At 34.7% G+C, this 119,659-nt stretch overlaps 4 protein-coding genes and 1 long non-coding RNA gene across 12 annotated transcripts; 4 read left to right on the top strand and 1 right to left on the bottom strand.

Annotated features, from left to right (window-relative positions):
- The first annotated feature begins 5,602 nt into the window (after positions 1-5,602).
- LOC106050809 (dentin sialophosphoprotein-like) lies at positions 5,603-24,943 on the top strand. Of its 3 annotated transcripts, none has more exons than XM_056026411.1 (8): positions 5,603-5,727; positions 7,347-8,627; positions 10,095-10,499; positions 13,280-15,255; positions 16,052-16,228; positions 17,618-17,767; positions 18,464-18,567; positions 21,679-24,943. In XM_056026411.1, the coding sequence occupies exons 2-8, from the start codon at positions 7,357-7,359 to the stop codon at positions 21,754-21,756; spliced, it is 4,161 nt and encodes a 1,386-aa protein (XP_055882386.1). In that variant the 5' UTR covers positions 5,603-5,727; positions 7,347-7,356; the 3' UTR covers positions 21,757-24,943. The 3 variants fall into 3 exon arrangements, with proteins under 3 accessions (XP_055882386.1, XP_055882388.1, XP_055882387.1); XM_056026413.1 differs by lacking the exon at positions 5,603-5,727 and adding an exon at positions 5,732-5,853; XM_056026412.1 differs by lacking the exon at positions 5,603-5,727 and adding an exon at positions 5,760-5,883.
- Positions 24,944-32,300: 7,357 nt separating this feature from the next.
- On the top strand, positions 32,301-92,554 carry LOC106071829 (uncharacterized). Of its 2 annotated transcripts, XM_056025604.1 has the most exons (21): positions 32,301-32,460; positions 39,140-39,305; positions 43,848-44,008; positions 45,106-45,233; positions 46,541-46,643; positions 47,249-47,530; positions 48,522-48,725; positions 51,033-51,200; positions 52,151-52,229; positions 52,380-52,548; positions 53,438-53,553; positions 54,174-54,361; positions 55,751-55,884; positions 56,605-56,746; positions 58,303-58,418; positions 59,410-59,573; positions 61,124-61,281; positions 61,730-61,806; positions 63,970-64,094; positions 87,046-87,221; positions 92,369-92,554. In XM_056025604.1, the coding sequence occupies exons 1-21, from the start codon at positions 32,334-32,336 to the stop codon at positions 92,383-92,385; spliced, it is 3,000 nt and encodes a 999-aa protein (XP_055881579.1). In that variant the 5' UTR covers positions 32,301-32,333; the 3' UTR covers positions 92,386-92,554. The 2 variants fall into 2 exon arrangements, with proteins under 2 accessions (XP_055881579.1, XP_055881580.1); XM_056025605.1 differs by lacking the exons at positions 87,046-87,221; positions 92,369-92,554 and adding an exon at positions 66,356-67,622 and having other exon boundaries at positions 32,302-32,460.
- LOC106050251 (uncharacterized) lies at positions 80,715-87,039 on the top strand. Of its 2 annotated transcripts, none has more exons than XR_008777369.1 (5): positions 80,715-82,268; positions 84,439-84,514; positions 85,184-85,260; positions 85,500-85,588; positions 86,759-87,039. It is a non-coding gene; the product is annotated as an uncharacterized LOC106050251 (long non-coding RNA). The 2 variants fall into 2 exon arrangements; XR_008777368.1 differs by lacking the exon at positions 80,715-82,268 and adding an exon at positions 82,622-83,543.
- Positions 92,555-95,911: 3,357 nt separating the features above from the next.
- LOC106076032 (26S proteasome non-ATPase regulatory subunit 6-like) lies at positions 95,912-109,581 on the top strand. Its single transcript, XM_056025606.1, has 8 exons — positions 95,912-96,218; positions 102,871-103,076; positions 103,632-103,777; positions 104,303-104,522; positions 105,645-105,753; positions 106,502-106,670; positions 108,535-108,640; positions 109,205-109,581. Exons 1-8 carry the CDS (start codon positions 96,074-96,076, stop codon positions 109,271-109,273), a joined length of 1,170 nt encoding a protein of 389 aa, XP_055881581.1. The 5' UTR covers positions 95,912-96,073; the 3' UTR covers positions 109,274-109,581.
- An 865-nt stretch (positions 109,582-110,446) lies between these two features.
- Positions 110,447-118,470, bottom strand: LOC106062885 (peptide methionine sulfoxide reductase MsrB-like). Of its 4 annotated transcripts, none has more exons than XM_056025609.1 (6): positions 118,229-118,470; positions 118,144-118,196; positions 116,458-116,691; positions 115,145-115,221; positions 114,113-114,257; positions 110,447-111,315 (listed from the first exon to the last, which is right to left on the bottom strand). In XM_056025609.1, exons 3-6 carry the CDS (start codon positions 116,641-116,643, stop codon positions 111,184-111,186), a joined length of 540 nt encoding a protein of 179 aa, XP_055881584.1. In that variant the 5' UTR covers positions 116,644-116,691; positions 118,144-118,196; positions 118,229-118,470; the 3' UTR covers positions 110,447-111,183. The 4 variants fall into 4 exon arrangements, with proteins under 4 accessions (XP_055881584.1, XP_055881585.1, XP_055881586.1 ...); XM_056025610.1 differs by having other exon boundaries at positions 116,458-116,576; positions 118,229-118,467; XM_056025611.1 differs by lacking the exons at positions 118,144-118,196; positions 118,229-118,470 and adding an exon at positions 117,781-117,817 and having other exon boundaries at positions 116,458-116,576.
- Between the last annotated feature and the right edge of the window lie 1,189 nt (positions 118,471-119,659).

Raw genomic sequence — 119,659 nt, forward strand, 5'->3', positions numbered from 1 at the left:
ATGGAGAAAGATAGTCATGAGATCATAATAATATTTATATGTGTGGTGCCCCAAAAGTTCAAATGGATATATAGCCCAGGTGGGGTTGAATGTGAAGATGGTAAATTGTGCTTGGACTGGATAGCCACATGAAAAACTGTACTTCTCATTAATCTTAATCGGACACAAAGAAAAGCCTCATTATTATTATTATATGGTAAATTAGTCTTATCGTATGTTTCCTTGAAAAAAATGAACTTAATATTATTAGCTCATCTTATTTATTACAGTTCCTATTAAATACACAGTTCTGATTTAAATTATTTATTTTCGTTTTATTTGTGTTAATATTCTAGAGGAACTTTAAATTACTTATTTCAATATGAAATTTTTAAAAATGTAGTTAGGGGATATACATAAATATATATATATAAAGAGAGAGAGAGAAAGAAAGACATGCAAATCGTGATAACATTGAATGCAAATTATACGATCTAAATTTAACATATTTTATTGGCAATTTGGCATATCTCAAGAGTTTTATACATATGTGTAGGTCGGTGCTAGCACATGTTTTATTTTCGTTTCGTTTCGTTCTATTGTCCATTGATATTTTTACCTCCGGGAGATCTTTACGAAGTCGGTCGAGGCCATGGTCGAGGCTAAATAGATGTTCTAGTTTATCTATATCTATATAGATATATATATTTCTTGTCTAGTCTGTAGATCTATACCTATATATATATATATTACGTTGGCAGATCATGTGTACATTTGGCTGCCCACATCAATTCCTAAAAATTGTGCATCATTTTCATGAAGGAATGCAAACAATAGCCCAAGATAACGGCGAATAGCCTTTACTTTATCTCATCCAATGGTGTTGAAGTCCTGGCTCCTACAGTTATAACACTATATGCAGCACAAGTTCACTGCCATGATTAAAGATGCCTTCCGTGAAAGTAAAAAAAAAAAACAATATCGCATTGTCGCAGGTCCATTTAATACTCATAGACTCAAGATGAAGAATAAAGTCAAATTAAAACAACATCTGAGATCTGTTCTTTTTCAAGGCTTGCAAAAACTTTGTCCCGACTATGAACGTAAAAAAAAAAAGACATAAGTTCTGCATCAACGTCCTCCAAACAGGGCCGGCCTTATAAATTGCGGGGCCAAATGTACCGGTAATGGTTGCTTGTACTATTAATTGGATCATTAACTTTTTTTTTAACATTGATACGCGCTTTCAAGGGGGTCAATACAAAATATAAAGAAACTCTCGAAAGCTCAAATAATGTGTAATCGAGATCCATGACTGCAATTTTAACCCTTGATCCTCGAGGCGCATAACCGTGAATGTCCGTATTTCAATATGCTAGGCAAGGATAAGTCATCAGAATAAAAAACGATTTTAATAAAGGAAAATATACAGTTTTTAAGAGATTATTTAAGGGGAAGAACTCCACATTTATACCTATATAGGCCTATTTCTCAGTTGTGTAGAATTAATTTTCACTTTTCGATATCTAACAAAAGAATTAATTAGCACTAATTAGTTGATTAATTTTTTAATTGATTCATGTTTTCTTAGGTACAATAAATAATTGTTTCAAATTTCAACCAAATCCGAGAAAGGTTGTGGGAGAAATAACGTGAACGAAAATTGTACCAGACACAGACAGTATGAGTTGATATAGGCTTTGTAACAAAAAAAAAGTAGGTAACTCTTAATCAAACCCAACCTATTAAAGGCTACCATATTTTTGCTTTGAGTGCGTCGTCTATTGAAAGCGAATATTAGAATTCATAGTTATATTTTCGAGTTCATAAAAAATGTGTTTGTGCTCACCATTGACGACGATTGTCAGTGTTTCCAAATTGAGTGGCGCGAGGGCGTCGTTAATCAACTTAAAAAAAAATAATTTTTATACCATCTGCTGAATAGGTATAAGAAAGCCCTTTAGTAACAAACATGCAAAGAATTACTCTTTTAGAGTAGATGAAAGAAATTGGACAGTGAGTCTTAGAGTCGCCTTGACCCCCCTACAAGGACAGTCTCGTTGCCGAATATGGACCAGTTAATGTGTCTCTCTCTCATATCTTCGTCTTTCGTGCAGATCGCGACATTCATAAAGAATGTGGTCTACTATGCTGTGGCGACACCGTGTGTCGTAACAGGACCGACCTTAATTAGGCATAGGCAAACTAGGCAGCCGCCTATTATTGCCGGTCGTTGACTTATATGACAAAATGCATGACGCGTAGGACGTAATCATCTTCTTTTTTTGAAGTAACGTCTGTATTATATAAGATAAGATAGACAACTAAACCGCTGTAGGCGTAATATAGGCTATCTTAGCTAATAAAACTTAAAATAACTTGAGTAACTTCTTCGTTCATGAACAATACTAAATAGGCCTATACATTTATTTATACTATAGACAAAATCAAGTTCATTTGAAATAAAATAAATGTACTAGACCAGTGATGCACAACCTAATTCGGCCCGAGGGCCTCTATAATTTCCTACACTCGTCTCGCGGGCCACATGAACGAAAAGTTATAAAATGAAATGAAATTGTTTTGAAACTATTTTGGTAGAAACCTATGAATTTGATACTTAATTAATTAATTGGTTATTTGACAATTATATTTTTTTTTTACGCGATAGACACTATCATTATCTCTCTACTTAAATGTGAGCAACACCGGCTCATTTTGTGGTCTCTTTTTGATAAAGAGTTCCATGGATCCTCCAATATCTAAACATAGTTTAACAATTTTTTTTATTCGCGGCTCAAACCAAGAATGCCACCATATTAATTTTGTAATGCCGTTTTTATGTTGTTGTTTTATCAAACAGCCACACTTTCTTTATAAAATAAATATGTTGGCTTATTATCATGTTCATAAACACACAAATGTTAAAGATCATGATACCAATCCATCAGAGAAAAAGTGAGGGCCCAAACGTAGGTAATGATAATTTTTGTCAACTTTTTTTTTTTAAGTTTAGGAAGGTAGATTTCTACACTTAGTGCCGACGTTGCGGCGGGCCGGATGGAACCAATCTGCACGCGGGCCGTAGTTTGGGCATCAATGTACTAGAATATAGTACTAATATTTTTAACAAAATCTAACTAACTACAATAACACAACCTTTCAGTCTCACTTTCTGGAGTCGTCTGTCTTAACCAAGGGCCTCGGTGGGGGACTCGCACAAGACTCAAAACAATTTCTTTAAGAGATGAAATAGCTAATCTTGTGCTCAATGTTATTGTTGAAGTACATGCTGTTTTTTTTTTAAATAGCGTAATTTTATTTTTTCGCTGTTTATTTTTCTATTTTATTTGGGGCCACCAAATTTAATTCACTCCGCTTATGGCCTCCAGTTATCTAAGGCCGGCCCTGGTCGTAGTGCTCTCTAAACCGCCCGAAGTAAGCACCGATTGGACAGTGACCGACACGAACCTGGGCTAGAACGGCACGTTCCTCTCGGTTAACTCTTTCTCTCCTGACTGACGGTACCAGCGTTGATTCCACCAGAATGTGGTAAATAATTACGGAGAGAAAGAGTTAAGTTACCATCACGCATCATTTTGGTCTTGTCTTCTCATCCGCTTACAAAGCTCATGTCCTTTGTCTGAAGCATCCCAGCTATCGTACCAAATTTAAGGGCCAACAAACGGTTGTCGGCATCATTTACGAGTGCAGTACGGACCGCGGTTTTCGGCGCGCTCGTTAAAGAAAGGTCCATTCACTGCTGCCTCGAAGGGCATTTAGGCCTACATTTCAGCGTCGGCCCATCCCAATCCTTTTAATTTAAAATACTTAAAACATAAATATGTGTGTAATGCAATGACGTAATTTCGTTTGGTTTAAAATTGTGTCTGTCAAGTTAGTACTATCAGAAGATTGCATGCGTCCAGGGCCGATACGAGGGTTGTGGACGCCTGCGTGCGAAAACAAAAAATGTCGCCCTCTATTTTTATTTCTAGAAATGTCTGTAGGCTATTGTTATAACCCTACCATGAGCACCGCCATCTAAGCTAGTGCAGAAGGTGCGCACTATTATAGAGTAGACTGAGAAGGATGTGAACATAAGGAAGAATAATGAGCCGATATGAAGAGACTGTGCTAAAGAAGATGTTGTTTTATGTACTTGTGATGTCCCTGTAAATCAGTGGTTCTCAACCTATGGGTCGCGACCCCCTTGGGTTCGATTGACGATTTGCCAGGGGTCGCCTAAGACCATCGAAAATATGGATTGTTATTGCCTATTCTTCTAATGCTGTGTGTGTGTGGGGGGGGGGAGGGTCACGGCGAATAGGGGATTGTAAAAGGGGTCGCCGAGCTTAAAAGGTTGAGAACCGCTGCTGTAAATAAACATCCTTGCCTCCTTGAGTTGCTTAATGTAATAATTAATCGTTCTTCTTAATCCTCTTTAAATAAATTCTATTAGAACTCAAAGCACCCTCGTTAAATAGGCCCTATCTCATGTTAATAGACATTTTTTTGGTAGGCCTACGAGACACAAAATAGAGCAGTGATTCGAGATTCATAACAAACGAATATTCACATTTGACTAGACAACCTTTAGTAAAATCACTAAATTTAGAAAGCCTTCAGGATAGAAGACTCAGAAGTAAAGTAGCAATCATACATAAAACACTGAACCATAATCTTCAAATATAAAAACAAAATCTAATAAAATACTCAGAAAGACACAAAGATAAAGGCACATTCCTCGTCCCATATGCTAGGACAAATTTGTACATATACTCCTTCTTCCCTAGTGCTATTAGAGCATAATATGCAATGAGTTTCCTGATGCTAGCCAGGAAAACCAGTGACTTAGCAGATTTTAGGTCATTGGTTTATATGCATGACTGAATGCATGATGAGCATGACGTAATCATCTTCTTTTTTGAAGTAACGTCTGTATTATATAAGAAGGGAAAAAGAAAAAGAGACGGGTGAAAAGTGGAAATGTATTTTTTCTTGGATCGGATAGGTCAAGAAATAATCACCCAATATGAGCAAACTTTGCGACTCTAATTTGGCAATTGATGGAAAAAATACATTTATAAAAAAATGTTGATTATAGTTTTGCGAGCAAGAAAGCACTGAAAGATTTATTTCCAGTATCTTTCTGTTACATTTTTTTGTTGCAAATTAGTAGTAATACTTAAACAATGAATAGTTGAATACACAACAGTTCGCTATTTCATTTATTTTATTTTATTTTGGGTCAGAGGGGCATCACGAGGAGCTGCCGCACTAAGCATCATATATAACATAGCTACGCCAAAGATCTAGATGCACACTTTATAATATATAGGCCTACGAGATCTAGCTATAATATTGGCATGTATATATATGTATAGATCTATTATCAAAATCTAAATAGGAAACTTTGTCTAGAATTCAGAATACTCTGAATAGTCGAGTCCAAAAGTCTAAAAATTTTAACACGAAGTTAGACCAAATATTTTTTTCTTTCAATATGCCTTTAAAATATTTAGCCTTCATCTAAATCTAGATATAAATATTTTTTTTTAGAGATTCTAAATAGATCTAGAATTCAGATATTTTTCAAAACGTAGTCTAGATTCTAGATCTATATATATCTTATCTAGACCTACACTCTATAGACAGTGATTTTATAATCTATAACAACAGATATTATTAGTGATTTTCGTTAATTAGACCAAACAAAGAGAGAGTAACCCCAAAACACAGATTCTGGTGAGTTAGAGAATGTAGTCTTTCTATCATATCTAGACTTGTCTCTATTTAATTTATACCCCATTCTAGTGCTAATTGATCTGGATTAGATATCTAGTGCACTAAAATAGCAGCATATTGATCTATGTAATATATAGATTTTTTTCAAGACCACTGGTGACTGTTTTAGTCGCTTTTAACTTGTCCCTCACCCAAGACCCAGACTCTGTCAGTCTCACTACTCTCAGTCGCTGTCTCATCAATTTCACTCTATTGTGACTATTGTCTCTATTATACTCTATACTCTCAGTAGTCTCCAACTCAATCTTGTTGATTAAAAGTTAATGTAGAGAGAGTCTAGATTCTAATGAAGGGTTAAATATATATTTGTACTCTGTAGTTAGTATCGTAGTTAGGTCGTAATCATAGTAATAAGTAATCATACTACTAGACGAGTATAGTTACTATACTGAGTATACCTAAGTATTATACTACTATAAATTATAAATAAAATAACTATACTATAGTCTTGTCAGTCATGTGTTGAACAGCAGCATGATTGGCCATATTTATTGATTTTAATGATGATGATTGATTTAATCTAGCTAGATATCTAGATTTAGATCTAGTCTAGCTCTAGAGGGTTACCAGATGTCCGGCAAAAGGTGGACATAGTCATAATAATATTAATACAGTGCTTATTGCCATTCCCAACAGACTATAGACGATAGTCCTGCGGGAGGTTTAGACTTTGTAGAATGTACATTATCTTCCACTTTGAGTTTGAAGGAACATCTGAAACATGTAAAACATTTTACAAACCAAATTTATTATAAACAGTCTGACAACATGAAAGATTAAATATGGTGTGTAGCGCCATAGGATAGAATAATAGATAGAACAATATTAATCTAGAATCTTTAGAATTTGATCTAAATTCTAGATCTAGATTATTTGTTATTTTATGGACTTTGAAGCAATATCTGTAATTTAAAATCTAGATCTAGAATCTAGTTTCTATAGCCTCCTTCAGTCGCAAGTGACTATAGATTGTAGATAGCCAGATAGATCATCTCATAGAACTATGATGAATGCTTAGGCATTAGCAATGGTTGTATCAATTTGTCCACACAGCAGTTTTGCAAGTGTTGACTCTCAAATCCTTACCTATATTTGGTATAGCTGCAACAGAACAAGTTTGAATATTGAGAGTTTTCCTTCTAGGTAGATGAGCCCTTTCTGCCTGAAGCTTGTAACTGGTCTAGGCATTGTTTTGTTGATGCCCGAAGTTTGAACATGATTGTTGGCCTGTAGTAGTTAATTTTTGTGAAAGGCTGTTGTTAATCATTATTAATAATTGAGATGTCTTATAGGGAAATTCTTTATAAATAAAATGTATTCTTATTAACATAATATTAAAATTGAAATCAATTTTAAAATTTAGATGTTTAAAAATATGTAAATATATGCACAAATACTGTTAATTCATAAAAACAAATCTGGTTATTAAGACCAAAGGTATCATGTTCTGATGTGGTCCCAATAAACGTAAAGACTTTCTGTCTTCAAAACTTGTTTTATGTCTTTTTTATGACAATATTTGAATTTTTATTTTTATTTCTTTTTATTTTTATTTCTAGCTTACTTACTATGGATACTTCCGATAGTACTGAAGCTGATACTAAAGAAGGTGAATCCACAGTTTTGTCTCCATCAGAAGGTGCAGCAAACAAGGATTCTTGTTCAGAAAATGATCAAAATCTTTCTTCTAATTCACCAAAAGGTGAATATTCTGTAGAAAAAGATGTTGAGGCTGATTTGAATGATGCACTTCCAGAGGTAACATCAGAAGGTTTAGGAGATGCTGAGTATACTAGTGATCAGGTCGTCAGAGATGCAGACATATCAGAGAAGGGGCACTCAGAGGATGCATCTGAACATGTTGACCAGTGTGCCGTCCCTGCAACCAGTACTGAAAACGTAGAACCTGAAGAAAATGATGCACAAGTTCATTCCACTGTTGACGAGGTCGAAAATGTTAAATCCGAGGGTGCTGAGGCTGGGGAAACAGATTCAGAGATAGCAGAAGAGAGTGACACAGTTGTAATAAGTCTTGCAGATAATGTGGGCGTTGAGCAAGAAGTATCAGAAGGCAATGAAGTTGTTGAGACGTCTCTGGTCGACAACAGTGTAAGTGAGCCTGAAGATAGTGACGCGCTTGAAATTAGTTTGGCCGACAACAGCACCAACGAGACACCCATGCCAGAGGACACGATTGAGACATTAGCAGAGGAGAGTGCTGATGAAAAAGAAGAAAACAGCAGTGAAGAAAGCAGGTTGATCAGTAGCAAGGCGGGAGAGATAAATATTGCAAAAAATAATGTTGCTACCGAAAGTATGGATAGCTTAGTAGAAAACAGCGGCGATGAGGACAACCCTTTAGACAATGAAGATGATCAGGATAATGTCATATTGGACCTGGAAGATGAAAAGTCTATTTCTGACACAAGCTCTATTCATCAAAATTACAATGATGACTTGGGGGAAAGAATGAAAGAAGTCGAGGAGGGTGAGACATCCAAAAGTAAATCAGAAGAAGACGAGCCAGTTGATGAGGACCAGAAAGAAAAAGAAATGCAAGATGAATTGAAAGCAATAGAAGAATCTACTGTTGAAGAGAATGAAGAATCGTCACAACCTGAGGAAAAGTCACCTGAAAGCAGAAATCTCGACGCCACGTCAGGAGAAAAACTCCTCACGGCTGATGCAAGTGAAGCACAGGATGCTCAAGGTGGAGCAGCAGTAGAACAGTCGTCTGAAAATGTTGGTTCTGAAATAATTGACCAAGTGCCGAGCAACACAGAGCCCAATATAGTTGAGGTGAAATTCAACAAGCGGCAGAGGAAAATTACTAGTAAAATGTGAGTCATTTCTTTTTGCTAACCTTTATTGCTTGTCATCATGCATTATGTTAACAGGAGTTCTTGAGCTGGAATCCTAGTGATGTCTTACTTTTTGAGCTTCGGGATTTTTAGGATGCCCCAGTCCACCCAACTCTAAAGCGCATATCTCATACATTGGGCAAGTAAAGGCAATGAGCACATTTACATAACTATTACTTACCGGCACTTATTTATTTTTATTTATAATGAGTTAAATGTCATCTATCTTTGTAATGAGCTGATAAGCTTGTCTATAATTCAAATTGATTTTTAAGAATTTTTCCATATTTTTTCCACTCACTTTATGGTCGGGCGCAACCACTTCAGCTTGGGTGAACATGCAGGTCAAGATGACTCTACTGACTTGAAAGGTTCTTAGTTTGGGACCTGGATGGTGGTGTGGCCATCTCGCAGGTCTCCTTTTCAGAGCTTATCTATTTAATCATTTTCTTCCACTTTCTTCTCTTAATAACTATTGTACCATGGTGCTGCTATATGTTAATATTGTCACAAGTCAATACTTTGACCTGATTCGATCTGTTTCTAGAAACCGGGGTCAGGTCAAAGAAGCCACAGAACAAACACGTGTTAATTATAATCATCCAATCAAGGATATGGGTCAGAGGAAAAAAAACGCGTAGGTCGGTTTCTAGAAGGTCATAGTTAATAAAATATTTAGAATAGATGTTTCTAGGATTCTGGAAGATACGGTTTAGAAAAGTATACATTGGGGGAAAATAAGTTAGTTGGGGTCCTTGCATGGTAACAGGTCCTTGCATAGTAACTGTCTTGTGTTGTTGTGAGTTCTTAAATGACTGCAGGTCTACTAGTTTAAAGTTGTATTATTAAGTTTTTTAGGTGATAAGTTCTATCAATTGAAGTTGTATAAAGTTTAATACTATCAAGAGATTTAAGTCAAGTTGGTTTTAAATAGAAAGTCTACGTTTATGTTTAGCTTGAAGCAGTTTAATAAAGAAGAAAGAAAACAGATGTTTTAATCAGATTGTTGTCAAGTTATTTATAGACTTCTCTGGCAAGATGATTCTGTTTGAGCCATTATTAATATAACTAGAAATATCAGGCAATATATGGCTCCTTTTGTCTCGAAAGGCAATGGATGCGCCCAAATGAGTCACTGGTTTTGGCTTAATCTTGAGACAGGGCAGAATCTGGTGTGGCTAATCAAGCCAATTCTAGAACGGCAGACTTTGCCACAATTCGTACATGTGTATGCCTCTGATTTAGGGCTAGCAGACAGGGCAGCTTTCTTTTTATCCCTCTTGATTAAAGCCGCTTCAAAACAAAAGAATCAGGCACTAAAGCTTGTTACTTCATTTATTTAGCAATTTTTTTTCTGTCAATATTTTTATATGAAATAGATTAGACTTAGGAAAAAAAGCAAAATCCATGAGTTCATTTTTTTTAATATTATTATTATTGAATTAGGCGAGAGCTGAAAGAATCTTTGAGCAATGAAACCACACAAGTTGCTTCTAAGCCTAAAAGAGCAAGGCGTTCTGCTGCACCACCTGAGGAGAATGTGCCCAGCCAAGCCCAGGCTGAGACACCACAGATAAAACTTGATGTTGCATCAGCTACAGAGACAACTGAGGCACCAGGACCCGTTGAAAAGCCAACCTTGGAACCTGAGAATACAGAGATGCCTGAATCAGACATGACCAATCAGACACCAGTGCGTACACCGAAAGCACCGAGAAAATCCAGCCTTGCTACTGGTGGTCAAGGTCATGCGAGAGAAATAAGCAGAGAGCTTGACAATGGTTGGACATTCAAGGCCGTGCAGAGAATGTCTGGTGTATCAGCAGGCAAATATGATATCTATTATTACAGGTAAAGAACTTAGCCTATAAGATAATAATAATAATTTTATTTATAAAGTGCTGTTAACAAACAAAATGTAGGCTCAATGCGCTGTAATAACATTACAAACACAGACACGACAGCTAAAATGACAGTTAATCTAAAAAAGTTTTAAACAGATAGGTCTTAATGTTCTTCTTAAAAGTGGTGTAGCATGTTGTCTGTCTGAGATCAATGGGGAGTGAGTTCCAAACCTTTGGTCTGTGAACTGAAAAAGCCTGCATTCCATAGCTTTTGAGGGAGAAACGTGGCACTACTAAAAGCGTTGAGTCAATTGAGCGACCTTATGTGGTGACCTTGTAATCGATTCTCGCATTCACAGGATGACAATGGAGTGTGCGCAAGTGCGTAGTAGCAAAATCTGGTCTAGTTTTTTTAAGGACTATTCAAGCGGCGTTGTTATATTCGTTGCAGCTTGGCTATTTTGTCATCAGGTATACCTGCTAGCACGGCGTTGCAGTAGTCAAGACGGGAGATTATGATATGTGGGGGTTGATAGTTCTAGTCACTATAATGTATTTTATGTAATAGATTGAGCCTCTTTATATATTAGAAACTAAATCTGGCCACTTTCATTTGTTTTAGTTGTTCTTCTATTTATTTTTATTTCTAATCTTATGTTATCTTTGTGCTAGATGCTTCAGCAAATAGATGTCATGTTATTAGATTTCTCTAAAGCAGGGGTTCTCAACCTGTGGGTCTCAACCCCTTTGGGGGTCGATTGACAATTTGCCAGGGGTCGCCTAAGACCCTCGAAAAAATGGATTGTTATTGTCTACTCTTCTATTGCCGTGTGTGTGTGCGGGGGGTAGGGGGGTCGCGGCAGAGTGGGGGATTGTAAAAAGGGGTCGCCGAGACTAAAAGGTTGAGAACCTCTGCTCTAAAGTATATATTCACCACCAAAGGTTGCTAAAAAAAAATTAGATTTAGTCATTGGTCCATTACATCAATGGATTTAGGATTTCCTGTTAGGTAGAGAGCAAACTGTAATAATAAATAGCTCAGAAACAAAACCAATAACAGTAAACTTGTCAAGCATACCTTATGGAACAATCCTTAGGCTCACTACTATTTCTAATGTAATAAATGACCAACCTATATGCATTAGTTAGATTATTTGCAGCGTAATCAATAGAAAATGAAAAAAAAAAAAACTCACAAGAAACTGAAATTATACAAAGACAATTAGAGGAATAACAGGGGTGGGAATCAACTTGGGGTATGTCTTTCCACCCAGAAAAATGTCAGTTATAAAAAGTAACAAGCTAAAAGAAATACAATCTTCTTCTTGTAAAACTAATTGTAATAATTGAAAAGTTCTCTTGGAATCCTCATATTGAAGAAGTTGTTTTAAACAATCAAACATAGCATTAGGATTTATTAAAAGAAAATTGTATAAATCAAAGATTTAACCTTGCTTAAACAATTATTAGAATAGGCGTCCTCTGTTTTGGACTCTTCTTCAACTCAACAAAACGAAGAACATAATAAAAAATGAGTCTAAATAAATATTCATATTTGACTAGAGTAAAACGATTTGTAAAATCACTAAATTTAGAGACACTTCAGGACAGAAAACTAAAAAATAAAGTAGCAATAATACATAAAACTCTGTACCATAACTTAAAAATACAAAAACACCAACCTAATGAAATACTCAAAGAGACAAACGCATAAGAACAATCTGGTATAAACTTTGTCACATGTAAATTATGAGTGAGTCTGGTGTGAATGTACACTTTGGTTTCTTATAGTTATAATGTTTTTTGTTTGGTGTAATGCACAAATTGTAAGACAAATTTCCTTACGGATAATAAAGATTATTATTATTATTATTATTATTATTAAGACAAATGCTCCATCCTCCCTAGTGTCGTTAGAGTGCATGGAATGGGTTGCCTGAATCATGCAGGAAAACCAATGACTTACCAGTGTTTAAGTCTCTAATTAATATTAATGGCTAGATTAACACATGGATATATGTGGACATAATTATCTTCTCTTTTGAAGGAACGTCTGTAATCTATAATATAGAATTAGTTCTTTCATTGTATTATTTTTATATTACACTAAAAAAAAAAAGTTTTTCCTTTCGCTGTTGACTACTATACATATTTTATTCCTTTATGGGTGCTCTTGTCCAATAGTTTGGAAAGAATGAATAGTTACTATTGAGTTTCACCTGTGTCAGTGTTTCTGCTAAGAGTTGTTAATATTTAATGCTGATATTTGTTTTTCAAGAGCTTTCATAACCATCCCAGTTAGTAAATAGGTCTCTCTGGTGTGGTATGGGTTTCATGTGAAGTTATTCTAGATCTGGGTATAGTGGCACATGCAATGTGTGTTGCAGACCCATTGGATTAAAATTAGCTCCAATTTAGAATTCTGACAATTTAACTGCTCAAATTTGATTTGTAGAATAAGCAGGCACAAAGAATTCTTTTAATATAATGACAGAAGTATACATAAGTTGAATTTATAAATATACACTGATAATATTAAAAAAAAAAACCAGCTGACTCCAAATTTTCTTCTCTCCTTTTCTATATAATCCATGAAGAATTTATCAAAATATTTTAAAACCAGAAACTTAGAAATTTGTTTGGTTGTCTTAATTAACCTACTGATCTATTTTTAGTCTAGCTGGAACAATATATTGCTTATTAGATGTTAATGTCACAAAACTTCTGTTATTGTTGACAGAACATGTCAATAAAAAATGTTTCTATTTCTAATTTTTGTTATTTCAGCCCTACTAATAAAAAAGTTCGATCCAAGACAGAACTCATGCACTTTTTGAAAGAGCAAGATATACAAGTAGATCTTGAGCTGTTTGAGTTCAGCATTACAAAGCTTAAGGAAAAAGGTCTTCTTGGTTCTTTCGATGAGTACAATGTACCTACAAAACAGAAGCATGTTGAAAATAAACCTACAAAGGCCAAGCCAGGGGGAGTAACAAAAGCCAAGACTGGCCTGTTAAACAACAAATCTTTGTTCAAGAATGCCAAACTCTCCTTGACAGAAGGTAAAGACCAGGTGAAACCAAAATCAAAAGGTCTTTTCAGCAAAAAGAACGCTGCCTCTGATGATAAACCTGGTACAGACAAAGGGCAACAGCCCTTGCAGAAGCTGGTCATAAAAATGCCCTTTGGCAGTGGATTTGGCAAGGTGAAAATGACTAAAAAAGAGTCCAGTCAGATTTGTTCTTACTTCGCTCCATCTGGCGATGAAGACGACGTCCCTGAAGCTCTCCCCACCTCAGACAGTGAAACCCAGAATGTGGAGGAATCAGAAAAGTTTACTGGCATAGTGGAAAAAAAAAAGAAAACAGCTTCCGCTCTGGTGAGTCCAAGTCCCAAAAAAAAGGGCAGACCACCAAAACATGAACCACCTGCTGTTGAGGAAGATAAATCTCAGGCTGTTTCTGAAACAGTAAAAACATCAAAGAAACGTGGCAGGAAACCAAAAGCTAGGCCAGAATTAGTTTCACCTCTCAGCTTAAATACAGATGCTTCTTCCATGGAGGAAAGTGCTCTTGAGACATCCATGGAGGAAAATGCACTGCCATCGTCCGCCCTTGATTCTACGGAAGGGAATGAAAGCCAAAATGAGATTGATAGTCCTCCAGTAAAAAGGAAAAGGGGGCGTCCAAAAAAATCAGCCAGTACTGTGGAAATAAGTGTTTTATCTGGGAAAGAGGAAAGCAAAGACAATGACACTGTTTCACAACCTGCTCAAGAATCCTCACCGAAAAAGAAAGGGAGAAAGCCTAAAACACTTGTCAGCTGTGTCACTGAATTATCTGCAACTAGTGATGAGAGTAAAGAGTTGTCGAAAACGGATAGCAGCAATGATAAAACTAAACTTCTGGTTGAAGAGGGTGAGGATGTCACAGCACTGAACACTAAGTCAGACTCAACAGATACCTTATCTCAGAATCCTCAAAAAGCCATTCCAAAAAAGAAAGGGAGAAAACCTAAAACTCACGTAAATACTGCCTCTGAGTCAACTGCAAGTCAAGATGAGAGTGGAGGGTTATTAAACACTGAAAGTGAAAATGTTTTGACACAACCCAAATCTACCGATAGCTTTGTGGTGGACTCACGGGCACAGAATGAACCTCCAGAAACCAACAGCCTTAATCCAGAAGTCAGTCAGTTGCTGACTCCCAGCAATGAAACAACTATGGCGGCATTCCCAGAAGTGCCAATTACAGATACACCACTTACTGACTCCAAAAGGAAGAGAGGAAGACCCCCAAAGAAGAAAATTAGTAATGTTGGCAATGCCACGCCTACCAATGCTCTCAGCATTTCAAAAGATTCAGTTAACCTTGACATTGATGCTCAGAGCTCCCCTCGGGTAAATGGGCACCCTACAAAATCTACAGTTGACAAAGAATCCACACAGAAAAACGGTAAAGGTACAAAAAGGAAGTTGGAAGAGACCCCTGACAGTATGTCGATCACGGAACCCACACCGTTGACTCTTGAAAATGATATTGCCCTTCCCACTAGCAAGACACCCAGAGAAGAAATGTCATGGTCAGATTATCAAGAAGAGTTGCAAAAAGATTCTGACACGCCCAACAGTAAAGACAGAATGGTCAGGAAGTCTTTACCTTTTGAAGATGAGGAGTATTCCTTAACAGAGTTTCTTTCTGTACAAAATGGCATCAAATGTAGAGACTCTATAGAAATCACAGCTGAAATGATTCTTGATAGCTGTAAGTGATTGATAAATCCATTAATTTAGTTTAGTTGGAGATTTACATATTAAATATTAAGAATGTAGCCCTTTCAGACAAAATAGAAGTTTCACTTAGATATTTAGTTGAAATATATTTATAGCTTTTATATAGCGCTACTTTCATGCTTATAGCATGCTCAGAGCACTTTGGTCCAATCACATTTGTGGACCAGTGGGGGGATGGGGTATCTAGGAGTTGGTTTTGCGTGCTGCCTTTAGGCGTTCAGTAAACACAACTCTGCCCGAGTCGGGTGTCGAACCTCGAGCCCCCTTCTAGGTAGCCAAGCCAAGCCAAGTTCAAACGCACTTAGCCTCTCGACCACGCTTCCCACTAGCTTTAATAGCTTTAATCAGAAGTGAATCTTGAATGAGAAGCAAACAGTTTCTTATTAACTCTTAGAAACCTATTAAAAAAACAACATAACCTTTCTACTGTGATCTTTTAAGAATTAAAAAAGAAATCAAATGTTGTTCAAATCAAACCTTTTCACCCTCTTCTCCTTTTTTTTGGCATTCACTTTTTTAATGGCCACGTATTTTGAAAATGATAAATTACGATATCCTGACTTAAATGTATACTTATATGTATATATATATATATATATTATGGAACTTAATAATTGTTATGCAGTATGACTATAAAAAGTTTTTGAAATGTTGGCCTTTTATTCAATCCGGCATTTAGTTTAGTGAGAAGAATATTATTTTTGCTATAAAAGAGTTTCTATTTGATGTTAAATCCGTGAGTTGATCGTAAAATGATTTCTTTTCAGCATCGAATGCTTTAAAGAGCAAGTACTTCAAAAAAAAAGGAACCTTATCTAAACCAAAGCTCAGAAGAGATGAAAAGTGGATTCCACCAAGATCTCCATTTTGTTTGGTGCAAGAATCTTTGTTCCATGACCCATGGAAACTTTTAGTGGCCACCATCTTTCTTAACAAAACCACAGGTAACCTCCTTTTTTTTTCATTGATATATATATATATATGCATAGATATATATTGAATATTTAATTCACCTTAGACTCTATTACCACAACAACCCAGCATAATAAAAACTCTTATATGGCAGACAGAACAGCTGTAAAAAAACAAAAAACAGCACACTATTTTTTCTTGGTTGTAAAAGAGCTTACATCTCAGCCACAAAACAAAAAGCTGGCTAGAAATAGGAAATAGATTGAAGCCATTAATTTCATTTACTAACTAAACATGACATATAACAAAATGGCTCTGCACTGTGGCGACATGCAATTTGTGCTTTCATTATTCGTTATTATTTCTTTGCTGGACACAAACACTCTTTTGTTCCCCTGGCAATCAAATCATTAAATATGAACAATCTGATATAAACTTTGTCACATGTAAATTATGAGTGCGTCTGGTGTGAATGTACGCTTTGGTTTCTTATTGTTATAATGTTTTTTTGTTTGGTGTAATGCACAAATTGTAAGACAAATTTCCATACGGACAATAAAGATTATTATTATTATTATTATTAATAGCACTAAGGTACCAAGGTTATGGAGAGAAGAAGGGGTAAAAAATATTGCGAAACATAGTTAAGCTCTGAGGTGGACTTGAACCACAGACCCCGACCTGCTAGGCAATGGCACTGCTTTTATTTGTTACGTCATGGTTATTTATATAACACATATGATATAAAAATAAAATCCTGCATTTGTTTCACCCAGATAAGGGGAATAGAGGCTGAGTGGATGATAGACTGTCTACTGTACCAAGGAGCTTGAGTTCCATTCCCTTATATTTGTTGAGGAAAGGTTAAGAAAGTTGGTCAGTGGGTCTGCCACTTATCAGCTCAACTATAGAAGCACTCGTTAACAGTTCAAAGCAAAAAAAAATTACACTTAAACAGCTAGTTCTTTAAATGAGACTGCAGTTCTCTACGTCTCTGAAAATGTTCCAAAATATGGTAGAAGCTTATGGCTTTAAAATTTAGGATGTTACTGAGTAGATACTAGTATTTCAAATCTTTGACATATAAGAAAGTGACCCATGTTTCTAATGTGTTGTTAAAGATTTTTTAAAATTAGGCCTTAGTAATTCTTTCTGGTCTCTCAAGTGGAGTTCTGTCACGCTGGGTTTTGGAAACCAGTGAAGGGTTGAAAAGAACATCTTTGAATAATAGACATACAATAATATTTCTCATAGTTAATTTCTTTTGGTTAGAGTTAACATAGATGAAAATATCATTAAGTTAATGTTGTGATATGTATTTACATTTAATGCTGGGATAGTCTTAGTGAACTTGTTTTTAAATGTATGAATTTGAAAAGAAATTTTGGTTTTCATACTAATTTTTTTTTTTTTACCATTAGGTCGACAAGCTATTCCAACACTCTGGAAATTCCTCAACCACTGGCCAACCCCTGAGAAAGCCTGTCACGCAGAAATTGAGGAGATGGCTGCTTTACTTTTCCCGATTGGCCTCAACTACACTCGGGCTAAAACGATCATTCGATTTTCATGTAAGAATTTCTCTTTACAAATAGTATCAATTTCATTTCAATCGAAAACCAAGTAATTTTGTTTGTAAGTTTTCTTCACTACAGAAATTATTGTATAGACTACATTAAGTATGATTGGTGGTTAATTAAATAGTAGTCAGGTTTAACACTTTAAATATGGCTGTGGTTTATTAAGTAGTAGTCAGGTTTAAAACATTAAATATGGCGGTGATTTATTAAGTAGTAGTCAGGTTTAACACATTAAATATGGCGGTGATTTATTAAGTAGTAGTCAGGTTTAACACATTAAATATGACAGTGGTTTATTAAATAGAAGTCAGGTTTAACACATTAAATATGATGGTAATTTATGAAATAGTAGTCAGGTTTAACACTTTAAATATGATGGTGGTTTATTAAATAGTAGTCAGGTTTAACACTTTAAATATGACGGTGGTTTATTAAATAGTAGTCATGTTTAACACATTAAATATGACAGTGGTATATTAAATAGTAGTCAGGTTTAACCCTCCAATGCCCCCAAATAGCATCAGCTTTCTGTTGTGACACGGTTACTGTGTGAGGTCGACCGTGACACATTGTGTGTACACAGAAAATAAGATTGTGCTCATCTTTGTTCATGAACAAGTAACTTTAATGTTCAGTTAGATAGTGCAATTGTGACTTCTGACATTTCTATAATGTTTGTATCTACAGATGAGTTCCTAACCAAGAAGTGGACTTACCCCATAGAGCTACATGGTATTGGGAAGTATGGGAATGACTCCTATAGGATATTCTGCATTAACGAATGGAAAGAGGTGAGCTTGGAAAATAAAATCATTAGGTGTCTTGCCATTAGTTTAGGGTGTCTCGTGGGTGGTTAGCCATTAGTTTAGTGTGTCTCGTGGGTGGTTGGCCATTAGTTCAGTGTGTCTTGTTGGCGGTTGACCATTAGTTTAGTGTGTCTCGTGGGTGGTTGGTCATTAGTTCAGTGTGTCTCATGGGTGGTTGGCCATTAGTTTAGTGTGTCTCATGGGTGGTTGGCCATTAGTTAGTGTGTCTCGTGGGTGGTTGGCCATTAGTTTAGTGTGTCTTGTGGGTGGTTGGTCATTAGTTCAGTGTGTCTCATGGGTGGTTGGCCATTAGTTTAGTGTGTCTCGTGGGTGGTTGGTCATTAGTTCAGTGTGTCTCATGGGTGGTTGGTCATTAGTTCAGTGTGTCTCATGGGTGGTTGGCCATTAGTTCAGTATGTCTCATGGGTGGTTGGCCATTAGTTCAGTGTGTCTCATGGGTGGTTGGCCATTAGTTAGTGTGTCTTGTGGGTGGTAGGCCATTAGTTTAGTGTGTCTCATGGGTGGTAGGCCATTTGTTCAATGTGTCTTCTGGTGTTGGTGATTAGTTCAGTGATGACAGTGTGTCTTGTGGTGTTGGCCATTAGTTCAATGTGTCTCATTGGGTGTCAGTTCATCAGTTTAATATATAAAAAAAAAGTTTGTTTAATTCTCTCAAGTCTAAGTAACTAAGTCTCAGCTTCTTTCAGGGTTGTCTTTTAAGCCTATGCACATTTGCCCAGGCCTCTGACATTTAATGTAAACATTTGAGCTTAGTAATGACAAGCTGTTGGACTGTTGACAAGGGCCACATAACTTTTAATTATTGAAAAATTATCTGATGACTTATTTAATATGAACTAAATGATGACTTATTGTTGCTTTGAACAATACCACAAACAATGGCAATATATATATATATATAAAAAATAGAGTTCCCCTTTCAGACCTTGCTATCTATAAAGCAGATGATGTTAAGGTCATCTGTTTCTTTGGCCAACGATTTACTATCACAGTGCCATGTGTCCAGCACAGCAATCAACCATCTTTACTTTCCCAAATAAAGTCAGGTACCCATTAGAGTTGGGTGGACTCAGGGGCGCCCTAAAAAATCCACTAATTCAAAATCCCAGTCATCACAGGAACTCAAACCCAAGACCCAAGTTTCGGAAGCCTAGTGCTTAACCACTCAGCCACTGTAATGGTAATTAATATTCAGCTAAAAATTCTGCGTCGAGCGGTTTTGCAAGACCAACACAGCACCTCAGTACATATTCAACACTCTAGACAATAAATGGCACATTACTAGCTCACAGCTGGTTTCAGTATAGATCCCAGCTACAGTCCCATCACTAGTTCGCAAGTTCGCAAAAGATAGTCACTGGAATATTACTCTGCAAACAAATGTGAGCTTGTAGTAATGGTTTAAATTAAATACTCACCCTAAACAGGAGTAAACGAACAGTACAAGGAGGTATTACAGAGCCCAAAACCCAACATCCATCATAGTGAAAGAGAGACAAAACAAAAAGCAATTTAGTAACCAAAGTGCATTCTAATATTCAACACATTGGAGAATTGGTGCTAGAAAAATATATAGTACGCACCTACAGCTTCTAACTTTTCTTTTGAATCACTAGTGAGAAGAACCAGTTGCTACAGCGATAATAGCGATAATCTAAATAATAATATGCATTTACTGGATCCATACTAAATCATTTTGGCTTTAACTCATAGCTGTAGCCATGTTACATTGTATTAGCATCAAATATTCAAACTATATGTACGACCATAGTAGTTTTCACTTGTCAGAAATGTAGTTTTACCTAAAAGACAATTTGTTTTGGCTCTTGAAAGCTTTTAAGACATGGAGTGTAGTTTTATGGTTGGAGCACATATGGTGTGAATATTACATGGTCTGAACGCATGTATGAATGAAGCGATGTCAGAGGAGGGAAAAAAACAAAGACATAAAAATATTAACATTGAAAATTCTTTACAACACTGTGAAAGTTCTTATAACAATACTAACTATTAGTTATGTGTTGAATTACTACTAAAGAGTCTCATGTCTTAACACAATAAGAGAAGGAAATCTCTTCTTCTTCTAATGATAGAAGATGCATGTAACCATGGAAGTGGGGAAAGATACTCAATAAATAGTAGATTAATTACTAAGTAAAATACAAATCTTGGCCAACACACAGAATAGAAACATTCTGTGTGAATGAATGTCTGGAATAATAATGAATGAGGGGGGGGGGGGGAAGGTTGTACAATTCAGCTTTAATGGGTTTTTATTTACTGTAGTTGCTTTATTCAGAGTGAAGAGTGTCAGGGTAGGATTTCAGCTCGTTGACTCCGGGGTAGATATAAGTTCCTTGAGTTCCCAGGTTCCCCACCTCGACAGTTTAAATCCAAGCAAATAATATCGGCATCGAAGCCGTGACTGGCCAACACTGAATACAGGGTTTTTCAATTTAAAATGTAGTGAATACCAACAGTTGTTCAACGTGAACAATATTAATGACAACGTAAGTTAATGGACATTAGTTAACAACAATATTGTACGTTTAACAATTTAATGAATATATGATATGATGAAGCATACATTACGAATAAATATCAATTAGCATTTACAAAGCAATTACAAATTACATTCAAAGGAACTATAGCACACCTCAATCTCAGTGCCATAGTCAATCAGGGCTCACAACGCCCAACCCAACGCCACCGGCAATAGTCAAATACCAAGCCTACAACTCAGACTTGACTCCAGCAGAGTCTCAAGCCTGCGTCCCTAGATAAGAAAAATACACACTCCTTTGATACCGCCATTCGCACGATTATAAAACAAACATTTTAGATCTACGACATTTAGAAGGTAGTCAAATAAACTAATTTACCCAATACTGGGGAAAACCACCACACAGAGAACTCCATCTCAAGGCAAAACAAGAGAGCAATGACACCAATATAGCGCATCCTCAGGAACAGAAACTTACGAAACCTTATGGTGCTCCAAAGAAAATACCAAACAAGATGCGCACGACAAAGAGTTGGTTTTTTTTTTTAAACACATTATTTTTTTTATTTCAGGTGGAACCTGCAGACCATAAACTGACTGACTATCACCAGTGGTTGACAGCCAATGCAAAACGTCTGGGTCTGAGCTGAGTTAGCATCATGTCACCTCTGTGTAGTTTGTAAATAGTTGTAGTGTGACTGACTAGTAGAGAGAGATGTGTTATGTTGGTATATCTGCTAGTTTATAGTTTGACATTAAAAGATTGTTGAATTTGAAAGTGCTAAACAATGAGCCTTTTTTTTAAAATGTGAACATTAATATCTCTAACCAATATGTTAACATATATATATCTCAAACTAATATGTTTCATATGGATTTCTTTACATTAGTGATGTATTATGCAGGGCTTATGATTTCTAGACTGAGAAGCTTATTACTAAACCATGTGTCTTTTTATACAATTAAACTTTGTAAATTCTCTCCCTTTACAAAGAATCATCTATTGTTTTGTCTCTGTCCGAATTGAATAGAAAATCTTTTGTTGTCTGGTAGAGTTGGTCTAGTTTTCTAAATCATGTTGGTAATAATATATCAATTTGTATACTTTTTAAAATAATGAAATCTTGACATTGCTTACCCAAAATAAAACATAATGATTTTTAAAGTACAATGTCTTCTCTTTTCTTTCAACCATGTCTGGTTTACCAAGCAAAATTATTTTGTAATGATGATTTCAGAAATATAAAGTAATACTACTTTCTAATATTTTTATTATTCATGCTTATATTTTATTCAACAGTTCATGTTTGAATAATGAAATTCAACATGAATACTACATTTTTGAATTAAGATATAACTTTTAAAACGCTACTCTTTATTCAAACCACTCGTTGCTCAGGATTGTTTTGTAGACTTAAGAGAGACATACTTTATACACAATTTAACCACCAAACAATTAGGTCAATAATAATATGTTTATATTTAGAGATATATTTTTTTTTTTTAAAAGGTGCCAGGCAACAAGAATTTTACAAGACCAAAATATATTTCCCAATATATTTCCCAATCTTTTTTTCTTCAATCAGTTTTTTGTCTGCAATCGACAAGAATTAAAGTTTCTTTAGTATATAAAAATGTCAATAGCAACTAAATTTGATTAAAGTCTTCTGTAAGTCTAAACAGTTAATTCAGCTGTTATATATATATATATATATATATATATGGCTCCTTTTGTCTCAAAAGGCAATGGATGCGCCCAGATGAGTCACTGGTTTTGGTTTAGTCTTGAGATGGGGCAGAATCTGGTGTGGCTAATCAAGCCAATTCTAGAGCAGCAGACTTTGCCACAATTCATACAAGTGTATGCCTCTGATTCAGGGCTAGTGGACAGGGCAGCTTCATTTCTTTTGCTCTCAGCGAGGATCGTCCCTGCATGCACAGTCTGTCTCCATGCACTCTGGTCTTTGGCTATTTCTTCCCAAATACTTTCATTTATGTCTGTGGCTCTAATGTCTCGCTTGCAGACATCTCTATAGGTTAGTCTTGGGCGGCCCTAGGGTCTAACTCCCTCCTCAAGCTCAGCATATAAGATATCTTTCGGGATTCTACCATCTGGCATGCCGGTGACATGTCCGAGCCAATGTAGTCTTCTTTGTGTCAGGAGATCATACATGCTGTTCATATTGGCCAATCTCAAAACTTCCTTCAGTCAACCCACCTGCACTAAATGTTGAAAAGAGTAGAAGGAATCAATGAAATCATATCCCTAAAGTATTTTATTTTAATATGTTGTAATTCATTTTGTTACTTCTTTCTCTTAGAGGAATATTTGCATGCTGTTAAACAATAACAGTACATATGACAACTGTAATTAAACTTATAGAACTGTACATGCTACACAAACATTTCTTGTCTTTTCAAGAAAGTTTTTTTTTTTTTAATAATTAGAGTTTATTTATAAACAGTTATGTAATGTTTGGGTAGCCTTATATCAAACTTTTGATGATCTCGGTTAACAATATGGATGGTGTGGGTTATTTCCAGCTTAAGATTAGTCAGAATCATTTATAGCTGAACGAACAAAAGGAATGGCCATTTTTACCACTGTTTTTAGAGATAAGAGAATAGCTGGTCCTCTGGTGCTATAAAAGGACACCATCAAAGCGCTCCTTATTGAGATGGTGTTAACTCTTTCTCTCCGTAATTATTAACCACATTCTGGTGGAATAAACGTTGGTATTGTCAGGAGAGAAGAGTTAAGGTAAGAAGTCATCCAGCAAGGCTTAAAAACATGCCTTTATATAATTTCCTGTGCTCTTTATGGAAGAACAATTAGATCCTCCTGTGCTGTTTGGGTGGCAAGCTGTCTCCTTAGAAGTCATCTCCAGCTATGTTTGCAGCCTCTTCCCAGCTGGTGTCCACTGTCCTGAGGTCCTTCATGTAGGTGTGGCATGATGTTATAGGACAGCGGTTCTCAACCTTTTATGCTCGGCGACCCCTTTTTACAATCTCCCACTCTGCCGTGACCCCCCCCCCCACACACACACACCCATAGAAGAATGGACAAAAACAATCCATTTTTTCGATGGTCTTTGGCGACCCCTGGCAAATCATCAATCGACCCCCAAGGGGGTCGCAACCCACAGGTTGAGAACCCCTGTTATAGGAGGACCTCATTTAAGCCTTCATGTTATTGCCACCCTTGGGTTGTGCTATTCATTTTGTTTTAAGTCTCTAGGTGGACAGGAGGAATTTTAAATGAGAAAATTGATGAATAACATTAAGAAGTCGTGGAGTCTTTCCTTCTCAGACTTTTTGTGAAAGCTGAGTAGAGAAAGTTGAAATTTTAAAGGCAATGATACCCGGTACTCTTAAAAATATCTTTCTCTGTATTAAATGAAAGAAAAGAAGTCACAGGATGTAAAAACTGTATGTTTAATGCAACTAAATCAGAGTCTGACAGAACTAGGTTGAAAAAAATAAGTGTTTCATTTATTTGTGACTGTTGTAGCATGAGCTTGATAAACTTTGGGTGAATGGTGACTGTTTTGATTCAGTTCTATAAGCCTGTTGTTCTGTGTAAGTGAATTCTTGACTATGCTGTTTATGTTTATAAAGCTAGAAAAACAAAACTAGATCAAAGTTGACTATGCATGATACATTATTGTATAACTTGTTTAATAGAAGAAGAAAGGATTTGACTTTTGCAAGTCTGCTTACGTCATTCAGCAACTTAAATTTATGAAAATGTATTTTTTGTTTTGTTTCTATTTTTAATAAGTTAAATTTTTGTTTGATATTTTTTTTTACCACATCTGATTATTTTTTTTATTTTTTTTTTAAATCTTCAGTATCTAAACAATTTTTTTTTCAGAATTATCTCCATCTATTTTTTATTTTAGTTGTAAAGATAAAATAGATTTAAAGTTGTTTTTTTTAGTAGGTTATCTTTAACTTTTACTGACTATTTTCATTATATTTTTTGTAAACTTCTTTGTTTTTTTAATGTCTTAGACTTATAGTTTTTTAATATTACCCAGACAGAGCCCCGCTGTCTTCTTCCTTCTTTTAGTGCCTGAGAAAAATTATTTCTTAATATATCCCAGACAGAGCCACTGAGTCTTCTTCCTTCTTTTAGTGCCTGAGAAAAATTATTTCTTAATATATCCCAGACAGAGCCCTGCAGTATTCAGCATGAGATCATGCCCAGGGACATGAAGACTAAGATAATCTTGTAATTCTATGATTCTCAAACTAAAAAGTAGAGATTCAACAATCTTATTATTCTATATCATAGTCAAGACTCAAACTAGAAGTAGAGATTCAACTAATATTACTACCAAGACAGTCTTAGTAGAAATATTTTTAATTATCCCTCCTATCAGCTTACACTTTTGTTCATGGATGGGCATGTAAAAAAAAGATGGAAGTTGTAAGTTGGCAGTAAAAAGGTTGAAACATTTATATGAAGCTGAAATTTGTCTGGCTCATTAGCTCAGGAAAATGTCTTGGGTTCGATCTCCATAGACAAATAAAATAGGAATGTTTATTGTTTGAATATAAATATTCATATCTTGCTTTTTTTTTTTAATTTCTGAAAATGCTTTAAACCATTGACATTGAAATATATATAGGATTGTGCTTAAAATATTTTTGTTTCAAAATAGTGAAATTATATAGTTCAGTGACACTGACTTTTTAAATAGTGACACTGACCACAATTTTCCTTATACATTAAAATTAGACAAGACACCAGGTCTGGAAGGGAGAGCATCTACAGAACTGACTTTGTAGTTTCAGAATTATTACTTATCTAGATCTAGATCTGCTAATTTTGTACAGTTTCATGCTACACATTATTTACAAATAAGTTGTACAAATAATTATTGTAAGAGAAAAAAAAAGTTGTGCATTTGATTTTGTTGTTTTTATCTATCTTGTTATTCACTTCTAATTTTTATTGTATATGTCATATTATAATCTATCTATACATTAATGTTTGTATACCACATGAGAAGTAAACAAAAAATGTTTGTTTCATTAATAAATCTTTGTTGGAAACAGTATGTTTTATTTCTTTTTTTTTTACTCTAGTGAATATTCTTCAGTTTTATAGCTCCTATCTCACTCAGGCTGTTGGAATTAGCCTTTTAATAAGGCCTACTTGTGATTTTGGTAGTTTCAGTTTACTGACTTATGATTTTTATATTTACATTTGACTAGAATAACACCTAAATTTAGAAAGTCTTCAGGATAGAAGACTTAAAAGTAAAGTAGCAATTATACATAAAACACTGATCCATGATCTTCAAATACAAAAACAAAATCTAATAAAATACTCAGAAAGACACAAAGATAAAGGCACATTCCTTGTTCCATATATGATAGGACAAATTTGTACACATGCTCCTTCTTCTCTAGTGCTATTAGAGAATGGGTTGCCAGGAAAACCAGTGACTTGGCAGAATTTAAGTCATTGGTTAACGTGCATCACTAGATTTTTTTGAAGTAACGTCTGTATTTTAAGATAATCAAAGTAAATATATTTTGCTAACTGGCACGTTTAAGTGGCTTGTGATATGGCCATCCATCAATCAGATGGCTGCCTGGTCGTGCGGTTTGCGCGCTGGACTGTCGTTCGGATTTATCGATGGTCGAGGGTTCAAATCCTGCCCGCTCCCATCCCCCGTCGTCCTGCGGGGGTTTGGACTAGGAAGTAAACTATCTTCAACTCTGAAGGAACATCCGAAACATGTAAAACATTTTACAAACAAACATTTTACAGATGTTACTGACTTTTGACGACCTAACCATTCTAGTCTACTATTAGCATGATTCTAATATAGTGCCTTGATTTCGTTAATATTATTCCTAATACTCTAAACAAACCTAACATATAGGCCTAATAATATACTGCTAGCATTAGGCATTAATGGTTCATTACATCAATGGGTTCTGGATTTTCAAATAGGAAGAGAATAAACTGTAATAATAAATGGCTCCAAAATCAGCACTATTTAATTAATTGTACACTCAAGCGTATCTTAAGGAACAGTCTTAGGCCCATACTACTGTTTCCAATTGACATTAATGATCTACCAAATTGCATTGGTCCAGGAAAAAAAAAGTCAGATTTTTTGCAGACGATTGCATATATTGCTTATATATCTATGATTCGCCATAGTTTCTCCCCTTTCTCTTCCCTCAATACCACGTTTGGCATAAATTGTGCCGATTTGCCAAAACCCATATCCCACAATAACACATGGCATCTTCTTCTTCTTCTTAAACTGTCAGGCTATAGAGTTGAGCCTTCGGCTCGTGGAACTCTAGGCCAGCAAAAGTGAACAAGAGCTCCCTCTCACCGGCCTGTATGAAAACTGTTTTGTCTGGTGGGTGGGTCAGACTCGCGGCAAAAGGCCGCGTAGAGATCTACTAAGACCCCCGCCATTTTTCTTTTCTATACCAGGCTAACCGTGCGGGACACGCCATTTAATATGAAACGGCCCCTTGAGGAACAGCGCCTGGATTGTGACAAGGTTGTGGGAGCTTTTTTACAACTCCGCGCAGTGCAATGAGGATGCTCTCGCACCCCCTTAGGCACCCCCACGGGAGTCTAGTTTTGCTACCCTTTAGCCTAATCGTTTCCTCCTACGATCGTTTCCACCCGGGCGCCACTATGAGGCAGGGCATAAATTGTGCCTATTTGCCAAAAACTCCATATCCCACAATAACCTTGGTACCTTAGTGCTGCTTTTATAGTAGGCCTATATTACATGTCAAGCCTATTCATTATTTGGTCCAACACTAAAGGCTTCAAACTTCATTTATAATCTAAATACTAACAGTGCTAACAGTCTCTTTTCTTAACTCTTTCTCTCCGTAATTTTTTTTCGACGGAATTCTTCATTTTGCTCAATACTATTTCACTCCCCTGTTATGATTAAGTTTCAATAACTTTGTCGTTTGTTATCTGAAAAAAATGTTTTATTTGGTATGGAATTGAGGGGGGAACGCATGCTTTTGTATATAACACAAAATAAAGTTTATAAAATTAAATGTTAATTTAATTTAATGAGGTAAAATCAACGATGGTAGCGTCAATTAGGAAAGAAAGAGTTAAGTATGAATTTATAAGATAAGAGTTGATCTTTTTAGTTTGTACAGGGAAGAGTGCATAAGGGAGACCATTCCTTCTAGAAGGCCTCAATACTGACTTGCACCGTCGCAACATGTGGGCAGTGGAGACCAATAGCTCGTTGCCACGTCGTAAAGGCCATGTGACATGGCAACAGGCTATAGGTGTAATAAACATAGGTAAATTTATCTTATGTTATATAATACAGACGTTACTTCAAAAAAGAAGATGATTACGTCCTACGCGTCATGCATTTAGTCATGCATATTAACCAATGACTTAAATTCTGCCAAGTCACTGGTTTTCCTGGCTAGCTCAGGCAACCCATATTTCCATGCTCTAATAGCACTAGGGAAGAAGGAGTATTTGTGCAAATTTATCATAGCAAATGGGACGAGGAATGTGCCTTTATCTTTGTGTCTTTCAGAGTATTTTATTCAATTTTGTTTTTGTATTTGAAGATTATGGTTCAGTGTTTTATGTATAATTGCTACTTTACTTCTGAGTCTTCTGTCCTGAAGGCTTTCTAATTTTAGTGATTTTACTAAAGGTGTTACTCTAGTCAAATGTGAATATTCGTTTGTTATGAATCTCACTGCATCTCACTGGTAATTTTAAGATCACTACCCATCTATCCATTTTATGAGAAAATTGAAATTTCAGACTTTGAAACTAAAATCATTGAGTGAAATAGATGTTTGTGAGAATGCTTGCCAAGGATGATACACGGACGAAATTATCTTCTCTTGTGAAGTAGGCCTGTAATTTAAAAGACAGGTCAACGAAATGGTAACTTATTAGTCCATAATTCCTACATATAAAAAAAAAAACCTAATTAAATATTCAGAAAGAAACAAAGATAAAGACACATCTTTTATTCCATATGATAGAAATAATACGTAGCCTACAAGTGCTCCTTTTTCCCTAGTGCCATTAGAGAATAGAATGTGTTGCCTGAATCAGCCAGGAAAACTAAAGACTTATCAGAGTTTAACCATTAAATTGCATGATCCAGACAGGAAAACCGGTGACCTGGCAGAATTTAATTTAAGTCATTGGTTAACATGTATGACTAGATGCATGACGCGTAGGACATAATCATCTTCTTTTTTGGAAGTAACGTCTGTATTTTATAGGATAAGAAGATAAATTATCACGCATGACTAGAATTACACACGGATTCGTCTAGGGAGTAATTATCTTCTCTTTAGAAATAACGTCTGTGATTTATAAGACAAGATAAGTGCTTTAGGCCCAATTAACATTTTATCATTAATATTTTGTTATCATTATGTAAAGTTGCTAAATAGTTATGTTTAGGCTTTCGCGCAAGTGCGACAAACTCTTGGTCAATAAGTGGATGCATTTTCCTCCCTTTTAGATCTAGTTAGTACACAACTTGAATGAACACTTGACGCGGTAGGCCTAACGACAGAGCGTAGCAAGAGTTGATAGCCTTATCATCTGCAATCATATGACTTCATTTCTCGACGTCAAAACTGAAAGCAGGATGTCACTGTAAAACCTCACTTCTTTGAAACTATCTAAACACAGAACCTCTTTTAATGGATCTCAGTGAGTGAACAGGAATTGGTGTTTGTTTTTTTTTTACTGATAGACACACTTCGAGATAGCTTAGCGACATATGTTGGTCTACTTTAGTCGTAGAACGACTATGGTTCATCTTTTACATTTTTTTCGTGTGACTGTGGAGCCCTATTGACGAGAGGCATTTTTAATTGGGTGCGCTTTTCTTCCAGAGACGAGGCCAGTGCTTTTTCGCTGTTCGTAGCTTAAATTTCTTGGTTACCATCTCTCTCCACATAGTGCCATCTAGGTCTGTCTTCCCATTAGTCATCTTATCTTATATAATACAGACGTTACTTCAAAAAAGATGATTACGTCCTACGCGACTTTAGTTTAAGACATACAGTACAGAGTAGACCTATCACGTTTTTTTTTTTTTTACTTGGCTACGCTTCGAGTTTAGCTTTGGATACAGACTATTTTATCATGAATAAATAAGCTTGATAGAAACTAACTCACAAGCGTCTTTGAAAGAAGCACGAATTCGGGAAGAAAGCCAATATAAAAGGCTTAAAAATCTACAGTCCTAACTGTATCAGTGTTATCAGTCAAACCTGCATCCTCGTTTCCTTCTAAATACTTCAGAAAAAGAGATGTAGGTCAACTGGACAGGCTATGAGAGTGTATTAAACACCAGGATGGCTACTTGGTCTTATGGTATGCGCACTGGACTATCGTCTCGATGGTCCCGGGTTCGAACCCAGCCTTCCGCCAACCCCCTCCGATCGCGAGGTCTGGACAGGGATGTTATAATCTTCGATAAAAACCCGAGACACGTAAAGCAAACAAAATAATGTAATCGCCTTTCACTGTCGTTTAAGCAGAAAAAAAAGCTGGACAACTGATCGAAGTCGCCCTTGTGGAGCAACACCGGAAAATGCTGACTATGTCCTCCAAAGCTGCATACTATATCAAGAGGCCCGAACAGGTCTCTGGCCCCAAAACCCTCCTATAGAAGAAGAACTACACGGAAAACTGCCTGTTCTGGAAACAACTGCGCAGTTCATCTCAAATATAGGATTACTGATCTGAACCCTCCGACATGAAAAATGAGAACGATGCAGAAGTAGAAGATCAAGGTCAACCGACAAGGTTATAGCCCACAGACAGACACGTTACAAAATGAATCATTGGATGATACATTTAGGCCTAAATTGTCTTTAATAATAATTTTATTTATAAAGCGCTGTTAACAAACGAAATGTAGGCTCAATGCGCTGTAATAACATTACAAACACAGACACGACAGCTACAATGACAGTTAATCTAGAAACGTTTTAAACAGATAGGTCTTAATGTTCTTCTTAAAAGTGGTGTAGAATGCTGTCTGTCTGAGATCAATGTGGGGTGAGTTTTAAGATAGGTGACTGCTGCCCTTCCACCATTAAGGATTGCTTGCGAAATAAATCACTCAAGTCCATCTAGTAACAAAAAATCAGAGTTGCAGTGTACTAGATATAGGTAGTCGATCTTGACTAATCAGTGACTAATGGTATACCAGGGTCAATATATCGCGTTACTAGACATATATGATGTTACTAGACTAATATGGTTTACTATAGCGTTACTACTAAGTTACTAGATATATAGCGTTACTAGATATATAGGTGTATATATATATATATATTCAAATGGTTTTACGCCAATAAGCGTAGGCTACTATACACATTAAAGAGTAGGGCTACTAGACTTAAAGAATAGTAATTTATAAAGCAGTACGAAAATCTTAGGAATTAATGCCCTTTAGTAGGTAGGATGGAGGTGCGGTGGTTGAGTGGTAAAGCTCTTGACTTCCGAACCTGAGATCCTCGGTTCAAACCTTGGTGAAGGCTGGGATTTTTTTTATTTCGGAATCTTTATGGCGCCTCTAATGTGTAATCGACAGTAGTTGCGGTTGGTCGTTGTTCTGGCCACATGACACCCTCGTCAACCGTTGGGACACAGTAACAGACTGTTTACATCATCTGCCCTTTAGTAGGTAGGATATTACAGTCTTGTTGGTCTACTACTGTCAATATAGTTGTACACCCTCTTGAACAGTATAACTCTGTGGCCACATCACAAAGTCCTCAGAGACCTTCCTTCAGGGAACAGTACCAGGAAAAAAGAAGAAGAGGCAGACAGAGAAAGCGATGGGTAGAAAACATAAAAGTATCAACAGGTCTGTCATTGAATGGAAGGCAAAAAAAAAAAAAAAAAAAAAAAAACGGAGAGGAATGGAGAAAAAGGGTCAACGGATCTAGTGTGGTGCCCCAAAGGTTAAACAGACTAAGGAATAGGGCGAAGGTGAAGAACGCTATTAGACTCAATATATCGTATGAGACATACAGATCGTTTCTAGACTATTGGTAAAAGTGATAATAGGCTATAGCGGTTGGCTTACTAGACAAATTAAAGCGTTACTAGACCCAACACTCACACGGCTTAATTAAGTACATCTTGTGTTTCATGCTAAGTTGAATTCTACGAGTCTTACAGTAATCAGTAAGAAAGTGATTTTAAATGAGAACCAGCGGGCCGTTTACTATTTACAAAATGTGTACTTCCTGGCACTATCTGGGTTATGTTTATTTATGTTCCTTCATATGTTATGTGGATGGATTTTATACTAGCCCATCACAGGATATAGGTGAGTCAACTGACTATTGTTAATTAAAGTGATATACCTCATCTACTTTAGGAGTTAAAAGATATATAGAGGACTTTAAAGCGCTTAGAGGGCTGAAATGTTTTGCTCCATCTACTCTACCCCACCCTCCCTTACAGATTTACATATCCGAGGCAAAGCGTGAAACTTTTGGCCTACTCGCTAACAGCTTCCGGGTAACTGTAACAGTTTATCAAACTAGAAAACATGTGGGGGCCTTTATGTATATCATGAGCGTAGCTTGGGAACGGGTGCCCCCCCCTCCCGCGCGAAATAAAATACTTTACATGTTGATTTCTTTTCCTAATCGTCGCTTGGATTCATTTAGAAAGTAGGCCTAAACAGGCCTAGGCCTATACGAACAAGCACCAGACTAACAAAGTTATAGCGAATTTCTCCACGTAGGCTACTCTGATTAAAAAAAAAAAAGATAAATCACAACTTCATTTATCTAACTCCATGAGCGTAGCCAGGGAGGTTTAATTTTACCCCCTCCCACAATAAAAAAAATAATTAAATCTACAGTTACCTAATTCCATGAGCGTAGACAGGGAGAATAAAGTTTGAGGTTCAGTTTTAAATTAAATCTAGTTACCTAATTCCATGAGCATAGCCAGGGAGGATTGCTAAGTCTCAACATACACTCTCACAAATTATTTCTATAACTGTCAAGTTAGCAGTGTATGTGTAATGATGTAGCTGTTTGATAATTAGGTCAACGTGCATCGGATGAGTGCAGGTATAAAAAAATTGGTCGAGACCATTACATAGGCCGAGTTAAAAGGTTGATTCTATGTTTTACAGAAGATGGAAACAGAAGATATAGGCTGAGTTAAAAGGTTGATTCTATGGTTTACAGAAAATGGAAACAGAAGATATAGGCTGAGTTAAAAGGTTGATTCTATGTTTTACAGAAGATGGAAACAGAAGATATAGGCTGAGTTAAAAGGTTGATTCTAAGGTTTACAGAAAATGGAAACAGAAGAGATAGGCTGAGTTAAAAGGTTGATTCTATGTTTTACAGAAGATGGAAACAGAAGAGATAGGCTGAGTTAAAAGGTTGATTCAATGTTTTACAGAAAATGGAAACAGAAGATATAGGCTGAGTTAAAAGGTTGATTCTAAGGTTTACAGAAAATGGAAACAGAAGAGATAGGCTGAGTTAAAAGGTTGATTCAATGGTTTACAGAAAATGGAAACAGAAGAGATAGGCTGAGTTAAAAGGTTGATTCAATGGTTTACAGAAAATGGAAACAGAAGAGATAGGCTGAGTTAAAAGGTTGATTCTAAGGTTTACAGAAAATGGAAACAGAAGATATAGGCTGAGTTAAAAGGTTGATTCTATGTTTTACAGAAGATGGAAACAGAAGATATAGGCTGAGTTAAAAGGTTGATTCTATGTTTTACAGAAGATGGAAACAGAAGAGATAGGCTGAGTTAAAAGGTTGATTCTATGTTTTACAGAAGATGGAAACAGAAGATATAGGCTGAGTTAAAAGGTTGATTCTATGTTTTACAGAAGATGGAAACAGAAGATATAGGCTGAGTTAAAAGGTTGATTCTATGTTTTACAGAAGATGGAAACAGAAGATATAGGCTGAGTTAAAAGGTTGATTCTATGTTTTACAGAAGATGGAAACAGAAGAGATAGGCTGAGTTAAAAGGTTGATTCTATGTTTTACAGAAGATGGAAACAGAAGATATAGGCTGAGTTAAAAGGTTGATTCTATGTTTTACAGAAAATGGAAACAGAAGAGATATGCTGAGTTAAAAGGTTGATTCTATGTTTTACAGAAGATGGAAACAGAAGATATAGGCTGAGTTAAAAGGTTGATTCTATGTTTTACAGAAGATGGAAACAGAAGATATAGGCTGAGTTAAAAGGTTGATTCTATGTTTTACAGAAGATGGAAACAGAAGATATAGGCTGAGTTAAAAGGTTGATTCTATGTTTTACAGAAGATGGAAACAGAAGAGATAGGCTGAGTTAAAAGGTTGATTCTATGTTTTACAGAAGATGGAAACAGAAGATATAGGCTGAGTTAAAAGGTTGATTCTATGTTTTACAGAAGATGGAAACAGAAGATATAGGCTGAGTTAAAAGGTTGATTCTATGGTTTACAGAAAATGGAAACAGAAGATATAGACCGAGTTAAAAGGTTGATTCTATGTTTTACAGAAAATGGAAACAGAAGAGATAGGCTGAGTTAAAAGGTTGATTCTAAGGTTTACAGAAAATGGAAACAGAAGATATAGGCTGAGTTAAAAGGTTGATTCTAAGGTTTACAGAAAATGGAAACAGAAGAGATAGGCTGAGTTAAAAGGTTGATTCAATGGTTTACAGAAGATGGAAACAGAAGATATAGGCTGAGTTAAAAGGTTGATTCTATGTTTTACAGAAGATGGAAACAGAAGAGATAGGCTGAGTTAAAAGGTTGATTCTATGTTTTACAGAAGATGGAAACAGAAGATATAGGCTGAGTTAAAAGGTTGATTCTATGTTTTACAGAAAATGGAAACAGAAGATATAGGCTGAGTTAAAAGGTTGATTCTATGGTTTACAGAAGATGGAAACAGAAGATATAGGCTGAGTTGAAAGGTTGATTCTATGTTTTACAGAAAATGGAAACAGAAGATATAGGCTGAGTTAAAAGGTTGATTCTATGGTTTACAGAAAATGGAAACAGAAGATATAGGCTGAGTTAAAAGGTTGATTCTAAGGTTTACAGAAAATGGAAACAGAAGAGATAGGCTGAGTTAAAAGGTTGATTCTAAGGTTTACAGAAAATGGAAACAGAAGAGATAGGCTGAGTTAAAAGGTTGATTCTATGGTTTACAGAAAATAGAAACAGAAGAGATAGGCTGAGTTAAAAGGTTGATTCAATGGTTTACAGAAAATGGAAACAGAAGAGATAGGCTGAGTTAAAAGGTTGATTCTATGTTTTACAGAAAATGGAAACAGAAGAGATAGGCTGAGTTAAAAGGTTGATTCTATGGTTTACAGAAAATGGAAACAGAAGAGATAGGCTGAGTTAAAAGGTTGATTCAATGGTTTACAGAAAATGGAAACAGAAGAGATAGGCTGAGTTAAAAGGTTGATTCAATGGTTTACAGAAAATGGAAACAGAAGAGATAGGCTTAGTTAAAAGGTTGATTCAATGGTTTACAGAAAATGAAAACAGAAGAGATAGGCTGAGTTAAAAGGTTGATTCAATGGTTTACAGAAAATGGAAACAGAAGAGATAGGCTGAGTTAAAAGGTTGATTCTATGGTTTACAGAAAATGGAAACAGAAGATATAGGCTGAGTTAAAAGGTTGATTCTAAGGTTTACAGAAAATGGAAACAGAAGAGATAGGCTGAGTTAAAAGGTTGATTCTAAGGTTTACAGAAAATGGAAACAGAAGAGATAGGCTGAGTTAAAAGGTTGATTCTATGGTTTACAGAAAATGGAAACAGAAGAGATAGGCTGAGTTAAAAGGTTGATTCAATGGTTTACAGAAAATGGAAACAGAAGAGATAGGCTGAGTTAAAAGGTTGATTCTATGTTTTACAGAAAATGGAAACAGAAGAGATAGGCTGAGTTAAAAGGTTGATTCAATGGTTTACAGAAAATGGAAACAGAAGAGATATGCTGAGTTAAAAGGTTGATTCTATGGTTTACAGAAAATGGAAACAGAAGAGATAGGCTGAGTTAAAAGGTTGATTCAATGGTTTACAGAAAATGGAAACAGAAGAGATATGCTGAGTTAAAAGGTTGATTCTATGGTTTACAGAAAATGGAAACAGAAGAGATAGGCTGAGTTAAAATGTTGATTCTATGTTTTACAGAAAATGGAAACAGAAGAGATATGCTGAGTTAAAAGGTTGATTCTATGGTTTACAGAAAATGAAAACAGAAGAGATAGGCTGAATGGCTGAGTTAATAGGATGATTCTATGGTTTACAGAAAATAGAAGTAGAAGAGATCCTGAATCTCTAAGCGAGGGAAGTGAAACAAATAAAAAAATAAAATACAACTTTAAAACAATAAATCAGGCCCGTGTTCGACTAGATCTTAATTAGTCTATTATGTAATATTGAAAGGCGCCAGAAGTGACAAAATATATGTAAGACACATTTAGGAAGCGTAAGACACATGTGAGAAGCGTAAGACACGTGGGAAGCGAAAGACACACGTGGGAAGCGTAAGACACACGTGGGAAGCGTAAGACACATGTAGGAAGCGTAAGACACACGTGAGAAGCGTAAGACACACGTGGGAAGCGTAAGACACATGTAGGAAGCGTGGTCGAGGGGCTAACTACGCTTGAACTTGGCTACCTATGAAGGGGCCTCGAGGTTCGACACCCGACTCGAGCAGAGTTGTGTTTACTAAGCACCTAAAAGCACGGAAAACCTTCTCACAGATACCCCCTTTTCTTCCCCCCCCCCCCAACTGGTCCAAAAATGAGATTGGACCATAGCGCTCTGTGCATGCAACAAGCATGAAAGTAGCGCTATATAAAAGCTAAAATTATTATGTGGTTCAGTAGGCCTTTGAGTTTGTGTAGGCCTAATTGGTTTACCTCTTATAGCCTACTATAAATTACAGACGCTACGTCAAAGGATAAAACTAATTACGTATCATGTGTCAATCTAGTCATGCAAATTAGTCAGATACTCTGCTAAGTCGTTGGTTTTCCTGGCTGATTCAGGCAACCCATTCCATGCTCTAATGGCACTATAGAAAAATGAGCACTTCTATGTATTTGCTCTAGCGTTTGGAATAAGAAATGTGCATTATATTTGTGTCTTTTGAGTATTTTATTAGGTTGTGTTTATGTATATGTAAGTTATAGTTTAGGATTTTATTTATTACTGTTAACTACTGTTAAAATCCGGCGACCCGTAGGCAGTTTATAGCACACAGTGCTACACCCTGCAGAGCCTTCGACGCCGTTGATCTCAAACTGTATCAGCACAAGCCAGTTCTATTGGATACACACCAGCAGGGCATGGAAAACTGCTGTGTGGGAGACATCGTACCGATCATAGCTGATACATTGCAGCCATCTCATTTAATTTCTATAAGATGATCCATTGTCACTTCGCTATTGAGGGAGGCCATAGATATATAGTATACATCTAGATCTACTTCATGGCGATTATATCGCGATCTTTTTTGGAAACATTTTTTACTTTTAGGGTAGGCCTATCTCTATATGATGATGATGATGATGATGATCTCTATATCACTCTAAAAAAAAAAAAAAGAAAATGTTGAGTCTTGGAATACTAATATTTATTTATTTGCCCTGGGTGTGGCAAAATATGTAGGTCACAGCTGGGGCTGCGCAGCCACGGGAAATACTGCATTCCTCACTAATCTTCGGAGTCGAAGACAGAACCTATTATTAATTTATTCGCGTATTTTTGGTTTTCAATTAAAGGATCTTAATTTTAGCATAGGCCTAAGCCCAGCTCTATTTTATGGTTTGCACTCGTCGTAGTTTTATTGTTATTATTTACAAAGCTTATATTAACTTGGATGCCTGCCTTGTCGTTCGGACTCTTGACGGTCCTGGGTTCATACCCTCCCCGGCTGCCCGCTGCCATCCCCAGGGTCCTGCGGGAGGTTTGGACTAGGAAGTAGGCCTAAATTATCTTCAACTCTGAAGGAACATCCAAGACATGTACAACAAAGAAACATTGTATTGATATAGAGAGTCTGTCTATAGAAGTTTTGTACACCATAATATATCCACAGTTTCCATTATTTTATCGAAGTTGAAACTTTGCCCGATTATCCTTGTCAGAGAGAGAATATGAATCAATAAAAAGGAATTAACCAGTTATATTTAAATAGTGGTAATTAATTAATTTAGTTTGATATCGATTAAGACCGATATATATAGGGCTATTAATAGGCCTAATAATAATATAATAGTAACGATAATTATAGGGCTATATTTATTTATGTCTATGGGCTATCTGTGGCATTTTACGTCTCGAGAGACGATCTTTTCCCTTTGCAACTTCTTGTGTGCTGGGGGAAAGCCTGGGCGGTAAATTTGCGAGTGCTGGGCTGCCCACACGTCAGCACACGCCTCTCTTCCATACTGACCGGGTCCAAAGGGATGGCGAGCCATCACAATTTGGGGACAGGTGGCTGCAGGAGTTTGCCAGAGAGCAGTAGTCTTACTACTGTCCCCCCGCCTACGGGGCTCCAGGACCGGATTTTCTGTTAGGGTTTACTCCCTTAGCCTTAGACCTTACAGGGACACACACACAAGGCAGTGCGGCTATTGACCCATAGCTAGGGGTTTGGTTAGTGGGCAACAGGGCGTGTCCGCACGCCGACGGGCCATGCCTGCCTCACATCTTGGGGCCAAACCTCCTCCGAGACCCTTGCAGTTTAGCCTGAGGCTTCGCAGCCTCAGTTTCCATCTGCCACCACGAGGAGGTACTGCATAGGACTTGCTGTCTGTCCAATGGCTGAGTGAAGCGTCTAGTGTGGTAGCTTAACTTGTTGCCACCGTTGGCTAGCATCTGTGAAAGGGGAGCAATTTTGTAAGTCTCTCTTGCCAGTACATAGCCTCTATGGGCTATAAATACAGAGTTATTCCCCTTAGATAAGGTTTGTAAAAAAAAAATACAGTTTTTATTGTTTCGTTCCCTTAGTATGTGGTGAACTCTTACGGGCGGGTCAAGGCAACATTGAATCACCTTTGTTTCCTGACCCGTACCCAGCTGACCTGGACTGCAAATGGACAATTACTGCCAGACCCGGGTATCGGATAAGTGTGACATCAGAGTATTTTTCTCTAGAGTCCCAAACCAATTGTTTGTAAGTATCTTTTTTTTTTATTTACTCACACATTTTTGGGATTTTAAGAATATTTAAAAATACTACTAACAGCTTATAAGAGATTAGATAAGTAGTAGTAGATTTTTTTTTAAAATTACCTTGTCGAAAAAAAAATCACAATACAATGAATAAAATGTTGATTAAAAAAATATTTGACCATTCATTTTGTGCCTCCACAGCCTCCGAAATCATCATTAGAATTAAAACGCTAAAAACTCATAAAGACATGCAATACTTTATTTTAAAAATAGTTTTCAAATTAAACTAGTTACCTTGGTCAAAGGTATTTTTAAAAAAGTCTCTCGAATCGATATTCCAAAAATTACAATATAGTTTATAATGGGAGGTAACAAGAAAAAAAATGTTTTATTTAAGAGAGTTAACTATCACACTCTTTAAAAGTTTTTTTTTTTAATTTTTGTACGCACAAATAAATATATTTAAAAAAAATACATGATTTACATATACATTATAACAATATTATATTCTTTTTTGTTTAATAAACTGGTTTTATTATAAAATATACCTAACGTATTATAATAATGTACAATCTATGTATAAAAATGAAAGCTTAAAGTAGCTTAAGAAGGGTATGTTCCCTATATTAAAAACCATGATTTTTAATTATAATGGTTACGAATATTACCCTCATTCTTTCTAGTAAAATTTAAAAATGAAAAAGGCTGAAATCAAATAATTAAAATTTTAAAAATATTTAAACAATTATATAGATAAAAAATAAAGCCAAAATTACATTTCACCATTATTTAAATATTTGAAATCATAACAAACATAAAACTCAAGGGAGACTACTCCAATTAATACCTAAAAATTTGTAACCATTTAAATAAAGTCAAGTATATTCATTGAGTTGTCGTTCACGTTTTCATCGATTACTATTTGACACAAAAAGTTTGTTGCATTATTATTGGGAATATTTGCAAAAATTTCACAATTATTTAAATATTGGCATACATTTCCACCATTATTTAATTGTTATCCAAAAATTTAATAATTGAGTTGCAATAGACGTTAACATGGCTAATCGTCTGACAACTCAACCTAATGACCGCAGAGCAGAGAAGGCGCAGATTATAGCTTCCGAAGAAGCGGGATTACTTTCCTGCTGTCTGGGAAATAAGTGTGCCGATTTCTTCTTAATCCTTGGCTTTGAAAAAGGTGATATTGAAATAGCGGAAAGAAACTTCAGAAGTAAAGCCAGCCCGTTTAACACATATACTGAACTTCTATGTCAGTGGATAGAACGTCACGAAAGCAATGCCACCTATGATTTGCTCATTCATCAACTCTTAAGGTATGAAGAAATTAAACCTGGATTTATTAAATGGGGAAGCATTCAAATTATTATGAAAACATTTTCCAAATATTGTGAAAATATTGATCTCGAAAGACTGACGAAAAATGTAAAGGAAAGTCGAGTTCATGATTTTGATTGGTATTATGGGCTGCCCGAAGAACAGAGAAGACAACGCATACGTTCCGAAGCGGCATTTCTTTCCTACTGTCTGGGAAATAAGACCGATATGTGTTCCATTGTCTTCTTGATGTTGGGGTTTAAGAAAGATAAGATTGAAAGAGTGGAAAAAAAATGGAGTGAAGCCAGCCTATTTAACACAAATACTGAACTTCTATATAAGTGGATACATCGTCATGGAAGCAATGCCACCTATGATATGCTCATTCCTAAGCTCATGCTTTATGAAATTATTAATCCTGGATTTATTGATTGGGGTCACATTCAAAAAATTATGAAAACACAAGCAAGAGAATCTTATTTGTAACATTCATGTGAAATGCTTGATGTATTGCTAGAAAATAAACATTGCCATTGTGATTGCTTCGTATTTTTAATCGTGAAACAATATATATTTCGCCTATTTATATTTTGTGTAAAACAATTTTCTGTTTTTAATTGAATAAAAAATAAATGAACTTTATTTTGAGACTTTGTTTATTCATTTACTTTTCTGTTGCTTATTCCCCATATTCAAACTGCATCTGGAAAAATCTTTCCGTGCTGCCGTTGAACTGCTCATACAAATAATAAGTCCTGTCTATGCAGTAGATCTATTTCCCGTGGCTACGCAGCCCGAACTGTGACCTACGTATTTTGCCACAACGAGGACAAGTATAACTATTATATCCGCCGGTGGTCGATTTTCTTTTTGCCGTCTGCATTTGTCCTCGGCAGCAGATTTTCTTTTGGTTTCCAAATGTGTATCAAATACCCTTTAGATCTGTATAAAACTCGAATCAGCTCGAGTTGACATTCATAGATAGGTCGCCAATCAGTTATATCCCCCAATATTCTTTATAATGTTTATATCCAAAAAAAAAAAAAAAAAAAAAACAATCTAGCCAATTTATTGGCTACAGGGAGTATAGGCAGTGCTTTTTGGTGAGGGTACGCACAGGTACCCTTCTTCAATGTGGGGAAATATTTTTTACTTTTCTTATTATTTTTTATTTATTAGATCTATATCTAGTAGTTAAAAGTTAGGCAATCCATCATTGAGTACCGGCACCTTTTTTTTTTTTTTTAACTAAAAATAAAAAAGCACTGGCTATACTTATATTAGATATAGATCTATAACTATATTCATAAATATGACATAATTATAATAATCTCATCTAGATCTAGAGGCTCTTATAGTTTGAACACCCCATCGGATTCTCCTTTCTAAACGGGTCGCTTTTTTTTGTTTGTAATTCATTTGTTTTTATGTTTGGAGCTAAAATCGACGATTCGGGACTGAGCATGTCCAATTTTAGATAAGTTCTGGTAATTTTGTTCCGTTTTTCCAAAGCAAATGGCAGTTATTTAGATTGTCGGTAACCATGTATGTTAAGCTGTTGTTTAACCTCCCCCGGCAATTCATACCCATATAAGAGATGAAGGCTATATCATGAGCCTGTTTGATCGTAGGCTGATGGGCATATCAAAATAAGCTTCCAAACATCTTTAGAAAGACATTCCAATCACATTTATACCGTTAGCTGTTAAATAAAATTAAAAAGGGGCCGGGTGTCCAAACAAATAATAATGAATTCAGCTCATTCTCCTTTTTGAACACAGCAAAATCGTATTAAGAAATATTATTGGGATTAATAAATCTATGATTTTTTCAATGAATAAACATGACCTAGATAGAGATATCTAGAATATATAACTTATGAATGAAAGAAAAAGTGTGGGCTGCTAATTTGAAGCCAGAGACCATGCCCACTGCATGTGATCACGCGAGATAAGCTGGCGGTAAGGAGAGGTATACACTCAGCGAGTAGTGTCACAAACTATCCAACAGGCAGTGGAGGGAAGGGGGAGAGAGTCATGAAAAGAATTATAAGCATCTATGGGAGGGAGGGGATGTTAAGGTGTCACAAAACGAACATCCAAATTATGAAAACAAGAAGAGGGTCCTTGGATGGGAGTTAAAAGAAAGACAGAGAGAAAATACAAGTAGCCTAGTAGAAAATATCATGTTTATTAAATTAAAATAATTAATTTATAGCTCTATAATCTATATAAATTTATTTCTGTCTGTTTCTACACATAGATTATATAGGTATTTAAATAAATAAACTATACACGATATATATATCTAAGAAATAGAGAGAGTATATGAGGAAATAGACTATAAATACATATTGCAAAATTGAATCTACTTCTTTTACTACAATCTAAATAATTTTTAAGTAACACCGATATAATTTATTAGCAATTACATAGTGGTGTTCAACACCGGTGCTCACTGTTCAACTAAAGGAGAAAGCCCAAACACTGCGTTCAAAATAGGAGCATGAAGTGACCTAATTTATTTTAAAATAAAATCTTGACTATGGGTGGTAATACAAAGGAACACAGCTATTGCAGAATAAGAATCTGCTTTCAGTTTTTTTGTAAGTTAAACCTTCACCAAATAAAAAAATAAAATAAAAAATTGACCTAGTTCCCGAAAGTCGGTGTTCAGTTATAAGAATCTACCATATAGGTAGTTTTCTATAGATCTAATTAATCCACTAAATCTATATCTAGGGCTCTTCGACTCTCTTTGTCTTTGTAAAAAACTCGAAGCTGGTGTTCCATTAGTATAGTAGGTATGTGACAAAATTTTGTGAATTTTTTTTTTTTAAATTTGGATAATATATTATTAAAGATCTTGTTCTGAGCTTTCCAATGAGGTATAGAATGTTATTATGCGTCCAGTAGATAAAAAAAATACATAAAATTTTGACGCGTTTTCACTTAACAATAACATTGAAGTAATGGGAAACCAGGCATGGCACACGATTTTCTGAAAAAATGAACAAAAATGTGAACCATAGTTCTATGGTTCTTCTATGTCTAAGTCTAGTAGCAATTCGACAGTTTTTTAAAATTATAAATAGAATCTAGATACTAGATTTATAAATAAAACAATGGATATTTTTAAATATCTAGATTATTTGATTTTTTCCTATGAAATAAAGACGTAGATAGATCTATTTGGCTCTTCACAGATATGATTACATTACTATAGCAGATGGGGAAGACGGCGAATTCGGTCGTGCTCGTTACTGTGGCGACCAAGACGTCGATTTCCTGTCACAACACAATGTCATCACTGTTGATTTCCGCACTGATCATAGTGCTTCATATCCTGGATTTAGGCTTTTATACGGTATTAATAATTAATGTATATTGTATTTAATTTAGATCTAGATAGTTCTACTAAAGTTCTAGGTATTACTAGATTTAACTAGAAAAAAACTAGACTAGATTATATTTATAGAGTCTATCTAGTCAATCTAGATTCTATTTAATAGTATAGTATATTAGTATATAATAATTTATACTACTACTATTTGAACTACTAGTAAGTAACTAGTACTATACTACTAGACTAGGAACTAGTCACTAGTCGACTAGTCTAGATCTAGGATAAGTTGGATAACTCAGAATTCAAACTTCATCTCTGCTGCCTACTTGCAGTGGCTATAAAAGAATAAAAGTATATATTCCCAATCAATGTATACCCAATCAATCATGTGAAAGGCTTCGGGAGTCAACCCTGAGGAAAAATCAGGAGCTGGCTACCCCTAAGGCCTAAGGCAGTTTGCATCACCCAGTGAAGTGGTACACCCTGGCTCTTCGAACTCTAGGTGTGTAAGCCTGCTTGAACAAACCGTTCTGTCTGGAAGAGATCCAAGTCAATGCCTGTGTAAGGCATTGCTATTTCCAATGAATCTGTCACTCATGCGCTAGAATACATGGCCAAAGGCCAAGCACACCGGGAACCCCCGCCATTTTCCTATGTTATACCAAGCTAACCATGCAGGACTCGCCATTAGTGTAACGGTCCCTTGAGGAACTGCGCATGGATTATTCACAGGGGCGTGGAAGCTCTCTTTCAACTCCGCTCTGTGCAATGGGAAAGCTCTCGCATTCCCTTAGAAGTTAAAGTTCATTTAGCCTAATCACTTCCTCAAGTGATCATTTCCACCCAAGTGCCTTAATGACTAGGACATAATCATCTTTTTTGAAAGTAATATCTTTATTTTATAAGATAAAATAATGATTATCTGGATCTATACTAGCTATAACTATTCTATATTCTATATATATATTATATATCATCTAGGTCTAAATATAAAATTCTAAATCTAGATTCTACCCAGGGTGCCTGTACATAATTCATATTTACATAAGAACAGTCTCCTGTCTCCTCAGTATCTTTTTATGATATATAATCTTTCCTCATTGTTAACTTTCATACAGAAGCAGTAGCGCCACAATCTAAAAAAAGTGCTGGTTGCAATAGAACAGTTCAAAGCGAAGGTGTGATTTCATCGCCAGACTATCCTTTCACTTATCCTGCCAATGTCACATGCTTTTATCATGTCCAAGTAAGATTATAAAATTTAATAAATTGTTATTTATAAATTCATTATAGATCTAAATATGACTGCCTCACATATTACAGTTGAATCACAAGATGTTATTTTGTTATAAAAATAATATAAAATTGATATAAGAGTAAGGCTTACACTATAAAATATAAATATAGATCTAGATCTAGGTTTCTCAATAGTCACTTTTATGTTGAAAAATTGAAAGTAGCTCAGCCAGTTATCAACCAGTAAAATTATCATGCAGCTCAGGTAAATCTTTATTAGTATATATCTTGATCTAGACAAAAATCAAATTTAAGCCAATATTATCTAATTTCTAATAAAATTGTTTCCAATGCATTACGGTTATGAGAAATTTTTTTTTTGTAATATGTTTTACATTTTTTGGATGTTCCTTCAGAGTTGAAGATAATTTACTTACTACCCCAAACCTCCCGCAGGATGACGGGGGATGGGAGTGGGCAGGGTTTGAACCCGGGACCATCAATAAGTCCAAGTATTTTAGTATTAATGAAATAAAAATGCAATTTTAAAAAATTAAATGAAAGGACGTCTCCTTGGTAGCACCTTTCATAAAGAGCTTTGACAGGCCCCTGCAATGATGAATTCAAAATATTTTTATCTCAAAATTTTCAGTACATCTTTGCCAATAGGATTCTAGAGTCTAAATATTTCTTACATCTGAACAGTCAAATCATTTCAGAGTGACTTATCTTGTTCTCATGATTATTGCGTGACAAAACAGACCATCTACAAGATGTCTTGCTGAACAGGAGGATGATCTTAGATGATCAAACAAGCCCATTACAAACATATATAGACATATCAGCATTGCCCCTTCTTAATTTGCTTTTCTTCATTTAACTTTATTTTTACCTGCAACCTTATTACTAGGAGAAAAAGTGTGGTCTACCAGACCCCCATCTGACTAAACTAAGGAAGGGGGTGCTTTGGGTGCTAAAGGGAATTTAGTGTTATGTTGGGGTGTCACTGGTAAAAGTTTAAGAAACACTTCAAGGTCCATATGATAGATGGGTTTCTAGAGTAGAATTTTAAACCATTGAATTAAAGGATGAGTTTAAACAGTTAGCAAACAGTATCCACATTGTTTTAACCAAGTGGCCAAAGAAGAGAAACACAATTTGTTTTACTTCCTTAGAGTAGTCTAAAAGTTAAAATTGGCATGTCATAAAATGAAGGTATTTAGGTAAAATCAAAGTACACCAATATATTAAGATTTGTTTAACTATGGCAAAAATTAAAAACAATGATTTTAGTTGTGTTTTTTTGTCTATTAATAGGCACCCGTTCATCAATTGATAGTTCTTGAATTTGTTGAATTCCAAGTAGAAACATCCCCATGCGACTTTGACAGGCTTGAGATTTACAACGGAATAAATACAGGTGACTAAAATCATTGCTTTAGTTATTTTATATTTTATTATATATTTATTACTTGATATATTCATTACCACATCATATAACTTACTGGAATGAAGTAAAATATTTTTTTATTAGTCTAAAGTTTATTAAAAAAGCTAAAATAAAGCTGGGGGATTTGAAATATTTTATAGATTGTTTTTTCTTTATGTGCTTATAGCGTTTTCAATCCAATCCAATCCTTTTTGTGGACCAGAAAGTTTTATAGTTTAATATTGTTAGCAAATGACCCACTATCTCCCATAATGTTATATATTTTATATATAAACAAAATTAATTAATAACAACTTATTGATTAACTAATTGTTTAAATTTGTTTTGGTTTCACATGTTGTCATCGACTATGAATAATTGTGCAAGTTTCAACTTGATCAGAGGATGGGAAGTGGAAGAAATAACATTTACAAGATTTTGACCAGACAGATATAGGGATTTTATATAAGTTTAATGAAAAGGTAACTCATGGTGTCCTTTTGAGAGAAGTGGATTGAGAGACATTGTTTCAGAAAATGCAGACAAAAAGTTATTGGCTAGGAATGATTTTTTTTTTCTTTTGTAATTGTTTGAAGATGTTGAAAATCTCCTTGGCATCTTCTGTGGTAGTGACCTTCCAGTAAGTCTCCAGTCTGAAACCAGCAGCTTAATTTTAAAATTTGTGTCTGACAAGACTGTGGAGAAAAAAGGATTCAACGCAACAGTTCATTTCATCGATGATATTGAGAATACATCCACAACAGAGGTGTCTAGCTCCACACCTCCACCAATACAGACGACCAAGACTCCCCTAAGGCAGAGTACAGCCTCAGGGTTGCTCGTCTCTACAAGAGAAAATCAGGTTTCCTTCATTGGAGGTATAGTGTTTTGTTCCTCTTTATCTGTTATAATAATAAAAATAATAACCTTTATTATCCATAAGGAAATTTGTCTCACAATTTGTGCACTACACCAAACAAAACATCATAACTATAGAAAACCAAAATATACATTCACACCAGACTCTCTCAAAATTTACATGTGAAATGTTTATATGAGGAATTGTATTAAATGGCTTGATAGCACAAGAGAATGATAATTTATACCAAGGAAAGTTATTTTATTCACAAATTTGTTGTTTTGTTTCTGGATTTGCATTTAGTCTCATAGATTAGTCAATCGTTTAAAAAAAAATGTAGTGTGATTATTGTAGTTATTATTTCTAAGGGAATTTGTGTTATAGCTTTCCTTAGAGAAAAACAAAACAGAAAATAATTTAACATAAAATGAGTGGGTTTTTTTTCTGAAAGCTTAGTAGCTATATCTGAATATGAAAAGTGTCATGAACATTAGAAAAGTATTCTTATATAGTTTTTTAATTGAATTGTACAAATTACTTCAACCTTACTTAAAAGTATTCATGAAATATTTACTTTTAAGTTATCATAAAGTTAAGGCTTGAAGTGGTTCCTGAAAAAAAATCAGAATTGATAAAGTAAGGCCTACTTCAATAAGTTCTTTCTTAATTAATTATTTGCACATAAAGCTATACTTTTAAAATGAAATATTGTATTAGCTCAACATCTCATAGATTTGAGTTCCACATCTTAAATGAAATAAAAGTTAGCAAAGAATCAGTTTTATATTTTATTTCATGGGCCATCTTATTAATGTCCTGTTATGCACAGTCCATCTCTGCACATCATTATTTGTCAACTAATTTTAAGTGTTGCCAAAAATCTGTCAGTCGCTGTCTAGTTTTGGCTTTATTTTTTTTTTCTATTCCTTTACCTTCTTATTGGTTATTTAATATGTATTTTTTAAAATAAAGAGTTATATTAAATTATTGTATACAATATTTGTTCACAGAGTGTAATGTCACAGTCGCTGCAGCTATATCAAACATCAGCTCCCCTTCCTATCCCAACTTGTACCCACTGAACACAGTTTGCATCACCAGACTCGCAAGCCAGACTGTCAGCTCCTTTCTCATCAAGTTTTTTAACTTCAACATTGAAGAGGGGGATAACTGCACCTATGACTCCCTCTGTATATATGCACGTGCTGACTCTGGTAATGCATTTTTTTTTTCAAGTCTGAAATGTATAGACTTTATTTTGTTTGTTTATTTAGATTGTTATGAAACAAATGTTTAGGATTAATCACTTAAAAATCCAGTCTTTTAAAAATAATAAATCTAAGACAGTAATAAACAGACTTGAAGTTTTTATGTTGTTTTAAGTGAAGAAAGGATTTCAACACATTGAATCCTAAATACGTTTTAAGTTTTGAGCATTGACTTCTTAAATGCTTAATCAAATGAAAACACATTGGTTTTATGATAGGACTCTTCCATTTCTTTGTTACCACTGAACTTCATAATCTGCTAATGTGCACATTATTTACCTAATTTGTTAATTTACTGATTTACTGATTAGCACCATTAACATAAAGAATCAAGAGTTTTTCTCATTTTACCAATGTAAAGTGCACATTAATAGCTTCCTTACTGTTAAAGTTGAGAAGTTTGTTTCTCTCATAATGTTTGCTCCAAAGCAGCCTCCGGTGCACACAAGTGTACATCATATTATGTGTTTGTTCACATAATTTGTGGTGAAGAGATCCTAAAGAAGAAAGGATATGGTAAGAATGTATTGTGCAACATCTGTAAAAAGAATGTAGATCAGAAAATGCAGCGTGATGAGGCATGAAAGATTCACAAAAGCAAGCAATGAAAATGTGAGCATTTTCTTACAAAAGGCACCCGATGTCGGTGAAGGTGTCACTGTGAGAATTAAAGTACCAGAAGAAGACTGATGCCACTCAAATTTAGCTGTGGTACTTAGTAAAACAGAGGATGCTTTTATAAACTTGGTATAAAAACGAGTATTTTATAGCAATTGTTTGTTAAATCAGAATTCAGTGTTTGCAAAGAGAGATTTTTAAAAATCAAAAAAGTCCTCTACTGTAGAAATAGCATTAAGTCAAGCAACAATAAAACAATTCATTACTAGTGGTCAGGGTTTCAGAAAATTTACCACAAATAAGGCAAGCTTGTGGCAAAAAGCGATAGCTATGTAATTCAAAGTATCACCAATCTACAGATTTCACATTTAAGTAAATATAATTTTGTTTTTCAATTTCATTTCTTTAATAGTAATAATAGTAACAATAGTAACAATGTTTTGAACCATTTGATTCTTTGTATTAAAGGTTTTTGATTGATTGATGATTAATTGTTGATTTGATTCTAATCAAACTTGATTCTTACGAAGACTATAAATATATGGAGGCGCGGTGGCTGAGCGGTAAAGCGCTTGGCTTCCGTACTGGAGGTGCTGGGTTCGAATCCTGGTGAAGACTGGGATTTTTATTTCGGGATCCTTGGGCGCCTCTGAGTCCACCCAGCTCTAACTGGAACCTGACAATAGTTGGGGAAAAGTAAAGGCGGTTGGCCGTTGTGCTGGCCACATGACACCCTCGTTAACCGTAGGCCTAAGAAACAGATGACCTTTACATCATCTGCCCTATAGACCACAAGGTCTCAAAGGGGAACATTACTTATAACTATAAATATATAAATAACTCCACTATAGATCTTATTTTCCAGTGTAGAGTAGGTAATGTACAAGTTATCTACGTAATTTGCACATTATTTAGGTAATTTGAGGAATGAGACAATAATGAATTACCCTAGTCAATCTGCACAATGCCAAGATAACTTGTAGAATAACTGATTTCAGAAGTGGTAACTAGTGTATGATCCATTTTTTTCAATTTAATAAGGGCCTAGTAGGGAATGTGTAATTTATCTAGGTAATTCATCTTGTTCATGTGAAAAATAAAACAAATTTCCCACAGTAATGGATTACTCTAATTAATCTACACAACGCCTTGTTATTCTGAGGATGAACTGATTTCTGCACTTTAGCTTTGACATCTTTATTTTCTTTTGCTATCAAGGTGAAAACATCTGAGACCCTTGTGTATGCCTGCCTGGTATGGGTAGTAGACTGTCACAGTAGACTGTGGGAAGCGTGGTCCAGAGGCCAAGTACGCTTGGCTTGGCTCGGCTACCTAGAAGATACCCCCCCCCCCCCCCCACTGGTCCACAAATGAGATTGGACCTTGCTATAAGCATGAAAGTAGCGCTATATAAAAGCTATAATAATAATTTAGTCGGTTTAAACCCTACCTGCTGCCATCCCTCGCTGTCCTTTGGGATGGTTTGGGCTAGGATGTGATGATCTTCAATTCTAAAGAAACATTCGAAACATGTAAAGCAAACAAAACAGACAAGATGTAGTGGTTTACATAGGTCAGTTCTCATATATGATGATTCACTTTTGTTATTCAGTACTTTAAAATTTATATTGACAGACCATTCTATTACCGAACCTGTACTGTTGAGATGTCTCTGTGGACCACACTTAGAGAACCCTATATTTACTTGGGAAGGTCAAGGCTTAGATTTAGTCTTCAGATCAGATTCCTCAGTATCATCTGAAGGCTACTGGGCACAAGTGTTCATTTCTCCTGTTAAGAAAGGTAACTCTTTGTAATTTACAAAGTGATTTTGCTTCTACTTTTTTATGTTATCTCCCTTTTTTTTTTTTTTTTTGGAGATGTTGACTCAGGAGAAACAATTGAAGTACATTAAATTTGAAAAGGAAGGGAGAAATACAGTTGAATCTGTTAATTTGGCTCACTAGATGTTCTGCTTATTCAAACCCAATCCTAAAGTACTAAAACAAATTCTATTATAATGTCAAATCAGGTTAATCAGATCAGGGGATTATTAGGACCAAAACTATCATATCCTGATTCGGCTTGATTAACATAATTTTTTAGGTTTCGGCTTCTGAAATGTTTTGATAACTAAATTTAGGGTAGAATAAATTTTTTTTTAAAATGAAAAAACGTTTGAGTATATATTTAAATTTTTTAAAATATATATATTGAATATATATATATATATATATATATTTTTTTTAATACTGTGAAAACGGATTTACTTGCTTTGTTTAAAAAAGTTTCGTCCTTTAATAGAGATATTTTTAGCTTTTTTATTTTTAGGGCCTTCCAGTTGTGGGTGGGACATTAAACATACACTACGGTCTCCGCCATGATCTAAGGATCAATGGGGGACATATATATATTTATATATATACGCCTTACTTTCTGCTTTATATATTAGAAATTTATAACTTCAAAATAGAAGTTTACAGAAACAACAAGAAATGCTCCATGAGATGAGCTATAGCCCTCTTGCAACTGAAGGTGACCAATCTAAATAATACTTACAGTGCCGGTACGGAAGTAAATCCTTAGGATTAATTGATTGTTGTTTCACTTATGACCCTCCTTGTTTTTCAAAATGAAAATGTGATAAAAATTAAAAAAAATGTAAACAATATCAGAAAAATAAAATAATATGCAAATGCCTATTATTGCATGCATGTTTATGAGACACAAAAACTTTTTTTTTTCCATTCTAGAGTCCACATGCCCAGCTGAATGTGAAAATGGTGGTACTTGTACAGAAATTTTACTGGTGGATGGATCAATTGATTGGATGTAATAGCTGTTGTTGACTTTTTTTTTTTTTTTTTTTTTTTTAGAAGTCCATTAATAAATTTCCTGTCACACTTTTTACATTTCTTTATTCAACACAATCTATAAATAACTCCTTTTTCAATTTCTTCCTTCAATATTGATGCACTTTAGGTGCATGTGTCCTGAACTCTACACTGGGACACTGTGTCAGACCCAAGTCAAAGTCACATGCTCCAATGTCCAGTGTGAAAATGGAGGCACTTGTCAGGAGGACGAGAATGATGCCCACTGCCTATGCCCCAGTGGATTTACAGGCAGATACTGTGAGGAAATGGGGGAGGTAAGTGTATGATGTGAAGTTGATGTTCTGATAACTTGCAAGAGTTACTGTCCTTGTGTAGATAGAAGTGGTAACTTTTTCCCCCACCAAACTAGAAGCAATACAAAAGACTTATGTGAGCATGAGATTGACTAACAAAAATGCTATTTCAGGAACGTTTTTTTTCCTTTATACACTTGGACTGTCGTTCAGATTCATCGATGGTCCCGGGTTCAAACCCTGCCCGCTCCCATCCCCCCGTCGTCCTGCGGGAGGTTTGGACTAGGAAGTAATTATCTTCAACTCTGAAGGAACATCCGAAACTTAATAAAACATTTAACAAACATTTTACTCTGGGCTTCTCCTGTGATTGTGTGGCCCTTGTAGAGTGTCCATAAGAGTCAAGTAAGAAACTTTAGATCGAAGGGAAGACTTTTACCCAGAGGCCAGAAACGACATGAAAAGACTATTTAATCCCATCCTTTTTTTTTATGGGTTATTTCCCCTGGAACCACTGCTCCTATTCCCCCTACAACGGTGAGGCAGGTCAATCCCTATGTTTTTTTGTATTGTAGCACCACTAAACATGAGAATAGATAGTAGAGTTTTTAATTCTTTCTTCCTCACTGTTGGCAATGTACTTGGCACTGGAAAAGCCTACTGGAATTTATACTTCATTTTTTTTAAATTAAAATTTATGTGTAAAATTGTATTGTTATTTTAACGAGCTGGAATGACTTCTAAGGATTTGAAAACAAAATAATTAAGTAGATAAATAAATAAAAACTATATTCAACTAATAAAAATATGGTCAGTCCATGGATATTTAAAATTATATAAAATATTATGGTAGTCTGAAACCTTCTCTTGAATGTTGTACAGAAGTGCTCTTTTGAAACATTTTCTCCAGGTTACAGAGGGTGGAACTTTATATTTCACAAAGATTGCTGGAAACATGTCACTCAGTCCTGGTAGTAATGTCATCTTGGAATGTGCGGTGAATGACCCGACAGCACATGTCATGTGGTAAGCTACCTACTTACTAAGCCTTTAACAACTTGATGATATTTCCATTTGAATAATATTTTTTTTTAAACTAAAAATATTGAAAAAAATGTGCTATGATCTGCTTGTCTTAATGTCAAATTTAGATTAAAATTAAAGTTCCCCTTTCAGTTCTTGCAATCTATAGGGCAGATGATGTAAATAAAGGTCATCTGTTTCTTGAAAGTGTAATGTGGCCATCTCAATACACCCCCCCCCCCCCCGCCCCCCACCTTTACTTTTCCCCAACTGAGCTGAGCAGTAAAGTGCTTGGCTTCTGAACTGGGGTCCTAGGTTCAAATTCTGGTGAAGACTGGGATTTTTAATTTCAAGATCAGCCTCTGAGTCCACCCAGCTCTAAAAGAGTACCTGACAATAGTCAGGGAAAAGTAAAGGCGGATGGTCATTGTGCTGGCCACGTGACACCCTGAGTTGTCAAGTTCTTTAAATTGGCTGTGTCGAGTGGTTATGCCTAGATAGTAAGAAAGGTTACATTATAAGCAATGATTGAAAATTGATGAAGGGGATCATTTTCAGAATATAATGCACTATGGAAATTGTTTATTACCAGTAGTTTCAAAACAGTCTTCTGTCTTTTTTAGGTTGTTACATGATAGAATTCTTACCAAAGCTGATTGGTCAAGAGGTATAGAAGTACACCCTGGGGGAGTGGTGGTCATCCCTGAGGTCAGAGATGAACATTCGGGACGGTATACTTGTATGGCCATCACCTCTGGTGACTTGTTGGAGAGATCTATGTGGGTGACACTCAAGGAACCCTGCAGCTTATGTAAGTTTAGTGTAGCAGATTTGTCAAAAAAACAACTAAATGATTTTTTTTTGTTGGAGGCAAGGTGGTAGAGTGGTAAAGTGCTTGACTTCCAAACCGGAGGGTCCCGGGTTTAACTCCTGGTGAAGGCTGGGATTTTTAATTTCGGGATCTTTAGGGTGCCTCTGAGTCCACCCAGCTCTCATGGGTACCTAAAAGTAAAGGTGCTGGCCACATGACACCCTAATTAACTGTGTGTCACAGAAACAGATGACGTTTACATCATCTGCCTTCTAGATCCCAAGGTCTGAAAGGGAAACATTACTTACAATTTTTTTGTTAGACTAAATGAATCATATTTTAAATTAAAAAAAAAAAATTTCTTAACAATCAAAGTTATAAATGCTGTATCAACTTAATTACTGTAATATCACTATAATTTGGACACTAAAATTTTGTTTTGTTTTACATGTTTTGGATCTTGGAATTGAAGATTATTACATCCTGACCCAAACCTCCTATTGGACAGTTAGGGATGGCCACAAGTGGGTTTGAACCTGGGACCATCAAGATCACTGTCCAAAGCGCATACCACATGACCAGGGAGCCATTCACTGAATTATTATTACATTTGAAATATAATCTTATTATAAATCCACAATGCCAAGGAATACAATAACTAAATCCCTACATTATTGTATGAATGAAGCACAAAGATATAAAACGGTATATACCAGTAGTTTGAGTTTTAATAGGCTGGACTTCTTCAACTGATTTCTAACTGAACTCAACTTAGACAGACTTTCAAATAAGTTATTCCTGTATTTATCTGCTAGCTTGGTTTCAGAGCAATTTTCTTGACAGAGGTAAAATACTGATGATTATTTCCCTTTGGAATCACTGATATTCTTCAGTTATAACATGAAGTGACCAGATTCATCTGGAACATAATATCGTGGGTTGACCTAAATATCTAGCTTTGTTGACAGGTAATGAATGGTAGACTAGGATTAGGACAGAATGTGTAAAGGTGCGTTTCTAGTTATCAGGGGTGCCCCAATAATCCTCTCACGGGCCAGAAAGAGGAGTTCAGTTGTTAAATCTGAGAGAAGAGGGAAAATGTATTTGGTGTTCTTAATGGAATAAGACTTGTCTGTTATCTCTGAACTTACTTAGATTGTCATTTCTTCAACTTGCAGAAACTTCTCAGGTACTTGCAGTTTGTGGCAGTTTTCATAATATTGTACATTAGAGAAAGTTCTTTGAAACTCTGATGGTCTTGAGCTGTTTTTTTTTTTTAATTGCAAATTGGTCATGAGGACATCTCTTTAATTCTTATGACTTTACGACCTTTCAGTTCTGTTGCTCGAAGTCCTTATCATATTGATCTGAATGCCTTTGTAATTTCAGCTGTGATCAATGCCCCAAGTAATATCACAGTGCGAGAAGGTCAGAGTGCCATGTTCCCGTGCTACATGCCAGATGCTGATGTAACAATGTGGAGAAAAGATGGCAACCTTATTGAACAGGGACCAAGGAAAAGAGTAAGTCATTGGAGTAAAGTTTAAAAAAAAAAAGTAAAGTTCCCGTATCAGACTTTGAGATCTATGGGGCAGATGATGTTAAGGTCATCTGTTTCTATGGCCAATGGTTAATGAGCAGGACCAGCGCAATGAAACCCATTTGTGTTAGATGGACTCCGTGGCGCCCTAAAAATCCAGAAATTAAAAAAAATCCCTTCACTGAGGTTCAAACCCAGGACCCCAGGTTCGGAAGCCAAGCGCCTAACCACTCAGTTACTGCAGCCCCACCCACACACACACTGGGGCAGATGATATTAAGGTCATCTGTTTCTATGGCCAATGGTTAATAAGCAGGACCAGTGCAATTAAACCCATTTGTGTTGGATGGACTCAGGAGCGCCCTAAAAATCCAGAAATTAAAAAAAAATCCCTTCACTGAGATTCAAACCCAGGACCCCAGGTTCGGAAGCCAAGCGCCTAACCACTCAGTTACTGCAGCCCCACCCACACACACACTGGAGTAACTGTTTGTAGGAGGCACAATTGCAGACTTTGTGTCTTTTAAATAATCCATTTATTATTGTATATAAACTTCTTGTAGAAGACAAAGACTTCTGTCATTCCATAGTTGTCATCAAAGAATCGAATATGAATGCAATATCAGTATATAGGTAAATATGTAGAGTAACCACTATGTGTAATTAGTGCAGTGTTTCTAAAACTAACATTGATTTCTTGTAGGTTTTGGTCAACCATTATTTGGTCATCAACCAAGTAGTTGAAACTGATGCTGGTCAGTACACATGTGTGGCCCGATCTAGAGAAGGCTGTTTCTCTAAAGTGTCTGCTTATTTGATTGTGGAGACCACTGGCCATGGCCATGGTGGGTATTTCTTAATGAATGAATGTTGTATTTGTTGTTTAAGGAATTTGAAGATGTACGGTATTCAATTTAGTTGCATGTCTTTTATAAATACCGGTAGCATACGACAAGTCTTCTTAGCATAGGTATCAAGCATTATGTCACTACCCTGTTCCTCGACGTCGTTTATCTTACCTATCCCTTAGTCTGTCGGACCGTTGGGGCGCCATGCAAGATTTGTTGACCATCTTTCTCCATTCATCTCTGTCTTTTGCCTTAGTTAGAACCTTTTTCAACAGCATTCCTGTACATTCTTGTCCTCCCATCGCTTTCTCTGTCTGCCTCTTCTTCTTTTTCCTTGTACTGTTCCCTGAAGGAAGGTCTTTGTGACCTCTGCAGTCCTTGTAATATGTCCATAGGATCGTAAAAATTAACTAGACCCACCCATTCTTTTGTTATCTCCCCATCACTTTCATTGTCTTCTTCTTCTTTTCCTGGTATCGGTACTGTTTTTAAGGTCTTTGTGGGCCATGACCATTAAGTTTTAGTTTTTTGACAGTACTCATTAGGTCATATTATAAAATATTGCTTATGTGATCCTGTTTCTTGTCTACGATGTGGTCTTTGGAGGAGATACCTAAGATCCTTCTAAAGCGTATCAAATGTGCTGTCACTAACCTATAAACAATTGCACTTACCAAATGATCGAAACGGAAATTTAATGTTGCCATTTGGGTATTTCATTTTTACACCATTAATTTGAGAAAAAAAAGTTGATTAAATTTGACTAATGTAATGGTTTCTGTGTTAGCTATTGAAGTGCCAAGCAAGACACATGTTAATTCACAGTATCATTTTTTAAATTTAATGTTGCCATTAGGGTATTTCATTTTTACACCATTAATTTGAGAAAAAAAAAAGGTTTATTAAATTTGACTAATGTAATGGTTTCTGTGTATGCTATTGAAGTGCCAAGCAAGACACATGTTAATTCACAATACCATTTTGGAAATGTAATGTTGCCATTAGGGTATTTCATTTTTACAACATTTACTTGAGAAAAAAAAAAGGTTTATTAAATTTGACTAATGCAATGGTTTCTATGTATGCTATTGAAGTGCCAGGCAGGACACATGTAAATTCACAAAACCATTTTTGAAATGTAATGTTGCCATTAGGGTATTTCATTTTTACACCATTAATTTGAGAAAAAAAAAAAAAAGGTTTATTATATTTGACTAATGTAATGGTTTCTGTGTATGCTATTGAAGTGCCTGGGTTAATTCACAATACAAATTTTTTTTCCCTATGGTTTTAGTTTTTTAGTTAATTCTAATGTTTTACTCAGTTTTTGGGTATACTTGTAACCTTTTTGTTTTATTTAATAAACTGTCAAGTAAATTTGTGATTGTTATTCAAATGACATGTACATTATAATTTAGTGATTTGTTTAGTTTTTGTTTATTGAGACCAAATCATAACTGTGGTGAAAGATTTTAGTTGTTTGATTTTTGAACCACCTTGGCCCAAGACGGCAAGTAATGGAAGAAACATTTTCTTTGTTTTCAATATTTAAGAGTGTGGCAAACCAAAAATTAAGCCTTTTGATGGAGGAAGTAACAGAATTAGCAAAGGGAGAGAAGCGGTGTATGGTTCAGCCCCTTGGCATGTCATTCTAAGAGAAGTGAAAAAGGTGGGTCTGTTATTTTGATTGACATCTTGTGTTTTCATTGGTAGTTTTAGTTTACTATGAGTATTTACTTCTTGATAATTAGAAGCATCATATTAAGCACTATTTATTTCTTGACTGCCTTTCAAATAATGGCTTCTGATTTACTGCTGTATAATCACTTTAGGCTTTAATCATGATGGTTGTTGCTACCGGTCATTGACTTGTAGCACCAAACAGCTGGTAGACAACTAAACCGCTGTAGGCGTAATATATCTTAACTAAAAAACTTGAATAATCTGCTTGTGAACAATACTAAATAGAACTTTATTTATAATGTAGACAAAATCAACTTGTGATAAATGAATAAATGTAGTAGACTTTAGTAATAATATTTTGTAACAAAATCTAACTCACTACAATAACACAAGCGTACAGTCTCACGTTCTGGAGTCGTCTCCCCTAACTAAGACCAAATGGTGACATCCACTAACTAAGACCAAATGGCGACAGTGCCACCTATGTTACATCATTCACAACCAATCGCTAACCTCTTCCCACTGTCACCATAGAATTGCACAAACACACTCACTGGTCCCAAGTTGAAACCCAGCCCCCTTCCATCCCCTGGACTTGCAGGAGGTTTGGACGAGCGTGTAATAATTTTTATTTCTGAAGGAATGCCTGAAACTTATACCGGTACTTATAAGGCAGATGATGTGGGAAGCGTGGTCAAGAGGCTAATTGCGCTTGAACTTGGCTTGCCTTGGCTACCTAAGAAGGGGGCTCGAGGTTCGACACCCCACTCAAGCAGAGTAGTGTTTAGTAAGTCCTTAAAGGCAGCACAGAAAAACCTTCTCCCAGATTCCCCCTCTTCCCCCCACAGGTCCACAAATGAGATTTGACCATAGCACTCTGAGCATGCTATAAGCATGTAAGTAGCGCTCCAGAAAAGCTATAATTTAATTTATTTTACTTAGAAACTAATTTCAACTCTTTTTTTTTTTCTCTGTAGGACACAACATTCTGCGGGGGATCACTCATTTCTGCAGATACGGTTCTTACTGCTGCTCACTGTATTGGTCAGTTTGAAATGATCTTTGGCTACCCGTTTCGTCCAGAATACATCCAGATCTTCATAGGCACCCACCAGTGCTCTGGACACAATGGGACCTTACTGTAAGTCCTTCTCAGAGATAGTACTGCATATCGCAACACATCGCTCAATGAAATACCATGAAGCTAAATTTCTATTCAGACCTTATGATTTTCGAGGCACATGTTTGTTGTGTAAAATGTTTTACATGTTTCGGATGTTCCTTCAGAGTTGAAGATAGTTTACTTCCTAGTCCAAACCTCCCGCAGGACGACGGGGGATGGGAGCGGGCAGGGTTTGAACCCTCGACCGTCGATAAATCTGAACGACAGTCCAGCGCGCAAACCGCATGACCAGGCAGCTCTTTTATTTCTATGGTTAATGGTTAACCAGTTTTTAATGTTTCCTTTACTTTCCGTAAGTAATGTCAGGTAATTACTAGAATACGGTGCAGGCCTACTCTGGGGAGTCCTGTACTGGTAATCTTGAAGTCAAAAAAGAAAAAAAAAAAGGTTTAAATGGTATTTAAATTTGAGACCTCAGTAAGACAACCTATCAACATTTATTCTTAACCATGAACCAAAACCTAAAAAAAAATAATACTTCTAAAGTAATAAACTAGGATTAAAAACTAAGGCAGGAGATAATCATAATCTATAAATAAATTAATAACCACATATATATTATAAATTAATATCCACTATAAGGCAAACTCATTTAAACAAAAAACTTGATTCTATTCATTGTTAATGCAGCAAATTCTTTTTTTTTATATTTATAATTAAAAAAATGACCTTGCATATTAGTACTTACAGAATAAGTATCTACAAAGACAAAGCGTAGATACTTATTCTGTGAGTACTAATATGCAAGGTCATTTTTTAAATGTTATTTTTTTTGTCACATATGTGTTGGGCCAGTCTACCAGTATTTAAAAAAAATTCTAAACATTTAGTTAGCCCTATATATTTTAGTTTTCTTATTTATATTTCATTTTCATAAATTAAATGTCCATCAATATCAAATGCTGTTCATGTCCCTTTCAATTTGTTTCCTTCATTCATTAGTTTGTTGTCTGTGGCATTTTACGTCTCGAGAGACGATCTTTTCCCTTTGCAACTTCTTGTGTGACTAACTAAAGAGGCCAATCCTTGATACACAGCTGCGATTGCAGGTTGGGCATATATAATCACCAGGCGCCGTTGCATTTTCACCCTTCTTTCTGCTTCTGTTGTGTATGACATCTGCAATCCATGACCATTCCTTTATGCTCTCTCTATCCAGTGCCACCTCTTCCCAGCTGATAGTGTCGATTTTGAAGAGCTTTATGTCGCATTTGCATACATCCATATAACGTAAAAGTGGGCGACCAGCGGCTCTCCTGCCTTCTATTAGATCGCCATACAGGATGTCCTGTGGAAGTCGACGTACTGGCATTCTACGAATGTGGCCAAGCCAGCCAAGCGTCTGCTGCTGATAACAGAGCGGATGTCCGGATGTTTGTTGTATTCTCTTTTAAATAAGACACTATTTTTGTATCTCTCCTTGTTGACCAGCCATGTATGCTTGCTAACTCTCCTTGATATGGGTGTGAATATAATGTCTTCCATAATGATTACAAATGTGTTTCTAGGCAAATCAAAAATTACTATCTTCATGAGCGCTATAATGACACCCACTACAACAATGACATAGCTATCCTGAAATTGGAAAGGTCTGTGGCAATGACTGACAATGTTATGCCCATTTGCTTGGAGACTCCAGAGTTTATGGAGGAGCTACTTAAGCCAGGTTTTTTATTTTTTTATTTTAAATTTGCTTTATTTTTATAGTACCAAGGTACTGGTTAGATAGTAGATAGATGTTCATATGCTTCAGTTGTTACCATAAATTTTAGCAGTTTCAATGCTACAACTTGACTTCAAATAGAATAAAGTACAAACAAATCCAGGAATATAAATGCAGAACACTTTGTTCTTTGTTCTAGTTGCGCTGGGTCTTTAAAAATAATTAATGCATACAGGTTTGGTATAATTGTAAATTGTAAGACAAATTTCCTTATGGATAGTAAAGATTATTTTTATTATAAGGGTACTTTTTACTTAAATAAGGACTATTTGTATATAAATTGGATATATACATAGTGCTAATTGAACAAATTCAAATTGAATGCAATAAAATAAAAACTTATTGTGTAAGAAAAGACACTCCATTAGGACCTTGATTTTTTTTCTTTAAGGACGTTTGGGAGTCATAACTGGCTGTGGCAGTCAATTTGCTCATGGTCCTGCTCCAGCCCATCTACACGAAGTTCAGGTAGGTGCTCACAAAATCAAAAATATATTTTTTTTAAAGCACAGTACTATCACATAAGTTTCAAGGACTGACAATTAATGTTGCTGTGTTGTTAAGTGTTCTGGTATACAGTTGGTTAAGACCATGTCAGGCTTGAATTTACCTATTTGAAATGAGTTTCAATTATAAGATATTATAAATGAACAAACAAGGAACGCACCAACAAAGTGAATCACGCCAGGGACTAATGTGTGAAGTATAATAGATGATTTAATCTTCTGAAATAGGGGCAGTCCAATGTTGCATTACTGAATTAAGTCCACTAATTACTACACAAAATTGCGAATCTTTCTAGTCCTTAGCATAACTGTCCTAATTTCTGTCACGATCCTATTTCCATTCTTTATTTTTAACTCCATCATATCACTATTAGTTTCCCACATATTTATTTATGATTTATGCACCAACCTCATCCCATAGTTAGTCTAGTACGGTGGTCATCAAACTGTGGTCCTGGGTCGCAAGACCCTGGGGGTCCAAAGAAAGATAAAAAAATTGTATACAATTAAAATAATTTCTTAGGTCCAAATAAAAATAAAAATTGTGTACAATTAAAATAATTTCTTTACTAAGAGCCAGTTTTAGCCGTTTGGATAATTTGAATAATAATTAACTCACTCACTACTGATTAATATGTCTATTATAGATAGTCTCAACTGGGTATTGAGCCACTTTGCAGGTAGACAAACTTAGACCCTGATTACAGATTTATCCATTAAATGCAGGAGCAGCTTATTGAAATATCCAAATAAAAACAAGGATCTATATGTAGCCTAAATGCTTTAGGACCTTGTGACACTGTGAGACTACAGTGAGACACTTATAAATTATATAATTATGTATGACTTAAACAAAAATATAATAACAATGGATTTTCAGATCTAATGCTATGCTCAGTGGCGTAGCAACCATGGCGCGAAGGGGTTCAATGAACCTGGGCCCACAAGCAATAGGGGCCCACAGCTTTGGTGTAGAAACCATGGCGCAAAGGAGCTCATTACACTTGGGCCCATGCCTCAAGGCCAGTTGGAGCTCACATTAGAACTTAGGAAGAACATTTGTTTGTTCATTTGAAACACTTTTAAGTAGTTTAACTCTGTTAAGAAGTTGTAAAAACATTGACTTTTAAGACACTATTACTTATATGCAGTCCTAACTGAATCAAACGTTATGTGTAGTCGATGATACTACAAGACTATCCTGCGTTTTTTTCTTTGCGCATTATGCAATAGTGTTTGCTTAACGGGGAGTGGCCAGACACAAAAGTAACATACTGGTCAATCATGTTTGTAGATCTACTTTACACTAAAATAGTTACACACCCTCCCTGCCCAGAAAGTAAATGGACTGAATTTAACAACCTGGTCAGTGAGATGTACACATGTGTACTATAGTGTGCAGTCGATAATGACAAGACCACCCCATATTTTTTTCCTAACACGTTTAACGGTTATGCTATAGTGTTGTATGTTGAGTGGTCAAACAAGAAAATAACACATTGGCATGGTTAGTCAAGCATGTACTTTACACTAAAATAGTTACACAGGTCAAATGTTTTATAAAACTCCAAATATTTTGTTTCTATTTCTTTGATTACTAGATCTGTTGTGTAATGAGATTTTAAACTTTACCGGTATAAGTAAGATTTTCCATTATATAATGAGTTAATATAATTTTTTTTGCAAAATGTACTGGTAAAGGTTTTAATTCAAGGCAAAAATACAAGCACACATATTTATTTAGACATCTTTTTTTTTTTCAAATTTTATTGTGCTTTAACATTTATGTTAGAAACATATTCCTTATACTGATTTTAAAAATGGATAAACATTTCTACAATGTTAAAAGAATTAGATCAAACGTAGGCATAGGGTCGGATGATTATAGCTAGAGCTAGATTACCCCCCCCCCCCCCCCCCCCCAAAAAAAAAAGTTATGAAAAAGTTTGTTATAGTTTAATTTTCTTTAGTTTAGTTTAACTATATTTTGAAATTCATGATTGACTTTTTAGTTTAACTACTTTATTTTTGTTGAAACTTAGTTTTAGTTTAACTCTTTAAATTTAGTTTAGTTCCCATCACTAAATATACCATATGTACTTGTATGATTGTTATTTGTTAACAGATTCCGTACGTACTGCCTGACATCTGCAAAGAGAGAGCAGCTTCAGTGAACATAACTTTCACCTCTGGAATGTTTTGTGCTGGCTATTCAAGGCGAATGAGAGGCGATGCCTGTGAGGGGGACAGGTAAAAAAACCTATTTGTTCTGTCTTGTTTTAAATCCTGGTGAACAAAGCCACATCTTGATCCTAAATCCTGGTAGACGACTTCTTCTTCTTCTAGCCAGCTTTTTGCTGCTGAGCTGTGAGCTCTTTTGCAGACTGTGCCAAAGAATAAAAAGTGTTCTGTTTTCTTCAGTTGTTCAGCACTGCCGTACAAGGGGTTGGTTATGTTGGGCTGTAGTGGAAGTAGGGTCTGCCTAAGGTGGATTAGGGAGGGGCATTCAAAGAGGATATGATTTACGGTTTCAAAGGGGTGGGCGCAGTGTCTGCAAAGGGGGAGTTGTGTGGAGTTTATTTTGTTCAGGTGGTAATTTAATAGTGGTGTGTGTCCTGTTCTTTGTTGGAAGATTTTAGATTGTTCTTTGCGGGGGAGGAAGTTAATACTGTTCAGTTTGTTAGGCGTAGTCATTTCTTTGTACATGGCTCTGCCTGTGTTTCCTGATGCCCATTGGTTGAGCCACTCCTCTTTGTGATTGTTGACTAACATTGACCTGGTGGACAATGCTACATCTTGGTCCTAAATCCTGGAGGACAAAGCTACATCTTGGTCCTAAATCCTGGTGGACAATGCTACATCTTGGTCCTAAATCCTGGTGGACAATGCTACATCTTGGTCCCAAATCCTGGTGGACAATGCTACATCTTGGTCCTAAATCCTGGTAGACAATGCTACATCTTGGTCCTAAATCCTGGTGGACAATGCTACATCTTGGTCCTAAATCCTGGTGGACAATTCTACATCTTGGTCCTAAATCCTGGTGGACAAAGCTACATCTTGGTCCTAAATCCTGGTGGACAAAGCTACATCTTGGTCCTAAATCCTGGTGGACAAAGCTACATCTTGGTTCTAAATCCTGGTGGACAATGCTACATCTTGGTCCTAAATCCTGGTAGACAATGCTACATCTTGGTCCTAAATCCTGGTGGACAATGCTACATCTTGGTCCTAAATCCTGGTGGACAATTCTACATCTTGGTCCTAAATCCTGGTGGACAAAGCTACATCTTGGTCCTAAATCCTGGTGGACAAAGCTACATCTTGGTCCTAAATCCTGGTGGACAAAGCTACATCTTGGTTCTAAATCCTGGTGGACAATGCTACATCTTGGTCCTAAATCCTGATGGGCAGAGCTACATCTTGGTCCTAAATCTTGATGGACAAAGCTACATCTTGGTCCTAAATCCTGATGGGCAGAGCTACATCTTGGTCCTAAATCTTGATGGACCAAGCTAAACATCGTCTAAGATGCTAAAGATGGTGCTATATATTTATGATGTGTTTTTCTACTAACACTGTCAGAATTTTTTTTTTATTAAAGCTGCATCTTGATGTGCTGTGAAAAAAAAATTCTTATTGGCTAATCTTGTCTTTTTCATGTAAAAGTCATTAAACTAATTCAAGACACCTTTTTACAAATCCACCTATAAGCCTGCAAACTTTATGGGTTCAAAAAGTTGGACACTCAACAATTTTCTAGAAATTAACTTAGTTTATCTGTACAATAATTTAGTAACCTGTAATTCTGTCGTAATTCTTCTATCCATCAAAAAACATTCAGATTTTCACTGGGTTTCTTAGTGATATCAGAGTTGCCTACATGTGTATGATGTATATCTGACCAGGTTGTCACAACAGTCAGACTCGTAGTTTATTTACTTTATGAGCTGGGAGGGTTGTGGATGAAAATGCTTTTTTTTTCCTCAAGAGTTGTTTATCATAATACTCTGAGTCGATCTATATAATCGATCTAATAAAATAGTAAATCAGACTAGTACCCAGTATCTATTATACACTTTGGCATCACATATCTGTGTGTCTTACATTCTAACCCTAAAAACAAAATCTCATATAATACCATTTTATTTAGATGTGAAAAAAATTACTGAATAATTTCTTAAATATAAATGTTTTTGATCTTCTAAATAAAAATGATCTAATGTTTACTATTACAACATTTTACCCTGAATTTTAATGTCAACAACTCAAATTTAACTCTTTCTCTCCTAACTGACGATACCAGCGTTGATTCCACCAGAAAGTGGTAAATAATTACGGAGAGAAAGAGTTAAAAAACCATCGGAGTTTACCTTTAACAAGATCTGCTAGATCACACTGGGCTTATAAAAGGTTCTTTTGCTATTTTGAAATAATTTTTAAATTGTAGCTAATTTTATTTTGTTCCCCACTTAATTTTTGTGTAATACTAAAGTGTCATTTTCTTTCAGTGGTGGCGCTTATGTCCTAGAGTTCAGTGGACGTTCTGTTCAAGCTGGCATTGTATCCTGGGGTGTGGGCTGCGATAGAGAGAACCACTACGGCTACTATACCCATGTTGCCAACTACTATGATTGGATCATGGAGAAGATGAAGCTGCGTTAGTTAGGCTGTCACATCGTGTGTCATTTGTGCTGAACAAAAGCTTTAAAAGAGAAATCGATTAGTGGACTTTTGTAAGGCAGTCATCAGTATAGGACTTACTCAGTGATTAGTAATGTACAAGCAGATAGAACATAATTTGTTACATAGTAAACGATAGGCTTTAACATTTTTCCTTTATGATTTTTGGACTTTGTTTAAGAAATAATATATATTAATATGTCTTTCACGCTATATTAATATGCAGGCTATTATATGTCTATTAAGTAAGGTTATATTAATATGTTTATTAAGGAGTATGAGAGCTACAGAAAGAATATGCATTGGGTCTCAGTATTTCAAACATTAAATAATTAAGCTAGGTTGAAGGATAAAATGGCTATATACATTAAAAAAGACAAGAAAGAATTTTTAGCATCAAGTAATCTATTTGTCATATCTTATATTATGAAAAAATGTTGAAGTTTATAAAATTACACTCTATCATTCAACAAGAATCATACCTGAGGCTACAATAAAAAACAAATTTTATCACATTTTAGTTTATCGTACATCTGTTTGATAGTTAACAAGCTATATGACAACACTGGATAAACTATACGTTTTTTAGATTTTTTTTTTTTACATGTAGGCATGATGGAAAATTGTTCAGAAATAATTCTTTAAAATTGTTTATTGAATCTAAATCAGTGGTGGCCAACATTTTTTTGACGTGGGCTGGTAGATACATTCCCCACACACTTTTAGCTACATCACCATAAACATTGCAGGAGTCCATTAGAACAGTCTTGACTGTAGTTTTATTAGACACAGTGGGGCAGATTCCCAGCCTGTGGGATATAGGTCTGGCATCACTGACCTAGATCATCAGAAATTTTTATGCTAACACAATTTGTCAAAACAATATTGGTTCATATCTAATGTATTTATACCACTGCTTATTTCATGTTATCATAGTGTATAGTTTTGAACCATTCCTTTTAGTTTGCAGAATTATCTGCTTACTGATACATTTTTCGTCAGCCGGAAACAGCAAACTGAAAATATGGACAGTGGACAACATGTAGCATTTTTATATTTGAAAACATATTGGATTAAACAACAAATTGTACAATATTAAGAGTTTTGTTAAGATGAGATAAGATAATTTTTATTGGTCCAATCAACAAGTGACCATCTCAAGTTTAATAACAAATATATAATTTTTTCTTAATTTCAATTAATGGAAAAGAAATGTGTTTTTTTTTTTCAGGATACAGTAATTAAAAAAGAAACAAACTATAGTATGGAATTTCCTTTTTCAAATGCTAAACAAGAAAAACATATCAAACAAAATAATTAATTACCAATAGTTAATTAACCATAGTAATAGGCTAATGTCTTTTATTGATTATTGTTTTGTCAGGTACAATAAATATTTGTGCAAAATTTCAACTTGATTTGAGATTGGATGTGGGGGAAATAATGTGTACAAACTTTTTACCAGACACACTGAGTTGATATAAGCTTTGTAAAAAATTACACACAAATTTTCTTTCATACATTCTCATTTAACTCTCTTAAGAATGAAAAATAATGTTGATGCATCATATAAATATTATAAAGGCTATTGATTTTGTTACCTACATAATACTGTCTTTCAAACTAAATGTAATGGTTTTCAATCATATGAAAAAAAAAGGATCAATGGTTAAGCCACCAACACTTAGGCCCAGTGTATGATCTCAACATTGCAAAACTCTGCCATCATGCATGAGATTTGGATTCTAGTAGTGGTCATCTTCTTTAAGAATGACTGCAACTGGAAAAAAAATAATTATGGTTTGCAGTGGTGATGTTATAGGTTACTGTAAGTTTGTAGCTCCTGACAGCTAAATCCAACTAAACCTTTGTTGGCGAACTTTATGCATAAGTTGAATAAAACTTTTTTTTAATAAAAGAATATAGACAGCTTTCAACTTTAAAGTAGATGTATGTAGAGACACACTGAAATAGCAATATATTAAACAGCTTAAAATATAACTCTTTTTATAGCCTACAATAAACACACATCCATCTGTCTCTCACTTGTACCCCCCTCTCATAAGACATTCACCTCTATTAACAAAGTTGAAAAGTGTATGCTGAAGGGACGATCAATCGGAGGAAACTTAAAAAGATAAAAGGATCTCATTCATCCAAAAATTTGTGAAAGCGGTTGTATGTGTGTGTGTCTGGGTAGAAAAGAAACAGTATATTTATATAAAAGAGAGAGAACGAAAGAGAAAGAGCGGGCTTTTTCATTTCATTGTAATAAATACGATAATTATCACAGGCTAAAATGTAGTTAAATTGTGTCCCATTTATTGAAATTTAGAAGAAAATAAAAGGAGGGGATGTTAGCGCCTGGGAATAAATCAACTAGCGTTGCAAGTGTGTATGTTGTATAAAGGCAAAGGTTGTAAAAATTTTGTTCTTAAAAAGAATTTCTAAAGTGACAAAGTCAAATAGCATTTTCATTACAAAGCTTATATCAACTCACTCTGTGGTAAAAAGTGTGTACACGTTATTTCTCCAACACCCAATCTCAGATAAAAAAGAAAATGTGCACAATTATTTCTTTTACCTGTCAACACAAAGATAAAAAAAAAAAATAACCACTTGGTTAATTAACTATTGGTAATTAATTATTTTGTTTGATATCTTGAATAAAGGAAAGAAATTGTACTTGACAGATGTGGTGGTTTAAGTTGAATTAGTCCCTCTGAGGACTCGAGCCCTGAGTGAACTTTTTTTTTATGCATTTAAAAAAATGATCATGCAAACATTCACCAAGATACCCCCTTTATTTCCCTTTCCCATATCACAACTTGTCCAGACAAATGATAGGATCAAGGCGCACTGAAAAAGCTAAACAAAATCAATTATTAAAAATATTTCTATCGCAGATTTATATGTCTAGATCATACATACATATACATGACTGATCCAAACTAATTGATATTACACTTAATATAAGCTGAAAGGAGAAAGAACTCCAGTCATTGAAAGTAAATGCTACAAAAAAATGCTGGATTTCAGGTACAAGGAAAAGAAAATTGAGTTTGTACTATTACAAGTCAACACTCGGGCTGGCAAAAACTAGGAGCTCCTCTATACTGTTAAAGAGACAAAGCTGAACTGGATCTGTCATATTGTAAAACATGACACTGTAAAAAGTCATGGTTCAAGGTACGGTGGAGAGATCCATAGGGTAGGGTTGTCTAAAAAAAAGTTGGCTGGACAACTTAAAAAGAAAAGACTGACCTCTCTCTTGATATCCTACTACTACTACAGCTGCTGACTGAGAAAAGTGGAGGATTGTTACTTAAACTGTTGTACTTTATTTTGACCATGTCTAAAAGGAAGTGGAAATAAAGATAAAATAAAAATTGTATGTGATTTAGTAAGACTAATCAAAATAAGTTGAATTAAAGAAAAAGCAATGAATGCAACCTTTAGGGAGATAAAATAACAAAGGTTAAATAAAAAGCTTGTCAAAATAATTTCTTAGCAAGTACTTAAGAGGTATATAAAAGAAACTAATTGTGAAAGAAATTTCAAGCTAATCCAAATGGCAGTTGCTGAGATCTCATGATACATAAATGAATCAGTCAGTGGTATTTTACGCTAATAAATATATTGTACATTACATCTAGAAATTGCTTGTAAATCTATAATTCCTTTTTGAAGTCCGGCATTAGCTTAAAGCATTGGTTCCCAAACTTTCTTTACTCGTAGACCCCTTGACACCTTTTTCAGTTTTCAGTACACTCCCTGCATTTTTGAAAATTCTCCAACTTCAAATGTGTTTTTTTTTCACTGATTTCTAAGTCATATAATAGGCATATATGTTTATTAATAAAATTGAAATTAAAACATAGAAAAAATAAAGTTTAATGTGCATTAAATAAAGTCACCAAACAAAAAAAGTGAAAACCTATTGGATACGTTTATGATAAAATTTAACTAATGGGATTTAATTTAGTGAGGTTTGATATTTAAAATTTTTTGGTTAGTGAGGTCCAGTTGTTGTTGTTTTTTTGTTAGAAGAGTGGCAACCTTGCTGAAAGCTTTTTTTCCACTAGATATGAAAATGGAAAAGAAAAGAAAATTTCTGACGATATTTAATAATTAGTACCAGGTATACTCTATCCGAAGCCAGAAGAGATATAATGTTGTTTTTAATTGTACTTTAAGCTTTTCATTTGTATTTATTCCGAGGAGTTCTTGTAATGTTACATCCATCTTTCCTATATCATCAACATAGGGATTGTCAGGAATTGAGGTATTACCATATTTAGAATATCCTCAAACCTTAGCTAAAAATTAAAAAAAGATGGCATTTAAATGCTCAACATAATTTAAAACATTCTCTTCCTGACAGTTTGATTGTTGTAAATTTGGAAGTTTGCAAAATTCACCCTGTCCAATGTTTTGCTTCATTAATTAAATTTTCACAAGAATTACTGAAATGATTCATTTCTATCCAGTTTATATCATATCCTTTTAGATGTTAAATAGACTATGATGCCCATGATTGCTAATTTGTCTTAACAATGGATCTTATAACCACCCAAGAATGCTAAAACAGCTGTAATAAGAGAAACAAATATTGTCAAGCCTTTTGACAAATGTAGTACATCAGTGTGAAGGAGCAATTGCTAAAAGTTCTAGGTAAAAGGGGTTCTTGATTCATAATAAAGTGAACATAAACCAATAATAATTACCAGGCAAGGTTAACTCATCCAGATTTATAGAGAAATAAATTGTTTACAGCTTTCAATGTCAAAACTCATTTCACCAGAGAACTGTATTGTTGCGTACAGGAATTATTTTTATATCAGATGCAGGTTTGTGTAAAAGAGTTTATAAAACTTTTCCAATGTCTGACAAAAGGAAATTTTCGCCTATAGATTTGATGCGGTTTTCCAGATTTTGCTTTAATTTACAGCTTTCAATGTCAAAACTCATTTCACCAGGGAACTGTATTGTTGCATACAGGAATTGTTTTTATATCAGATGCAGGTTTGTGTAAAAGAGTTTATAAAACTTTTTCAATGTCTGACAAAAGGAAATTTTCACCAATTTGATGCGGTTTTCCAGATTTTGCTTTAATTGAAGTAGAGATATTGTAAGACGATCACAAATTATCATCTTCTCTTTGTGAAGTTGAAGCGAACATGTTGTCCACTTTGAGTCTTTTCTGAACTTTGAATTTTCAAAAGTATTTTAAATCTTTATTTTAAGTAACCAGCCCTAAAATGCCTATATTTTCCTTTTGGATTCGGCCATGTTTAGTATTAGTTCATGTAGACGCAATTAGGATATTTAAATAAGAATTTGGCATTTTTAAAAAAATTCAATTGACTGGGTTAAACTTCAAAGGTTAACTAAGATACAAATCGATTGTGTGTATGAGTTATTGCCATTAATGGGGAAAAAAAAAAGTTTCGACATGCTGAAATGAGACTACTATCATAGACCCCATATACATCTCATAGACCACCAATTCATGTTTTCACTCTCATAGACCTTCTTATCTTATATAATACAGATATGTTACTTCAAAAAAGAAGATGAGTATGTCCTACCCCTTAGGAATATTTGTTACTTCAAAAAAGAAAATGATTATGTCGTACCCCTTAGGAATATGTTACTTTAAAAGAGAAGATGATTATGTCCTACCCCTTAGGAATATTGGTTTATTATAAATCTTACTGCTCTATTTTTATTTGTTCTAGTTTCTTTGTTTTCTTGATTTGAGGGGGTTCCAAACAGAGGATGCATACCAGTATTTTAATATAGCCTAACCAAGATTAAATTATAACATTTTAGTTAAATGATTTTGTTTGATTTGTACAATTTTCTAAACTCTAATGCTAAATTTTTTCATTTTTTTAAAAATAACTTTGACACTATGGATATTCTTTGATAATTTTTTTTTTATTTATTATAACACCTAGATATTTTTAGTCTGTGGAACTGGTTTACCAGTTTTTTGTTACCCTTTAATAATTGATACATTTTTTGGTTGGGAAGACATGCTCCAATATGATTCTCGTTTTTGTAATTATTCTCTTTTTTTTTTTTTTGTATGTGTAAAAACGTAAGCATCATGTGTTGTAGTTATTGTTTTATATCTAGTAGGTATGCAATCATCTAACTTTCGTTCCAGAGCTAATGTCATTTATATTATGTAAATTAGATATAGTAGTAGGCCCAGGACTATTTCTTGATGTACCAGTACACCTTAGTTTACTGTTATTGGTGTTGATTAGGAGCCACTGTGTATTATTAGTTTGTTCTGTCCTTATCAAGAAATCCTGAATTCATTGGTGTAATGGACCAAATGGACCAAAATATTTTAATATTTAAGCACGCTATGGTGGTGAAATTTGTGAAATGCCTTTAATTTTAATAAAAATGGCATCTATTTTCTCATTATAAGCATTCTGAAAACTCACAATTTCTCATTACAGTGGATTTATGAAAGAATATTAGTTATTATATTTGGTTAGTAAAGTAAAGTTCCCCTTTCAGACCTTGTGGTCTATAGGGCAGATGATGTAAAGGTCATCTGTTTCTGTGGCCTACGGTTAACAAGGGTGTCATGTGGCCAGCACAACGACCAACCGCCTTTACTTTTCTCTAACTAATGTCAGGTACCCATTAGAGCTGGGTGGACTCAGAGGCACCCGGAGATTCCAAAATTAAAAATCCCAGTCTTCACCAGGATTCGAACCCCGTCCCCGTTTCAGAAGTCAAGCGCTTTACCGCTCAGCTACCACGCCTCCTATATTTGGTTAGTGGTATGTGTTAAAAGTGAAGTTTTATTGAAGTGTTAAAAGAATATGTGCGTGCTGGGACAACCCTTGCTGAGAACAAAAGAATTGAAGTGGCTTTAATCAAGAGGGAAAAAAAGAAAGCTGCCCTGTCTGCTAGCCCTAAATCAGAGGCATACACATGTACGAATTGTGGCAAAGTCTGCCGTTCTAGAATTGGCTTGATTAGCCACACCAGATTCTGCCCCGTCTCAAGATAAAGCCAAAACCAGTGACTCACTTGGGCGCATCCATTGAGCCATATATATAAAAGAATATATATGCTTAAATTTCTTCACTGCTTTATTAATTATTTATAATTTGCCATTTATTAGAATGTGTATATATATATTCTTTGTCAAATATATTTGTCTATAATTAATCAAAGAAATCAATGAAATTAATCTTAACACTTTGTTTTATTTTACATATCTATTACTTAATCGCCATATATTCACACTACATTGCTTCAACATTGTTAGAACAGTAAGTGCCACACAGTCTTATTGTAATATTATTATATATATAATAATATATATATATATATAATATGTATCTTACTCATATGCAACAATTTCATATAAACAATTTTATATAGAAAAATGGTTTATAATTTAATACATACAATGTCAGTATGCACATATGTTCATTGTAACTTAAAAAAAAAAAAAAAAAAAAAAAGACATGATGTACTGGTAACACAATATTCATTTTATTTATTACCATGAAAAATTCAAAATGTGAGACAAGCTTTTTAAAGGGGTGTGGTTGTTTTTTTTTTGACAATCTATTGAACTATCAGCTTTGACAAACTATTGTGTCATTAGAACAATGCTTGTTTATTTTTGCATATATATATATATAATAACCAGTAGCCCCCTATTTTTCTGGTGTGATACTGTTTTATCACACAACAAGATTATCTCCGTTTGTGCTTTCATAATTATATTTGAACGTCCCATTTTCATTAAAAGATTATTATTATTGAATGAGCAACAGTAAAATATAAAGAAATTGTCATACATTTATTAACAGATCTTAATTTTCATTATAAGCAGAATAATAAATTATATTTCACAAAATATAATTACATATATAAGATTATTTCATGACTTAACTGTCTTAACATGTATGGCTTTGGGGTTGTTGAGATTCTATCAATGAAAATACATTATTAAATATATTTACATCTCCAACTTACGTTCATACATAATTCTGCACTCACAATATCACAAAGAAAATAACACCTCACTGCACACTCATAATCCTTTGAGAAGTGTATAAATACACTTGACATAAGAACAATCTCAGGTTAACGTAAACAAGTTTAATCAGCCATCTTGATTACTAGAGTAGTTTTCCCTGTGCATGGGCACAACTCTTCATACAATATCACATCCCATCAACATCCCTTCTCCTCCCCAAAAAAAAAATTAAAAAAAAAGGAAAGTTGAAAAAAAAATATAATGAAAAAAATAATTATACAATCACATTGACAAAACTATTTACAACCGTAAATATGTTTCAAATTAAATAACTACAATCAGATCAACAAAACTATTTCCAACAGTTCATATATACAGTTTTTAAACATAGTCTCCATATCTTGATGGTTTCTGGAGAGTGGCCCTAGGTCGCAGAGAGTACCGGTGAGTGTTTTCGGCGTTGGGCGGACTGTTACTACACTCATTCTCTGCGTCTGGGAAAATGTCAGTACAATTACTTTCTCTATCTGGAGAAAAGTCTATGTTGTTAGTGGTGTCAGGTCTTAGGTGCCTTCTGTTTCTTTGGTACTTAAAACCATTTTCACCTTCTACAATATAGGCACGTTCGTTCACTTTCCGACATACTCTGCCTTGTCTCCAGGTAGTATCGTTTGGCGATTGATAGAAGACTTTCTGTCCGACGTTTATAAGCTTCATGTCACGAGCTGTTTGGTTGTAGTGTTTTCTAACACTTTGCTGTCGCTTCTCCCGTTTGGCCGCGGCTTCTTGTTGTGACATTCTTGCAGGATGCTCTCTTCTTGGCAATAGCGTTCTTGTTACCCTTCCAAAGAGCATCTGAGCCGGACTTAAGTTGGTATCTTGCCTGGGTGTATTTCTAAACTCTAATAGGGCTTCATAGGCATCTGATTTACTTTCTTTGGATTTTTTCATCAGATTCTTTAATATTTTCACTGCTGCCTCTGCCTTGCCGTTTGACTGATGGTGTCCTGGTGAAGATTTTAAATGGTGGACACCCCATGCTGCCATAAATGCGGTGAATTCAGCAGATGAAAACTGAGGTCCAAAATCACTGATGCACACTTTGGGGACTCCATATCTGGCAAACAAATTTTTTAGTTTTCTTATAACAACTTGACTTGTTGTTGTGTGCAAATGTTCTACTTCAATAAAATTTGAATAGTAGTCAACTATGGCAAGGTATTGTTGGTCAAATATTTGGAACAAATCTATTCCAACTTTGTCCCAGGGATTTGAACCCTCATTATGCTGTATTAAGCTTTCTTTCTGGTTTGCAGGTTTACTTTGCTGACAAGGTTGGCATGCATTGGCTATTTCTTTTATTCTTGCCGCTATTCCCGGCCAGAAAACTGCGTCCCTTGCTCTTCTCATCATGGCATCATACCCTAAATGTGCTGCATGTAGTTTGGTTTCAACTTCTTTTCTTAATGCTCTTGGGATAATTATTCTCTCCCCTTTCATTAGAAGGCCATCCTCATAGGTCAGTACATCTGCAAGTGACCAATATTGTTTGAGTTCTGGTCCAATATGATGCTTGTCTGGCCAACCGTTCAGTATGTACTGTTTCAACATCTGCATCTCATTGTCTATTTTGACTGCATCTTTAACTTTATCTAACATTATATCTGGGAGGGCCAGTCCTACAGTGTTGATAGAAGTGTCAGGAAAATCTTCCTGTTCTGGCAAAGGGTCTCTGCTTAGCGTGTCAGCAATCTGTAGTCTGTTTCCTTTGGTATACTGGTACTGAACATCGTATCGGTACAAGCGCATCATTAAGCTTTGAAGCCTTTTAGGTGCACAACTGAGGGGTTTATTGAGTATATTTTCCAAAGGTTTATGATCATTCTGTATTATTATTGTTCTGCCGTACGTGTACTGGTCAAATTTTTCTAGAGCTACTACTACAGCCAAGAGTTCCTTTTCGATTTGAGCCCACTTTTTCTGAGGCTCTGTGAGTGATCTTGATGTGTATGCTATGGGTTTGTCATCTTGTAGTAGTACAGCTCCTAGGCCATTTTGACTGCTGTCCGCCTGAATAGTTACTTTCTTCTCCGGGTCGAAATAACTTAGGGTTCCATGATTGGATATCTTCTGTTTGACACTATTAAATGCTTTCTCGCAGTCATTCGACCACACAAATAGCTTGTGTTTCTTAGTCAGTTCTGTTATTGGTTGTAGGTCTGCTGAAAGACCTGGGATGAATCTTGATAGATATTGTATCATTCCACAAAATCTACGAACCGATGTAATGTCTTCAGGGGTTTTTAGATTTGTTATGGCTCTCACCTTGTTTGGGTCTGGTTTTATTCCTGACTGGGAAATAATGTGTCCCAGAAACACAATTTCTGACTTTCGGAATGCTGATTTCTTTTCATTTAGTCTGATGTTCTTTTCCTTTAGCCTATTGAGTAATTTTGATAGGTTTTCCTCATGATTTTTGCGAGCCTCTTCTACTGTGTCCCCCTTTCCAATTACCATTATATCATCCACCACGTTAAAACATCCTGTTAGTCCCTCCAACGCATCATTCAAATGTCTTTGAAAGACTTCCGAGCTTACTTTGAGACCAAAAGGAAGTCTATTCCATTTGTATCTACCGAATGGGGTCGCCATTGCAGTGAGACCTGATGAGTCCGGGTCTAGTTTGATATGCCAAAAAGCTTCTTGAATATCGACTTTGCTAAATATCTTGGCGTTACCCATTTCAGCCAAAATGTCTTCTAGTGTTGTTAGGTTGTAGTGCTCCCTCAGTAGTGCCTTGTTCAAGGGTTGAGGATCAATGCAGATTCTGATACTGCCATCTGATTTCTCTACCAATGCCATTTGACTAACCCACTCTGTGGGCTCAGTTATTCTTTCCAGAATTCCTCGTTGAACTAATGAGTTTAGTTCGGCTCTGACTTTCTCTTTTAATGCTATAGGAATTCTTCTACATGGTAGGACTTTGGGCTTCACTGTTTTGTCTATTTTCAATGTAGCCACGCCCAAGTCACCGAGTGTGTCAATGTTTTGATGTTTGTTCCCTGTGGCTTCCACTTTGGCAATAAATCGGTCTTCATTAATGTGAATGAGTTCCATCTTCCTCAGTGTTGATAATCCTAGCAGGCATGTTAGATCATTTGGTACTACCACATACTCAACATTGAATTTCTCATTGGTCTTTAGATTGGTGGTTACCAAGGTAGCTTTTCCTTTTGGCTCCATTACCGTCTTATTCCACATTGTTAATCTCTGGGACGTCGGTACTATCTGGTCTGGGCACACATATTTTTCGTTTATGGTATTGACGTCGGCGGCACTGTCCACTTGGAATCTGACTCTTTGGTTGTTGATCATCATGACGGCAGTCATCCTATGCTTTTTGGGGCCATTCATTGCCATCACCCATTCAGTTTGGAGTGTAATTTCATCTTCTTCTGTGTCTGAGTCTATGTTGCTCCGTGTCTTTGATTGCGTAATGCTGTATATTTTCTTTTTGCAGACTGAGGCGAAATGATTCCTGCCTCCACAAATGTGACATGATTTTCCCCAGGCCGGACATTTTTCCTTTAAGTATTCATGGTCGCCCTTGCAAAATTTACAAGTTTTACTTTGTCTTGGCCCCTTGTCACTCTGTTGATATTCCTTTCTGTATTTTGGACCTGACTTAGATGTTGAAATTCTTTCAATTGTTGGTTTGTCCAAAGGTTCGTTTCTTCCTTCTCTGATATCTTTCATTTGCCTTTGTGATCTTTCATATATCCTACACACATCTATGCATTTCTGTAGGGTTAGTTTATCATCTTGCAACAGTTTCATCTTTAAGTGTTCACTTCTGACCCCTAAGATAATTCGGTCTCTAATCAGACTCTCTTCTAGTTTATCAAAGTTGCAGCTGCTTGCCAGTTTCTTCAGGGCAGTTATGTACGAGTCAATGTTCTCGTCCTCTTCTTGTCTTCTCGTATTGAAGACATATCTCTCATATGTTTCGTTAGTTCTCCCAACATAGAACTCTTCAAAACTCTTTAAAATTTCATTTATTTTTGTCTCCTGCCCTTTTCCAAATGAATCAAACACGTCTGCTGCCTCACTTCCAATTATGGTCATTAGAGTTGCTACACGTATATCTTCTGTCTCTGTTGTGAGTTTCGTGGCCTTTTCATAGTTATCCCAGTCTCTTCTGAATCTTTTCCAATTGGCCGCCATATTGCCTGTTTGCAATAGCGGTTGCGGTACTGGGAAATATCTGTTAGCAGTTGCCATTTTAGCTACTGATTTCTTATATTTTCCTCAAGTTACTCTAGGTTATCGTTTACCTTTATTTGATGTGTAAACCGCTGCCACCATGTTACGATGGACACTCAAATATAAATACACTTGACATAAGAACAATCTCAGGTTAACGTAAACAAGTTTAATCAGCCATCTTGATTACTAGAGTAGTTTTCCCTGTGCATGGGCACAACTCTTCATACAATATCACATCCCATCAACAAGAAGTATAGAAAATAAATAATTCACAATATAATATTAAATCGCCACAATCCTTTGACAAGACTATTTTATCAGATTGATAGTCAAATTTTGTTTTGAAGACAGTGGTGTGACTGTGGATCAACATTAAAATATAATGTACAGAGTTATAAACAAAATCATCTGGTTTGTTATTTCATAACTCTGTTTTGTATTTTTCCCCATTCAATTAATCCAGGGTGATAGTCTTCAAACTCTTTGAGGCCATTTATGAGCAAATCATAGGTGGCATTGCTGCCATTACGTTCTGTCCACTTACATAGAAGTTGAACAGATGGCTTCAATTTGCTGGCTTTGTTTCTGAAGTCTCTTACTGCTATTTCAATAGCACTTTTCTCTAGATCCAAGGCCAAGAATACATCATGCCCATCTCCCAGACAGGAGGAAAGAAATAATGCTTCTTTGTTACCTATGGGCTTACGTCTCTTTTCTTCTGGCAACTGATCAAACCAATCATAAGGTTGTTCAATTTTTTGCTTGTTCACTCGAATTTCACGAATATTTGCGTAAAGGTATCTCATTCTACAATGTCTATATCCAAATACCTGTGTATGTTTGAAGTGTAGACATAGAAATGGTAGATCTATGACGTTGCTGTTGACGAGAACTAGCGGCACCGGCACCAGTATGTAGTACTCAGCTAGTAGTGAGTTCGAAATCCGCGTATAAACACCGGAAGTAGTATTCCATTTTTCATATAAAACCTGCATAGGTCCATAAACGTTGGTATTTTGAATTTCATAGTAAAATTACATTTTTATTTTTTTTTTTACAAAATTTGTGTTCAATGTGCTCTAGAATGTTAATATTTTCAAATGGCATGTCCCGATTATTCCAGTGTTGGCTTGTTTTTATTAAAATGAAGATCAAATGACTGCATATTTTTGTTTTTATGTTTGTCAATTGAAATAATCCGTGTTTCATCCTTTTTAAAAGAGGCTCATCTGGGTAATTACTTAAAGATTCGTAATTGATAACTTAGAAGCATATTTTCAATCAGATTTAATTAGAAAAACGTCCTCGAGTGAAGTCCTCTCGATTCACTCAAATATGTGACCAATTATCGATAGTTGACATTTTTCAGCACTGAACACTATATTTTTGGACAAGTTGGCAGAAACAAAATTATCCATGAAAACAAGAGCTTTGCTAAAACATATATATATCCATCACTGTCAGTACGTATTTAAATCCATCTCAATCGGCCCCCTATTTATAACCATCTATGATTTGAATAATTTCTTTTTAAAAGCAATTGATTAATCTAAATATAAAATTAATTATTTTTACATAAGGTAAAATAATTTTCTAATTATTCCAATTCAATACAATATATGATTTAATGTAATCTATACAATTTTAAAAAATTCTTAGTTATCTTTTAAATAAGTTTGTACCACTAGTCATTGGTGATGTTCATAGAATTTAAGCTTTGTTTGCATCATATAATTATCAACTACTCTAGTTAGGTTATTATTATTTCACTATAATTTTTTTTTACTATTATTATTATTATATTTTATTACTATTAATTTTAAGATTTTTTGATTAAAATATTATATAGCTATTATTGTTAAATACAAAAATATAAGAAATTGAATTACATTTTTAAAGGCAATAATATGGTTTGTTTTTCACATTTAGGTGAAACATCAAGGACCCTTACACTGCATTAAAAATTGCTAGATGCACCAGAGTTTCTATTTAACTCTCAGATTAATGCTTTTAGTTGTCCTCTAAATTAATTATCAAACCATGATATCTCTACTGTTAGTAAACTCCACTCAATTTTTAAATCAAACTATACCTCAGTCTACACTGGGCATATTAATGAGTTTCTCATTACAAAGGGATTTATCAGGCCCATTAGTATGTATAAAAAAATGTGCTTCACCACAATACTTGGGCTGAAAAAATCTTAGGTTTTTTTAATTTATTATCATGAAAAGCACCAAATGCTAAAATGGCTATTTTTAGATGGTAAGACAAAAGTCAATGGCAACAACGCTTGCATTATCTTTGCACTAAAAAAGAGATGAGCAAGAGATAAATTTTCTTTTTGTTTACCAAGAAAAAGATGTGGGGAAATTATTATGGATTAATTAATTTAGTGTGGACAGATGAGCAAGAAATGAAATGGCAAATGAAATAAAAGCTGCTTTGAAAGATGTTGGTGTGCCTATTCTTAAAGAAAATATATTGTTTACAACAGCAAATAATCTAAGAATCTGTGAGATTACCCATAGCCTATTAGAATAATTATGGAATTATGGATGATGCTGAGATTATATAATTATTCTTTAATTGTGATACTATTTTACATTTCCTTAAATGTATTTTAATTTTATTTGATTTGATTTGCTGATGTCTAAGTGATGATTGTAAATATGCTATTTTATTTCCAAAAAAAACAACAACAAACATTTGTTGCAATAAAAAAATCTATTTTGATTAATAATCAACCCATAAAATAGAATATCTAGATATTTTTCTTATATAAAATCATGCATTAGGTATTAATATTTAGAATGCATCTATTCTTTTCATAATATTAATTATGTTCTTCATTAACTTGTGTTGCAGATTTGATATAGATTTAAAAATTATTTACTTCATTCTTCAAAAATTACTTAAAATCAAAGCATTACTTTTCAATTTTGTAAATAATATTTTCAGCATAATAATTAATTCATACTTTAAAAGTATAGATACCAGACACTTAAATAAAAAAAAAATTCTCTTTCAAGATTTAAATCTTTCAAAATGAATTTTTAACAAACATAAGTACTTTTCAATTACAAATAGTGTTTTACTATATATTCATTAAGAGTACACTTATATTTCTTTAAATAATAATTATTAATCCTATCAATACATTCAAAATTGATTCAATGTTACATGCAATAAAGAGAAACTCAAAACAAAATTAGAAAAAAATTAGATAAATTGGCAGCACAAACAAAAAAATACTCTTGACCTATTTCCCAGTTTGATTCAACTTCCGGTAGTGAACAGAAATGACATGGATCTAAAAAATCAAGACTTTCCCCCTCTCAAATAAAAATTAATATCTCCCCTTCCACTTGTCATACAGTGATAAATTTAGTATGGTTGGAAATATTTTTTCAAGCCCTATTCAACCATATAGGTTTTATTAGTATATTGTGAGTTTGAATTTTTTATCGAACTACCTACAGCTAGTCTACAGACTAGTAGTAGTACTATAACTAGTAGTAGTACTGCCAGTAGTAAAATTGTAAGATCATGATTGGATAATTGTTCTTTGAACACGTATGATATAAAACTATCATTCTTGATCGCGTGATCCATTTCTCAGTATCAATGAGCAATTGCGGTGAAAAGGAATTTTTTACTTTGACATCCATTTTAATAGTTTTAAAAAGAAAATATTTCCAATAGACCTCAACCCTAACTTTTATGTAAAAGAAGTTACGAAAGTTAATTTTCTATAAAAGAAGTTACAAAAGTCATATAATATTAAACCACATACCTATATATACTAGATGGTTTCCTGGTCGTGCGGTTTTCGCGCTGGACAATCGTTTGGGTTTATCAATGGTCCCAGGTTCAAACCCTTCTCGCTCCCATCCTCCGTCGTCCTGCGGGAGGTTTGGACTAGGAAGTAGATTATCTTCAACTCTGAAGGAACATCCGAAACATGCAAAACATTTTACAAAACATATACTAAATATTCTGTGACATTATGGTTAACCCTATGATTAGTAAATCATAATTATCATTAGTATGATAATATTAGTATGATATAGATTATAGATCTAAATAATATGAGGCATACGATGAATAGAAACCACTTCATCTGTAACTATTTTTGACATTTAACAGCACCTATCTAAAATTTTTTTTATATAAAAATCAAATACCTAAATATATTTTAGTATACTATGATGGTTATTAATATTGGTTAGTAGATTTACTTGTATGTATATATTGTGGATTACTCTCAAGTTTAACCAAAAGAGGAAATAGGTCTAAATCTAGTACTAGAACTAGCAGGCTACTATGAATGGATGAGAGTTGAGTCTGAGAGCTGCAACTTCAAAACTTTTAAATCATGATATAGATCTATCATCTGAAGAATGAATGAATGGATTTGTTGATCAGAGGATGGCCCCGGTTTCAAACCCTGCCCGCTCCCATCCCCCGTCGTCCTGCGGGAGGTTTGGACTAGGAAGTCCCTGGAAGTAAACTATCTTCAACTCTGAAGGAACGTCAGAAACATGTTAAACATTTTACAAACATTTTTTACAATTACAAACTCGGATCCCCTATGGCTAAACATGCTAGATAAATAAGTAAAAGTGACGAAATGTGGGTAAATACCCCCCTGATGTTTATAACTAATTGATGCAGATTTTGAGGATACAATGAAAAATCTGAAACCCACAGCTATATTTCAGGTGGTAATAATGTAGAAAGTTAATTTTAAACTTATATTTATTATTATAAGTTTGAACTGGGGTTTACATTAACCAAAATATAGAAAGCCTTCAAGACAGAAGACTCAAAAGTAAAGTAGCAATTATACATAAAACACTGAACCATAATCTTCAAATACAAAAGCAAAATTTAACAAAGATAAAGGCACATTCCTCGTCCCATATGCTAGGACAAATTTGTACAAATACTCCTTCTTCCCAAGTGCTATTAGAGCATGGAATGGGTTGCCTGAGCTAGCAAGGAAAACCAGTGACTTGGCAGAATTTAAGTCATTGTTTAATATGCATGACTAAATGCATGATGCGTAGGACGTAATCATCTTCTTTTTTGAAATAACGTCTGTATTATATAAGATAAGAACCTATTTAATTAAATAACAATAGATGACTTCACTTGAAATTTATATATCCCAGTATGATTAATGACAAATATAGTTATCTATCAGTTGAATAATAACTAATTGGCTTATTAATGTAGCATACTGAAATAGACACATCTTGAACCATATTTAGAAATATTTTAATCAATTTGTAATGATGAGATATCTAAAAGTCGTCTATAAAAGAAAGAATAAATTTAACAAATATCAGGCTGTTATTTGAAATTCAATCTCTGGATACAACAGGACATTACTGTAGGTCCTTGTAGGAGATAGTACAGCATATTACAGCATATCAATCAATGAAATACCATTAAAATACTTTGCTTGTGACATTGGTTTCCTTAATTAGTTTGCTGTGTTCTCTTAAATTAAACTTTATTTTGTTATCTCCATTTCTTGACCATCCATGTATGCTTGTTGACTCTCCTTGATATGTGTTTGAATATAATGGTTAAAAATGTGTTTGTTTCTAGGCGAATCAAAAATTAGCGCTATAATGACACCCATTACAACAATGACATTTGATTATGGAGGAACTGCTTAAACCAGGTTTTTTATTTGATTCAGTTTTATATTACCTGTACTGCTTAGATAGTTGTCCAATAGAATATATGTTGAAGAATCTGCTCATTTGCTATGCTTGAGTATGCTTCAACTGAAGTAATAAATTTCATGTCATTAAATAGACAATCAATTCAAGGTTGGCATATGACATAAGAATCAAAACCAAGTCTTTGGTATGGTATTATGTCAGTGTAGAAATATAAGGGTATGATAGCTATGTAGTAAACCACATGACAGCCAAACTTCAAGTCTTAGTCCTAGTGAATATTATGACTTTGAGATTTTTTGGAAGCGCCAAAGTCCACACAATTCTAATGGATACCTAACTTACATTAGGGAAGTTAAGGTGGTTGGTCATTGTGCTCATCTATTTATATGGCCACCCTTATTAGCCATTGGCCATATAAATAGATGAGCATTATATCTTCTGACCCCATAGATTGCAAGGTCTGAAAAGGTCACACCCTAACTTATATCTAGAAATGGACATTTCTATTATTTCATGTATGTGACCTCACTTACTTTTTGACATATTCTTTTTTTTTTTAATTATAATAGATTGTAGTGACAATTAACCATTAATTATCAATTCAATAAAATAATAACTTATTATGTAAGAAAAAAAATCTATTTGGACAATTTTTTTTCTTAAAGGACGTTGGAAGTCATAACTGGTTGCAGCAGTCAATTTTGCTCATGGTCCTGCTCTGGCTCAGCTACATAAAGTTCAGGTTGGTGTCGAAATAAGTCTTAATAATTTTATATCAAGAAAAGCACTGACTCAAATAGTTTTACCACCCAAATTTTTTTTTTTTTTTTTTTTAATTGTACAACTCCTAATATCAGTCTGTTTTGACTGTGCATATATGATACTCTTTTATCTACTATATAGTTTTGTAAGTGAGGTCAATTGATGATTTGTTTTCTGTATGTACTTGCATGATTTGTTAACAGATTTTATATGTACTAGGCTGCCTGACATCTGCAAAGAGGGTGCAGCTTCAGTGAATAAAACTTTCACCCCTGGAACGTTTTGTGCTATGCCTGTGAAGGGGAAAGGTAAAAAAAACTGTTCCGTCTTAATTTTTAGTCCTGATTTTCAGTGGTAGATGCTGCTAGATTGTTATGTACAATTCTAGATCTCGGAGCTAAATGCTGATGTACAATTCTAGATCTCAGAGCTAAATGCTGATGTACAATTTTAGATCTTAGAGCTAAATGCTGATGTACAATTTTAGATCTTAGAGCTAAATGCTGATGTACAATTCTAGATCTTGGAGCTAAATGCTGATGTACAATTCTAGATCTTGGAGCTAAATGCTGATGTACGATTCTAGATCTTGGGGATAGATCCTGATGTACACATCTAGATCTTGATGCTATATCCTGATGTACACATCTAGATTTTGCTGCTAGATCCTTATGTACAATCTAGATCTTGCTGCGAGACCCTAATACAGCGGTTCTCAACCTTTTAGGCTCGGTGACCCTTTTTACAATCCCCCACTCTGCCGCGACCCCTCCCCCCATACACACAGCAACAGAAGAATAGACAATAACAATCCATTTTTTCGATGGTCTTAGATGACCCCTGGCAAATCGTCAATCTACCCCCAAGGGGGTCGGGACCCACAGGTTGAGAACCCCTGTCCTAATAGATAATCCTAATGGTATTATTAATTTTGTTTTTTTTTCCCACTACTTTTATACTCTGTCAAGTATTTTGATGAGAAAAAAAAATTAAAACTGCATTGATGTGTTGGGGGGGGGGGGGGGGAGTATTTTCATTGGCTAATGTCTTCATTTTTTTTTCATTCGAAATTCATCAAACTAATTGCTGTTAAAGACATTGTTTTTGCTCATTTTACATCTTTAATAAGGGAGAAGATCAAATAGGTAGATTATAGAGAGAGATTCATGACACCTGAATAAAATTAAATATTTCAGGGAGGAATGATATAGAGGTAGTATAAACAAGTTAGTCCCCTTGAGGCATAGCAACTTGAAGTTAAGATCATCTGTTAACTATGGTGTTATGTGTCTAGCACAATCACCACACACTTCTACTTTCTAGCTGAGGAAAAGTACTTATTCATTTAGATCTTGTTCAATGCAATCGCTTCATATTCCATCCACATACCGGTCAGCAGCGATTCACTGTACAGCTTTGCTAGCAACCACTGTTCTTGTAAGTTCAATGGTTCACTTCCTCTGGTCACTTTTCTCCAGGTCACCAACACAATCTCAGCCAATCAGCAAGAGATGTGCGGAAGAATAACGGCTGTCGTTCTCCAAACAAAAAAAAATGTTCATCAATATCACAGTTCCTCTCTAACGTTGAGGCCAGCATTCACCAGAACTCAAACCCTTAACCTTTGAACTGGAGCTGATCACCTAACTACTTAATCACACTGTCATTAGAGCCAGTGTACAATTTTATTCTAGCCTAATTATATTTTATATCTATGTCTTTTTCTGTTGTTTTTTTTTCTGCTTAATAGTTTAATTACTTCCAGTGGTGGCGCTTATGTCCTAGAGTTCAGTGGACGTTCCGTTCAAGCTGGCATTGTATCCTGGGGTGTGGGCTGTGATAGAGAGAACCACTATGGCTACTACACCCATGTTGCCAACTACTATGATTGGATCATGGAGAATATGCATTTGCCATTTTGTGCTGGACAAAACTTGAAAAGTTAAGAAATCAACCAGTGTCTACAGCATTTGTTAGGCAGTCATCAACAGTGATTATTAATGCAGATAAAGTTTGATTTTAGTTTGTTACATAGTTTACCATAGGCCTAGACATTTTTTTAAACTTTGTTTTAAGAAACATTATTGACGGGAAAGAATGCATTGAGTCCCATTTGAAACATAATGAATAATTATGCTAGATTGTATAAAAAAATGGCCATATGATGTTTAAAAAATTAAATTTTTGGTATCCAGTAATCTTCTACAAAAAATATTTGAAAATAGATTCATTAATAAAGCATTACGGTTTAAATTGTATCTATCAACTAGAATCCATTTATTAGGCTATAATAAAAAAAAAAACATACAATTTTCTCAAATTATAATTTATTGAACAGCTATTTGTTAAATAGTCATCACGCTATACAAGGCTGTTGCAGAAATTATCAAGATTTTAGATAAACTTCTCCACATGCAGGCCTAATGGGAAATAATCCAGAATTTTTTTTTTTTTAATTGAATCTAGATCAGAATAGGCCAACATTTTTTTCCTCTGGGCTGGCAGATACATTCCCCCAAATGTTTGTTTTAAGCTACATCACCACAAACATTGACGAGTCCACTAAAATTGTTAGGAATGTGGTTTTATGATGCACTAAGAGGCAGAGAAACACTATTTGCATTATGTTTGTTGTTCACATTATATGATTCATTTCTAAGGCAAATGTTTCATGTTCTTAGTAAAGTATTTAAAATTCCTTTTGGTTTGCTGTATTACTAGATTACTATCATGGATGGCTGCCTGGTCGTGCGGTTTGCACGCTGGACTGTCGCTCGGATTTATCGACGGTCGAGGGTTCAAACCCTGCCCGCTCCCATCCCCCGTCGTCCTGCGGGAGGTTTGGACTAGGAAGTAAACTATCTTCAACTCTGAATGAACATCTGAATTATGTAAAACATTAACACATTTTTTATTAAGCTTGAAACAGCTGAATGAAAAAAATGAACAACTTGTATCATTTTTATATTTGAAAACATATTGGATAAAACAATAAATTAGACAATATTTCTCTTTTTCTTCTTTTTTTTTTTTTTTTACAGCATTAATAACAAGATCATTTTGTTAATTTCAATAAAATGAAAGATAGTTTGAGTTTTTTTTAATGCTTAATATATGCATGGAAACATTTGACTAAAATACATTAGAAATTCGCTATAGTTTAGGAGTTCTTTTTTTTTTTTTTTTAAATGTGATGTGGTCTTTAAATGACACTTCAGGCTAATTAAACTAGAACATTTTAGCATATTAAAAATCATGGCCGGTCCTACAGATTGCGGGGCCCTATGCAAAACAGATTGCGCGGGGCCTAGTCTGGGTAGGGGTAAGGATAATAAGTGAAAATTAAGATTTTTTGCATTTTATTCATACTTTACTAAGTACAAAATCATGATCAAATTAACTTTACAAGCCATCTACAATAGAAGGTAGATTTCCAACATATATAGCTGATAAACATTCAGATCTGCCTTTTAGATTTACTATCGATTAGCAAAATATCGCTTTTGATTTTTTTAAAGAGATCGAGATAGATTTAGATCTATATTTAAATCCCATTGACTATTACAGTAAATTAGGTATTGGAAGTTACTGTTTTGGTTTTAATTTGCTCCATTAGTTTTATTAAATGAAAGCTGACAATGACGTGTTTTTTTTAATCGCGAGTAGGATTGGCGTTTTCCATATTGATTGACACCCCAAGATTACAATTTTGTCTATTTTTCAGAACATGTTTTGAGTTTTCAGGATATTGTAATAATTTCAGATTTTCATGACTTTTTTCGTATACATTGCAATCCAGGAGATTTCCAGGAGCTCCTGGAAAATCAGGAGACCGCGGAAATCCTTTTATAAGTTAAAATGATTTAATTTAAAAATTTACAGCTAGAGTTAGTGCGGGGTCCACTGCGGCCGCATAGGTTGCAGTGCCCTAAGGCCGGCCCTGTTAAGAATCATAGGTTAAACTTGTATATCATTAATTAAATGTAACATGTTCAAATCATATTAACAACAATGGTAATTCTATCTGTTGACTCTTGTTCTGCTCTTGTTTCATTAAGCTGATATTTTTTTTCTTTCTTTCTTTTTTTCTTTCTTTCTTTTTTTCTTTCTTATTTTTTTCTTTCTTTCTTTTTTTCTTTTCTTTTTTTTTTCTTTCTTATTTTTTTCTTTCTTTTTTTCTTTCTTTCTTTTTTTCTTTCTTTCTTTCTTTTTTCTTTCTTTTTTTTTTCTTTCTTTTTTTCTTTCTTTCTTTCTTTTTTTCTTTTTTTCTTTCTTTCTTTCTTTCTTTTTTTCTTTCTTTTTTTCATTCTTATTTTTTTTCTCTCCTCTTTAAATTCCTTTGCACATTGGTCCTATGTACAATCCCAACGTAAAATATTTAATGTTTATACAAACATAGCTTAATTTTTTAGTTTTGTACTTAGATTTTCTTTCTTCATGACTATTTGTCTCTCCTGAGATAGAATTACTTCACTGACACCCAGATGACAAATCGAGTCTGATAGAGTCAGTTCTTTTTGAAGGAGAATTTTTGGAGGCATCATTGTTACAACAATTTCTCTGTCACTTTACTTTTTTATCATAGGGGTCTTTTAGAGTCATATCAAGGTCTATTTTGTATTGTTCTTCCATTCAGCTTTTGCCAACAGATTGGATAGTGGGAATAGAAATGATTGACATTATTTATGAAAGCTTCAAAATATTTGATTGTTGATACTTAATGAAATAGATAGTAGTTGTTCGGTTCTCTTTCTTCTTTTGCATCAATTTTGGTTATTAAACAAATTTTCTTTCTTACAGTATCATTTAATTCTCTTGAAAATGAATTCTCATATCATATGTCATAGGGGACTATTGGTTTATAATATTATTGTGTTTTTTAAAACTATTTAATGGTCGTCAATCATTTTAAATATATATATAGTTTGTCCATAGTGGTTCGATGATGACCACTTTGTCATCCAGGGGGCTGAGGGCTTTGCACTGGGGTTTTATGCCTCCTCATGTGGCTGGTGAGACCTATGTGAGCCCGGAATGTTCGGCTGCACACTGGGCAGGTTATTCCAGCTGGAGCTAGTGTCGTTTCCCTTGCTTTTCTTCTCTGGCGCTGCCAGCATTGTTCTTTTTTTCCTCAGCAACCTGTGCGCCAGTTTTCACAGCGCGATGCCATGATGCTCTGTCATGTGCCTCTGTCTCCCAGGTGCCTGGGTCTATGCTGAATGCCTTCAGAGAAGCTTTGAGGGTGTCCCTGAAGCGCTTTCTTTGACCACCTTGCGAGCGCTTTCCTTCGCTTAGTTGGCCATACAAGAGTCTTTTGGGGATGCGGTGGTCTTCCATTCTGCAGACGTGACCTGCCCATCGCAGCTGGGACTGCATCAGGATTGAATAAAAAGAATGACAAAGAAGCCACCAACATTAAAGTTCAGTGTGTATCTCAAAATTGCGAAATTCTCTGCCTTCATTTAGGCTCTAGCAGATGATCATCTTATTTAAGAATGACTGCAACTTTTTTTCAGTAGTATAGGTAGTTGTAGGGTTGCAACTCTAGAAAGCTAGTCCAACTAAACCTGTCTAGGCGTACTAGTTTCTTATTGAAGAAGTGGAATTACATGTGAACAACCATCTTTGGAAACAAAAATGAGCTTAAGTTGTTTTTGGCTCAATGCGCAGCTTTCATCTTTAATGTAAATGTGTATAGAGACACGATGAAATATAAACTCACTTGAAAAATTATTAACAAATTATATAAATGATAACTCACTTGAAAAATTATTAGCAAATTATAAAACGATAAAAAGACTTTAATATTAACAAACAAAGCGTATAAAAACTAAAGAACTGTTCATTCACAACACACACACACATATATAATATATATATATATCAATACTGTAAGATTTATTCTATTCCTTTTATATCAAAACAAAAAAATAAATTGGTTAATTTTTTATTGATTCATTCCCCTAACAAAAGCTAGGGGCAATGAATGATTGTGCAGAGTTTCAACTTGATTCAAGAATGGGAAGTAGGAGAAATACAAACTAAAAAAAAATTGCACCACAAAGTGAGTTGATATAAGCTTTGTAATAAACACAACCCTTTTGTCTTCTTTTCTTATCTTATATAATACAGACGTTACTTCAAAAAAGAAGATGATTACGTCCTACGTGCCATGCATTCAGTCATGCATATTAACCAATGACTTAAATTCTGCAGAGTCACTGGTTTTCCTGGCTAGCTCAGGCAACCCATTCCATGCTCTAATAGCACTAGGGAAGAAGGAGTATTTGTACAAATTTGTCCTAGCATATGGGACAAGGAATGTGCCTTTATTTTTGTGTCTTGCAGAGTATTTTCTCTGTCTTGTACTCCTTTACATCAGCTGTTCATCCCAACTTTAAAATGTGTCTGCCCTAGTCTTCTTGGTTACATCAGAAATCCTCAGCCAGCACAAACACTCCATAAAAATGGTCCATTCAATTGCTGTATTACTCACTATGTGTCTATATGAACCCCAGTCTGAGTGGAAACAGTCGTCAGAGCAAAAGATTAGACAAAATAGGGAAGCAAAATAGAATCCCCTTTTAGTTTGCTTAAAGACCGAGTCCATTGCACTAGGACGGAAGAAAGCCCTAACAAACATGCCACTATCCACACACCCTTCCTCAAGGGGCCATTTTTATGCTGGACGCTTTCACGAATAATGTGCTACAGTGAAGGAATATGGAGGAGTTTCCCCGCTGTGCTCGGCCTTTTTAGGCTCGCTTCTAACCAGTGCGTCTTGGGATACGATCTGTAGAGATTTACAAATTTTACAACTGCTTGGACCTTTCCAAGACAGAAGTTTGTTCAAACAGGCAAATGGAGGGAAGCTTCCATTAGGCATAGAGTTCCCAAGAGTCTTAGACTCAACTATTAGGATAGTTACGAAGAAGAAAAAAATAGCTCCTGTCCAGCATGTTTTTTTTTTGTTTTTTTTTTTCTAAAAACATTTTCAGCATCATTGCATGGTTTAATTCTATTATGGTGCTTTAAAGGTTAATCTTTGTAATAAAATGTATGAGAGTAATTTCCTATCTCTCGTGCAGGTGTCCAGCTACTGTAGTGTAACTGAGTTGTTTGAGTCTAGCGTGTCAGAAGGTCATGTCCAGACTCCAGTGTGTGTGTGTTCATAGTAGCCTAGGCCTACTTCAACAATGTCATGTGAGACGTGTTTTTACTCGTTCACTGTTTATTGTAGCCAAATCTTGTTGAATAAAGCCATGTTATTGGTATCCTAGTATTTGTTATTTCATTACAATAACAATAATCAAGATAGGCCTATAAGTTTTTTGCTATGAACTGAACAATGCCCTCGGTCAATGCCGTAAATAATGTAGTTAAAAAGTCTTGCAATAACTCTCGTTCATTATGATGGGTATAGGCCTACATCTCCTTAAATCTCAAACAAGACTAAACTAAGAATCTTGAACTCTAATGTCAAGGCTGTCCTACTGTATGGTTCTGAAACATGGAAAACAACCGAAGCCACAACAAAATAAATACAGACCTTCATCAACAGATGCCTGAGAAATATCCTAAAAATACACTTGTATGACAAAGTAGAAAACGCCAAAGTGTGGGTGATGAGTCCACAGAAAAATATAGAAGTGCAGATCCTAGAGAGGAAGTGGAGATGGATTGGTCACACCCTTAGAAAAGATACCAGCAACAGAGCTAGGCAGGCCTTAGAGTGGAATCCCCAGGAACATAGGGCCTCGACAAAAACACTCTCCACTGTCTCTTGCTAGCTTTTTGATGGTGTCCCAGCTCTTCCAGGTCTTCTCTGCTTCTTCAAGTACACTGCGTCGCCATGTTCTTTTTGGTCTTCCTCTGCGTCTTGTTCCCTGGGGGTTCCACTCTAAGGCCTGCCTAGCTCTGTTGCTGGTATCTTTTCTAAGGGTGTGACTAATCCATCTCCAATTCCTCTCTAAGAAATGTAAGTCTGGCAGAGCAAATATGTTTTAGTCGTTGCGGAACTTGATGCAGATGCCTTCGAGCAGTATTTAGGAATAGCCTACTCCAAAGATTAAAGCGAAAAGTGTTGGAGCAAGCTTCACTCCATTCTCTGTGGAGAAATTAACATTGTTCCTGATTTGACATTTTCGACCCTCATGACGTAGCCAAAGAATAGAGAATGATAAAGATAAACCGAATGACAAAAGGATTGTATCTGAGGAGTCTCTTGTTATTCTTCTTATAAATTACAGACGTTACTTTAAAAAAAGATGATTAAGTCTCCTGCTGAACAGGAAACAGTTAAAACGAAACTTGACGACTTCCTAACCCTTGTTGAAGTTGAGTCGTCAATAGGAAAACTAAAAAAAAAAAAAACACAAAGCGCCTAGCTCTGTCTTCCAGCAGAAGTTTTTCACGGAAAGGTTCAAAGACCTCTTCATCGTATGCTGGGACAAGCCTACTATCCCGCCTGACCTTCGCGAGTCCACTTTCTTATCCCTTTACCTAAAAAGGTGACAAGTCTAATTATTGTAGCATAACTAAATTGTCAGATGTTTGTAAAATTTTGTGTAAAATGTTTTACATGTTTCTGGTGTTCCTTCAGAGTTGAAGATAGTTTACTTCCTAGTCCAAACCTCCCGCAGGACGACGGGGGATGGGAGCCGGCAGGATTTCGACCATCGATAAATCCAAACGACAGTCCAGCGCGCAAACCGCACTACCAGGCAGACATCCAGATATGCGACAGATGCAGGATAAATGCAGGGAACAGAACCTGTATCTGTACCCTGCCTTATATATTATACAGACGTTACTTCAAAAAAAAAAAAGATGATTACGTCCTATGCCTCATGCATTTAGTCATGCCTTTATTAATCTTATCAGTGCTTTGGCAAGGTGAGTCGCGATTGAACTATTGACCTACCCTAATGTGTGGTCTAATTTACTACAAAAATAGGGTCCTATATCTACTTTCTCTCAGGTTTTACATTTTAGAGACTACCAGTTTCAAAGAATATGGAGGAAAAAAGCAGGCGTTGTCCATAATGTCCAGGCTATTTTTTTAATTTTGTTATTTTTAATAAACATTTGTAAAGTAATTTTCAAACTAAAAAAAAATTTAATATTAGGTATAGATCTAGTAGCATAGCCAGTGGCGTAGCAAGGTACCCGTGGGCCCGGGTTCAAGAACATCTTGGTGGGCCCCCCCCCCCTCCAGCCAATAAGACAAATTTAGTGTGTGACAAAAATGAGTAATCTAAATACAAAGACATTCCAATGTAAAGATCGTATCTTTTTTTTTTTTTAAATAAGTTATTCGAATGGATGGTTTTAAGGTCATACGATGTGAATGAGTGGACATTGCACCGTATTGGTTTCAAAATCAACCCTGGCAAGAAAACAAAGAAACAAACTTGGAATGGATGGTTTTGAGGTCATAGATGAGAATGTATGGGCATTGGCATCGTATTGGTTTCAAAATCAACCATCGCAAGAAAACAAAGAAACAAACTTCGAATGGATGGTTTTGAGGTCATACGATGAGAATGTATGGGCACTGGCATCGTATTGGTTTCAAAATCAACCACCGCTGGAATCTGCTATCGGAATAATTTAAATAGGCACTCGCTGAACCTCCAAGAAAACATTTAACATGTATATTTCATTTAGTATGGGGATCCAACCCAGGACTTGTGTGACAGGCTCGAGCTAAATGGGAGATGGCATAAACACGGCTTGGCGTTGGACCGAATTGATGTTGGAAATCAAGTGCCAGTGCTTCTTTTGATTGAATTAGAGACAGTATTATAAGCGCACATTCTTAAAAGCACGGGATAAAACGATAATATTAATATCTATTCGTTTTAAGACACATTAGGAAGTAATATGTAAGCATGTAGTTTAAATATTGGACTATTAGTGTTAAGTTAAATTTTAATTTAGGTGATGGCCAGAGACTGTAGATGTATACGACGTAACCACTGCCTGCTACACAAGTAAATATCACTCGAGTAGTGCGAGGACTATAGGACGTAACCACTGCCTGCTATACAAGTAAATATCACACTAGTACTCCGGGCTCAAGAACATCTTGATGGGCTCCTCTCCAGCCAATAAGACAAATTTAGTGTGTGACGAAAAATGAGTAAACTAAATGTAAAGACATTCCAATGTAAATATCGTACCTTTTTCTTAAAAAAAGTAATTATGTCATAACGTTTGATTCAGTTAGGAGTGCATATGAGTAACAGTGTCTTAAAAGTCAATGTTTTTACAACTTCTTAACAGAGTTAAACTACTTAAAAGTGTTTCAAATGAACAAACAAATGTGGGCTCCAACTTGCCTTAAGGCATGGTCCCAAGCGTAATGAGCTCCTTCGCGCCATGGATGCTACGCCACTGAGCATAGCATTAGATCTGAAAATCCATTGTTATTATATTTTTGTTTAAGTCATACATAATAATATAATTTATAAGTGTCTCACTGTAGTCTCACAGTGTCACAAGGTCCTAAAACATTTAGGCTACATATAGATCTCTGATTTTGGTGCTCGTACCAGTTTGGAAAATAATAAAAGTACAATTCTAAAAAATGCGATACAAATACCATTAATTTTACAGAGTCATTGGAAACCGGAAGTATAGCTAACGCTTTTATGGAGAATCTTTATGTTGTGGTGTAGGGTCTCTACTACTCTAGACATTCGAGATCATCAATAACACTAATAATAAAGTCTTAATTTACCTAGATCTAGACTCTTTTTTTTGTTTTCTATAGACTACTAACAGAAAATATGCCTGTTGAAAATCTTGAAGAACAAGGCTTGGCTAAAAACCCAAATTTAGAACATGCTCAATTACGTTTTCTTCTCGGAACTGAGAAATATAAAAATGATGAAGCTTTGATACAGAAACTTTTGAATGAAATCAAAGCCAACGGTCGGTATTAGATCTAGATTCTTAATCTATTATCTAATCTACTAATCTATCTAATTTTCAAAGCATTAGGAACAAAACAGCAGACTTAGAAATTTTATTAGAATGTGAGAAACCAGACATAAATGCAGGCACAGAAACTTGGCTACATCCTGAAATTTATAATGCAGAAATTTTCAATAGTAATTATGAAATTTTTAGAAAGATAGGGCTGATAATCATGGAGGAGTTCTTTTAGCAATAAAAAACACTCTTATAGCAGAAGAAATTACCTTACCTAACTCAAAAAATATAGAATCAACATTTTGTAAAATTAATACCACCTCACCTCAACATCCCTAATAATAGGCAGCATTTACAGACCACCAAATTCTAGTTTAGAATACATGCAGGAACTATGTAATCAGATTACTACACTTAAAGAGAAATAAAAATGCAGTTTTTTGGATTATGGGTGATTTCAACCTACCTGATATAAATTGGAAAACACTAACCATAGATAAACACCAAAACCTTAAGGACATAAATGAGCTTTTCATAGAAACTTTACACAACCTAAGTTTAGATCAAATCATTAAAAAGCCAACTAGATTAAACAACACATTAGATCTCTTCTTAACCAACAGACCTGGATTAGTAGTTGATTATGATATTATCCCTGGTCTATCAGACCATGAGATCATAAAAATACAGTCAGATAAAAGCAGTAGCCAATACAAAACCCAAAAGAAAAATCTTACTCTGGAATAAATGTAACCTAACACAACTACACCAAGCTGCATTAAACTTTCAACAAACATTCTTATTAGAAAAAGACATTAACCAACCAGTCGATGACCTCTGGAATTTCATTAAAAACCATCTTAAAAGCATTATAGAAAATCATATACCAACTAAATACACATCAAACAAAATAAATAAATGCTGGTTTAATAATAGACTAAAGAAGCTTTGTAAACAGAAGGAAAACCTATATAGAAAATTTAAAGAAACTAATGCAGAAAGAGTTTACAAAAAGTATATAAAAATTAAACACTTAACCAGGGTTCGTAGCCACCTGGAAAACACCTTGAATTTCATATTAAAAAAGCCTTGAATTTCGTAAAAAAACGGGAAAAAACCTTGAATTTTAAAACTGGACCTTGAGTTCTTTCCCTCCCGATACCTGGTGTTTATTTTCGTATTTTCCCCGGTTACAATGAGCTGACCAGTGACGACGCGTCTACACCGCCTTTCACCCACTTGTGAAGCGCGACCTCGTGATTGAAAACGACCTTGGCTCAAGCAAGCATTTCACTTAGCAATGTTTTCCTTTCACTGTTATGACTGAAGACGCGCTAGATCTAGTCTGTAGTGACTATTGTCTATAACTAGAGCAATTAGCAGCCTAATGTGAAGGCTACACCCCTCCGGGCCCTCCCTCGCCGAAAATCTTCTTCTTGTAATAGTAAGAGTCACTTCGCGTGGAAAGTCCGTATATCATCTTATCTTTGTGTATTTCTGAGTATTGTATTAGATTTTGTATTTGGAGATTATGATTCAGTGTTTAAGTATAATTGCTACCTGTCCTTTACTTTTGAGTCTTCTCACCATCCATCCTTCTCATCTAGCTAGAAATAGTATCTAAATTTAGATCTTAGTTAGATCTAGTGAAGATAATTCGCGCTTAACATGAAAACTCCGTGAATTTTAGTTAATTTAAGGATCTAGATACAGGTACATCTAATGTCTAGATTGCTCTAGAAATACACTAGATTTACGCTAAATCACTGGAATCTAGTGAAGATAATTCTCTCACAGCCGTTAAAAGTCCGCGAAGTTTAGTGACATTGAGTTAGAATCTATAGAGTCTAGATCTACGATAGATTCATTGAAGATAATTCGCACACAGCCGTGAAAAGTCCGCCAATGTAGTGACTTAATTAGATCTAGACTGTAGAAGCAGTGACAGCCGTGAAAAGTCCGCGAAGTTAGTGACTTAGATCTAGACTCTAGATTTACGGTAGATTCAATGAAAATAATTCGCACACAGCCGTGAAAAGTCCGTGAAGTTAATGACTTAAATCTAGACTCTAGATTTACGGTAGATTCAGTGAAAATAATTCACACACAGCTGTGAAAATTCCGCGAAGTTAGTGATTTAGATCTAGACTCTAGATTTACGGTAGATTCAGTGAAAATAATTCGCACACAGCCGTGAAAAGTCTGCGAATTTTATGGACTAGATTTATGTTGATTCAGTGAAGATAATTCGAAAAAGTCCGCGAATTTTATGGACTAGATTTATGTTGATTCAGTGAAGATAATTCGAAAAAGTCCGCGAATTTAGTGACTTAGACTTAGATCGAGACTTAATTTACGCTAATCCAATAGAATAGAGTGAAGATAATTCTCTCACAGCCGTGAAAAGTCCGCGAATTTAGTGACTTAAATTTAGATCTACTGTAGATTTAACGAAAATATTTCGCACACAGCTGTAGAAAAGCCCGTAGAGTTATTTTGGTTAAAACTGATGGAAAGCAAGTCAACTGCTATAGTAAGAATGAAATATTTTTTTTACAAATCTATGTCAATTTAAGAAAATTTACAACTTCAGATTGCGACAGTTTTAGCTGAATTACATCTCATATTTTAAAAAAGTTATTCTTCTGTAATGCAAGCTTGTGTGTGTTTTTAAATGTATTAGTTAAGTTTCCCTTTTCAGACCTTGCGATCTATGGGGCAGATGATGTTAAGGTCATCTGTTTCTTGTGAGCAGGGTGTTAAGTGGCCAGCACAACGACCAACCGCCTTTACTTCCCCCAACTAAAGTCAGGTACCCATTAGAGTTGGGTTGACTCAGGGGCGCCCTAAAAATCCAGAAATTCAAAATCCCAGTCTTCACCAGGATTCGAACCCAGAACCTCAGGTTCGGAAGCTAAGCGCTTAACCATTCGACCACCGTGCCCCCTTTTAAATGTATGTAAAAAGTTGTATGTAAATATTTATACATATTATATATATATTGCTTGCTATGGTGCGATGCATACCTTGAAAATCTAAAACTCTACCTTGAATACCTGGAAAATACCTGGAAAATCATTCATGAAATTGGCTATGAACCCTGCTTAACCCAAAAAGTAAGCAGACAGCTGCAGAGTGAATACATAAACAATGTAATATCTAAAGATAACAACAAAAACCTATGGTCATACATTAAGTCTAAGAAAATGGAAACAACAGGCGTAGCGCCATTAAAAGATGAACATAACATAATACATAATGATAATGAAACTAAAGCAAACATTCTAAACAAATACTTTGCATCAGCATTCTCAGCCCCAGGAGACAAAGACATATTACTGAATTTGAACCAAGTAGACAACATAGAAGATATAGTAGTACAAGAAAATGGAATTCAAAAACTATTAGCCAACACCAAACCAAATAAAGCTTCTGGACCTGATGGTATTCCAGCTAGATTACTCAAAGAACTAAGTAATGAGCTAGCCCCAGTGTTCAAAATACTCTTTCAGGCTTCACTTAACCAGGGCAGAGTACCAAAGGACTGGAAAGAAGCTAATGTCACCCCCCTATTTAAAAAAGGAGAAAAATCTGACCCAGGAAACTACAGACCAGTATCACTTACCAGCATCACATGTAAAATCCTAGAACACATAATATGTAGCAACATCATAAACCACTTAGACAAACATAATGTCCTCACACCATACCAACATGGCTTTAGGAAATATAGATCATGTGAAACACAACTAATAGGACTAATTGATGATTTTTCAAAAGGTTTAGATAATAGTGAACAAATAGATGCTATCTTACTAGATTTTTCTAAGGCTTTTGACAAAGTTCACCACCATAGTTTGCTTAAAAAATTAAAATATTTCGGCATTAATGGTCCACTGCATCAGTGGATTAAAGACTTTCTGATAGGGAGAGAACAAACTGTAATAATAAATGGTTCTAAATAAACACCGATAACAGTAAACTCAGGTGTAGCTCAAGGAACAGTCTTGGGTCCACTACTATTTTTAATTTACATAAATCATTTACCAAATTGCATTACTTCAGGAACAAAAGTCAGATTATTTGCAGACGATTGCATAATATATAGAACAATAAAAACAACACAAGACACAGATATTTTACAAAGAGAATTAGATGAATTACAGAAATGGGAATCAAATTGGAGCATGTCTTTCCACCTAGAAAAATGTCAGTTGTTAAGAGTAACAAAAAAACTAAAACAAATTAATTCCACTTATCTTATTCATGGCAAACCAGTAACACAGACTAAAAACGCAAAATACCTAGGTGTTATAATAAATGAAAAACTGTCATGGAATCCACATATTGATGAAACTACAAAAAAATCAAACAAAGCATTAGGATTTATTAAAAGAAATTTCTATAAATCAAATAAGAAAATAAAACTAAAATGTTATTTAACCTTGGTTAGGCCAATAATAGAATATGCATCCTCTGTTTGGGACCCCTCAACTCAAGAAAACATTAAGAAACTAGAACAGAAACAAAATAGAGCAGTGTGATTCATAACAAACAAATATTCACATTTGACTAGAGTAACACCTTTAGTAAAATCACTAAATTTAGAAAGCCTTCAGGACAGAAGGCTCAAAAGTAAAGTAGCAATAATACATAAAACACTGAACCATAATCTTCAAATACAAAAACAAAATTTAATAAAATACTCTGAAAGACACAAAGATAAAGGCACATTCCTCGTCCCATATGCTAGGACAAATTTGTACAAATACTCCTTCTTCCCTAGTGCTATTAGAGCATGGAATGGGTTGCCTGAGCTAGCCAGGAAAACCAGTGACTTGGCAGAAAGTCATTGGTTAATATGCATGACTAAATGCATGATGCGTAGGACGTAATCATCTTCTTTTTTGAAGTAACATCTGTATTATATAAGATAAGAAGATAATATTATAAATATAGGTCTATCTAGATTTGTTTTTACTTCACCAGTGACAAAAAGTGGGTGTTGGAAAGATGTCTTTGTTACTCAGTTACTGTTAGTAGTAGTGACAGTACTCAGTAGTCACTTTAGTCAGTAGTGTCAACTTAAGTCGTTAAGTAGTGACAGTAGTGTTAGTTTGTATCTTTAACTTAACTTTTACTTTAAGAGTTTATGAGAACTTGAAGCATGTCTCCCATATTCATTGCTAGTCTCATGGTATTTTAATCTATCCGTCTTTACTTTGATGGCTATGGGCACTATGGCAGAAATACTATAGACTATGGTACACTCCATTTTTCAAATTTATTACATTTACATTAGTTGTGTTTCCTATGACTATGCAAGATCATAGACTATAGAGTACTATAGACATATATTTGATATAGAGATCTATCTATTTCTACTTGGTCTTGGTGTCAAAGTGCGCTGGTATGAAAATGTCCTTTTTTGACCTCATACACATGTATGAGGGTTCTTCTGGTGCTAAGGTAAAACTATTGTAATACCCCATGATGCAACAGTTGAGCAAAACCTACACATTTGGTTTTAGGACTGAAAGGGTGACACATTTTATATCACTTCCTTTGCTATCCATTAAACCTATAATAATAATAAAAATATTCATCTAAATGGTGTATCATATGATATGACATATCACGTCCCTTTGTAGCAAATTTTTATAAACCCCCCCCCCCCTTCATTACATAATATCTGAATGTTTCCTATGTCAATAAACTTTCAATGGATTATATTTTACATATTTTCAACTCTTGTCAAGCTAAATCATAGGTTTGTCTAATTAAATGCATGGAAGCATATATTATATATATATATATATATTATATATATATATATATATAATATATTAATGTCTTTAATGCAAACTAGATAAAGCTATATAAAGTATTACTTTATTTTCTGTAGGGTTAGGGTTTGTTTTTGTTTGCTCTTACTCCTATTATTTTTTACTTTATTTTTAAAAAAAATTAGAGCTTATATCAACTCACTCTGTATGTCTGGTAAAAAATATGTGTACATGTTATTTCTCCCATAACCATTCTCTCTCAGATTATTCATTGACATAGACAAGACATGAATCAGTATTAAAAAAAAAGTAACCAATCAGACAATTAATTACTGGTCATTCATTATTTTGTGTAATAGCAACAAGGGAAACTAATACTTCAGTATTCACAGATATGGCTAAATTAGTTGGTTTTAGTCCCCTTAAATAATTGTTTTAATGCTACTTCTCCCTAATGCAGCGGTTCTCAACCTTTTAACCTCGGTGACCCCCTTTTACAATCCCCACTCTGCGGCATCCCCCATCCACACAGCAATAGAATAATAGACAAAAACAATCTATATTTTCGATGGTCTTAGGCGACCCCTGACAAATCGTCAATCGACCCACAGGTTGAGAACCACTGCCCTAACGCATTGTTTGATCAAGTTGATACTTAAAAAATTATTTATTGTACCTAACAAAACATGAGTCGATCAACAAAAATTATTGGTAATTAATTTTCTTGTTGGATATCAAATAAGGGAAGTTAAGTACATTTTTGGTAGAAATAGTTTTAAGGATGGAGTTCTTCCCCTCTAGATAAGCTTTGTTTTTGTTTTTTTTAAAGCATTTTTTATATTTGGCTTGTTGTCTTGTGTTCTTAGATATGGCTCCCTTCTATGAAGAGGTCGTCCAAGAGTTTGGCTGGGTAAAAGATGAACAAGTTTTAGCCACCATGAAAGCGGCCAATGAGGCAAAGTTGAAAGTTTTAGACGACGCCATAAAAGATGCCGAAAAAAGTTTAGGGGAAACGGAAATTCGTGACAGCATGTTAGCCAAGGCAGAGTACCTGTGCCAAATTGGTGATAAAGTAAGCCATCTTTCTGTACGCATATAATGTGATTTATAAAATATACCATTGTAATGTGCTAGTTTAGAGAGTAGGTTAGTTTTGTTAGTTAAATATATTGTGTATAGTTTTAGCGACGGTAAAAGTAATGACGTAGTAAGACAGACTAATGACGTAGTAGACTTAGGCGAACAAGGGACCAACATGGCGTTATGTTAGAAGTAGGCTGTGTTTTGAATAGTAGTTGAATAGTAGTTAGATATAGCGACTTTTTAGAAAGACTGGACGGATTTCCCAGTGGTTAATAAAGTCTCGTTTTGTGGAACTGAATGTTGTTATCAAGTATATCTATTTTGTAATGTTCTGTGGCTAATGTTAAAGTAATAATTGCACAACATGAAGTCAGATTAGATTAGCCCACAACCCCATCTATAGAGTCTGTTTAGTGTGTTTTAATCTTAAAATATGTGAATAGATTTTTTATGTAAATATTTGAAAGGACTTTTAAAAGCAAATGTATGTTGAATAAGAGATGAACACATTTTGTTGCTCATTTTCTCGTTCTTGTGTATCTAGGCTGCTGCTCTGTCAGAGTTCCGTAAAACATATGATAAAACTGTTGCCCTTGGATACAGATTAGATATAGTCTTTCAGTTGATTAGGATTGGTTTGTTCTACAACGATCATGATCTGATTACAAAAAATCTTGAGAAGGCACAAAGGTAAGTCATCTAAAATCTGCAACTCGAATAAAAATTTAAAAATTGTATTAACATTTTTTGACTTTATAAAAATGTCACTAAAAAGAAAAAAAAAGAAATGTTATGTTTTAAATGATAAAATGTTTTTTTTTTTAATTTGGTGATAAAATGTTTTTTTTTAAATTTGGTGATACTATATTTTCTTTAGCAAAACATTCCAGTTTCACACACTGCAATTTAATTGAAGAAATCTGAATAGGGTCATAAATGTCATTGGCAGTTTTGATGATTTGCTTATAAATCATTTTGGTAGCTTAAAAAGCACATAGATATGAACATTTTAGGAGATGATGTGGCTACAAGGCATAATTTGCAGACTCATTGAGAATAAGACACAAGTTTTAAAGTTAATAAAGAGTCAACTTTGATGCCCCAACAATTTTCTCACTGCCTTATGGGATAGAATAATAAGAGTATTGATTTATTTGATTTACTATTGAGTGCTCTACCCTTTTCATTTAATTTAGATTTTTTTTTAATTATTAGCTTGATTGATGAAGGTGGTGACTGGGATCGCAGGAACAGGCTTAAAGTTTACAGGGGCCTCTACAATATGTCCATCAGAGATTTCAAATCAGCTGCCACACTCTTTCTGGACACCATAGCAACGTTCACATCCTATGAGTTGATGAACTACCAGCAGTTTGTGACGTACACCGTTCTCTGTTGTATGATTGCTTTAGAGAGACCAGAACTCAGAGAGAAGGTTTGTACTATGAGTACTGTCTTATACTTTTAAGTAGCAAGTAAAATTCCCCCTTTTTATTTGCTGTGAATTTTATTTAGTATTGAATAATTCTTTAGCCTCATGTAAGTCTAGACATGTTTTTCTTTAGTCAAATTGAACATTTTGAATTCACATGAGCAATGAAGCATATTAACAAAAAATTAGTCAAAACATAATCAATTCCACATGAAAACAACCGAGATTATTAACTCAAAATACAGAGAAATTTTTTGAACAATAGGTGAAAATGTTGTAAAGAAAGTTGGGATAAAGTCACAACAGAAGAATACATTGTCACAAACTTCTAGAAGAAATGTTTGAGGCTAAAAGTTTAATAAAAGGTCAAGTAAATCATATTAAGAAATTAAATCTTAAATACATTTGAATTGAGGGACATTAGGCTGCCACGAGAAATGCCAGTAGTACCAGGGCATTTAATGCATATTTTCTTCATAGTGTTTCTTTTAATACCAAAAAGTTATTTTTTCTTTTATAGTTTTATAAAATATGGTAATAAAATTGTTAATGCAATAATGAACATTCTGGACAGATAATTTATTTAAAAATTATGCTAATTTAATTTCATATTCACCAGAAATGAGAGGCATATTTGGATTAGATTTGCATTAAATTTAAAATCATTTTTTTAATCTAATTGTTTTTTTTGTGTGTAAAATGGCCCCTTATGGTTATAAAAGTAATGCAAGTTGGCTTGATGCTAACTGTGCATTAATAAGTACATAGCAGGCACTAATAACATTAATTCCAGGTCCAAAATTAAGTGAGATAGAAAGGCCATTGACCCATTAAAAGTAATAGACTCCTGTCTTTAACTAAAGATTGAAATAAAGCTTACAATTGTTGACAGAATTTCATTCATTACATGAAGTGCTAAAGCAGAATCTTCATTTTTGTCCTTACTCAATCATATTGATATTTTATTATTATTAGTATTTATATATATATTCCCGGGAATTTTTCCAATTTGACGAGAAATTTAGGAACGTTCCATGTTTTTATCTTTTCTTTTAGAAAAAATTAATCTTGTTGTTGTCTATCCAACCAATGATAGTACTGACTCTTGTCTCTCTCTTCCTGTAGGTTGTTAAAGGCGCTGAAATTCTGGAAGTCCTTCATGAATTAAAAGATATCCGCAAGTTTCTGTTTTCTCTCTATGATTGTCAGTATGCTGATTTCTTTGTGGCTTTAGGTAAGTCATGATAATTGTAAACTCATTTCTTCAAAATAAATGTAAAAATCACATTATTGTAATTGGAAAACAAGATGATAAGAGAGTTTTGTGCTACATAAACAGTTTGGCAGCTCCTGTGGGCTATTGTCACTGTTACATTACATTAGAAACAACTGTTCATAAGATGCACAGTTGCTGACAAATAGACACTGCTCTATAAATTTTGTTATAAAGAAATGGAATACTATTGTGTATATGCTTACTTTGCTTTTTAAAATAGCTGTTGCATAAGAGAACATTTACTGATCATTGAAAAAATTGAATTTCATTAATACAATTTCAAACAGTTATACACATGTATTACAGAAGAATATTCATTATGATTATATCCTTATTGATGTCAATAAATAGACCACTGTACTTAGTAAATACTTTATAAGACTTTTTAATCTTGTTTTTAAAATGGTGTAGAGTTCTGTAATTTTTTTTTTAATAAAAAATGTAGCTGCTGATCCTTATTCATCCACAGTACAGTTGTTGGTGAAATCAGATTTTCAATAAGTTTTTAAAATCTAAACATTACAAATGGAACAAACCAATAGTAATTTTTTAGATAGGTCCGCTAAAAAAATGTAGTGCTTATCATACACAGAAAATTACATTTTAAAGCCTTAATTAATATTAATATTCTGTGCTGTCTATAATTTACTGAAATTTCCTAAAATTATTGTCGATGAATTACCTAATTGTTGTGTTGGGTGTACAGCTGAAGTTGAGAATGTTATGAAATACGATCGTCTGCTTTCATCCCATTACTCCTATTATGTTCGTGAAATGCGCATCATGGCCTATGCCCAGCTCTTGGAATCCTACAGAAGTCTTACCCTGGACTATATGGCCAAGTCTTTTGGGGTGACAGTTGCATTTATTGACCAGTAAGTTCACACCTAAAAATATTCAATTATTCTGTATTGTAGTGAGATAACTAGCCTACAAATGTGCAAAAAAAATAAAATAGTTTTAACCCTTAAAACGTGTGTGGTAGTTGAGCCTCTAAACATCAGAATAGTAATTCCATGTTGATTGCACTCATTGTTAAGCAGCTCAGCACCTTAAGGGTTAAAGGTTATTTAAAAATGTAAATGTGACATAAGCTTTTTTTTTGTTTAGTCTTTGTTTTAACTCTACCTGTCCTTTGGTCTATTGTACCATTTAAACACCACACATGATCTGTTGACACTTAAGAGTATTTTGCAGGCCTGTCCATTCCTTGATGTTCTCCCATTGTACCCTTGGTCCGCCTTTCTTTCCCTGATACTGTTATCTGCAGAAAAGTCTTTGTGAGCCCTTGCATTTTTTTTTACATTTGTCAGAAGGACATGGAGGGGTCGTATTGCCATTGTGATCCTGTTTCAGATTTTCTGATTTGTGATGCAGTCTTTGTATTGGTTACCTAGAATCCTTCTAAAATATCTCAATACCATGGCTGCATTCTGCATACAAGGAGCGCATCAGTCTGCAGAGGGCTATGTCTTTGTCTTTCCTAATTGTCTTGAACTTAGCAGATCTGGCCAGTAATTCAGGTTGGGTTCTTTCGTCTGAGATGATAGCTCTTAGATATTTGAAACTTTTGACACTTTTTTTCTTCTGATACTGGTGTCCATGGTAATGACCTAATTGTTGTTGGTCATAATGTATGTTTTTTTGTTTTTTCTCATTGATTTGCTTGCCATGTGCTGCGGACATCTTGTTTATATGCATTAACAAGTCAGCTAGCTCTTCCTCTATTCATTTAGCATGCACACTCTTATTAGCGTCTATTGAAATTTCAAGTTCCTTTAAAAACTTTTGTATCTTGTCACTGAAAAGCCTGTTCCTTTTTTTATCTTGTATTAATCAGCCAGGAAAACCAATAATTCAGTAGAGTTTAAGTATCTGATTAACATTCAGGACTAAATTAACACATTGATTTAAATAAAAAAAAATTCTTTCTGTGTGCATAAAAATCAGAAAGAAGTGAGAATAAAACTTAGCTGCAAGCATTCATGCCTCTATTGTAATAAATATATGTTGAAGTGTTTCTCTCTCAAGCAGATTTTTCAAATGTTTACATAGAACAGGGTTTCCCAAACTGTGTTCTGCTGGACCCTAGCCTGAATAGGGTTTTTCCACAAACTACTTGAATAATTAACTAGTAGGCCACCACATGAATTAATCTATTTAAAAAATAAGCAAAGTGTTCGGCTAAATACTCAGAATGTGTGAAGCGTTCCATAAAGGAAAATGTTTGGGAACCACTGAGATAATGTTTCAGATTTAAATAGTTCTTACTTACTTAGACTTAGGTCCTCCCGCACCGTTTGGCGCATTGGGCGGCAAGCTGTCTCCATAAAGATCTGTCATTGGCAATGTCTGAAGCCTCCTCCCACCTGGTGTCCACTGTTCTGAGGTCCTCCATGAAGGTGTGTCGCCAAGGACGTCCCTGTTTGCGCTTTCCTTGTATCGGCTTCCATGTTATCGCAACTCTTGGTGTGCGTAATTTGTTTTGACGTAGGACATGTCCTGCAAAGTGTTCGACTCCCAGTTCGGCATAGAATTTCCTTGTTTGAGACCCGATCTGTCAAGTTTGCCGTTTCTGTAGCAATAGTGGTTCAGTGCTTGCTAAAAGAAATATTTCCGACACATGCCAGCTTAAATTTAGGTTTGAGGATAAAACTTAAAGGTAGTGTGATGTGTTATAAGAGTAGATTTTTACTAAAAGTATTATTTTCAATTTTTAAAAATCATTGGTGTTTTCAGAGAATTGGCCAGATTCATTGCTGCAGGACGTCTCCATTGTAAAATTGACAAAGTTGGTGGCATAGTGGAAACCAATAGGCCAGATAGTAAAAATTGGCAATATCAGGTTTGTCTATTTAGTAATTCTTAGCAAAAAACTTACTTTCCCATTGTGTACTGGTAAAACAGGTTATCTGCTATTGTAACTTATGTTCCTATAGCATTCTTAGTGCACTGTCATCTGAGAAACATTTTCTGTGATGCTAATAGGCACTTAGCAAACCTAGCTCAGTGTGAGTCAAAACCAGCTAAAAACTCGGAAGTTTTCATTGAGGTTGAAACTTGAGAGCCTTTATTTAGGTAGTTATACCACTCATCCACATCTAGTGCAATTATTAGTTTGAAAGTTCAAACTTCTTTTAAAAGAGGTGATATTTATTGCAGTGTTTTATTCACAGAGTAGCTATAAAAGAAAAATTTGTTTTTCATTAGTTACTACTTAGTGGAATTGTTTTTCTTTCAATATTTTACATAGATAATAAATATTTGTGTTAACTTCCTTACTTTTTTTCCTATAATCCCCCATTTTTATCCAGATTTTACTCATTTAACTTATATTGCCTGTTCATGAGACTGGTTTCAGGTCTAGTGTATTTGTAGTCCTTTAATTTTACATTTCTCTATCTTTCAGAACTGTATCAAACAAGGAGACATTCTTCTCAACAGAGTCCAAAAACTAAGTCGAGTGATCAACATTTAGTCTCAGCCTGTTGACTGTGCGTTTGATAAATTGTTTCGTTCTGTTGTTTGGTGTGAATGTAAATATATATTTGGTTCCATTCTGAATGAGGTGCTAAGTTGATTTTTTTAATAAACTCCTAACAATTGCTTTAGAACCATCTTAATTTATTCTTTGTCATAATGTTTTTGCCATCATTCTTAGGAGTTATTCAAGAGGAAGCTGTTTAGGAAATAAAATTGATTTGAAACTTTATAATTTGCTTGTATTCTGTTCATACCCAACAAATCAAGTTATCTTTTACATTTTAAGAAGTAATATACACATTTTATTTAAAAAAAATAAAACAATACTATACAATCTGATCAATTTTGGTGGGATTGAATGAGATATTCATTGAAAAACAAAAGTCAGTATGGGGATTAAACTCACACAACATTTATGTTATTGACGCAGCACTCTGTCAACTTTGTAGCCAGTTTTGAAAATTGCCTGAATCAGCAAGGAAAATCAATGAATTAGCAGAGTTTAGGTCACTGATTAACATGCATGACTGGATGGACAGGTGTAGGACATAATTTTCTTTTTTTTTTTCGAAGTAATCTGTAGTCAGAGAATGTCCAGACATACAACCCCCCTTTTTATTTTTTAATTAGCCCCCCCCCCCTCCCCTATGAGGAGAGAGTAAGTTAACATTAGGCACAGAAAAATGCTTTTTCATAATTGCCAAAAATGAATGCTTCATAAAATGTATAGTTGGTGAACAAGTTTATCATAAGCTCTTAACTAAAGCAAGATGTTTTTAGGCAATGTTTATGTTTTTAAACTTATCAAGTTTTGCCTTGTTCAAGAAAAGATTGGCTTGCAATGACTGGCTGTTGACATACCTTATCGTTTGTTTATACATTTAGAAAATACGATTAGAAATCAAATACTCAGTTCCCTGCATGATCCTTTGGTCCATTAAAGAAGTGGAGCCATCATCAAGTTTTGAACTTGACGTAGGTTTTCCTCCATTTAGACTCATAAATTTTGTCTGACACCATTCCCCCAAAAGTAGTTAATGATAATAACATTATTCTCACATAGTCACAGGTTTTTGATGGTGTTCAAGATGCAAGAAAATCAATAGTTATCTTAAATAATTCTACTAAAAATAATTTTAAAATATGAAAAAAAAAGTATAGCTAGATATTTATAATTTTAAAAGCTTTTATTAGTAAATCTGTACACTTAACAAGCAAGTTAAATCCAATGTATTATCAATAAATAACTAAAGAGGTATATCTGCAATGTCAACAAAGATTTACACAATAGCTACTGCAGTGATATTTGAGTTTAAATAATAATTGTTTTAGCTATACTCTTCAAATTATATAATAAAAAATATACAAAACTACATTTTCAAAAAAAGAAGATTTAAAATACAAACTGGATTGATAATGGCTTGCGACATTCTGTACTTTTGTAACCTTATATAAAGCTAAATTCTGTTGGAGACCATATTTTTAGATTAATGGGTTTTTTTTGGTGTGTGTAAGATTTCTAGTTGATATATAATATCAAGTATTTAGACTAGTTGTCATATTTTTTTCCCATGTAATTCTATTCCTTTTCCCAGAAAAATAAAATTTCCTATCTATAAGTTATAATTTATTTTATAAATCCTTTATGCTAAGTATAACGGCAGTGCAGTGATACAGATTGCCAAAAAGAAGTTGAGAAAGTGTGTATTTTGTTAACCATTTACTGAGTCATTATCACAAACTGAATGTTTGCTTGTTGTGCTACTAGAGGAAATCATCACAATGATGAACATAAACATCAATGAACATGATATTCTAGTAACAATATGTAGCAAGTTTATTGCAGAGAAACAAAGACCATTGGTCAGATCTGGAGTCAGTTTTCCAGCACTGAAGTTTGATTGGTTAGAGATCGGTTTTCTTTTTATCACCTCCCTTTGCATCTGGTTTAAATTTAAGGCAAACACCGTTAATGCAGTAGCGTAAACCTGTAGGCTGAGGTCCATCGTCAAAAACATGACCTAAATGTGCATCACACTGAAAAAGAAAAAATATATATTTTTAGAGTACAAATAACAACTCTGACCTGATGGCTGCTTAATATGATGTCAGTTTAGACAAATTTAATGTTTTCTTTTTGCACAATAATAATAAGGCTTGTCTTCGAGTCTGAAGATTAGTGAGGAATGCAGTATTTCCTGTGGCTGCGCAGCCCCAGCATAATAAGTAGCTTATAAGAAGACGTTAGTTTTTGAAACTCCATAACAGACTTTCTGTGTTTGTTACTTGCCACTGATGATACTGTATTCTGTATATTTTTAGAGTATTTTATTCCAAGATCATAAATATATTTAGTGAAATTGATTTAACAATTCACTTTTTAAAAAATTCCTTAAGCAAATATATATAATTGTTTTAAAACTAAGAATAGAATAACTGATATTACTACTTTCAAAATCAATCATTATTTCAACTCTAAAAACAATTATTATTTTTAAAAGTAAATCCCCCCCACCCCCTTCCATCTTTTTAGATATTATAGTCCCACTTTCTATCAATGAAGGTTACCGAGGGTGTCATGTGGCAAACAGCCAAACATTTAAAGTTTACATAACTAAATTCAGGTACCATTTAGAGTTTGACTCAGGGACTTCATAATAAGATTGAAACCCATGACCCCTCAGAATAAATATATTATATTATATCATTCTTAAACTTTAATTTGACAGTTTGATCTGGATAGCTGCCTGGTCGTGCGGTTTGCGTGCTGGACTGTCGTTCAGATTTATAAACGGTCGAGGGTTCAAACCCTGCCCGCTCCCATCCCCCGTCGTCCTGCGGGAGGTTTGGACTAGGAAGTAAACTATCTTCAAATCTGAAGGAACATCCGAATTATGTAAAACATTTTAGTAAAAGTTTTGGACTGTAATAATCTTTTTTTTTTTTTTGAAAAATGTCTGTAATTTATGAGATGTGTTTATATGGCCTAATTGAAATACAGTAGTACTTCATTAGCATGACACTGGCTAAACATGCTCTTAAGTAATGATTTAAAAAAAAAAAAAGTCCCAATTTAACCCTCTTTGATTACCAAAGGTTAGTTGTACAAGTACATCAAAGAATTTTACTGTATATGTCAAGAAACTTTTTTTTATGATGTAATAAGATGTTCTGGCAGACTTTTAAGTCTATATAATAAACAATAGACGAGAAAGAGGTTCCTCTATCTTTTTCTCTAGGTGTTGTTTACAATAAAAAAGTTCCCCTTTTTAGACATTGTAGTCTATAGGGCAGATGATGTAAAGGTCATCTGGTTCTAAGGCCTACAGTTAACGAGGGTGTCATGTGGCCAGCACAGCGACAAACTGCCATTACAGATACAAGACACCGATAGCAAAGACAAACAGACACAAACACTCTTTTGTTCCCCTGGCAATCAAATCATTAAATAAGAACAATCTGGTATAAACTTTGTCACATGTAAATTATGAGTGAGTCTGGTGTGATTGTACACTTTGGTTTCTTATAGTTATAATGTTTTTTGTTTGGTGTAATGCACAAATTGTAAGACAAATTTCCTTACGGATAATAAAGATTATTATTATTATTATTATTATTACTTTTCCCCAACTAATGTTGGGTACCTATTAAAGCTGGGTGGACTCAGAGGCGCCCGAAGATACCAAAATTAAAAATCCCAGTCTTTACCAGGATTTGAACCCCGGACCCCGGTTCAGAAGCCAAGCGCTTTACCGCTCAGCTACTGCACCTCATACAGTGAGTCTAAATTTGTGGGTAACACTGCCTCTGTTGTTTACAATAGATTTCATATAATGTTTTTTGTTTCATCCTATTTAAAAAATATGTCACAAAAGGACATAAAAACATATCATCACTTAACACAACAAGAAACGAATGAAAAGAGGTGAGGCAAGAATGTTGTGACACAAAGACGCTGATGCATAGAGCATCACTTTTGTCACATTACTGAGTGCATCAGACTATCAAGACCGAACTTATTATAAAAGATAAACTTTCTCTAAAAACCAAAACTGATAAAGTTGGTTTTCAGGTTCGTTGTGGTTTCAGGTTGAAAGGGCTGGCCTCTCTCTTGATATCCTGCTAAGAACAGCTGCTGATTGGGATAATTGGAAGGATTTGGTTACCGCACCCGTATGACAAAAGTCAAGGGACAGATGAGATGAGATGTGTTTACTAAAAACTACTGTTTAATTATGATAATAGTTCTGACATCCCTAAACGACTATGTATGGCCAATTAAGGAAAGGAAAGCAATCAATAGGTGGACAACGAAAACGCTTTACGGTCACCCTCAAAGCTTCTCTGAAAGCGTTCAGTATTGACCCAGCCACCTGGGAGTCAGAAGCACATGACAGAGCATCATGGCGTCGCACTGTGAAAACTGTTCGCACAAATTGCTGAGGAAAAGAGAACAGCGCTGGAAGAAGAAAAGAAGCAAGGCCAACGACACTAGTTCCAGCTGGAATAACCTGCCAAGTGTGCAGCTGAACATTCCAGGCTCTATAAAGGTCTCACCAGCCACACGAGGAGGCACAAAACCCCAGTGCAGAGCCCTCAGCCCCCCTGGATGACTAAAGTGGTCATCATCAAACCACGGTGGATGTTGGTCTTTTGGTCAGTGAAACACAAAAATTGAGCCATTGAACTTATATGAGTAGACCAAAATGATTATATGATTTCTGTGACCCTAAGCTAACCTGAGTAATGCCTAGACTGCTGTTAGCTAAATTAACAAAAAAACAACAACCCCCCCCCCTCCAAAACTAAATGATTAAACTGAATGCATTCTTACCTTGCCACACAGGACCTCAGTACGTACCATGCCATGACTTGTATCAGTTTTAAAATCTACGGCAGGTAACTCAGAGACATCTTTATCTTTTAATACATCAAAAAATGATGGCCAGCCTGAACCTGAATCAAATTTGAAGGATGAGCTAAACAAAAAAGAAAAAAAAAAGATTCCATCGTTTTAAAAAAAATCATCTTCTTATCTCATAAAATCTAGACGTTACTTCAAAAAAGAAGATAATTACGTCCTATGTGTGTTCCTAGATCTGATTAAACCAATATGACAAACATAAAAAATAATATTCATCAAAGCTAATAATTATTTTGACTTTAATTCTTTACATAAAATAGAAAGTACATATTTGTGTGGGTTACGATTTTCTAGGATTTTTCTTGGGCAACACATTCCTAAAGCTGATACACTTCTGGAGGGATTCCAGATGACTTTTGGAACATTCTCAAATCGTGAATATTTAGTCTTAATCAGGATTCAAACTCAGAAGCCTTGGCTTGGAAGCAAATTAGAATACTACATATAATAAAATTAGAATACTATTATATAAGCAAACTAGAATACTATATATAAAGTAAAGTTCCCCTTTCAGACCTTGTGGTCTATAGGGCAGATGATGTATAGATCATCTGTTTCTTGGCCTACATTTAACGTGGGTGTGATGTGGCCAGCACAACGACCAACTGCCTTTACTTTTCCCCATTAGAGCTGGGTGGACTCAGAGGCGCCCGAAGGTTCCAAAATTAAAAATCCCAGTCTTCACCAGAATTTGAACTCCTGACCCCGGTTCAGAAGCCAAGCGCTTTAATGCTCAGCCACCGTGCCTCCACTATATATAAGCAGATAAGAATATTATATGTAAGCAAATCAGATTACTATATTGACTCTTCATCTTCCACTTTGTACACTATTGACCTTAGTGTAAAATGAAATAACCAACCGTCTATGTCAAGCTGAAATCAGGCTACATTTCTGATATAAGCCTACTGTATGGAATTGGTTAGAGAAAAGAATGCTTACTTGAAGAGTGCTGTGCCACAACAAGTGCATGAATATATTCCTTTGGCTTTGTTTTCTAAAAGTTCTCCTGACCAGGCCTTCATATCAGAAAACACAAATTGATGAAACACACTAATAACATTCTAGACACCAAGTGTCGAGAACTAACTAATTTTTGCAATGATTATACTTTCTCACAGTCAGCTAAAGCTATTATGCTGTAAAAATGTGAATGTAGTTTATTTTAGATCTTTCTTTCTTAAAGAGCATAATCCTAAGCTGGTAAAATTAAATGACAATCACAAATTGTGGTTAAACTACAGCCTTCACATACTGACAATATTGACCAATAGATAAAGTACAGACTTTTAAAAACATTGTAAGTAAAAAAGTTAAGTTTCACTTTCAGACCTTGCGATCTATAGGGCAGATAATATAAATGTCATCTATTTTTGTGGCCCATGATTATAGAAGGTGTCATGTGGCCAGCACTACAACCAACCACTTTTACTTTTCCCCAACTAATGTCTGGTATCCATTAGAGCTGGGTGGACTACACGGCACCCAAAGATCCCCCCCCCAAAAAAAAAATCAGAGCCTTCACCAGGATTCAAACCCAGGACCTCCAGTTTAAAAGCAAAGCACTTAACCACTCAGCCATTGCCACATTGTAGTCATACTGTATTTTTAATCATAATGAAACTTTTGTTTTTCCCTTAAAGTTTGAAACTTTCTCAAATTGTTTCACATTTCTTATTTTAATTTATTCAAATTTACATTTAAAAAAAAAACAAAACAAAGTCTGAGACTGAATGATGTCATCTTATTAAAAATTTGATAAATATATATATTTTTTTTTACAAAGATTACATCAACTGTTAGATAAAAAGTTTGTACTCGTTATTTCTCCCACACCAAATTTCAGATTAAGTTGAAATTTTGCACAATTATTTCTTGTACCTGAAAAAACAATAATAAATTAAAAAAAAAAACAATTAGTTGATTAACTATTGGTAAATAATTATTTTGTTTGGTATCACTGTAACACTCGCACAGATACCCCCCTTCTTCACCCACCCTTTCCCAACTGGTCCAGACAAATGATAGGATCATAGCGCATTGAGTAAGTGATAGGATCATAGCGTACTGAGAAAGTGATAGGATCATAGCGCATTGAGAAAGCTAAAAGCATGAAATTTATTTACAAATTTAATCACATCACTGATTCCAAACTGAATGATACACTTGCACTTAAAATAAGCTTTTTTTTTTAAAAAAGTAATTTTTATGTTTTTCTTTAAAGTTGTAGTTTTAGCCCATAACAATATATTTACCGTTTCTGTTCCATGTTTTCTACATACAATGTATTCTTGTCTGGTCAATTTGGCCTGCCACTCTTCATCTGATAATTGTATTTTCCCTGGACGAGCAGTTCCAGTGGTGTCTGACAATCCTAAACACAAGATGGATGCCAATAAAATAGTTCTCATCAAAGAACAAATAGGTGAGTCTTTTAACATGATGCTAATCCTGTAGATTATGAGTCACTACTGCGAAACAATTTTTGACTGGAAATGTAATTTAAGATAACTATGAATCTGAAATATAATTTAATGCAGTAAAAACATTTTGCTCTAATTAATTTTTAATGTCTATAGTTTTTCATTATATAATAATTAGATCTAATATAGTCTTTATATAATATAAAATATGAATATTATAAGATTATAAGCCAACATTTGAATTTGAACACAAGAAGACAACAAGTGTATCTAGACTAGATTTAGAATATTAGAATGTAGATCTAGAAGAGTCTAGAGAGGATGTATTAATATATGATATATGTTTATATAATAGCATGATGAACTATGATGGGAATATTGATCTATATTGATATTCTATATCTACATTTTCAGTTGAACTTACAAGCCAATAAATAATCATTGTATGATTGTAAAAAAAAGAGTCTTATTATAATGCAATAATATTATTATCATTTAATTCATTGTAGTATTATTTATTATAGTATATAGCCTACTTATTATGACTTATAGCACTGTTTTTACTAGACTATAGGGCCTAATGGCTTAGACCTAGATCTAAGTTAGAAGACTAAAGACTATTTTAAGTCACACAGTCACTGACTCACCGTCACAGCGTCAGCGACCGAGTGACTTCAGTCAATCATAGTCAATGGCTTACCAGCAGATCCATTATTTCCCATGTTTTTAAAAAATGATTGTGCTTGAGATGGTATTAGAAAATATTTGGGATACAAATAATGTTTATATTTTGTTAATTGTATCGCTCTGCGAGTGAAGACTCCAGCAACCATCAATGTATGACGCAACATTTCATTCATAACATGATCGACATTATTAGTGAGTGGGCCTTTTACTTTTTAGAGGCTTTCATAACATGAAAGGTTGAAATGTATAACTTCAAGACATTCCGACTTTTGTAGCAGTCGCCGACAAATAAAAAAGTTAGATAAGAGAATATTACTTTCAACATTTTTTTTTTATTTACTAATCTTCTATCGTCTAGGTTACAGACCACAACGTACTGGTATAATATTATAATCGTCCTTACTGAGAGAAAGTCTGAACTTTGTAAAAGAACGCAAACAAATCAAAATGAAAACAATTACAGCTTACTCTTGATAGTCCGACACTTCATAATCCGAAACGATCAGTAGTCCAACTCGGCGCCGAAATAAATTCATGTAGACCGTAGTCGTAGATCTAGAGTTCTAGATTCTAGATCTATTAATATTATTAATGCACCGGTAGGCATACTGAAGTACGTAATTTCTTTAGAACTTATATCGGTTGTAATTTAGTACAGTATCATGTGAAAGCTGAAAGCATATGTTTTGTATTTTTTTAAAATGATTATTATTCAATATTTAATTATTTTCCGTCCATTATGTAGATCTAGATCTAGAATCTTATTAGCCTAGAAATCCTAGATGAGCCCCGGTCTATCAAGAGTCAACTGTATTTTTAAAAGAAATGTACTTGATTTAGTGCTACACGATGCCATAGTGAAGACACCGATGGTGTGTTCGTTTCTCTTATGTGGTTTCTGTAATTATGACAACAACATCTGCGGATATAAGCCATCAGCCATTTGCAATAAGTCAGGAACTCAACTTTTTAATTAATTTAATAATATAATAGGCCTACATGTCAACATGGCTAGTGCATTTGTGAATTAGACGAGCCTATAATATGTAGTAGGCTAACTTAAAACATATTTTGGCATACTTTTGCCGATTTTAAGTAAAAAAAACAATAAATTTTTTAAAGATATTGAAAGAAATGCCAAGTTAAAAAGAAAAATCAAACTGGCACTGAACACTTCCGTTTTTCATAGGTCAAATTACTATTTTAAATTATGTTCTCCAGCTTTCTCATCTCATAAATTACAGACGTTCATTCACAGAAGAAGCTTATCTGTTAATAAAATTAAAGTAATCCCTTTCAGACCTTGCGATCTAGTAGGGCAGATGCTGTAAAGGTTATCTGTTTCAAGGCCGATGTATATATATATATTATATATATATATATATATATATATATATATAGATAGATAGATATATAGATATATACAAAGATGGTGTCATGTGGCCATCTTATCTTATCTTATATAATACATCGATTCGAACCCGAGAGCCTTCGGTTCGGGAGCCAAGCTCTTGACCACTTACCCAACACGCCCAGTTAATTTAAGCTATTAGCTCTACTTGAAACTGATAAAGTTGCACATGTACCGGTAACTCTAAACCTTTGAAAGTAAATGTAACAATATAACCCTCTACTGAAAACTATTTCAAATGATTAAACGAAAAAAAAAAACAACAACAGAGAAAAGAAAGATGGCTGGATGGACATATGAGATCCACCTAAGGTCTAACGTTAACGCCCTTTGACGTGGCATTAACGAGCTATTGGTTTAAACTGTCCACATGTTGCGACGTCGCAGGTCAGTGTTCAGGCGATTGGCCTCGCTAGATTCAAGACCAAAATTATAACTAGATTTAGTTAAATCTGTTAACACTAAACTGACTTGTAGATGCCTAGATAATAAATCTAGCCTACTAGCCCTAGTGCCTACTTATACTAGATCTGACGACTAAATTTAAATCTAGATAGATAGATCTATTGATTAATTATATTCAATGATAATATTTTAATCTTAGTTTAGGTTAGGATTTACCCAGACACATCCACAATGATTAATGTTTAGGGCACAAAATAATATAAGCAGTTAAGATTAAGTTAAACATTTGTAATCGTAGTTGTAGGCCTAATTATTAACCAATGTATCTAAATATATATCACAACACTTCTATTTTTTAAAAATCAAAACAAACACTTTATTTTATATCTATTGATTTTTTAAAGAAATTCTAGATCTAGTTTAGTTTTTATGCCATCACAATGTGTTAATGTGTATTCGTGTCACAAAGTGCGCACCAAATCTTTGCAATATTTTTGCAGCGCAAATGTTCAATGATGTCTACACAATCTT

Source organism: Biomphalaria glabrata, chromosome 4 (genome assembly GCF_947242115.1).
Source record: "Biomphalaria glabrata chromosome 4, xgBioGlab47.1, whole genome shotgun sequence".
In the NCBI taxonomy this organism is placed as follows: domain Eukaryota; kingdom Metazoa; phylum Mollusca; class Gastropoda; family Planorbidae; genus Biomphalaria; species Biomphalaria glabrata.

Bases quoted from the DNA above. Each gene is read 5' to 3' on its own strand.
- LOC106050809 (XM_056026411.1), top strand. From the start codon at position 7,357: ATGGATACTTCCGATAGTACTGAAGCTGATACTAAAGAAGGTGAATCC. The intron at 10,500-13,279 runs GTAAAGAACTTA...TTGTTATTTCAG, and splicing joins TATGATATCTATTATTACAG to CCCTACTAATAAAAAAGTTC. The intron at 17,768-18,463 runs GTAAGAATTTCT...TTGTATCTACAG, and splicing joins AACGATCATTCGATTTTCAT to ATGAGTTCCTAACCAAGAAG.
- LOC106071829 (XM_056025604.1), top strand. From the start codon at position 32,334: ATGAGAACCAGCGGGCCGTTTACTATTTACAAAATGTGTACTTCCTGG. The intron at 52,549-53,437 runs GTAAGTGTATGA...CATTTTCTCCAG, and splicing joins ACTGTGAGGAAATGGGGGAG to GTTACAGAGGGTGGAACTTT. The intron at 53,554-54,173 runs GTAAGCTACCTA...TGTCTTTTTTAG, and splicing joins CCGACAGCACATGTCATGTG to GTTGTTACATGATAGAATTC.
- LOC106076032 (XM_056025606.1), top strand. From the start codon at position 96,074: ATGCCTGTTGAAAATCTTGAAGAACAAGGCTTGGCTAAAAACCCAAAT. The intron at 105,754-106,501 runs GTAAGTCATGAT...TTGGGTGTACAG, and splicing joins TGATTTCTTTGTGGCTTTAG to CTGAAGTTGAGAATGTTATG. The intron at 108,641-109,204 runs GTTTGTCTATTT...TCTATCTTTCAG, and splicing joins GTAAAAATTGGCAATATCAG to AACTGTATCAAACAAGGAGA.
- LOC106062885 (XM_056025608.1), bottom strand. From the start codon at position 117,485: ATGAATGAAATGTTGCGTCATACATTGATGGTTGCTGGAGTCTTCACT. The intron at 116,577-117,325 runs GTAAGCCATTGA...TCTTGTGTTTAG, and splicing joins GGGAAATAATGGATCTGCTG to GATTGTCAGACACCACTGGA. The intron at 111,316-114,112 runs GTAAGAATGCAT...TTTCTTTTTCAG, and splicing joins CTGAGGTCCTGTGTGGCAAG to TGTGATGCACATTTAGGTCA.